This window comes from Gymnoscopelus braueri (genome assembly GCF_963280865.1).
Source record: "Gymnoscopelus braueri genome assembly, chromosome: 11".
Taxonomy (NCBI): Eukaryota; Metazoa; Chordata; class Actinopteri; order Myctophiformes; family Myctophidae; genus Gymnoscopelus; species Gymnoscopelus braueri.
This window is the reverse complement of record NC_137613.1, coordinates 38,522,098-38,666,276: the sequence shown is the minus strand read 5'-3', so window position 1 is coordinate 38,666,276 and position 144,179 is coordinate 38,522,098. Positions and strand designations below refer to the sequence as shown.

At 40.4% G+C, this 144,179-nt stretch overlaps 10 protein-coding genes across 15 annotated transcripts; 7 read left to right on the top strand and 3 right to left on the bottom strand.

Moving 5' to 3' along the window:
- Positions 1–27,109: 27,109 nt before the first annotated feature.
- On the bottom strand, positions 27,110–57,195 carry atf6b (activating transcription factor 6 beta). 5 transcript variants are annotated; one of them, XM_080441364.1, is made up of 17 exons: positions 56,888–57,195; positions 51,853–51,977; positions 50,634–50,724; positions 50,014–50,073; positions 49,843–49,922; positions 47,863–48,052; positions 46,687–46,851; positions 42,952–43,121; positions 41,153–41,332; positions 40,406–40,488; positions 39,833–40,039; positions 38,585–38,692; positions 37,502–37,601; positions 37,048–37,115; positions 36,439–36,538; positions 36,188–36,272; positions 27,110–32,354 (listed from the first exon to the last, which is right to left on the bottom strand). In XM_080441364.1, exons 1-17 carry the CDS (start codon positions 56,958–56,960, stop codon positions 32,047–32,049), a joined length of 2,193 nt encoding a protein of 730 aa, XP_080297490.1. In that variant the 5' UTR covers positions 56,961–57,195; the 3' UTR covers positions 27,110–32,046. The 5 variants fall into 5 exon arrangements, with proteins under 5 accessions (XP_080297490.1, XP_080297492.1, XP_080297491.1 ...); XM_080441366.1 differs by having other exon boundaries at positions 37,517–37,601; XM_080441365.1 differs by having other exon boundaries at positions 50,643–50,724.
- A 6,305-nt stretch (positions 57,196–63,500) lies between these two features.
- On the top strand, positions 63,501–70,221 carry LOC308094660 (uncharacterized protein). Its single transcript, XM_080441430.1, has 9 exons — positions 63,501–63,515; positions 63,618–63,685; positions 65,723–65,773; positions 66,102–66,117; positions 66,231–66,328; positions 66,550–66,600; positions 66,881–66,896; positions 67,009–67,107; positions 70,029–70,221. The coding sequence occupies exons 3-9, from the start codon at positions 65,759–65,761 to the stop codon at positions 70,040–70,042; spliced, it is 309 nt and encodes a 102-aa protein (XP_080297556.1). The 5' UTR covers positions 63,501–63,515; positions 63,618–63,685; positions 65,723–65,758; the 3' UTR covers positions 70,043–70,221.
- Positions 70,222–75,556: 5,335 nt separating this feature from the next.
- LOC308095309 (uncharacterized protein) lies at positions 75,557–79,954 on the top strand. The gene is made up of 8 exons (XM_080442310.1): positions 75,557–75,645; positions 75,965–76,252; positions 76,446–76,709; positions 76,849–76,959; positions 78,331–78,399; positions 79,074–79,155; positions 79,298–79,325; positions 79,456–79,954. The coding sequence occupies exons 1-8, from the start codon at positions 75,573–75,575 to the stop codon at positions 79,549–79,551; spliced, it is 1,011 nt and encodes a 336-aa protein (XP_080298436.1). The 5' UTR covers positions 75,557–75,572; the 3' UTR covers positions 79,552–79,954.
- A 1,414-nt stretch (positions 79,955–81,368) lies between these two features.
- On the top strand, positions 81,369–89,781 carry LOC308095145 (uncharacterized protein). The gene is made up of 10 exons (XM_080442090.1): positions 81,369–81,434; positions 81,713–81,991; positions 82,139–82,357; positions 83,452–83,496; positions 83,586–83,687; positions 84,633–84,713; positions 84,925–84,999; positions 85,091–85,156; positions 85,324–85,392; positions 86,268–89,781. Exons 3-10 carry the CDS (start codon positions 82,165–82,167, stop codon positions 86,360–86,362), a joined length of 726 nt encoding a protein of 241 aa, XP_080298216.1. The 5' UTR covers positions 81,369–81,434; positions 81,713–81,991; positions 82,139–82,164; the 3' UTR covers positions 86,363–89,781.
- Positions 89,782–98,464: 8,683 nt separating this feature from the next.
- LOC308094932 (uncharacterized protein) lies at positions 98,465–104,292 on the top strand. The gene is made up of 8 exons (XM_080441758.1): positions 98,465–98,589; positions 99,725–99,979; positions 100,481–100,762; positions 101,386–101,448; positions 101,785–101,826; positions 101,962–102,075; positions 102,443–102,508; positions 103,013–104,292. Exons 1-8 carry the CDS (start codon positions 98,517–98,519, stop codon positions 103,171–103,173), a joined length of 1,056 nt encoding a protein of 351 aa, XP_080297884.1. The 5' UTR covers positions 98,465–98,516; the 3' UTR covers positions 103,174–104,292.
- A 986-nt stretch (positions 104,293–105,278) lies between these two features.
- LOC308095268 (uncharacterized protein) lies at positions 105,279–107,732 on the top strand. The gene is made up of 2 exons (XM_080442253.1): positions 105,279–105,815; positions 106,463–107,732. The coding sequence occupies exons 1-2, from the start codon at positions 105,477–105,479 to the stop codon at positions 106,970–106,972; spliced, it is 849 nt and encodes a 282-aa protein (XP_080298379.1). The 5' UTR covers positions 105,279–105,476; the 3' UTR covers positions 106,973–107,732.
- A 2,599-nt stretch (positions 107,733–110,331) lies between these two features.
- On the top strand, positions 110,332–115,292 carry igldcp (Ig-like domain-containing protein). The gene is made up of 7 exons (XM_080442190.1): positions 110,332–110,456; positions 111,264–111,307; positions 111,897–112,256; positions 113,298–113,388; positions 113,536–113,714; positions 114,035–114,082; positions 114,262–115,292. Exons 1-7 carry the CDS (start codon positions 110,425–110,427, stop codon positions 114,342–114,344), a joined length of 837 nt encoding a protein of 278 aa, XP_080298316.1. The 5' UTR covers positions 110,332–110,424; the 3' UTR covers positions 114,345–115,292.
- A 90-nt stretch (positions 115,293–115,382) lies between these two features.
- On the bottom strand, positions 115,383–126,834 carry vps52 (VPS52 subunit of GARP complex). The gene is made up of 20 exons (XM_080442185.1): positions 126,724–126,834; positions 125,951–126,029; positions 125,697–125,749; positions 125,424–125,499; positions 124,969–125,036; positions 124,460–124,635; positions 124,213–124,363; positions 123,085–123,185; positions 122,748–122,880; positions 122,191–122,246; positions 121,774–121,909; positions 121,476–121,631; positions 120,903–121,021; positions 120,383–120,506; positions 119,805–119,900; positions 119,445–119,552; positions 119,179–119,244; positions 118,763–118,874; positions 117,233–117,351; positions 115,383–117,138 (listed from the first exon to the last, which is right to left on the bottom strand). Exons 1-20 carry the CDS (start codon positions 126,823–126,825, stop codon positions 116,992–116,994), a joined length of 2,178 nt encoding a protein of 725 aa, XP_080298311.1. The 5' UTR covers positions 126,826–126,834; the 3' UTR covers positions 115,383–116,991.
- A 709-nt stretch (positions 126,835–127,543) lies between these two features.
- On the top strand, positions 127,544–131,594 carry rps18 (ribosomal protein S18). Its single transcript, XM_080441457.1, has 6 exons — positions 127,544–127,597; positions 128,115–128,213; positions 128,526–128,612; positions 129,958–130,059; positions 130,498–130,589; positions 131,469–131,594. The coding sequence occupies exons 1-6, from the start codon at positions 127,595–127,597 to the stop codon at positions 131,542–131,544; spliced, it is 459 nt and encodes a 152-aa protein (XP_080297583.1). The 5' UTR covers positions 127,544–127,594; the 3' UTR covers positions 131,545–131,594.
- Positions 131,595–132,435: 841 nt separating this feature from the next.
- Positions 132,436–139,112, bottom strand: LOC308095827 (E3 ubiquitin-protein ligase RING2-A-like). 2 transcript variants are annotated; one of them, XM_080442932.1, is made up of 7 exons: positions 138,813–139,112; positions 137,667–137,768; positions 137,253–137,413; positions 136,367–136,606; positions 135,670–135,993; positions 134,464–134,719; positions 132,436–134,260 (listed from the first exon to the last, which is right to left on the bottom strand). In XM_080442932.1, exons 2-7 carry the CDS (start codon positions 137,742–137,744, stop codon positions 134,096–134,098), a joined length of 1,224 nt encoding a protein of 407 aa, XP_080299058.1. In that variant the 5' UTR covers positions 137,745–137,768; positions 138,813–139,112; the 3' UTR covers positions 132,436–134,095. The 2 variants fall into 2 exon arrangements, with proteins under 2 accessions (XP_080299058.1, XP_080299059.1); XM_080442933.1 differs by having other exon boundaries at positions 136,391–136,606.
- Positions 139,113–144,179: the final 5,067 nt, after the last annotated feature.

Sequence of the window (144,179 nt, the reverse complement as noted above, 5' to 3'; positions counted from 1 at the left end):
TAAATTTGCCTTCTGTTTATGCTTTTTTAACGTGTGCTTGAGTCCCTCTCCGTTTCAATACATCGTGCAATGCTTCCAGCACAAGTGCCTAGCACTGAAACAGAATCCTCCCTACTGCTATAATCTATTAAAGACACAAATGTTCAGCTGTCTCTCAGATTTCTGTAGGAGTCCAACAGAAGCAGAGTCCGACGTCACAACGGATCATATTTTCATTAGTGTGTGACTGTTCTATCGGGACCGATCTGCCTGGATATAAGACTTGTCTGTTCTCATGAGAGAGAGGAGGGGGTGTGGAGACAGAGAGAGAGAGAGAGAGAGAGAGAGAGAGAGAGAGAGAGAGAGAGAGAGAGAGAGAGAGAGAGAGAGAGAGAGAGAGAGACAGACAGACAGACAGACAGACAGACAGACAGACAGACAGACAGACAGACAGACAGACAGACAGACAGACAGACAGACAGACAGACAAGAGAGCGCAAGGCGTAGGGAGAAAGAAAGATATATTACTAGTTTGGTCCCAGGTATATAATGTTGTATTCTACATGCCAAGCTTTTCTTGACTGCATGGAGCATTACGTTGTTGGCTGACACCCTTTGGAGCAATGCAGTGACTTTATAAGACACCAGACAGATAGAAACTTCACCTCTCTCTCAGTCAGGAACATGAGTAACAAGACTCTCATCTGCGATGTCATCATAAACCCAGAGCCGCTCTACTGACAAGCTTCCTGTGTATGGGTTGTGTAGTGTGTGTGTGTGTGTGTGTGTGTGTGTGTGTGTGTGTGTGTGTGTGTGTGTGTGTGTGTGTGTGTGTGTGTGTGTGTGTGTGTGTGTGTGTGTTTTGAGCTGGAGACCGACTCTGTGGACTCTTAAACTCCCTCTTGTCAGGTTGTCCTTAGAAATAAAAAAATGTTGTTAAGCAATCAGACTGGTAAAACTGGTAGTATCCTACTGGGGCTAGTACCAATAATACAGAGCAGACCTGCTCTAGTTTGCTTTTTGTTTTTCCTGTGCCTTGGTAATGGTCGGCAGGAGCTTGCGGAAGGACTTAAAGGAGCACTTCACCCCTGGAAGAAGTTCCAGGGGTGACCACAGGGGGGACCACAGGGAGACCACAGCGTATCACTGCCTATAACTTCAACTCCCAGAATGCTTTGGTGCCTTGTGGCAGGGGAGGTTCCATGTGGGTGTGATCTCCAACAATAACATACAAACAGCATGCCAGTGTCGCCATGTCTGCTTATTATAAGCGGCTTCTTTCTAAAATGTAGTTGATATTTGGGCTTGTTTCCAAATGTTTTGATTGCTGTTTAAACCAGTGGTTCTCAAACATGTTCATGTATTTTTCCACAGACCCCCATCTGAAATTATAATTTGTGGCAGGGAGCCCCTAACAAATATGTGTCAAAAATATTCCACATTTTGAAAAGCAAATAAAAATATTTTGCAAAAAAAAAAAAAAATCCACATTTTGGACTTTTTCCCCCACAAGATTTTTTTGTAAATAGCAGATCTACAAGCTCACAATGGGTTGCGAAGCGTTGTGAGCTTGTAGATCAGCAATTTTCAAATATATAATATCCCATGTCTAGGTAAAGTGCTCTTGGCATAGTTATTTTTCTTTTGGGCTTGTTTTCATAGACCTGGCTGCTTATTTCTCTCACAATATCTGGCAACACTGGCTGTCCTCGCAAACGTTCATTTGGTTACATATATGTCCAAGGATTCGTTAGTGATGTCATATCACTGGGACATCTTAGTATCTTCATGCAGTTTCACTTCCGTGTCGCATAGTATTGACATCACTGTCACATCCTTGGTATTATGATCCTAGCCTTTCGTGACGGTGTTTGTTTACCAGCGCTGCTACTCCACGCTGTATTTTTTTTTCAAGCTTGCGCTTATGAAACACTACACAGGATTATTATTTCATGTCAACATTCAAGTACAACTATCAGAAGATAACTCAGGTAAAGTAATGCCTCACTCTGCAAGGGCCGCTGGCCGCAGCTAATGGGAGTGGCCGAGTGGCGAAAGAAGGTTGAACAAAGTGTTACGGACACCCCATTGGGGCTGTCTTTTGAGATGGTCTGACTGAGACACGCCGAGACATGTAGTGCGGAAAGGAATGAGACCAATCTCTCATGATGCAAATAACGTCACGAATATTGCGAAGATTACTAGATATCTAAAAACACAGATTACTCACAAAAAAAACCCAGGATCTTGTTTATTGACTCTTAAACTTCATTAAAAGACCGAAAACTTCTTCCAGGGGTGAAGTGCTCCTTTAAGGGCAGGCTCACAAGAGTTTGGCCAAAAGTGAATTAAAGGACCATACCAGCCTTGTTAACAAGTGGATTCTTTGATTCTTACTTTGATAGGATTTAATTCCTCAAAATGTTGTTTTTAAATATATTTTTTCCATTATTGTGATGTATCAGCCTATTCATGATTGTTATTGAAGTCTGATGCCACTAAGTAATAAGGTCAGAGTGGCCTATTATCTATCCCGCTTACAAGGTGCTAGACCAGCTTCCAGTACTTTCCTGCATATCGGCGTGCTATTCATACACTGAGTTGGCAGTGCCCAGTATCAAACCGAGAACATTGCGATTCAAAGGCGAGCACTGTAACGACTGAGCTAGCCAGTACCCGGACACTAATCATATCTCAATCTGATTGTCTCCACCCGGGCGATGGTCATATATGTGTGTGTCCGTCCGATCGACGTGACATTGTGCACACACTCCCTGGAGGCCAGAGCAGAACCTCTGCCTCAAATGTTTCACTTGGGCCTGTTATAGTGCCACCAGGAGGCCGATTTTGCAAAACATTTTTTTTAATTACTCCTACTATTACTCCTACAGATTTTGTCCAAACATCACGCAAATCGGTACACAGTATCTCTTTAGTCATTAAACCAAACAGGTCTTTCAGATTTGTCATATTCCATCCTGATTGGCTAAGGTTGGCTTCCAAAAGTTTGCAGGAGTGGTCCGTTTTGAACAAAATGCCTCAAAACATGAACACAGCGTGAAACTTTGCATGCACATTGCCACTAGGCCAAGGAAGAAATGGCACCCTACATTTGCGTTTTTACCTATAACCGGACAGATCGGCGTAAAACTTTGCAAGCACACTCCCTAGAGGCCAAGGAAAAACCTCTGCCCTGAATTTTTCACATCGGTCACCAGGAGGCCGATTCTTGCTAAACACTTTTCCTGATATTACTCCTACAGATTTTGTCCAAACAAAAAAACTGATTATCTTTATAGTCATGTGATCCACACGGATCTGTCCGATTTTAAGCCACTTTTTAAAAGGAGCACTTTTTCTAGTTGATTCTGATTTGGAATCATTTAAACACCTGAAAATCACACAACGCTTTAAATACTTCTTCAAAGTCCTTTGCTGATTATGGTGTTCTTATTTAGATTTCATCATTTAGATCCATTGTGCCATAATCCATACGTAAGTCCTACAGTATGTATGTGGATAGGACTGTGGGGGAATTAACCTATGATACAATGGACTTTAAATACAAAATGTAAGTGAGAACACCAATATCAGTGTGGTTTTGAGGTGTTTAAGATATGTTTTGAGAGGCAACAGCCTAAAATAGTAATCATGAATAGGCCGATAGATCTCAACAATGGAAAACATTATTTTAGCAATGACTTAATGAATGATTCTATCTAAGGGCCCACATGTCAAAAAGCCTGCTGGTGCTTCAATTCAATCTTTATTTCAGACTCAGGGTCCATACAACAGATGACAATCACACAGTAAAAACAATTAAAATAATAAAAAGAAAAAAAAAACATAAAAAAACAGTCCAACTACAGCTGTTCAAAGTCAGTAGAGGCTGTTACGCCAATGTCTCCATATCATGGAAGAGAACCGAGTAGAACTCTTGACAGGGTTAATTAAAATCTTAATAACATGATTTTCAGACTTTTCAAGACGACATATGAATTTGTACATTACATTTCTTAACAGGGCTTGACAGGTAGGTACCCCCAGGTTTACAAACAACTGGCTGGCACTGTGCCATCTTGGTACCCTCACTAGCAACCGTAGAGCATCATTATATGCAACTTTTAGTTTTCGCATGCTGCTAGCTTTGTAGTTACTCCATAAGTGAGCCGTATACAATGGTGTACAGAAGGCTTTAAAGAGTGATACCTTGACATGTACAGAGCATTTGTGAAATTTCCGCATTAGTATGTTTGCCTGGGCATACAATTTGCTTCTTTGCCTATGGATGTCTTTGTCATCAGAGAGATCATCGGATATACAGTGTCCAAGGTACTTAATCTCACTGCACACAAGTAGTATGTTGCTACTGAGGATAAAATTAGGAAATACTGCCTTTTTATCATCTTTACTTCGTACAATCATGATGCTACTCTTCTTGGCATTATACTTAATGTTAAAATCAATGCCATACTGGGAGCAAACCCTGAGAAGCTGTTGTAAGCCTGCACTGTACGGGGAAAAGATAATTAAATCATCCGCATACATAAGGTGGTTGACTACAGCATCACCTATGACACATCCAGTTTTACACTGGTTCAGTTTCCTAGACAGACCATCCATGTATAAATTAAATAATAGAGGAGATAAAATCCCCCCTTGCTTAACACCATTACCAACGTGCTTGAAGTGATTGTATAATAAATGCATGTTAAATGCATTCTAAGTGCAAGTTAAGAGTAAATGGCATGAGCCCTGTTCAACAAACAACAGGGTGAATGGTCAAGTAAACAAGAGTGCAAAGAAAACAATCAAGTAACTAGCATACCGGGTAAACATCGAACGTAGCATCTGTCTAAACAATCTAAATAACAATAAAAACGTCAGGCAGAGCTACTCTGCTATGCATGTGCTGGATCCCCCGGTCAGTCACAGATCATTGGCGGTCTAGACTCTGGGTTTGATAGTGACAAAGGCATGTCTTGTCGGGTCATCTTTACTGGACACGCATTGTAGCAGCTTTAACATCCACACTTCCTAAATAAACGGAAGCACAACCAAGACATTCAAACAACCAAAGCCCAAATACAAAGACACACATGTACGTCTGGTCGTGTCAAACCTACATGTGTCACACAGACCTGACCGTGACTTACCCTTTCTGCCATACGCAGGCTGTTGGGGAGTCGCTAGGGGTAACAAACACACACACACACACACACACACACACACACACACACACACACACACACACACACACACACACACACACACACACACACACACACACACACACACACACACACACACACACACCTTAACCTTCTGTTAAGCACGTATTTACACACACACAGAGACACACAGTACACATGCTCTGTTCAAACTGTCATAAATAAAGCATAATTATGCAAATGTATCACACACACAAACACACACGCACGCACGCGCGCGCACGCACGCACGCACGCACACACGCACACACGCACACACACACACACACACACACACACACACACACACACACACACACACACACACACACACACACACACACACACACACACGTACATGCACGCACATGCACACACAAACACACACCCCTAGGGGTCAGGGTCTGAGGTGGGCATGTGTGGACCTCACAGATAGACTCTGGTTTCTGACTCATTCTTTCCACCGGCATCCTCTGCCAGGCCCCCTACAGTTTCCCAGGTCAATGGTGTCCAGTCATACGTATGCAGGATCTCATTCCAACCAGCCCGTACAACCACTAATTTGACTAATTATCCCCCCTCTGATTGGTCGTTAAGTGTGATAATTAGCGAAAGCGCCCGGTGTAGAGTTTGGTTTGGTTGATATGAAAGCCTGCCGATAAGCAACCTTTTGTTGCCATAAGTCATTTTATGACAAAACTGTTTTTGTCCACAGTCAGCTAAATGTGATTTAGTTAACGCACACCACAAACACATTGATTTTGCCAAGTTTTGGGGGACATTGCATTGATGCATTGCATCATTCACTCTCACCTTAACCCTAGTCCATACTCTACCCTTATGGAGTAATAATCTTACTAGGGATGCCAATTTAGTCAGGAACACACACGCACATGCACACGTACACGCACACACACACGTGCGCACATGTACATGCACAATACATGCACATGCACACGCACGCGTGTGCGCACACACACACACACACACACACACACACACACACACACACACACACACACACACACACACACACACACACACACACACACACACACACACACACACACACACACACACACACACACACACACACACACACAGCACCTTGTCTTGCCTTGCCTACATTGCCTCCCAGGGCCTTATTAAGACAGTTTATGGTGGTGTTTGTTCTTTGTTTTCCTAGTTACCATGTACACTGTATCAAGTGGCCTTACTGCTGAGGGTTCTTCTGTTTTGTCCATCTACAGTACACTACACCAAGCAGTACTCGCTCTGGAAGTACATCAGGAAACAACAGAGACACACAGCAATCACCCCTCTGAGAGATAGAGAGAGGGAGACAGAGAGACACAGAGACCAAGAGACAGAGACACAGATGGAGGAAGAGAGAGAGCTGGAGGGAGAAAAAGACAAATAAGGGAGTGTGCAAAAGAGAAAGGGAGGGAAAGAGAAAGATGGCGTGAGAAATATATGGAGAGGAGGTTGCGAGAGTGATAGGGAAGTGTTTCACTATAAAGGGAGACAGAAAGAAGGATGTTGGTGTCCATTCTGCAAGATGGACAAACATTTCTGTCTTTAGCAATCTCTTTCTTCTACCCACTTACTCTCCCCTCATCTCTCTCTCTCTCTCTCTCTATGGCTGTTTTCTCTCTCATTTTTCCACCATATGAATTTCTTAATCCCATAAAAGTTTGAAGGACAAGTACCTGGAGCAGAGAGGTGGAAAGAGAGAGAGAGACAGAGAGAGACAGAGAGAGAGACAGAGAGAGAGAGAGAGAGAGAGAGAGAGAGAGAGAGAGAGAGAGAGGGAAATATACTTAATGTTTTTTCTAATTTACAAAAAAAAACTAAACAAATACTGTTATGTTTGGATATACCTGTATACGTTTCCAGGGCCAACAGAAAAACCCTGGACAGAAATATGACGATTACGATAGAAATATGACGATATTAAGAGAAAAATAAATACAGGAAGATAAAAGTCTGAACGTCCTCCAACTGTCCAGGGGGTTTCCCTGTTTCCTCTCCTTTACTGTCAAAAAGAGATTGTGGATAGACTTATGGCTAATTTATGCTTCATCACTAGAGCCCCATTGCTCAAAAAAAAAAAAAAAAAAAAAATCCACTGAAAGATTGCTTGACAATCTGTTATTTTCGGCGAGCGACGCGGCCATATGACGAAGTATAAAATGGGCTTTAGTCCACCATCGTTTTTATTTTCGGTTACAGAGACAGACAGTAGGAAAGACACGATGGGGGGGGGTGAGGGGGGGGGGTGAGGGGAGGAGACACAGTTAAAGTTTCTCAGAGGTTTCGAGGACAGCAATGATACTGAGGTGATTCAGTCACTCGGTCTCTCTGCCCATCAGTCTGTCTGCCTGCCTGTCTCTGTCTGTCTGTCTGTCTGTCTGTCTGTCTGTCTGTCTCTCTGGCTAGGCGTACGCATTCAACTCTGTCCTTCTGGATCTCTGTCCGTTTATCACTGTATCTCTCTCTCTCTCTCCGCCTGCCCACATTCCTACACCGTGTCTGTCCTCTCTGTCTGCCTCCGCCATCTGTCTGTCTGTATCTCAGTCAACCAGATGAGAAAGAGTTTTATTGGTCTGATAAAGGTTGAATGTTTCCCAGAGATCAGCAATGTGGTTGGATGGGCCGGGGGGCAAGGATGGAGGGGGAGGTGGGGGTTGGTCCTTGTTTTGGCTGATTGCTGCTCTGGGAACAGACACACTGACATTCTGAACATCGAAGTCACATGGATGTTTCAGAATATATGAACCGTTGACCAAAAATGGATTTGGTGACATATCTTGGACCGTGGACCATTTAACAAATATTTTTATGGCATGGCTGTATGCCAAGCCATCTAGAACAGGGTTCTGTGTGTGCAAGTTATTCATGTACAGTAATACATGTATGTACTTTTTGCGTTATGTACATTTCTGTCCCCTATAAATTAGATTATTCATGTGTTCATGGTGTGATGAAACAGAACCATCTTTCTCCATGAAAGCCTGAAAGGCCTGGTGAAATAAAAGAGAAATCGAAACACAAGTAATTGGGTTTTAGTAGAAAATCTTGTCAAAATGCATTTAGTTTTTTCAGTGAATGTTTCGTATAGTACTTTATCGTTATTAAGTAATATAGAACAACATTTACATTTGGCCAAGTGAGGTGTAGTCACCACACTAAGACTATATTCAAGCAGACAACCTACATAGTGCATATTTTCCACTGAACATTGCATGGCCTTTTTGCATATTTTAAAACTTGTTAAATGTTTGATTCATTTATTGTTTCACTAAGGCATGCATCAGGCATAGGGTACGGGGGCTCTGAGTCTACGCAATATAAAAGTAAACTAGTTAAATGCACTTTAGTCATAAAGGAAAGTGATTCACGTGGGACAAAGGAAAGATTAATTCATGTTCTTTCTTTCAACATCTCACAAATTTAGGGCTGAGACAGTACAAATCCTATCAACCAATAACCCAAGAAAAATCACCATGAAAAGAATTTAATACTGCAGTACTAATCTTTTTTTCTAAATGTAACCACATGGATTCAAACCTGGGTCTGCTGTATGGGAAACCAAATCTACCGCTCAACCAAAATAAAACCCTCGCAGACCAAGGGAAACCAGGCAGGGCTGCACTGCTAGCAGTTCAACAGGTTAAAATTCCATATAACTTTCCATATAAATTTTAACCTGTTAAACCCTACACACTTTGTTAAGAAGTCTTCCTGTTTTCACTCTACACTAAATTATGTTTGCAGAAAATAGCCGATTTACAAGCTCACAACATGTTGCATTGCGACACGTAGTGAGCTTGTAGATCTGCTATTTTCGCCGAATGTTTCACCGCAGAAGAGGGATGCTTGGGTTCATGTGGTTGAAGTGGAAATCCTGTATTACAGGCAGAAGGTGGGTGGCCTGGTCTGAAGCTCAGAGACAAACTACAGTATTCACCCAGAACAGGAGTTCTCTGTGTCTCCAAGGAAGTGAAAGAACCCTACTGTAAAACGGGAGGGAATGAGCATCTCTCTGAGTGAAAAATCCAGGCAAATCTTTCAGGAAAAAAAAATAAAGGGATTTGGAGAATCTAAATTATGCCGACCACATCAAGAGGGTGTGGGAGTCCGAATATTGGCAAACATTGTCTGTAGGGAGTGGAAATCTGTGACCGAGCAGTGAGCTCACACTAAATTAAATGTCACAAGTTCAATCTCTGCCAGGATGTACTGTATGGCCCACACAGGATGTGCGTGTGAAACGTGGACCCCTACGGGGGCCTCCTGTGGGTCACGGACAAGGTCAGAGAGAGAAGGATGAGGCTGGGCTGGCAGGGCACCGTGTCAGGCACCCAGAAATGATGGCGAGTGAACTGAAACTGTGGGAGCCAACCCAAGGCACAGCTAGAGGGGAAAGGGGTGCACCACCACCTACGTGGACACACTGCGGACCTGCAAACCCTGATGTTGGATAGGAAGGAGTGGAGGGGGGCAATCCAGGACGACCCGAGTTGGTGTCAGCTAACAGGTGGTGACCTCACATCGAATAGTACTGGCATTAAGCAAGGCACAAATACCATACTTGCTCACTCACTGTAATTTATCCTAAACGAAAGCCAGCTAAATGACCAAATCATTTACATAATTATGTTGCAAAAAATAAGCTATTCAATGGAGTTATTATTTAGTCACAAGCTCTTGCTAATACTTTGCATTTATTAAGTATAATAAAACCCACAAATAGACTGAACCACTTTCAACCTGGCATCCACCCCAAGCCGGTGCGGCATCCCTATTTTGGGCATGTCATGGGCAAAAATGCTCTAAATCTTTCAACCCTTTTCAGAAATAGCAGATCTACAAGCTCACAAAGCATTGCAGTGCGACACGCTGTGAGTTTGTCGTGAGTTCGACGACACTTCTTTTGTACAACACTGTCCTACGACAAAGTAGTACACAATAGGGCATTCATTTTTGATAAAACATTAAAAAAATATGAAATAATGGAGGTTCAAGGTTTCTGCCCGACAGTGACAATATTAAAATTAGCTTTCTATACTTATTTCACATAAAGCCTCGCCAGATCTAATCCCCAAACCCATTGCTGGGCTCTCGCTTCCTGGTTTAAGAACCGTGGAAGACCAGAGCACACACCCTTCATGTGGGTTCATTTCATTTCTGCAAAGATCTGGTAATGATATACAATGTGAAAGTAAGTGCTGTTGGAAGGACAATGCAGGCTGGGACGTCATATTATGACTCAGTAGGGACAGAACACTGCTAGCCTTCCAGAAGTTCTGTTGCTGTTATTCCTGCTGTGCTTGTACTGGACTGATTCTGAAATAATTTCTGGACTTGAGCATGCAAGGACTGAATGCTGTCACTCCAGGACACCCTTAGGGCTGTTGGTTTTCATTCTAGCATTACATCGGTTGCTAATGGAGACCTGGGACACCAGATGAACACAGTTCACGGCCTCTTATAATAGAAAACGTGCATAGTCTGGATTTCTTGTACTACAGTTGAGAAACCAATGAACTAGCTGTTCAAATTGAAAATTTGCAGGAAAAACGTATTCTTGTTTTCTCTCCATGGTTTCTAATTGTATCACGATATGACGGGAGAGAACGAATGAGGCTTCAAAGTTAAATCGCCAGTGTTCATCTGCCATCAGCCATTAGCAATCTGGGAACCCATAAAAAAGGGGGGAAATTTTGTTCCTCCTTTTTTTGTGTAAAACAGGAACTCAGTTCGGCTCCTCCCCTTTCTTAGTCCATCTCCTACCGGGTGCTTCTGTGTTTATTCCTACTAACGACAACATTACATTTTCAAGGCAGTAGTGTCTTGAGAGATTAATCCATTAGTAACTCAGAATGAACAAATGTAACCAAATGGACTTACTGTATGGGTCCATTTGATTATATTTTGTACATTTTCAAAGTTTACTGTGTTGTTGTAAATAGGTCTATAGAGTTTCTAGCACAGAGGTTCTCTTTACGACCTTCCTGCTCTAATTCTCCCTGACCCTCCCACTTTTTAGCGTAGCTATGCGCCATGTATTTGACTTGGACTTCGTCTCTAGGCTACATGGTGCACATAGTGTTTGCACTTTGCTTCCTCTCTCATCGCAGTTCCTGTGTCCTCCTCTCCCAACATAAATACAATTATCCATCACCCTCTCCCCTAACAAGTAGATAGCTTGTTTTAACACCTTTCAGGGCTATTTGGACTATACGGACTGTTTGTGACGATGCAGACTGGAAAGCACTTGAGGGCCCAAGGCTCAGAGCGTTTCTTTCTCTGCGGCTGTCAGAGCCAATGACAAGGACAAAAAAATAATGAATGAATAAATAAGAATGATATATTGCCATACCTGCCTGTAGCTTTGTATGTAGCTTATAGTTTTAAGAAGATCATTTAAAACAGAGCCTTATAGCTCTGTGTTAAAACGTATATTTCTTACTCTGCTCTGTACTATATGTTTGAACATGGAAAACAAAGTGCATATTCCTTGCACAGGTTTGTGCCAATGTGCTGTACAGAACACTTCTCTGGTTTTGTAGGTAGGTAAATATGACTGCTTTCACGTGTCCTGTTGACTTAACAGACTGAATGCCAGATAGTACACTCTTGTCTAGGTCACAGCATAACCAGGTTGTTTCTGGACCAACCTAAAACGTAAATGGATGGATACAGGCAGCATAAACAAGGAAAGTAGGAAAAGAAAGTAAATAACTATAACTCACTATTGCAGACTTAAGGTGCTTTGATTTGAGATGAGATGTGCATTTTGTGTGGGTGTGCGTATGTGTGTGTGTGTGTGTGTGTGTGTGTGTGTGTGTGTGTGTGTGTGTGTGTGTGTGTGTGTGTGTGTGTGTGTGTGTGTGTGCATGTGCACGTACGTGTGTGTAAGATGGATAAGTACTATGTTTTCCATCTAACATGCTTAGATTTGGGGTATGCACGTGTTCATATGCATTTGTTTATACTGTATGTGTGTGTGTACGATGTGTTTGGATGTGTGTGTCTTCAAATGTGGCAGCATGATGTATGCACTGTATGCGTGTACTTGTGTGTCTGTGTATTTGTAGTGTGTGTGTGTGTGTGTGTGTGCGCACACACATGTGTTTGAAACTGTGCGTCTTGGAGGAAGGGACCTATGGGAAATGAATTAAGTCAATTCCAACAGCAACACTCTCCCCCTCTCTCTCTCTCACACTCTCCCTCTCTCTCTCTCTCTCACATGCGCGCGCGCACACACACACACACACACACACACACACACACACACACACACACACACACACACACACACACACACACACACACACACACACACACACACACACACACACACACACACACACACACACACACACACACACACACACACACACACCAAATGGAATCAGGTCCCATCAGGGAGCAGGAAAGATTAGTATTTACGATGTGACAAATATTCAACCTCCTTCCATCCAAATGCTTCATTACAGCCAGCAGGAAAAATGGCCACTGAGAGCTAATGGTTTATCCCTCCCACACACAGGTACTGTTGAGCAAGGCATTGTATTATTCTCCATTTGATTGATTTAAATTAGCTGATGACTTTTAACCACTTAAGCACTATATCATTGCTGTCGGACAGAATATTATAACTTTTTGTGTTTTTTCGTAAATTAACCCATTGAGACCTGTTGCTACCTATACGTTGTTATACCTTTCAATCCGGATGCCACCTCTGTGTCTCATTAGTTGTTGCTATAATATAGTAACATCATTTTTATTTTTTTATTTTTAGTAAGAATTTGAACGTTTTCAGAAAGCTATGGTTAGGTTCTAGAAGGCGTTTTTAGAATCGGCCTCAGGTCTAACTGCCCTACTTGTTCGTACTACAGTGTCACACAGCTCGAAACACGGTGCGAAGCGGCGCATTTTGAGCTTGTAGATCTGCTACTTTTGCTATTTTTGAATTTGAATTCTGAAAAGTAACAGTTTTGGACATATGAGGTTTCCACTTCTAGTTAGAATTTAGGTTTTAGGGCCCGGACGGCTGGCGTAGCGGTCCGGGCTGCTAATGCCAAATCCCGTTCCCAACGACCTTTGCGTGTCACTCCCCATCTCTCTTTCCCCATTTCCTGTCAGTCTACTGTATTCTATCAAATAAAGGCAGAAAAATACCCAAAAATCAAATAAATACAATTTTATTAGATTTTAATTCAGCCTGAGATCCTCAGGTAGTCTCTGTTGTACTTAAAATACACCTCATTACCTGGGGTGATCTGGCATTTGCGGCCATCAGGGCTTTAACACCTTGCTAGAGGGTAGCAAGGTCAGTGACATCTTTTAAATCACTTCTGAAAACATTATGTAAAGGCTTTTTCATAGGGATCATTGCATTTATCGCCTTTTTCACTTCTTTTAGGGGTTCAAGCACAAAGGGACTATGCTGCACCCCTTTATTTACCCATGCAGTGTAGGTGCTGAGCACGAGCGCTCTTTTTCAACGCCATGCAGCCATATACTGTTTGCCGCTGAGCAGTTGGCGGTTCAGTCCCTTGCTCAAGGGCACTTCAACTGTGTTGGGAGAGGGATAAGTGGTGGCCATTCACTTCACCACCCAGATTTTTCCTGCCATTTCAAAAAGCGCTATACATATACAGTTTATCATTATAATTTTTGGGTCTTTTAGTCTAACCTTAACTTTAAGCTCTGTTTTCCCTCAACAACATGCACAAGAGGAATGTCTTTGGGTGTGTTTGTGCATGCACGTGAAAAGAGTGGGTGCACAATCCAGTAAGTAGGTGCCTGTGTCAAATTAGTGTTGCATATTTCACCACAGCTGTTAAAGTAATCAGTGCAACCCATCTGGAAACGAGGGGGGACCCTTTTATTGGGGACCCATGACTGCATTGTGCAGTGCACCCCTAAAGTCCATCCCACTTGGAAACACAGCTGTCAGGTTAACGACTCCCAGGTGAGTTTCTCTCACCCTCCTCTCATCTCTCTCGGTTTCTTTCTCTCACTGCCTCTTCTTCTTTCTCTTTAATTCCCTTTGGTTCAGTACACCTCCTCAACTAAGCCCAGCCCTCTCCTCTGTACATGGTGTTGTCGTGTTGAGTTTATTATTATCAACCTGCAGGAAATGAGGTGATGGCATTTGTCTTTATCCCCTTCTCCTGTCTCCTCTCTTTCCTCTGATCCTGCCCCATGATCTTTCCACTGCTTTGCACTTCTCTCTTCTCCCCTCTTCAATTCTAATCCCTCTTCAATTCTTATTTTCCTTCTCTCCGCTCCCCTCCTTTTCTGACATCTCACCCCTCATTTCCTTCTCTCCCATGGCAGCGAGCACCCCCCTCCTGTCATTCATCACCCCTTGTACGGCGTCTCCACACACCACCATGACACAGTAATTTCCACATAAAAGGAACGTGATGTCATTGACCGTGGCAGTTTTACACTGCCTCTGGTAGCTCCCCATTGTTGATACAGCAACCCATCCAGAAAGAGCCCTGCGCCTTCCATCGCCGTGAGTAGAAGGATTATCACTTAGCTGCAGCCTTCCGAATGCTCCCAAGAGGGACATGAGTAGGACCTAACAGGTTCCTAGTCCATGGAAGAGGTGTTTATTCCTGCTGGCGAGTTCTGTAGGTGCTACGAGAGGAAGTGAATGGACGAACGGGACAGGATTCGGAGGTCAAGATGTAGGGCCAATGCTTTTGGAAAACTGAGGAGAGGAGAGGATAGGAGAAGTCTATCCATCCATCCGGAAGAGCATACAGAATAATAAAGAAAGAGTTCTGGACTGGTGTGAGCTGAGGTAATGAGGCAAGAAAATGAGTGAGGGCTACACATGATGAGGCATAGAAACAATTGACATAGAACAGTCTTCCATAGTCTACAGTATGTGGTTTGAGGTCATGGAACGGAATGTTCCTAACACGCCGGGCTGTTGTGGTGCAGTGATTCTGTGATGGACAGTTACTGTCGAACTGGTGTTGTAGTAGAAAAAAGAAATTCAAGATGTGGAGGGGGGGGAATCGGTCTCAAAGGGAAGAGAAATATAAACACGATGGGCGCAATGAACTGTGAAACTGAACTGTGCCTGTACGGCTGCTTTGTCTCTGCAACCGTGAAGTTGCAGTTGGCAAAGCTCTGCAGCTGGGTGAAGATGTGTTGATCAGTCAAACCAGCAGGTGTAGCGTTCAAACGTTTGCACGCACGCACGCACACACACACACACACACACACACACACACACACACACACACACACACACACACACACACACACACACACACACACACACACACACACACACACACACACACACACACACACACACACACACACACACACACACACACAGGGTCAGGTCTGCTGACCTGGTGACCCTTGACCTTTGAGGGCAAGTGTGAGATGAGGGTGACTCCCAACACGCATGCACGCGCACGCACACGCACACACACACACACACACACACACACACACACACACACACACTTAATTGTTAATTTAACAGTCAATTTAAACATTTAGAGCTCTGAGAGTGTGCAAATTGACCCTTTGGGTCCATTTGGTTATATTTGTACACTCTCAAATTAAAGTTAAATTAGTATTTTTCTGTAAACTGAATGTCTCTCTCTCTCTCTCCATTCCTCAGCGCTGAGGTTGCCAGTGATAAAGGTCATGCAGCTCATACTGTAGTCACACTGTTAAGCTGCTCCCTCCTCTCATCCCACATGCAGGTGCAGACAGTTCCTAAGTCCTCCTATTATTCTATTATAGTCTGTTCTGCCCTATTGTATTGCATATTCCTGTCCACTCAATTCATCTTATTTATTCCAGTCTAAAGATCAGACCAGAACGTTTGTAAACTAACATATAGAGCGGTATTTCCGGGAAGAATGTCTATGGATATCTACACAATATAAAATAAACTGTCCAGAACATTGGCTATATCTCATTTGTTAACCTGTGAATATTTAGAACAAAATTATATGTTTCTAATAGTCATAGGTGATGTCATGATGATTTGGTCTATTCTATAATATTATGTGCTAGACAAGTCAAGTCAGTTTTATTCAGCTCTGCATCAATTTGATCAATTCTATTCTGCACAGCATGAACACGCACAAACACACGCACACGCAGATAGACAGTAATCATCTGGTTACTCGGCAGTGCGGAAACATAGCTGTGGAATGTTGCATTATGGGATTGTTGTCAGAGCGTCTCTGTGACCCAGGAAGTGGCATTTGATGAGGTCACAGAGGGCTCGTCTGGTAGCCGGGGGCAACGAGCTGTTATGACAACAAACCGCTTACGATCTCTGTAAAGACATACAATTTGCATGTGAATGTGTGTGTGTGTGTGTGTGTGTGTGTGTGTGTGTGTGTGTGTGTGTGTGTGTTTGTGCACGTGCACATGTGCGAGTGCGTCATCAGCATGGCCAAATTCTTCCCCTTGGCTCTCTCAATTATTTTTTAGTTCAAGATGGTTTGTTTGCATGAATGGTGTTTGCATGAATGGCGTTTGCATGAATGGGAGACGAACATCAACGCCAAAGCATCTAGACACAAACGGAAACCAGAATGAAATAAATAATGAAGTAAATAGCAGATGAAATCTGTTCATTGTCATCTCTCTCCATCATCTCTCCATCGCTCTCGCTGCAGATCTCTCTGACAGCGTGCGTGTCACCCTGATCAAAACCAATTTCCATCATTGTCTAGCGAGTAAACAGTCATCCTGTGTGGTGCCCTCATTTCAAAGAGCTCTGTTTGAGACCAAACGTACGACCACAATGTGACCGTCAACAAAGCCTGGGATGTGACCAAATAGTTGCCTCATGGAAATGGGACAAAAGTCTCCTTAAATGAACCCTAGCGTCCCTATTCTGGGCTTGTCACAATAGTCAAACATTCAGCATATACAGTATAGGCTACCAATTTGTGAAAATGGCCAATCTACAAGCTCACAACGCATCATGCTGCATTGTGAGCTTGTATATTGGTTATTTCCCCTATATGACACGCAATGAAGTATATTAGAGTTTCAGTGGTTAATTAGTTGGTGGAAAATCAGGGGAAGAACTGTTTTTATAAATAATGAGAGAAAAGCTATTCCATTGGGAGGATACGGCACCTAAAAAATGTCAAACTATGTTCCATTTGCACATAGGTTTTAATTGGAAAGGCCCATAAAATACTGTATGAGAACCACTGGTTCAGGTGGTTTCCTTTCTCCAGTAGCACACATCTGCAGTCCTCAATGTGCCCTGGGCTGTCTGACAGTCTCTCTCAAAATGCCAGAGGGGAGATGGACACCTGCCTTTTCTCCTCACTGAGGGCCAAAGTGTACACACACACACGCACGCTCGCACACGCACACACACACACACACACACACACACACACACACACACACACACACACACACACACGCAAATACCCACAATGCCTACAGTTCCATATGAGTCACAACTTGATCTTTCCAGTGCAGCCAAAGCAGTGAAAAATACGATTTTGTGTGTTTATTTCCCAAGTTTATAAATGCCAGATTACAGCATTGTGATCCAAGTCCAAACCCACTCTGGCTCTGTGTGCCTGTCTGTCACAGTAGGGACACTTCTGTACGATCGGGCACCATGCTCCTACTCAGTCCTACTCAAGGTCGGGCCAGAGATGAGGGCATGGCTACACGACGTTGCAATACACGAAAAAAGACAGATAGACAGACAGGTAGAGGGATGGCCGGATGAACAGATGAAGGATTGATAGACAAACATAAAACTGTAGGAGTATGCACGATTGCACGTGTAGATCTGTGTGTGTGTGTGTGTGTGTGTGTGTGTGTGTGTGTGTGTGTGTGTGTGCGCGCGCGCGCGACTACGTGTCTGAAACGTTTCTGCTTATTCCCTCATCGTTTGATCCAATCCCCTGGTTTCACTCTAACGACCCGTGGCACCGTAAGACTGTGGAGTACTTGGAAAACAACATGGGATCATCATCATCATGACGATCGATGGCTGATGACTTTTTCATCTGAACACTCCGAGACGGGAGACAGGACAGGGGGGACGGACGTCAAAATGTCAAACACACGTGTCTCTCTCACACGCACGCACACGCACGCACGCACGCACGCACACACGCACACACACACTAGTGAGTTGAAGATGCAGTCTCAATGTTTTCCTCAGTCAGCCCTATTGGACACATCACGCACGGAAAATAACCGATCTACAACCTTGCGACACGTTGTGTGCTTGTACTGTAGATTGGCTTTTTTTCTGTGCGCATTATGTGACAAAGTATAAATCAGGCAGTAGACAGTGTTGAGCTGCTCTCATTAGTGCTTGATAATTACCAACATCGTATAACTATAAACAAAACACACAGCATTTTAAAAGGGAATTAGGACACTTATTTCCACAGAGAGAGAGAGAGAGAGAAACAGAGAGGAAAAAGAGTGACTTGGCCCCCTGTTTTATCTGTTGTGTTTTTTAACTGTAATTTAGTGTTGTAACAGCAAATCTATGTTTACTACTATTGTTACAGTTAAGCGGACAATAAACTATGATGAGATAGAAACCAGATACAAAAACCACACAAATACACAAATCCATGACACACTGCTCTGCTCTCTCTCTCTCTCTCTCTCGCTTGTTTTCTTCTCTTTCGCCATCATTCAGCACACACACACACACACACACACAATCCGATGGCTTTTTTTTCTATTCCATGTCTGTGAACACTGTGTACATGTTAGGGCCTCTGCTGTCACTACCAAGCCTCCTGGCCCTTGCACACACACTCTAAATCACACGTAGTAACGCAGGTGCACCAGGAGGAAATCTACACTCCCCTTTTTACAGTCCCACTGTTGTCCTACACACACACATGCACATACGCACACACACACACACACACACACACACACACACACACATCCCTCAGGACACACAAGCGCCATAGAGGTTGGAACGCGATAACTTGCTCTTTGTGTTACGAGTCACGGTTTGTCCGATGGAGACACAGCATTAAAATTTGTGGTAAATGAGAAGAACAGCCTTTAAAAGAAAGAAAAACATCAAAATGTTTTTTCTGCCATATTAGAACAGGAAAGTGAATGAAGACAGGAAAAGGGAGGGAAGAGAACCAGCGAGTGAGAGAGATGATGTGATCTGGACACAAACCAGATTTGAACACGTGACATACTACTGAGTCCTGACCTTTTAGTGGTTAAAAGCAGTAAGAATAATGGCTATTTCTCCTGATTATGGGACATGTGTGACAGTGTTAATTTAACTCTGAGAATGCTAAATGAACACTCAAGATCTACATGCTCGCAATGCATTTTGAGCTTGTAGATCTGCTTAATCCTACATTAAAATTGGCTAATGGGTCGGCGGCCTGTCACTATGACTCAGCATAACTATGCCCATACATGGGCATACTGTATACTGATGACATCAGGGATCTCCATACAGTATATAGGCGGCACAGCGGCCTGAACCTCTAGTTTTACCAAAATCTGATGTCAAAGAAATTGTGAGAGATTTTGAACATTTTTGCCTAGAAAATAGGGACAAAATAGGGACGTCAGGTTGAAAGTGATTCTTTATTGACAGTATGCCAGATATTAGGGTTCCAAAATATATCGTTTCAGCATCGACATCGCATTGTACACATGTGTAGTAGTGCCAGTGCAAAGGATAGTTAAGGCAAATTAGGCCAGTCACATTGCACTAAAAGATGGATAGAAAACTAAAACTGTCAAGGCTTGCATTTTTCATGACCAATCTGGAAGTAAAACTGTTTTGCATGAACATTCTAAATTCAGAGGTGTCATGTTCCCACCAGAGTATGGAACATCTGCCTCGTTCTAAAATCACTCTAATCACTGCTAGTGATACATTCTTTCCAAATGGAACAATTGAAGTTTAGATAATATGCAGATCTACATATACAGTATCTGGTGAAATTATTAAATTAAGATTTATTCATATTGAAATGCATAATGCAAATATATATATTGCTATGATTTTTTTTCTTCAAATATAGGTCCTAACAGATAGACACACAATACCAAGGTCATGACCCAGATTCGAGGGAGTAAAACTCAATTTGGCTAATATGATAACAATAATAATAGTGTAATGATACTGGCTGAGGAGAGCAGGCAGTTCACAACCTTTTGCACATTTTCTCTCTCGCACGCATGCACGCGCACGCACACGCACACACACCCACACACACACACACACACACGCACAAACCTTAAATCAAGAGTGCAGTTTTTTTCTCTGGTGAAGAGTTTCCACTTAGCAGCCCCTAGCCAATGTTTCACAATTAAGTTAAAGGAAACTGGCACTTTATACAGAATTGAATTATATGTGCGCGTGTGTGTGGGGGGTGTTACTGTGTATATTTAGTGTGTAAGTACATGAGTGTATGTGCTTGTTTATTTATATGTGTATATGTGTGTGTGTGTGTGTGTGTGTGTGTGTGTGTGTGTGTGTGTGTGTGTGTGTGTGTGTGTGTGTGTGTGTGTGTGCGCGTGCGTGTATACAGTATGTGTATAAATGCATAGGGATTAAGTGGTTATGGTGGAGAAATGCCGAAGTTATGGTACTTGAGCATAATGGTAGAAATCTGCATTTACACCAATACAGATTCCACACACATACGTCCCCAAGTAGTCTGACTATGCAACCTGAACTCCATTTAAAACCCACACAAGCACAGCATTAACTATGTCTTACTTATTTTTTCCTGACTGCCTTAGCTTGTAAACATAGCACAGTTACAGGAAAAATAAAATCTCACTGAACACATAATGACAAAACCACCACACTCTAAAAGAACAAATTAGTATCGTTAGCACCCACATGGAACAGTGGTTTTATACCTTAAACCATGGGGAACCACATTTTTCATAGAGATTTTTCACACCACCCATAGTTCCATTTTATAAGGTATAGTGTGTTTATCTAGCCGAGTACACTCTCCGCCAGGTAACTAATTGACCTTCTGTCGTAGCAATCAGTAAAGGGAACTAAATCAAAGTAGTTGTACCAGTGGCTCTGGAAAAATATTTTTGTTCTTCCAGAATAAGGCTGCCAATCTTCAGTATACTCCTCAACACAAAAATCACACAACATAGTGCATAGTTCATGTGGTTGTTTTGTTTTAGTTTTATTTATTCGCTCAATAAAATACAGTACCTATAAGGTAACAATTATTAAAAGACGAAATGAGTGCAGATAGCGCTTATATAAGGTTCTCACCTAAAATAAAAAACAAGTAGTAAGCTGAACATAGTGATCAAAACTAAGACACAAGTGTAGGAAACATATTTGAAAGGTATAAGTGCATTTATATATGAAAGAACAGGACTGTGTTAATGTTATAGACAGACAATACATTTGTTTTTTTAAACAGGAGCAGATGGAGCCAAATGGTTAGAAGAGGTAGCTATTCTTACACATTTATTTGGGGGGTAATGAGTCATTTGTGTAAATTAGATGGATATGTACTTGCCCAGACAATATTGCAGTTAAATATTGGATTTAAGGCCATGGGGGGAAAAACATAAGGGGTCATCCACCAGTGAGCATGAAGGTGCAGAGCAAATTCCATGACAATCCAGCCAAGATGTTTGGGACCAAAGTGTTGGATGAACGTACAGTATTATGTACGGAATGACATTTCCAACCTTAGAACATGGCTAAATATATGGAGAGAAAAGTACTTTTTGTGTATTGGCTCAAAATCTAAAATAAACTATGACTTTGCACAAAATAGAAATCATATTGTGCAAAATAAATATGGATGACCAAACTAGCCCCAAAACATCTGCCAATTCTTAGTTTGTGTAAAGAAAAAAATACAAATTAATTATGAACGGAGTTCAGCTCATTCTTTGATAGACCCCATCCAAGGTCACATTTGGTGTGACAGCGATGAAACGGGGCAACGTTGGAGACACAGAGAGGTTTTTTTCTGTTGTGAACATGTGTTCTTTATTTGGCTCCCAGATCAAACAGAACAACCGATGAATGGTGATGTTCCCACGCCTCACTGCCTCCTCCATAAACTCCCTTACTGTCCCCTGTCCATCTTTTCAAAGAGAGCGTTTGATCTGGACAAGCATAACCCCGTTAGATAAATGAAAGTGAACAGATTGACATGAATTATTCCTAAGCGTATTGTCTGCGTGATGTTTGAGGATTTATTATTGTTTGCAGTTGATTCGCTTTGCTTTGATCCGTGTCTTATATCAGATTTCTTCACTTTGATTTTAAACGTGCTGGGCAATTAGGCATCTGATGGTAAGTGAACTTTTCGCTAAATGTTATGGGTTCAAATCATGTTGGTGTGTGTGTTTGAGAGAGAGAGTGAGTACATGCAGTGTGTGCGACAGCGAATGAAGGAATATAAACTGCCCAAAGAAACTCATTTCTCCCCTTTAATATTACCAATTGGTATTGTGTTTTATCGTTGATTAGTCACCTTTACAATGACGTACAGCTTGTAAGGATCGGGCATTCGTGGAATGAGAAACACAGCTAAACGTGTGGGTGGTGCCCCCCCCCCCCAAAAAAAAAAAAAAACAATCCCCTGCAAAATTGTTCTGTTGGTATTCACCCTTGTTTTGAGTTGCTTGGTGGATTGGATGATTGCACTCTCCCACAGTAATAAGGAAAAAACAACACATATTGGCCATTTAAACACTATATCAATTTTACACTCAGTGTCAGGGACCTCAGTAGCGTGTGGAAGATCCATACACAGCCAGCTTGGCACCTCCTCTTGATGCTGGTCACCAACCTAGCCACATTTTGCAGTGGGATCTGGGATGGCATCACACTCCTCAACCAGGATTTGTTGCAAGTCAGCCAATGTGGTTCTGTGGGTCACTCTAGCACATACAGCACGCCCAAGCTGATCCCACAAGTGGGTTGAGGTCTGGACTCACGGCAGGCCATTCCATCCTCTCCACTCCCAAATTCTGGAGGTACTCTGTGATGATCCTGGCTCTGTGGACGGCCACTTCGTGGTCTGTCTTTGACTTGACCAGTCTCACGGAACTTGGTCCTAAGTTTGGAAATGGTACAAGGGCTGACACTCTGTATGCTGGAACACCAGCTTCCAGTTTCCCTATTGCACGGGCCTTATCCTGAAGAGACAAATGTGGCATCTTTCCACCAGTGTTGCTGCTTGGAGCATACACACACTCAACAAAGTTGCAGCACCCATGCTCAGGTGCCAGGCACCTGAGCATGGCAAACACCTGCCAGCACTTGAAGCTCAAAACGAGAGTGAATGCCAAGAGGGGATTTTGACACAAACAATCGCTACCCACACATTTTGCTGTGTTGCTCATTCCACGAATGCTCACTCCTCACAACCTGTACCTCGTTGTAAAGGTGATCATTAATCAACGATAGAAATGAAATAAAACACGATACCAATTGGTATGGGAGAAATAATCGACCTAAGTTACGTTTCCGAACCTTTTATTTTATGTAATTAATGGATCAACATTTTTTTTATCTATCTCATGTCAGGTTTTTTTTTCCTAGCGGGTAAGTTTATCTGTCACAGAGCGGCTCCGTTACGGACTGCAGTAAGTGACATATATTTACATATATTTGTATATACATACAATATATTTTGACAGTCTACAGTACAGTACAAGACTGTGCATCTGAGAGTGTCTGTTCATATGTGGGGGATGCAGGGAAAACGTAGTACAACAGGTGAACAGTGAGGCCACCTCTCCTCAACGTCAAAGATACAGTAGGACATCTTAACATGTCACATAATTATTATCTATGAAACTTCACATTATTGTACGTGAGACTGTTTCCAAAACACATCATTTAAACATGTATAACGGTACATCTCTGGAACTGCTCTTCCAACTTCAATGTGAGATTGTATTTTTTACCATATGGCCGGAGGCAGGGGGCTTTTTCCATCTATGCTGCACACGACTCAAACCTATAAAATAAAATTGAGTCTGGACCTCGAACCCAGACGTGTGACACACACAGAGAGAGAGAGAGAGAGAAGAGAGAGAACAACGGAACTGGAGAAGGGCGAAAGACAGACAGACAGATGGAAAGAGAGTGAGAGAATTTTAATAAGATTGACCGTAAGACTGTTGAGTCTTAACCTTGTGGGACCCAGTGGTGTGAGAAAATATGACTTCTCTATCCTCCCCAGCAGAAACACGCTACCAGAGAGAGAGAGACATCCTCAAAAGTGTCAGGGGGAAGATGGGGGGGGGGGGCTAAGTGTGAGTGGAGGACAGACGGAAAGGGTAAGAGAGAGACGGTCTGTGCCAAATACTAATGAGTGAGGTAAGGGTGAAAGGAGGTGAGGATGTGACACAGAAAGTGAGACCGGATCACAGTGTCACTATGTCACCGTGAAGAGTGAGAAAAGACAGAAAAGACAAAAAAGTTAATCAAAAGTGAGAGAGGGGGCACAGAACGAGGGTAGCGAGAAAGGAAAAGAGAAAAGTCTGAGAGAGAGAATGGCAAGAGAGACATGAGCTGTCATCGAATGCAGATTTACTATTTTGCGTGTCACACAGCTTCAGACTAAAGTAGAAATACAAATTCAAGATGAAAGTAGTCAGGGTTATAGCTTCATAAAATATAGGTAATTAGACAGTAATATTACATCATCTGTCTCTGTCTCACAAATACATAAAGAAAGAATGCCACACACACGCACGAACGCATGCACACACACGCACGAACGAACGCACGCACACACACAACTCATAAGGTAATCAACAGAATGATGGGTTTGTCTGGATGTAGTTAAATAGTGTCTACATGTTGTCACCCTGTCTCTCGCTCACTTTCCGTCTCTCTCTCTCTCTCTTTCTCTCTCTCCCCATTTCTCAAATATTTCCAGACGTTATGGAAATAAACACATCAGTTTAATGAGTTCATGATCCTCATGTCTCATTTTGCAAATAATTGAATAAGCCAACTGAAGGAATCTACCCTTTGGATGTTCCTTTAACCACAAGAGGGTGCCAGTGTGACGCTAGAACTGTTTCACCTGCAGTGTGAGTGTGTGAGTGTGAGTGTGAGTGTGAGTGTGTGTGTGTGTGTGTGTACACACATTTATCCAAGTACAGACAGTGCATTTTTGTTGCGAGCACACACATGCATGCATGCTGAACAGCTTCGTACAGAATAAATATAAATGCTTTTCTTCTGTTTGGGTGGACGGCGGTTGAATTTGTCTATCTTGCTTTGTTTTTCAAGTGAAGCACATTCAGTTTACATGGCATGAAATGCACTATACAAATAAAATGGACAAGCCCAGTCTCTCTCCACGGGGCTCTGCTGCCCCCTAGCTGTGGATGATGATTCAACACCTGAGCAATAAGGCAATTCCAAGAGTTTGACGATCAATTTAACACACACACGTTAATACCCACGGTTATTCTCTCCAGAGTTTCTCAGAAAAAGCCCACACACCACACTTCAATAGGTATTCAACTGAATGATGATCTCTGGCAAGACATATTCTGCACTTGCGATTGCCTGAGCATCAAACCAAACATGGGAGTTTGTTTTGCCTTTAGTCTGCCTGGTCCTCTGCCACAACATTTACAAAGGGAATGGGACTGGTCGGGAACCACCAATAGTGGTTTCAGCTCTATGCACTACCCATTCATTCACTCACCACGCCCAGGAGCATGTGAACACTAACTTTTACGACACTTAACCCAAGTCTCTTATCTTTCCTCCATCACCTGAAGGTTTACTGCCCAGTATTTACAACAGCACACTAGTTGGCCAGCTCACAACTCAAAGGAGTCTCCCTACTTTTAGTGTCTCAGACCTCTGGGGGATTCAAACCCTCATTACCAAGCCTGAACTGGACCATTATCTGAAACTGACCTGGTCTAAGGTAGACAGATGTTAAGTTGCCGTGTTGTATGTGTGTGTCATGGCATTTCACCCAAAACACACGCCAATACATATTGGCCAGCAGCCGGGCCCAAGAAGAAGACTCTTAGGTTTCTCTTCATCAAGCACAACAGTGTTTTGCTCTTGGAAAATTGAGGCCATTACATTACGCACCATTTTCCACCTTCATTGCAAATCTTAAACTGCAGCTTATTAGAAGCAGCATTCCAACAGGCTAATTATGCACCTCTGTCTGTTCCCATAGTCAAGAGGGCTGGTTTATAGGGATTGGAAGGTGATAGGTACACATGAAGAGGCACAGTAGGAGACGAGGAGGTATAAGATTGAACAAGACTGAAAGATGGAGATTGTGTGGGGAAATCAGGGAGCCGATTACTATACCATGGTACCACTACATCATCCACAAAAATAAACTGTAATCTGATAAACTAAGTGGTTCAGAATCAGTAAACATTAGTGAGCAAAAAGCAAAGCACATGGACGCATGGATTCTTGTTTCCAGTGCAGGCCTGGATTGGTTTCTTGTTTTTTTATGTTTAGATTTACCTAGTGCCCTTCTCTTAAGCGCTTTACAATGTATTTCACTTTCACACACTGACGGCAGAGGAAACCATGCAAGGTACGAGGCTGCTCGTCAAGAGCAGTTAGGGGTTCAGTGTATTGCTCAAGGACACACCAATCATCATTGTTAATTCAACTCTGAGACTGTATAAATACAATAGAAATAAATAAATAGAACTTTTAATTTAATTCTAAGAGCTAAATTAACACTGAGGATTTTGCTGTGCATTATTGTGCAAGGGCACAAACTTTGACCAAAAACAAATCACATTAGCCCTCTGTTCCGTGGTACTGTGACAGTGTCATATAACCTCAGAAGCAAAGGCCAAATAAAAATAAAACAGAACTGTACGTATATCTTTATTTATTAAATTCAACGTTTCATTTTTCTACAAACATGAAAGGCAGCAGTTCAAAACATCTCATTCATAATTAGGGAAGGAGGAAACTAGAAAGATGTACATATACATGTTATGAAAATGACATTTAAATAAGAAAATGTAAAAAAAGTCAAAAGGCATAAACCATATTTACATCATTACTTTAGTTACCACAGATTGCATGCTTCAAGGCGCTGCTTGTGTGTGTGTGTGTGTGTGTGTGTGTGTGTGTGTGTGTGTGTGTGTGTGTGTGTGTGTGTGTGTGTGTGTGTGTGTGTGTGTGTGTGTGTCTGTCTGTGTGTGAGAGAGAGAGTGTACCTGTACAGGTGTATGAGTGAGACCTATACATTGGAGATAACTGGACTTAAAGTGAATACCCCCTGCAAATGTTTATTTTTACTTCCTGCAGTACATTCAATTTAGTACATCAGGTGTATAAAAACAAACATTTACATTAATATATATTAGCTGCAAACGGCAATTAAAGGGGTCCAAGCACAGAAGAAGAATATGTGAAGATAAAGATAAATATGATGTTCAGAAGAAGATGAAGTTGAATCGGTTCAAGCCAACACAGACCATTTAGCCTGTAGGTCAGGAACGTTTTTACCCATGAATGCCCCATGAATGCCCCGTTTTAATGCATTTCAAACCGCAGATGTATTTGAAAAGTGTAACTGAGAATAGTCCCTGGAGCAATATAGATTTTCTAATTAAATACAAATGTCCATGACCTGTTAGCTGCACAGTTGCTTGGCTAAGATAACTGGTAATAATTCAGGTAAGTTCATTAACATTTTAGTAATTTAGGACAAAATGTAAACATTATGAAAATACAGCTATTAACAGTAAAATAACATTCATGTACAATAAATGAACAATGTTGTGACTGACATGAAGAATTGATGGACTTATTGTCCTTTAATGTAGGGGTGTGTGTGTGTGTGTGTGTGTGTGTGTGTGTGTGTGTGTGTGTGTGTGTGTGTGTGTGTGTGTGTGTGTGTGTGTGTGTGTGTGTGTTATGAACAAACATGTTCAAGCCAAAGGGAATGTATTTGATTTTACCCAGGGTTCTTAACTACTTTTAAGCTGGAATCCCAGTCATCCAAAGTCATATCCCAAATATCAGTCTAGTCCTGGGGACACATTCTACTGCTAGTTTTCAAACTGGCCGTCTCATCATGGACTGACTCAGACTAGACACACCAGGTGAATGTATTTAACCACTTGAACCCCAGCATTCCTATTCCCGATGTCGATCTACAAGCTCGCAACGCATTGTGAGCTTGTAGATCAGCTATTTGTGGTGATGAAATGTGTTGTGGTGGAGGAAAGCGGTCCAAGTACAGTTGTAACTCAGGTCTGTTTCACAAAGAATAGAGGGTTTAAGTGGTTAATTACCCGTCTTTGTCCCAAGGATCCGAGTTGAGAACCAATGGAATTGAAAACACAATAATGGTCTATCTTGGTCGATTTTTTGTTCACAACCCAGTGAGAACGCTTCATGGCCCACTATTTGGATTATTTTTGGATGCCAGCTGGATCAGGCATATTAACCAATTCTAAACTTACGCAGTAGCATTCATTCAACAACATAAAAACTTCTGGCCTAATGAGTATAAAATATGACAGCAGGATTAAATCATTTACAGCCCTCCGACCCACACTTTTAATCCCCAATAACAAAAGCTTAATATAAAAACAGTAGCTTCATATCAACTTTTTTCCTTAATCGTTTCATTTTTTTTAGACAAAAAGAGCAGTTCAAATATTGCAGATATAAAAAAAAAAAAAAAAACGTCTAAAAGATCATAATTATTGCACACCTATAGATTGACAGGTGCATTGGAGAAGACTTAAGTATTATAGAACAAAGGACACCTGCACACTTTCTTCTTCACCTGCAGTTGGAAGAAAATATTGGGACATTTTTGGTAAAATATCTTCATGACCTGATGAAGGTCTTTGAACCAAAACTTTCTCAATAAATAGTTCTTAATTGCAAGTGAAGATGAGTGCGCAAGAGTCCTTTGTTCTAAGATCAAAATAAAACAAATTGGAAAAAGGGCCTATATTCAACTTATATTCTCAAAGGAAGTATTTTTTTATTCCAGCCAAACTGATGCTAAGTGCAGTCTGTGTGCAGTGCTTTCCGCTGGCCAAGCCAGATAAACAGAGGGAAAGAAAGAAACAAGAGCTATAGCAATGGACAGATTTGCTCCGCAACCTAGCTCCATGTTCTATGCCAGCTACTTTTGGAAATGTATTTGGTGTGAAGACACATTGCATCAATTACATAACAAAACTGCCAAAAGCAAGCACAGGAAAGGACTAGAGACACCATACACACATTTCAAATTTTCACTGTATTTAAACAAAATTCTAACCATTTTGGTCAAAAGAAAATCATATTTAGGGACAGAAGGGAGGTTTTACAGCTAAATTAAAATATTGATCTCAAAGTCACAACATTTCAAAATGTCTAGCGGCAGATGATGTTGGCAATAACATTTGTATGTTTGGGGCAATTTAAGACATTTCTTCAAAGCATATTCTTCTATGTGTCAGCCATAGCCTTCTATGAATGGTCTTTGTGCATATAAAATCTGTATTTAAATCTTCATAAATACAACTCTGTTCTCTGCAAGATAATCTTATGACAGAATGGGTGTGGCCATCTGTTGTGAATTGTAATATAGGCATAGAATTCAAGATTTATCCATCTATTCACTGGTACACCTTAACCCTGGACCCAGTTTTTTGTTTTGTTTTTTGTATTTTTTGTTTTCTTTCCAAAAGGTTGGAAAACATATATTAAAAAAATGAAGGGTATGAAAAAACAAACAAATATCTACATAAACACTGATATTTACAAATATTAAATAATTTCAGTTCAAACTATAAAGTGATTTGTATATAAAACAAAACAAAAATACAAATCTAAAAGTTGCCACAAACAAATTAGGATCTAAGTTAGACAGTCAGTGTGTGTGTTTGTGTTTGTAGTTTTTTTGCAACTGTGATGTTGCAATGCAATGTGAAAAGACAGCTCTCCTGTCTCTCAAAATGTATGGTACAGAAGAGGATAATATATTTTTAGTGGTATTTAGTGGTCAAAGTTCAACTATTGCCATGACCTTTTCATTTTAAAAACATACAATAAGCCTATACAGCTGTTTGCCTTTAATAAGGCAGCGGTATAGACCCATTGTTCTCAAACCCAGTTGTCCAGCTAACCTAGGTCTCCTATTATTTGGAACAAAACCTTTTGATTGCAAGTTTTGATTACTCACTCACATACAGATCGCATGTGTCTGGTAATCTGAACATAGACTAATTACAAGCGAGAACAACAACACAAATACAAAAAAGAAAAGTCTACAAGTCTTAAGAATCAGTAGTGAAGTCAAGGGTATTACTATTTTCAGCTGTACCAACGTATGACCACTGCTATTCCTCCGCAGAGGGGAGCCGTCTAGAATTCTGGGCCCCATTACATATAACCAGGGTTCGTTTTGCTGGAAGGGGGGGTATTAAGCGTCCCCAAATTTCGTCAAAAAAGAAATAATTAAGCGAAAATAGCACACACTTTGTGAGCTTGTACAACGGCACTATTTGTCACGCTATTTGTCCTCCAAATCGAACCCTGCATATAACACATTATGTAAAATATATGGGCCATGGCATGGTCCCTTGGTTACTTCCGCAAGTTCCACCCCTATTGGCCCACCAGAGCCTTGGTGTAGAAAGCATACCGGCCAATCAAATTTAACTTACAGTCAAGAGTGCCTAGCGGTTGATTTATGCTTCGGCGTATGACTGTCACTCGTACGACTGTCTGAACAGTGAGCTCAAGTTCCCTTTATGGCGTTTCTGCTGGTGACATTGTTTTTGGTTTTACAGGATTTCAAACTGTTAGATTGTGTTCTGTAAAAGTTACCAACCAAAAGTTGATGTTCACAATATCCATCAACTAACCATCCTGCCTCTGCTTTTGAAATGTTTTTGAGTAATAATACACTACTGTACCTGTAAGCCTGAGTGACAAACTCCTCTTGATTAAACATTAAACATTTATCTAATGCAAAAACAGGTACATTTTGTTTCACTGTTCTAATGCTGGCTGCATAGAAGATGCTGGGGTCCCGATACCACATATACTTAATGATTTAATATTAAAGACAGCAGCACCAGGTTTAAGTGCAGTGTGCTGCTGTTGTCTGCTTTTTAGTTTATTTCAGAAACATACATTTACGTATATATTAGAATCTCCCAAGGAGGCAATGATTTATCTTTTCAGTGCCCCCAATCTAATAGATCTAATCTAATCTAATAAAGATCAAAGTATAATTTACCTGGAGGCTGTAACACAAGGTATATAGTAACTACTGGATTACTATCTTAACTGTGTATAGGTTTGATTCAAGTCAATCAATAGGTTAGAATGCAGAATTAGATTTTCCCTTCATGGGGTATTAAAGGCATTCTAATCTATTTCTCATTCTCTTCTAGTTTCCCCACAAAAGGAAATTTCCAGGGAGCTACAGTACTTGTTGACGACAAGATGGTACAGTATGTCAATCTCACAATCTGAAATCCTCTTAGGCGTTTCTCGGTTTAAGATTAAATGATCAGATTAGCAATTTGTGCCCTTCTTGGTGTGAGATGTGGAGAGACGTATTTCAGTCTCGCGGTCTAAGCGTTTTGACCTCTGAAGTCAAATTTCGTCACACGACAGTGTCGCTCAGCGAAAAAATAATAAAATCTACAAGCTCAAAATGCATCACATCCACGATAAATTGAGTTTATAGATCTGCTTTTGTCGCAAGCACAAAATTATGCTTAACTGTTTTAACTTTCGCCATCTTTGCTACCCTCAGTAAACCTTTACACACCCTAATCCCTTTTTACCTTCGGGCCACACCGGTGACGCCTCTCAGACCCCTTCCGATTGGCTGATGAGGTATTCCGCCCGCCGTCGGCCACCAGCGGGGAACTGGTGTCGCGCTGACGGAGCGGTCGCCAAGGGCTGATGGTGATGCTGTTGGTGGTGCTGGTGCCGCCCGCGGAGGGAGGTGTGGTTCCCGTGGGTGGCAGCGGGGTCGGAGGAGGGGGGGCGGGGCGGGGGGTCCCGGAGGGACGGGGGGACAGCGGAGGACTTGATGGGGACGATGCGCGTGTCCATGACCTCGCAGTCCACCTGCATCATCATCTCATAGCCCTGAGACGAGTTGTACAGGCTCTCTGTGGGAGGGAAACAGTTATGTACAATACTGCAGTGGTTCTCAAACATTTTTATGTCAAGGACCCCCAATTTGAAATGTATTTGGCCGTGGTCCTCAATCTGAAAAGACTGTGTCCCAGGGACCCCCATAAGAGATGATGTGCAAAAATAGCAGATCTACAAGTGCACAAAAGCTGAAGTACAAAGTAGGGTTAATGTTGTTTAACTTTTTTTTATGCTATATTAAATAATTTTGCTGGGGACCCCCTGGAACCCCCTCAAGGACCCCTGGGGGTCCCCAGATCCCACTTTGAGAACCACTGCACGATTCATACAAAGTGAAACTCAAAGAGTGCATTCACATGAAGTGTAAGAACACAATAACACCTCCACTAAGTAATAACCATGTAAACACCACCTGAGAAATGAACTTATGTTACGCGCAAGGGAGAGGGCATGTCTGGGCATGTCGCAAAGCTGATGTTCGTAGTTTCTTGTTTTTGTTTTTATCTCTGCATTTCACATTGTCTTGTCTTGTAAGATCTTTACAGGATTTAAAAATGATACAATTGCAAAAGCACATTTATGCTGTCATGGCATTTTTTTTTGCTGTTGTGTTGACTCAGGAGTTACTGTAGAATGCAGTAAAAAAGATTATAATAATTACAAGTCGTATTATACTAGGTGCTTCTCTCTGTGAGCGTGTGTGTGTGTGTGTGTGTGTGTGTGTGTTAGCATACATTTGTTGTTAGCACTTAGCACTCATTAGCATGCCCAGTAGCAACCAAACAGGGCTCAACTACTGCCGTCTTTGTCAACCAAAACGGTCGCGGAGGTTAGACTGTTGCCCAATGGCCACTTAAATGAGCTCTGAGCTACACACCTGGAGCAAATGAATGAACAAGCGACATTGAGCAGCGCTGACGGCAGCGATACACGCTCGTCAGCCGCAGCAGAGTGAATGAGAGAGGGGCAGAGAGGGGGAGAAGAGAGGGTAGGGCGTATGATCCCATAGCATGGGAGGACGGCCCGTCTCCCCATTGGCTTAAAGGACAGGCAAAACGGGGAAGTGTCCTTAAAGGAGTAAAGGACAGCCAGGACACTGACAGCCAATGATGAAAAAGTGTTGAGAAAGTAATGACCTAGTTGATCAGTCTCTTCCTAGCAGACAATTGGACTCGAGTCATAGTGACTCGACTCGAGTCTGACTCGAGTCGCATATTTGACGACTTGCGACTCGACTCGGACTTTGAAGGTAAAGACTTGCGACTCGACTCGGACTTGGAAGGTAAAAGACCAACGAGACTTGAGACTCGACTCGGACTTGCTAGCCAATGACTCCCGACTCGACTTGAGACAAGATGACTCTAATGACTCGTTTAGTTTTTTCCCCTATGAATGATCTGTGTTAGCCCTGAAACATGACTGTCATACCATGACAGTCATGGTGCCGAGTCCCCCTGGTCTAAAGTTGTGTTCGATTTTTTCACATTGCCATCTCTCACATAAACATAAGCGTTCAGATTTCAAATATAAAGTGCTTACCACCGAGCCACGGATGTTACAAGGCGATGCGGACCGCGATGAGTACCCGTATCTCCCGTTTTGTTCAATAAAAAGCATTTTAATCCCATCGCCGGCCATTTTCTTTTTTCTTTTTTTTTTCTTTTGTAATGTATCAGAGTGCAATACACCTCCCAACCATTAGTGTCGCATGGTTGAAAGTATCGGAGACAATTTGGAGAAAATGGCCGGCGATGGGATTAAAATGCTTTTTATTGAACAATACGGGAGATACGGGTACTAATCGCGGTCCGCATCGCCTTGTAACATCCGTGGCTCGGTGGTAAGCACTTTATATTTGAAATCTGAACGTTTATGTTTATGTGAGAGATGGCAATGTGAAAAAATCGAACACAACTTTAGACCAGGGGGACTCGGCACCATGACGCTTGTATACAAGCGTCATGTGAACCATGGCTAGATCTGTGTGTGAAATGCGCTCACTCTACCGCAAATGCCTCTCTCTCTTCATACAACCCCATGCTCACTCTACCGCAAATGTGCTCTCTCTCTTTATATAAACACATGCTCACTCTACCGCAAATGCGCTATCTCTCTTAATACAACCCCATGCTCACTCTACCGCAAATGTGCTCTCTCTCTTTATATAAACCCATGCTCACTCTACCGCAAATGCGCAATCTCTCTTCATACAAATCCATGCTCACTCTACCACAAACGCCACCACCGCTCCCAGCGGGGTCATTTTGATTCTATGACGGCTGCCGTCTAGTTATCATCAGTGCCAGTGTTGTGAGGAAAAACAAGCAACCAGGTCTAGGAAAACCAGCCCAAAAGAAGCGAGTCAAGCGAAAATAGCAGATCTACAAGCTCACAACGCCTGGCGATGCAACTAGTTCGTGTTTTGTTTATGACCCCAGCCACCCCAACAACAACAGTAGCACCAGCCAGCGAGATATACGTACTTGTAAACATGAAAGTCACTCACCACTGTCGAATTTACTTTATCCATGGTAACAGCAATAAAGTCTTAGTCCGTTTTTTGGTGCGCAACACAACCCTCGTTTAAGTGAATTGCTTTCACCTGCTGCTGCTGTGCAGAGAGTGCGCTACAGGGCATATCTCCGCCAAGCCAGGGTGACCTACCCAGGCTCATGAAATTCATATGCAGGCATAGTAGCCAATTAGAATGAAATCTGCAAAAAAGGACTCATATACTGATACAGAACCATATATTGGCTATTTATTATGGCTGTCGGGTGGAAATCTTGTATGTTCCTTTTTCATTATTATTTAAAAACAATTTGAAATCGTGAAAATAGCCAATCTACAAGCTGTAATTATTTAATAATTAAGAAATACTATATTTTAAAGACTGAAACATCAACTAAAGTCAATATTAGAGCAAGTTCATTCACATTTCATTTGAATGAAAATAACTTGTGGGTAAAATTCATTCTGTGAATCTAATGTGATTAATGTATGCCCTACTTCAGTCAGTGAAGTCCAGGGCTGAATGTGACATATTGAGACCTATATAACTAAATATTGGTCATTTGCCAACACATTATTTTGTGAAATAAATGGGTTATATTTCACAGATAGTTATACTATTCTTATAATATATTAAAATACAATCATCCTTAACCTTCAAGTTAAATGCATTATTGACTTGGACCAAATGACTTGGGACTCGACTTGGACTCGGACCGGAGGGTTGGATTGACTTGGGACTCGACTTGGACTTGGGACCAAATGACTTGGGACTCGACTTGGGACTCGGACCTGAGGGTTGGATTGACTTGGGACTCGACTTGGACTTGGGACCAAATGACTTGGGACTCGACTTGGACTTGGGACCAAACGACTTGGGACTCGACTTGGACTTGGGACCAAATGACTTGGGACTCGACTTGGACTCGGACCGGAGCGACTTGAACAATTGTCTGCTTCCTAGACCAGGCTGCACCTGGTAAAAATCTGCTGTGTTTATCCTCTTCAAATAGTGCAGAATGTTTGTGCGTTCTACCTGACTGAATGACCAGTATTGCGCTTGCGGTAACATTCTATAAAATAAGTTTGAGCACCATTTGCGCAGTGACAATGATATGCTCAGTCAAGTCAGTCAGACTCAAAACATCCTCTTTGTGCCAACTGCATCACAGAAGACGGGTATACAAAGCAGAAACCTGCTTACTCATGATTCCTCCATGTAATCTTCAGTATGTCATAAGAATAGTTACATTAACCTCAAACTGGTCAAATGATCCACATGAACTCATGGTTAACAGATCTAAATTAACAGAGGTTAATTCTTGCCTTTACTCACCATTGACAGAAATGGCAGGCATGACCAGAGACATCTTGGGGCGGCCGGTCTTGTTGTGGCTGATGGCTGGTAGCAACAGGTGATCCTGGACACACAATATACATTATCTTTACTGCCTGTACTGTTATTTTGTTATTATATTGTTTGTCGTGAACAATTGGACAGATGTACAAAACTTCTGAATTGAGAATTGAGAATAATAAAGTAATCTAATCAAATGCATATTTGTGGTGAACTGGTGCTTGGCTCACCCGTCTGAAGGAGACAACATAGAAGGTGTCCTCCCGTCGATCGATGGCGTCTAGGAACTCACTGTAAGTGACCTCTGGCCCAGGAAGAACCTGCAGGTGACTGGCATTCAGAACACAACAGAACTTGGTCAGAACAGCACGAGGAGCTTGGTCGTCCTCATGGAGCAGCCATTAGATACTTAAGACACACAGATCTACAGTACCGTTGAAGTGGTGTGTTAGAATCAGGACGGAAATAGTATCCATGTTGAATATTACATAAAATATCTCTACACGTTTTAAGAAAGTAATGTAAAGTGTCAGATAGCAAAATTTTTGTTCACAACTTATGTAGTACACATCGTAGTAAACTTAGAAACATCGTAAATCTATCTTTCTATGAAGTCCAGGAATCTTAGTATGTCTGTCTTCTATCTCGAGAACCTGTTTGACTGTGTATAGTTAACCGGATGAGCAGTCTTTAACAAAGCTGCAAGCAGCACTGAACAGGCACTGCACTAGTTTAACAGAAATGTAAAATGTTAAGAATAACGAAGAGTTTTACTAAACTCCACATGTAAACAGAATAACATTGACAATTCAGGGCCATTGTCTGCAGTGAGTCTGTACCTCTCTATGGAACGATGTGCCTGGATGGGAAGATATCTTGAGAAATTGGTCTTCCTCAGCTGGGCTTTCTGTGGTGAGAGAACGCAAGAAGAAAAAAAAGCTAAATGAAAATTTAGTTTACTATTCTGCCGCACAACAACATTTTTAATCAACTTTTACACATTGATACATGTTCATTATATTTTATATTATATAATTTAATTGGAACTAACAATTTACATTCATCTGGGGTTCATGAAACCAAGGCTGTGTTAATTATGAATACTTCTATGATCCTTAATCCTATTTTATGGTATTACATCGAATGTCCTTTCTTTAAGAGGAAGTACAAAAAGGGTCAGGCACAGAATGACCAGACAGGGATAGTGGTTTGCTCAAGGACACTTTGGGCTGGAAACAGAAGCCAGCTAGAATCAGAAACCAGATAAGGTGATGTCTTTGTAGCGCTCCCCACCTGGGCAATCTTCACCTTCTTGGCCATCTTTGGTTTTCCTCCCGACTTCTTCCTGTCGATCTGGTGACGGTGTACCCAGCCACGCAACTCATCCGCCAACCTGAAAAACACACACAGCAAAAAAAAAATACGGTAATGTGTCTATCTGGAAGGTGGAATGGACCGAGAAATTACACAAAGAGTGAGATGCACAGGGGAAGAGAGAGATTGGAAGCACATAAAAGCATCCAGTCTCTTAGTTCATCAGCCAACCGGCTTTGCTACAGTCACTCTCAATGAAGAAAAACATTACTCTCAATGAAGAAAAACATTAAGAACTACAGTAGACCAGGTGTGTGTCTCTCGGCCACATGCAAATGAGACAGAGAGAGTTATACAAAGCAAGCAAACAGAGTGCCACCTGTACTCTGTACTTAGACTGTCAATATTGAAACCGAGTGACTGAGCAGGTTTCTGTGTTGTTTATTTTTGTGTAGCTTTTATAAAATATGTTGATCTAAGCAAACATATTTTGTTGGAATGACTGAACTGACATTGGTGAATTTCTTCTGAACTGATGCATGTATGAACGCAAATATCCGACTCAGACCCGACATGTAGATTTACACTGCCAGCTCCGTTGAGCTAAGTCGGTGTAATGTTCGACTCGGCTCAAACGGCTCAATGTGTGAATGGACACGTTGATAGTCCGGTGTATTTACAGCAAGTGGGCGTGTTAAGGACGCTTTTATTGTTGAGTAGAGAGGAGCTGGACATCGATCACTAAAAGCAGTTAATTAATTTGGTTTGAGTTGGAAATATTCAATGAGTCAAACTTCTGTGACAACACACGCCTCTTTCCTGCCATAGGAATGTAACAAGATAGTTACAACCTAATTATTTAGAATCCGTGACACGCTGCATTAAAGCCTATATGTGGTATGCGCCTGGAGCGCTAGGCCAGCAGGCGGCCTAAGATGAACACTTCTTTTTTATTTTTTTATGAATTAAATGTACACCTCCGTCCTATGCACCCTTATTAAATACTCAAATCCAATCCAACTCAATGGGCGTTTGGTAAGCTCATTTCTTGCCGTGACTGACCTGAGAGACTCAGAGCGGTTAAACTGGCGACAGTCTGAGGAGCTGAAGTAACGCTCAATGTCCTGGAGAACCAGGTCCTTCACATCACTGAACACGTCACTGATGTTCCTGGAATACACACACAATAATATTAGTTTAAGTACACTCATTATCAGGAATATCAAAGTTCTTAACAGTGCCACAGATCACTTTAGTCCTTATATCACAGAATGACTGCTACTCATACTCAAGCAATACAAAAAGTCAGGAGTGTGCTTGGAGTTCGCCTAAGGGCTTCCTTTCATCTATAATATGTTATTGACTTCATGACCTCTTAAACCACCTGGACTGGAGTTCTCACCTACTGAACTCTAACAGAAAGAACCCGGTTTGTCTTTGTTCTTTGCCAGATTCTTTACCCTAATGTGACACTTTTAAGTTGTTCTAAACTGTAATTCCCGATTTATACTTGGTTGTGTTGTGTGTGGTGTGTCATGGCACCGGTGCACTACAACGACGAGCAACTAAGTATAAAACAGGCTTAATTTTAACAGACCGAAGCCCTAGTGGAAATACTAATTTGTCTAGCCACTATCATGTGGAGGACTGAGTTCAAAGCCACACACAAAATGCCTTACAAGTCAGTCAGTCATTCCATGTAATGCTTTTACTACACTTGTCTTCAGTCCCATGGTTTTGTGTGAGTTAATAATAAAACAACAACCTGAAATTTGTAGCGTTAATTCCTGACAGTGAGGCAGTGGGGTTAAATAATCAACCCTAGAACATGAACAGCCACATTCTACAGCCGTTGCTATGGCAACTCCAGAGTTCTGCATATTTCTAGAGAAAGAGAAACATTGAATGATGGTGGACAGACGTCATAGTTTATCATTCCAAGTTGTCTGGTATGATATTTTGAGGTGTCTGGTATGATGTTTTGAGGTGTTTAAGTCATCAAATGTGGTTTTTTTCCCCCACACTCACTAGTCTCTCGAGACAGACAGAAATGTAAATGCTTTAAATATATTTAAACAATTGACAGCTTCCGTTCGCGGCTTTAAGGAGGCGCAGTTGCAGACTCTGTAGCATTCGAAGATTGTGAAGTAGTACTTGCTCACTCAGGCTTTTGGCAAATAGTTTGCTTATTTTTGTTGATGTAAAGCTTCCTTGGGTTTTTGAAAGGCGCAATATAAATTCAAGTTATTATTATTACACACTCACTGACCCTTCTGCGGGACTCCCTTAAAATCCAGGAAAGGCACCCACCTAAACTGGTAGGCCTCTGTGGCCTCTGTGACGGAGTCTCTCTCCGTCTCTCCTCTCGTCCACCTGGTCTCTGCTTCCTTCTCCTGTGGCTCCGTCCTGTACTTCACCCTGCTGGGACGCTGACGGGGTTGCGTCTCCAGCAGGTGCCTTCCTGTGTACGGCACCACTCCTTCCTGTAGGCCCGTAGGCAGCTTCCTGTCAGTGATGCTGGTGGTACAAAAACAAAACTGATTTCAGGACAAAACTGATTTCAGCACTATGTATTATAGAAAATAAACATGCTTCCTAAAATTGATGGCTGTTATTGTATTAGTACCATTTTTCACTATTATTATTATTGTTAATTTATTGCCATTTTTCCAGCTGCCATTACCAAATTCACAAAATGTCAGTTGAATAGTTAGTTACACAGCTCTCGCGATATAAGCAACATGATTCTTTTTTTACCGCGTCCAATGGGAATGCAACTTTAATTCAACAAATCAATCTTACGTTGTTTACCACACTAATTTGTTTCTTTGTCAATTATCATGCTGTGTCTTTGTTCCAGAGTTAATTAGCATGCTACAGTACCTGACAGGTCCAAAGCTGAAGGTCATGAAGAGAAGAACAGCCATTACACACACAGCTCTCTTATTGTTGGCCGAGTCACCGCCCTGAAACACACATGTACAAGAGGGATGAATATTACATAAATGAGCTGTTTGACCTGCATTCTAGACCACACCATGCACAACAAACAGCACCATTGTATAAATAAAGATCAAATGTTTAATTTGTTGCTTCAGTAGCTTTGCCTTTGATCAGTTATTCAGAATGATATATAAATGCACTTCAGTGTCTCAACAGTTGAATCAAGTAGGGCACTTGATTCTCAAACTGTTCAACACACGCATGTAGGCACGTTATGTTTACATTTTAGGATATGAGCACGCAGATCAAAGTTTTGTTGGCTCTAAAACATCCCTCTGAAGTCTGCGACATGGCTTTTCTTTTTTTCTTTGACCCCCATCTCCCAGACAGCGTAGTCATGGTTTCCGTCCCATAGCCAGAGGAGACGGTCCATCCAATAACAGAACAAATAGGCAGTCAACACTTCAAGCGAGTGGATGAGAACAGGCTGTAGTGTATACTGGTTGTACAATCGCTGTTTGACGCTGCTAGCGGCTTGGAGAGCTCTGACTCGCTCTCCGGTCTCGACTGCTCCAAAAGAAAATGACCATTTGAGCAGAGATTTAGGTATTGGAATTTGGCTCAATCCCTCCCACCTTACTGTCACATTTCCTTTCCTCTCCTCCCACCTACTCCTCCTCCACTCACCTCCTTCCCGGCCAGTCTCTCCCTGAGGGCCTGGTTCTCCCTGCGGAGCCTCTCGTTCTCCTGCTGGGCCTCCCTGAGCTGCCCCTCCAGGTGCTGGAGGTACTCCTTCTTCTTCTTGCGGGACTGGCATGCCGACTCGCGGTTCTTGATCATACGCTGCTGCCGCTTCAGCACCTTCATCTGAGGAAGAGGAGGACGTTTCATATGCTTTGTTTGCAGAACATGACCTGGTCAAATATTTATACCCTTGTTTGTTTACACGCTAGGGTGCCGAGCTGGCGATCTACCCTGTTTCATTAAAACAGTGTTACCCAACATGCAACACAAAAAAATTACATTAAAATCAACAACACTTAAAACTAGAGCGTGGGCAGTCAGCTCTCTTTTTGTATTTGTTTTTCTGTTATTGACAGACAGTAGATGGCTGAAAGGGAGAAAGTGCAGGGGAGGCACAGGTGGGAAATGTTCAGGTATAATGTGAACTCTGGCCAGGTCGATAAGCACACTTTAAACACCTTGGGAGTTTTGTGGGAAAATGTCTCATCAGTCTAATGATGCCTAAATTAATATCATGTCTTACCTAAAAATGGGGTTGTATTGGGGTGGGATGAGAAGGGGAGAAAGGAAGAGAGCATGGGTGTGCATAGTCTGCATACCCTGATGTATACTTTGTCATATGACAGAGTCTCATGCCATGTACAGCGGCTATTTTCGGCACAGGAAACACAGTATAAATTAGGCATACAGTATGTCTGTGTGTATGTGTGAGCAAATGAGTGTATGAGTGTGTGAAAGACGTGGCAACTTGACAGTTACAGCAAAAGAGAGAAAAAACACTTAGGCTTGAGCAGAGGCGGAACTAGTTTAAGAAGAGTTAAAGCGGTGTTTAAATCATTTCCTCCTCACACCAAACACCAACGCAACACAACACAACAACGTTAAATGAAACAATAGCTCAAACTCACGAGAACCAGCAATAAGGAAAGAAAACACACAAAAGCCATTGCAGTAGCAGTGGCCTTTGTTAAAGGTGGGCCTGTAAAGCCCTTTGAAACTGTAACACTGATTAAGGGCTATACAAATAAAGTAAAAATAACTGAGTTGTGTACCAGTCAGAGAACACACTTTCCACTGGAGTTAACAGACAGTGGGTGTTAACACATGCATGTCTGTCATGATATTACTCGCTTAATCTATACAGCAAGCAATGTTCATATCATGGCTATTACGTATGCACGTAAGAGGCGTCAGGTGCAATGCTTGTTAGATCAGTGCACACAGCCTGCTTTGTCCACGTTGTTACACATTAAAAAATCTATGTTTTGTTGTGTTCATCTTATGAAATGTTCTTTCAGTATTTGTCTGCCTACTGTTCATGTTCTTAGTTTTTATATGAGCAAGCCACAACTAATTTGGGTCCCACTCCCACCTTAAAACTGTTTTAGTTTCCGTGTACATGTTATTAGATGGCATAGTGAAGAGAGAGAAAAAACTGTGGATTGAAAGTGAAGATGCCAGAAGACCACAGAACTCCAGAGGAGTCCAGATTTGAATCCTGGACATCAGGTCAGTATACTTCAAGTTCCTATCTGAATCGCAATGACAAATAATTTCTTTAAGGTTTTAAAGAAAATATACAATTTATTATACATAAATGTTTTAAATATATAAAATCTTAGTTTTGTCGAATTATTTGGGGACCACTAGCAAGGTTGGGAATCGCTGCACTAAATCATTTTATTTATGTCAAATACTACTGATAAGAGTGTCATGGATGACTGTTGGGTCTGTTCACTCACATCGATGTCATTGCAATTATTGCCGGGCAATGAGGCAGTTGCTGGGACAATGGGCTTGCTGGAGGGCGGGGCCGTAGGGCTGGAGCAGTGCTGAGGGATGCTAGGAGATACTGGCTCCACTTTAACGATGGCCGGAGTCGAACCCAAACATACCGACTGAGACAGAACAACTACAGAGAGAGAGAAAAGAGAGATATCCCTTGGTCATTCTTTTCATTTATACACATACTGTACCACACACAAAAAATGTTACATAATAGCCTACACACACACACTCATGGTATTATACGATTTTCACTTCCTCCTCACACTCTCCACTTCCTGTTGACATTTTCAAATGAGACATCGACAGACCAATCAGAGTACACCGTCTGCTCCCTCCCTTTTGGCACAGGAGACACAAACCTTGCCTGCTCCAGGCTCTCTCCTTAGTGAGAAAGCGTGAAATGTTGGAAGGCGTTTCGCTGCAGGCCAGCAGAGGCACATGTGGATCCAGAGACGCGGGGTACTAACCACTGCACTAAATCTAATCACTGGACATACTCTGGTCTTAACTCTCTCAGTGCCACGCCCCGACATATCCCGAGTTTTTCCCGAGTACCCTCAGTGCCAGCACGAGAAATCCCGAGTTTTTACTTTTGACTGTGGTCGCGTTATTCTGTTTATTTTTCATGATCACTTTCGCTTCCTGACTACATCAGACTCACCCGGAAACGGATGTAAAAAAAAATAATTCATTTCCGGGTCACGTTGTTTTTCTCCGGTGATTTTCGGCCAGAATAGGGAAAGTCACGGTTTTTCACACGGTATAAAAAGCGAACGGAGAGGTCCACGTCTACTCTCTTTGGTCTGGGTGACGATCAGTCATCGTAGTCGTGTATCGCATCGTAATTTAGCGCGATCAACGATTGTCGAAAATGTCAACATCCGGTTCTGACCGGATATGACGTGAGCCTGTTTGGGAGGGGGCGAGTGAGCCAGCGAGATCATCAATGTGTCGATTTGTTGCTCTCTACTGGTAGAACTGTATTATGGGTTTAAAACCCCAATCAGATCATTTATTTGAATGAAAAATTACAAAATTACAAAAAAAAAAAAAAACCAAATTCCTGGCAGTTTGGGAGTACTTTATGAAAATACTCTTGGCACTGAAAGAGTTAATTTGGATTTCACTTCACTGAATTCAGCCCAACAGAATTACGTATTATGAGTGCCACCAGAATGGGAGTCTGTTAGGGTCATGTGTGTGTCATGTGATGAGGTTTTGCTAAAAGGAATGAAAAGTTATTAGGTTAGACAAAATGTCATGTTATCCTGTAAAATTAAGAACACAATGCCTGTTGAAAGCATACTGGTTAAAAACTCATCTCTAGGGATTCCGGTGGTTGAATGGTTAGTGTGCTGGCCATATGGTTGCATCTCTGGTTCAATAGCAGCCACAGACTTTCCCCTTCTAGCTTTCCATCTCCATACAGTGTTTTAGCTAAATAAAAACCACCATTTGCCTATAAAATAATGCTAGGACTAAAAACACCTCCAGAAACACATGCACTACTGTTCGGCCTAGGCTTGAATCTCACCAGAGCTATAGGTGTGATTTGTAGTTGGTTGCGCGACACTGGCGCACACCAAAAATAGCCGAAGAACAAGTTGACAACCTGTCGGACAGTGACTAGTTGCAAGCTTGTAGATCGGCCATTTTGCAACCAAGTATAAATAAGGCTTTACTTATGTACCTCTCCTACACTGTCTGAATAAAAAACAAAAGAATTAAAATGGAAATTGATGGCTGCCTGTTCTCTTGTATAAAAATAAAAATAATGTAAAATAATTACAGCCTCGTTTCAATAAGCATAATGCATACTGTAGGTTGAATTTGGGGAACACTTGAGCAGTAATATCAACCCAAGAACTTCCCTCAAATCTCTTCCTCCTTTCTATCCAATAAAATGTCAGAAACTTTTGAAAATGCTCACAGAGACAGAGAGATGAAGAGAAGGGAATATGACATCACTTAGCGGTTATATAACCATCCGTTACATAATGGCCTTCAACTCTCCAGACACAGCGAAACGATGAATACCAGAGAATTCAACATGAGGTTTCCACTTTGAGAGAGTTGGCAGAAATTAAAAACCCCAAATGACACTGTACTGCATGTCCTGTTAAGAGAATTCAAACCGGTTTGTCTTCATTCACATTTTCTGTGTTCTCATTTTAGGGTCATTTAGGGCATTCACGAATAGTGATTTTTAGTATTCGAATTATTCGACCTATATGTATTCAAATATTCGTTTAATCGATTTGATTATAAAAAATAAAATAATAAAACTTTTTTTTTTTCAATGGCATTGATGACTCGACTCAAGGAATGTGAGTTGACGGTCACACCAGAGCTCACAGCTGCGTGTCTGCTGTAGAAAAGCCACTAAAAGAAATAATAATAATAATAATAATAATTAAAAAAAAATAGTGGTTTGATAGTCGAATAGTCGGTTTGATATTCGAATATTCGACTATTCGGTGAATGCCCTATGTCAAGCTAGTATTGTCCTCTCTCTAATGTGAGGTGTACTGACCTGAATGCATTTTATGAAATTCTATTTTCTCAATTTTCTTTTGCACTATGCACAAGTCCTGTATGTGAGTGGTTCTCAGTGCAGGGTATGAGGAGCGGGGATTGGTAGTTAGGAACCAAACGGTGCCTTACAGTTCTGTAACTCAGAGAATGTAATAAAGAATGTGCAACGTCCTTGAAATTAAGAAAATGTTGAGAATCACTATGACCATGTGTCATGTTGGTCGGGCTGGTGTGCCAGAGTAAATTACTTGTATGGACCTCATATTTTTCAAAGCAGTGGAGTAATACACAATACAGATTTCAGTGTGAAGAGAGGGCAGTTATCAGGTCGTACTGTCAAAGTCTGCAGCAAACGCCCATGTGTCAGAATAAAAAACATTGAATTTGATCAGTTTTGACACACTCGTGCATGCACAAGTACATGCACCACCTCACATACACACCATATTTTGGCATTGTCATCCTTGGCAAATCAATGCAAAAAATGTAGACACCAATGACAGCAAGTACCAATGGAATGCAATGAAGGATTTCTGTAAACTGATGACCACATACACATTCCTGTGAAAACCACACAAAAACTCTCACATACACACTCATGCAGCCAGCTGAAACATTAAACCAACAGCATGGGATTTGGGGTTTTCTACATAACATCTCTGTCGTATGCCCAAACCATTACTTTTCAGGAAATGGAAAAAAGAACATGTGTTCCAAATGTATCCAGTGTAGTTATTATTTAGTCACAGGTTCGTGTTAATACTTTATTCTTTAAATATTTATAAAACCCACAGACAGATTAAACCACTTTCAAGCTGGCGTCCCTGTTTTGGGGACGCCAAGATTGGCTATTTTCACTATTTCTGCACACCACCATTTTCCAAATAAATTTAAAACAGGGCTTAAGAGGTTAATCAGGTCGATTCAGTCAATCATAAAAATATATTAGATTTTTTTTGTGTTGATATACAACATATCTTAAATATATGTATATAAATTAAAAAAAGATCTTGCTACTCGATTCAAGCAAGATTAAGTCGGCTATTGGTTTAAAAATATATTTTCTGTTGACTGCCCAGCCTTATACAACATGTACACAGCTACACACATCTACCCACACATCAGCCTTTCTCACACCCTCTAGTCTCCCTTACCAGGTCTTGGCTGCTCCATGGCAGGGAGGCTCTGCAGGATTAGGGTCTTGCCCTGGGCCGGGGCCTGTGAGACGGGGATGGTGGCGACACAGATGGGCCTGGGTTGGATGGGAGTCTTACTGCTCAGTATGGTACTGGCCTTCACACTGGCTGTGGTTGGAAGTACTGGAAGCAAACATTTTATTTTTGGCATTAAACATTAATGTTTTTGATTTACATTTTTAAAAACAACAAGTTTGTGACAACAGCATAACATTGGGTTGGGATGTGCAGGTGAGATTTAGAAAACCCTGTGGGTTTATAAAGTTAATCTCACCTCACTTAACAAAAAACACAAAGTAATAAAAAACAAACAAATTATTCAAATTATTATAAATAATACAACAATGGATACACAGTATGAATTATGAATTTATTTTAGGTATTTATTTAGTTGATTTTTATATAGTGATAGACAAAGAGCGGAACAAAATTCAAGATGTTTTATGTGTTATAGTACATCTCATATAAGAGTATACAAGATTCAAATTATTTGGTTTCATTTCATCAAAATTGTAGCAGGAATCATCAGTAAGGGTGGCTAAGGGCAATAGCCATAATATTCCTATGCTCCTAGAATCACAAGAGCGTAGAGAGGACAAGATATAGAGCACACAATCTAATAATAACCAACTAGGCTGTATTATTCTGAAAAAGGAGGGAAAGATGTGAGGGAGAGGTGAAAGGTGGGACGTGAATTTGTACAACGACATGGTTGACCATCCTGAGAATGTTAAAACCACTAGATTCAACGCTTTCTTTTTAAACGCAAGCTCTTGCCAGCAGAAACGTGAGATACAGTTTGAGTTTGTTGTTGATTATCTGGGTGTTTCAGGCTTGGGAGTCAGAAGTCTACTCCAGAGCTCTGTATTCACAGAGCATCGGGTGTCAAGCACAAAATGGAAAAAGACAGGTAATTGTATCACTGATTAAATACCGTAGGACAGGTTATGCCGGTTGGATTTTCATTTCCGCCAAAACTTGCAACACAGTAAAATTCTGAGTGTACAAATGGAGGGTCCATCTTTGGTTCCATGTGTACACTCTCAGAGTTAAATTAACATTGCGTACGGATCCAGCAGTATCTGCCATAAACCAGTGTCAACAATACACCTCACGGGAATCAAATCAGCATACCTGTAGCCTGTGTGTCCATCGTGCTGATGAGGGCAGGTATCTGTGTCTGTGAGACCGTGGGCCTCTGTGTCTGTGGCTGGGAGACTGACGTGGTGGAGGCCACTGTCACTTCCATGGTGCCCAGAGGAGGGGAAAGCACATCGCCGTACATGTAGGGAGGAGTGGGGGGGTTCTCCCCCTTCACCGTGATCTGGCAGAGACAGAACGTACCATCAGGAAAAGTGACTCGCGATCCACTGAATTAGCTGTCACTTAAAAACAAAAATACCTTGTGAAGCAGGAAATTATAATTGGTCCATGTGTCTGTCTGACTTTTATCAAAATAAATCGAGAACAGGCGGCCATATTGTTATGAAACGTGTTGGAAATTACTGGAGTTTGAAGTTGAACGGTCGGGCGGTTCTCGAGATACTGTATCACTGTATTTTAATTGACAGACTAGAAAAATGGATAGGTCTCTCTGGTAGTGTCCTTAACTGGTTCCGATCGTATCTACAGTAGCTGAACGACAGTTCTCTGTCTCCCTAGGTGATTTTGTATCGGATCCAGTTGAGACAGAGTATGGGATTCCCCAAGGAAGCATTTTAGGACCCATCCTTTTCTCACTATATATGTTGCCACTTGGTCACATCATTAGACGCCATAATATCAACTACCACTGCTACGCAGATGATACCCAGCTGCACATATCTGTCTCACCAGACGACCCCAATGCCTTAAGTGATCTCAATTCCTGCCTCAATGAGATCCATCTTTGGATGGGTAAAAACTTTTTAAAACTCAACGAGGGAAAAACTGAGATTCTCCTCACTGGCCCCAAATCAGAGAGAGACTAATTACAGGCGATGCTTGGCTCTCTGGCCAGACTGGTCAAAACAGAGGTCACAGACCTGGGTGTGATCTTGGACTCCGACCTAAATTTTAATTCCCATTTTAACAAGGTCACAAGAACAGCCTTTCTCCATTTAAGAAGCATGGCTAAGGTAAGACCTTTTTTAAATCAGAGAGATGCAGAAGTCCTTATCCATGCTTTTATAACAAGCCGGGCTAGATTACTGCAACTCTCTTTTTACAGGGCTACCAAAGAAATCCATTCGAAAATTACAAGTAATTTATAAAATACGGCAGCTAGAATTTTAACCAACACTAGAAGAAGAGATCACATTAGTCCAGTCTTATCAACACTACACTGGCTACCTGTATCTTTTAGAATTGATTTTAAAGCACTTTTATTTGTTTACAAAGCACGAAATAACCTTTATACATCAAGGAGTCTATACAATTTTATGTTCCAACCAGAACACTCAGGTCCTCCTCCGCTCTCCTACTAGAGGTTCCCGATGCTTCTCATAAAAACACTGGTGAGGCTGCTTTCTGGGTCTATGGCCCTAAGTTGTGGAATACATTACCACTAGAGCTTAAAAAGGCAAGCTCTCTCAGTATTTTTAAGAGTAAACAAAAAATCTTTTTAATATGGCATTTATTTAAATTCATCATGTGTTCACGTTTTGTTTTTATTATTTGTATTACTTTTATTTTGTATTGCTATTTCTATTTTTGATTGTGTATAAATCTGCCCTACGTTTACTTGATTTTTTGTTTAACTACATTGTCTAGTTATGTTTCTGTTTGCCAATTCTTTTTCTGGCATTCTACTGTTTATTGTCTTGATGTGAAGCACTTTGGGTTGCAATTTTGTATGAAAGGTGCTATACAAATAAAGTTATTATTATTATTATACACTGGTGTCACACTCACTCACTCAGACATTTAATAAGTATATAGATAGATAGCCGATATAGATAGATATCTAAGTTCACAACACCAACATGCCTCGGAATTGGCATCGGACTAAAATCGATTTGACAGAGTGGAACAAATATGCAGATTCACAAATGTCACCTATTTTCTTGTGTCTCAATCAGTTCCTTTCACTCCATATACACACACAAAGAGTTCAATGTGTGCACCTACTCTCACCTGTGGTTCAGGTGATATAGATGAGCAGTCAGACTCCAGGGAGGAGGCAGGTGATGGAGGCTCTGCCTTAATCTGGAACACTGGACAGACACACACATGCACACACATTATGAACTGCTAAACAAAGCTTATACAAGGTGATAAAATGAAGTTATAGAAAGAGTCACTTACACATCTCTACAGGTAAGGGCTGAGTTATAGTCATCTCCTCTTTTATTATTGGACTGTCACCTAAAGAGAAAACAGATAAGAGGCAGACATAAAGTGGTAGAAAAGTTATTCCAGTGCAACTTGGCAGATTCTGAAAAACATGTCCTCTTACTGATAAGTTCACAGCTCAACATAAACACCAGCATAGTCACTTCTGCAATCACAGAACTGACTAAATAATTATGTATACAATATTACAATTATTACATGATTGAAAGACTTCAATCATCCAATCCACCAAACAATAGGCACATTTTTCATGGGTGCAACCCACATTCAGCTGTGCTGCTCATTCCACAAATGCATGTTTCTTACAAATGGGGCACCATTTAAAAAGGTAAATAAACAGGTTTTCCAACCAAAAGTTATGGACAGAGAAATAATCTACCAAAAAAAATCTGAACTTTTTGTTTTACGTTTTACTTCTTGTTGTTACAATAATCTAATCCACAGCTTCAGTTGTGTCCTACAGCATTGGATGTGTCAGTAGATATTATGGATAGTTTACTGTCTGGGAAAATAAGCTGACTTAAGGTTTTCCTGACGTTGCTAATGTTCCATGGCTGTCATGGCTGGCTTACTGATGGTACCTGTCAGCAGGTTGTTGTCGAGGTGTCTCCATGGCGATGTGGGGTTGTCAGGGTCTAGTGTCAGCACAAGGTCATTCTCAAACTGAGAAGGGAGGGAGAGGCAGCGATAATTAGACATGTGGGGGGAAAAGAGAACGGAAAGAGATTAAGGCAGAGAGAGTGAAAAAGGCGAGGTATAGAATCGAAAGAGATAGGATATATTATAACAAAACAGAGTTGAAAGAAGAATGAAAAAAAGAGTGATAGACAGAAAGGGAGAGTAGTAATAAAGAGAAAAGAGAAAGATTGTGAAGAGAATTAGGTCAAGCAACTCAACTGGATTAGTGAGTAGATCAACCTCAGCATGCATTGTGTGTTTGTGTGTCAGAGAGAGAGAGAGAGAGAAAGAGAGAGAGAAAGAGAGAGTGCAAACACACACAACAATTTTCCCACCAAACGACAGCCTATCACAAGGTTTGTGTATTTGATCTCGTATAACCTCCATTTTACTGGTTCACCAATATCAGACTTTTACTCACTTTACAGGATTAAAGGTCAAGATCATGGTTAAGGTCTAGCTTTGATTCTTACGATGAAGCATAAATAGGGCAAAAAAAACTAGATGAAATATGGAGATACAAGGTTTCTGCCTGACAGTGATGATATACTACTAAATTATATACTCCCCATTCCTATAATAACAATCCTTTTGAGCAGGACATGAGGTGGTACTTTTGTTCTGCATTTACGATCCATTATTGACTTAACCACTCGCCAGCCAGTCTCCTTTTTCACCTTCGCTGCGTTCAACAGAGAGCCTGGCCAATGCCTTGACATTCTAGGCATACACAGCAGAAGCAATCTTTACATTTTCCCAACCACTCAAGGGTACAGAGGGGTGGCACTCAAATGTGGACTGTTTTTATATTAAAATATTCAACTTTGTCCACAATTGTGTTTTCAGCAGATTATGTGGGTTAGCTCGATAGTTTTGTCCTGGTGTGGTGTAGTGCGTTTCAGTCGGGACTGGTAGACTTGAATGCGAAGTAGAAGAGTATAGTACTGTACACCTCACTAGTCACAGATAAGCTTTACTGGCCTTTGGCTTGTAGTCGTTTACCCCAGACCACCTTCTAAACCTTGCAAACTGTGTGAACTCTGGCATAAAAAACATATGCTAGATTAGAGTATTTTGGAGACTGGGGTGAGCTCAGGTTACACAGTCACTCACTGGGAGAGGAGAGGAGAAAACAGGAGAGCGTGTATGTCTCTGTACAGATGTATTGTATTTCAGCCCTCGGCTGAAGTCTTCGTCCTCGCCCTCCTCCATACTCTCACACTGGTACAGGCAGGCATCTGAGGACACGGACAAAATATAGAGAAGATGTTTAATACAGTATATGGATTATGGACAATGAAAACAAGGCCCAGAGAAAGCACTAATGGTGATAGAGAGAGAGGAAGAACAGGATGAGACAGCGAAAGACGTGGTTAAATGTGGCATGATCAACAACAGTATCCCATAAACTCATTCAGTATCACTATTTACACTCACGGAGCATAAAGGTAATACAAAAGCTCTGCTTACTAATAAAGATTAGCTACCGTTATGCACTTGGGCAAAACTTTGTTTTCTAGGATACCAGCCCTAAGACCACTACACCACAATGGACCCTAACAACAACAATTAATTCTCCTATCGTGCATTGTTTGGCTTTGTGATGAAGGGCTGAGGACACATGACCGTGGCCTTTGAGCTAAGAGAAGAGGAGCTTCATGAAAACAACCAGGTCAAACATATTCAACTATTGGCTTCCTGTTAATAGCAGGTGTGAATCATGCGGTGTCCTTTGGTTCATATGGTGTTATAAATAGCTACGCTCACTCTGGTTATCTGCTTGTTCCACATCTGACTTATTGCAAGCCACTGAAGAGCAACATCTCAAGGTCTAAAATGTCAAATAAAACTGACTACCAGGAGCTAAAAGAAAGCAATGATTTATGATCTATTTACAAGACTCAACAAGGGTTTATTTGTCAGTCACTTATGGTACAAGGCTACAAGCAGCCAAATGTTGGTGTGGCATGGTCCGTAAGACCAGCTCACAAAGCGTTGAGCTTGTAGATCGGTTATTTTTAAATAGCCTATGTATAAAATAGGGCTAAAGTGGTTAATGTATATTGTTTGCTTTATAATATAATAATTTATATCTGCATAGTAACTAAAGTTTTCAAATAATTGTAGTGGAGTAAAAGTACAATATTTGCCTCCGAGATGTAGTGGAGTAGAAGTAAAAGTATTGAAAATTGGAAATACTCGAGTGAAGTAAGAAAAAATACCTCAAAATTGTACTTAAGGACTTGAGTAAATGTACTTGGTTACTTTACACCACTGTAAGTTCCTATAGATTTTTCCTTTCACTTCTAAAAACAAAAGCCAGGGCAGGGAAAACAGAAACCTGAGTAGTGGCAAAGAAAGAAACTGTTGACGTGACACGGTGGGTTTGTTACCCTGAGGTGTGCAGATTCAATAGAGGAGCTGGGATCGTATATCTATCTACCGTAACCTATACAGATCTAGACTATTGTACAGAATACAGAATGCCTCTGTCGAAAAGTCAGCCTATTAAAAGGGTTAGCCTAGATGAGATGGAACCTGAAAACGTGCCTACTTCTCTCTGCTTGCAAAAGAGATCGAATATAAGTGCATCAGTGGACAGGCTCATGTACGGCATGCCATTTACATTTTTTAGGCATTTGGCAAATTCTCTTTAGACTCTTATGCAAAGAAACCTGGACTGAGTGAGCAAGTGGGCTTCTGTCTTGCTCAAGCACCATTCAACAAGGCTGATGTGGGAATTTAACCTGCATTACAAAATAAATCAAACGGCTCACACTCACACACAGTTGGGCTCCAGTTGAACATATTTTTGAGAGCTGCAGCCTCTGTGGACATTTTTAAGAAGCCTTAAAACGCCACTATTTGAACAAGCATTTGCAGATGTTACATGATTTTATTTCCATGTTTGTGTTGTTATTTGCTTGCGATGAATTGTACAGGCCTTTTCTATTCTAACTGCTTTAATACCTTGTTGTGTTTTTAATCTCTATGTATGCACTTTTGTGAGTTTGTGCAAAGCACTTTGTGAGTTCTCTGTATAAATAAAATGTACTTACTTACTTATTGCACCCACAAGTGCCTGCGTAATGTTTCGAACTACATGCTCTTTATCGGACAGCATATAGCTCGAAATGTCACTTCACTTGTGGGTGCAATATAGACTACGTTAAAACTGAAGCCCAACTGTGTAATTGTGTTTTCTTCTCTTCTCAGCACCTACATAATTTGGGTTTGACTGTGCATGTTCCTCCTCATCAGGAATTGAACCTGCACCCATGGCCTTCTGTTAGACTGTCACTCTTGCACTTATAGCAGGCCATCTAGCCTTGCCATGAACTGTATGAATTACATGGTTTCACCCTTCAAAAGGCCAGAGATGCTGTCACTCTTATTTTAGAGAATTCACTCATTATGTATCCAGAGACTGACTGACCCAATGTTTTCCCTAGTCTGGGGATTGATGCTCCATTTCCAATGTGCTTCTGAGACTAAAACAGCATTATGTAAGCGCCTGTGTGTAAAGCTGTCAAGAATTAGATGTAGCACTATTTTGTTGCAATGCTGATTCACCATTAACATATTTCACTGAAATGAAAACAGTCGCTGGTTCAATCCCCATGACGGCTAATGCGTTCGTTAACCAATGGCTTCAATTGCATTTGCAACCCAGGGGACCCAAACTACTTCTGGTGTAGAATTTTGATCTAATTACACCCACCTTAGTATCTTTTGACAGCATGTCAAAAGATACTAAGTGCAATAAGAAAATAAAATATAAATGAAAGGAGACGACATGGTCGTCATTTCAGTGTTTAGCACTGTGATCACTGTGAAACTGACATTTAAAGAAGCAAATCACCACAGAGCAAGTGCAAACACGCCAAACAGTGTGTGAATGCAGCTCAACATGCATGTCTAGTAGGCGCCATTTAACTTCCTCATTTTGAAGTAAAGGCACACTTTAAAAGCAGTGTGGACTTAAACTAAGAACAGCTAGGCAAGGGTTGTCCGGGCATCGCAGGTGTAAAGTTCCTATACCCACCACCATTTCCATTCCCACAGTGCATCCGACTTGGCCAGCTGCTCCAATGAGCACAATTGGTCATGTTCATGACATGTGTGGGAAGCGGGCAATGGAGGGTCTTCTCTGTCACTGACCTAAAGATTATTACTACATGTTGGTTGGGGGCCGGGGCTCATGTTTAGGGAGCAGAACATGGGGGGGACCTCTCCCAGTAGTCTGCACCTACAGTATGCACGTGTTACGCCCTCCCGGTGAAAAACCTAACTGTCAGGTAAACAGTGGCTGGTGGTGACTCCATGTGTATCAGAGGAGAGACACGTGTGGTTGTCTACACCCTCCCAGACCAAACAGTCAGGGCTGGCAGTGACAAGTACATTACAATACACAAATCTGGGAGAAATGTTTAAGAAAACCTAGGCATTTATTCCATAACTCGCCTCAGAATATTCCACACACATTCCCATTCAGATTCTCAAGCACAATTCAACAGGACATATGGCTGGTGTGGGAATTGAACCTGTGACCTTCTGTAATTAGACTGTCACTCTTGATCATTCTAACCCCTCAAACACCAGTGGTGTTGTCATTCTTATCTCCTCTTTTTCCTACTCTGCGGCTTAATGATGCATTTCCAACGTGCTTCCCAGAATAAATCAGCATACCGTATGTGGTGTTAAGTGTATAATGTTGTAACAGTCAAGAATTAGATGCAGCACTATTGCTTGACCATTAGAAGAGACTTCCCTGAAATTAAAACGGTTAAAAAGGTTAAAATCCCCACACCATCAATGTATTAGTTACACATACTCATAGTGGCTTCAACTGCCAGTCTGCCACCCAGGGGACCCAAACTACTTCTGGTTTCATATTGCCTTCACCTTGTCTAGAATGTAGGCCTAATAATGACCACCTGGTGTGAGCTTTTGCATTTTTAACACAAGCACAAAAACACTTTTTATTTCCAACAGTATGAGATCATAAAAGACACGTCTGTGTACAATAACGTGCAATAAGGACATACAATGTGAGAAAGAAACGAAGAGCACGGCCATTATTTGGCGTGTAACGAGATAAACTGACATATCCGGGTCTACAAACCACACGGAGGAGGGCCAGTGTTGCCAGGTCTGCTTATTATAAGAGACTTTGGGCTTGTTTTTCTGTAAAGTTGCTTGAAAATATAGGTGGTTGCGTTTTTTGGGGGCTTGCTGTGTAATGTTAAACCAGTGGTTCTCAAACATTTTCATGCCCAAATTAATATGTATTTGTCTGCAGACCCCCCATCTGAAAATATTTTATGCCAGACAAAGAGCAGGGACCCCCAAAAGATTTGTGTTGTTAAAATGTTGATGATCTACAAGCTCACAACGTGTCACATCGCGAGCTTGTAGATCGGCTATTTTCAAATAGGTTTAAAGGGCTCATGTAGCATAGTCGCTTCTTTTGGGCTCGTTTTCATAGAGCTGGTTGCTTATTTCTCTCGCAAAACCTGGAAAGGCTGAGGAGGGCACGTATCGGTGCAAAACACACGCAGATCCACGCGTGAATGCGGCTCAACGTGTATCTCTGGACGCCATTTAACTTCCTCGTTTCGAAATAGAGACACGCTTTAAAAGCACTGATGGGGAATTTTCAGGCTACACAGCATATATTCGACACCTCGCCTTTTGAATCTTTCAATGACTGCCCAGTGTGTATGTCTGCGCATCAAAGCCAGGGTTGCCATGTCCGATTTTTATAAGCGACCGTGGGCTTGTTTTTCTGTAAAGCCAGGGAGCATTTTGTGTCGTTAGATTGTTTTAAAATTAGTTTTTCCAAATATTCCACATTTTATTGCAAGATTTTTTTTTAATAGCAGACCTAAGCTCACAACTTTGTAGATCGGTTGTTTTCAAATAGCCTATGCATATAGGTTTAAACTAAAGTGCTCTTGTCATGACTCATGTGGCCTAAGTAGTTGCTTCTTTTGGGCTTGTTTTCATAGACCTGTTTGCTTGTTTCTCTCGCATAACCTGGCAACTCTGATCGCAGCTTTCTATCACAAACGAACCTGCGATCATCACGTTTAGAATAGGCTTATATATTTACAACGTTAAGTTCACATTATTATTATTAACTCACCCCAGTCTTCGCTCGTCAGAAGGTTATCAGCGAAGAAGCGACTATCCAAGTCAGCCAGTAAATCCGTAGTCATACCGTAGCCACAAAGGCGTGTTTTAGAAAGAGCTTGCGATTTAGATAGAAGCGAGGAGATAATAGCTAGCTATCTAAATAGAACATGATCTATGTAAAGCACTTACGGAAAATACGTTGCAAATTGCATTTGCAAATGCACTTTAAATTAAGTAATCTCTCACGGTAATGTGTTTTTTTTATTCAATTTGGTTTCATAACTCACTGTCGGTCCTTTAGCTCAGTCTCGCTTAATGTGACAGACAAGGAAATCTATTTTTCCGGAAAAAGATACGCCCAGTTAGCGCACAGACCAATAGAAACGAAGGAAGGCTTGATTGACAGTTTGGGTGGCCAACCAAGTGCCGCATAGCACAAACGTCAAAGGGATGACAGAATTCTGATCAAGAGAGAAATCATCCAATAAAAAACACGGCACATTATCCCCCTTTTAACAGTTTCTGAAATTAACATTGGATGTTATATGTTACATTACAGATAGACAGAGAAATCTGTGTGGAACATACTTTTTATTATTATTTAATAGGATTAGGGTTTTACATAACATGGTAGGGTAAATGAGGACAGGACATCAAACCAACACCTGACATGACAACTCAATATTACATGTATGTGTTTATCGTTAACTGCAGACCAGACTTTCTAAATAAAGTATTCAATCAATCAATCAACCAACCATCATCAGCCCATCTGAGAAGGCCAGGTGTTTTAGAGCAGACACATGCAACTGGTTGAGATTTTTTTTTGCTGCCTACACTTTAGAATTTAGCTGCCAAGTGCCAACTGTACCAAGACATATACTGTAGGCCTACTTCCCACAGATTACAAACACCCACAAATACTTTGAAAGCATGAATAAAAAAAGTACATCAATGTGCATACACATGAGCTGTTGTGACAGGAAAAGGACATCCAATGAATGGATGGATGGAAATAAAATGTATTATTATTATTATCCAATGGATTACAACTGCATAAAGAAGACGTGTGTTTCTGCACCATTCTGATTTCTGAATTGAATTGAATTGAAAAACACCATGCACTTGGGTTTGGTTCTTCTGTGATCTCTGTGCATACTGTGCCATTAGGACGCCTCCTAGTGACAGTTTATTAAACCATTGTTATTGTGGCAATTGAACAAGGGACTTTTCCATTATACGTTGTTCTGTCAAACAAACTTCTCTCTCTAGTAAGTAATAGTGGCTATTAAATTAGATAAAATCTAAATCAACTGTATTTTCACATCATGTCCAGTCTTTGGGAATTTTAATTTTAACATATCTGTCTGCATCGCTGCATGGCTAGAATTAAAATGATGTCATGGTTATTATTGTCTAGATTTAAAAATCGACATTCTTTTCACATAATGGAATGTCCAAATGTAAAAGCATGCATTGCCCCAAATTGAATAAGACAAGACACATTGTTGTATGAAAATGTACACTGTAACAGACGTGCACACAGTTCCTGGTTCTTTGCGTATCTGAGTTAGTGGAGGTGTTGGTGTGGTCAGTCTCAGTTCTAGTTTGTCACTTCTTCTCAGTCAGTGAAAGGATGAAGATGAACATCTGTGGCTGCCTGTTCTCTGCCATTGTGTTGAGTTATGTAAGCATTGATGCTTGTGCAGGTAAGAACGTTTCATAATTTTTATTACAATTCAGAATACTTTAGCTTCCATTTTAATGTTTGAGCTTACTGCATTTGAGGTCAAAATAACTTGTAAGTATGCATTTACTTATATTGCATCTTTTAACTGTGAAACTACAACACAAGATTAATCTTAAAATGCTTTTTAGAAATTAGGACTGACTATTCTTCATCGTGTGAGGTTAATCCAAAGTCTGGAGGTCACAACAGCAAGACACAAACAACACAATCACAATTCATCCTTGCCACAGATCAGATACATTCAGTTTGTGTTTGTTTTACAGAAATTGCTCATTTGATAGCTGAAGAGAAGAACACAGCCACCCTCAAGTGTGCTCATCATGTAAAGGAAAAGGTCAAATGGAGCAGAAAGAGTCAAGGAACAAACATTGATATCCTTACTGCTACTAATTATTTTGATATCAGACATAATGACCCCAAAAAATGATACACTTCAATAGCAGATGGTTATAAGTCACTGTTTGTACTAAGTATTGAGATCTCAGACTCTGGGTTGTACTACTGTGATGGTGAGCCAGCTGTGGAACTGACTGTGATACCACAAGGTAAAATGATAAAGTTACACATTTGCTTCAAAATCTGTCCAGTCTTATCACTTCTCTCTCTCTCTCTCTCTCTCTCTCTCTCATATGCCCTAAAGATACACCTTCAGGAGGCTGCAATTCGAAAATGGCCCCTGTCTAAGTCTTAACCTACCCCCCACCAACCCCCCCCCCTTTTTTCTTTTCTTCTCTTGTACATATTTTTCACTCTTCACACCAGTAATCTGTAAGCTGATTGTATGACGTTCTGTATAGTAGTGTGTATATCTGTCCGTCTCTTATATGTCATCATGATTTGTGTGCATGGGGATCTCATCTTAAACAAGCTCAGTGCTAATGATTCTTCCAGTTTAGTAGACCTTGTATTGTGAATTTGTACTTCCATGTACTGTTGTTCTCATGTCTTACTAAATAAAGTAGGCTACATCAATCAATCAATATAGGCATATACACATATAGTAAACAACTGTAATGCAATGTGAGTGTATACGTTTCCTCATTCAATATGTGATATACTGTACAGGTACAAAGCAACAGACGGCTGTTGAAATGACCATGGTCACTCTGAGCTGCCCTCAGTCTGTCACAGGTTCAGAAGCTGCAACATGGAGCAGAGGGATCAATGGAACAAAAAACATCTACGTCAAAGAGAACCATGTTACAAATCAAAACAGCCATTATCAGTTGTCAGAAGACAACTCATTGACTATCAGTGAAGTGAAGGCTACAGATTCTGGTTTGTACTACTGCAACAGTAAACCAGCTGTGTATCTGACACTAATCAAAGGTGAGTAATATCTGAGACTAATTAAGGTCCTTACACACCGGGGCGATTTTTTTCATGCGAATAATACTTTAAAAAAAAAAAACCTTATAAAGTCAATGCAAGCTTCCACACCAGTTTCGCGGAGCGAAAAAAGCGTCTTTTAATTATTCGGAACGAGTCCGAATTTTGCGTATATTCGCATATTCGCCGGTGTCTAACCGCCTTAAGGCGGTTACACTTACACTATTATGTGTACACTGTGTTGATGAAATATATACTCAATTGTACAACAAAAAGTTGACCTCATTAAGTCAAACGCTTGAACTTATGTTCAAAAACAGACCCTTGTCGTACTCGTATCGAGCTGTCCTTTAGTAAGACACTTGAACTGATGACAAACTTCAGGCCCCTGCAGCCATTATGAGCAAACAGTTTGCACCGTTGAGGTTGAACTGCCGCGGCTGAAAAAATAACAAGCCACATAAAACTAATGACTTGCTTGCTATATATAAATTATTTATTGGATACTCTTTTCCTTTGTATTAAACAACTGCTCAGTATGTATTCACACTAGTTTCATAAGTACATACTACATAATGTTAACTGGATTAGAATTAATTCTAGATTCAAATATCTTGCTGTGAATTAGGAATTCACCAAAATGTGATATTTAAGAACTACTGTAATGTGTGAGAATGTGTTCTATACAGTGCTTTCTCTATCCTCATCACAGATACTGATGAAACACAGTTACTAACAACTGACAAGCCAATGACAACACCTACTGCCAAGACGACGACGACAACAACAGCAACAACAACAACAGCAGCAACAACAACAACCCATGAAAACACAAGGAAACACAAAGACAAGAATCAAATGTGTAAGGAAATACTAATCTGAATGTTGACAGATGTTGTTGACTCTAAATTGTTATTAGAAAGTTCTAATTCTAAGTTCTAGTTCTAAAAAAAACGTTTTTTTCCAAAGAAGAAACCTATTACTCCAATTTGATTAAATAAAGATTGTATTAGTTTTATTGTTCTTTATCACCGTTATTGTTATTAGCTCTTTTCTTCATTCAGATAATAGTCATGCACCTCAGTAGGCAGTCACATCTATACAGTATTATATCGTTGCTGCCGGGTGGAAACATATGTCCAAAACAGTTATTTTTCAGGATTCAAATAAAAAAATAGCTGAAAACTTCCACAAGCTGAAAACTTCACAGCGTGTATAAGCTATTCTTGTGTAACACTGTAGTATGACAAAGTAGAGCATTCATTTACAAAAAATAAAATACAAATATGGAGATATTTTAAGAGGTTTCTGCCCCACAGCAACAATATAGAAACCAATCATGCCACTAATAATGCTACATTATAGCAATATATTTGTAATATCATTGTATCATTGTAATATCATTGTAGCAGGGACCACCACAAAAACAACAGAAATTGATCAAGGAGACCATTGTGAGTATCACAATGAAAGTACTTCCCACTCCCGAAGTTACACCCCTTGATTAAAACTTAAAACTGAATCATCTTTCCCATAGAGTTAAAAATTGATCTTTCCTCATACTCTAGCTCTTCATTGGAAACTTCCTGTGGGTGTGGCATCTGGAACAGTAGTCTTCATCATCATCATCATCATCATTGTAACATGGAACTGCCGCTCCAAAAGACAACGTGAGTAAAAGATTTGCCTGAATGTGGCATTAATCATCTGATAATTTGAGGGAGAGAATTCACGGATATATTCACTAAGGAAAAAAGCTGCTTTGATGAGACAGGGCAGTATAGAACACTGTTTCCCAAACAGTGGGTCGGGACCCATTTGTGGGTCGCGGACACATTATTATGGGTCTCAGGTAAATATCCCTTAACATTTAGTTTTTATTATTATTATTGTCTCCGCCAGGCCAAAAGGCATGGCCAAGACTGTTTTGCACCCTGTCTGTCTGTCCGTCCGTCCTTGTTTCCGTCTCCCTGGGCACTCCCTGGATGCCAGAGCAGAACCTCTGCCCAAATTCTTTCACATGGGCCTGTTAAAGCGTTTTTTTGACAGTACTCCTACAGATTTTGTCACGCAAATCGGTACACAGTATCTCTATCATCCTATAATTTGCGTAACCTCTGTCTGTCTTCGTCTGTGGTGTCTTCGTCTGTGCCCGATCAAACTGCGCATGCGTCGCATCCACTGTTGGCTCTGTGTGTGCGTGTGCTCTGTGCCCGATCAAACTGCGCATGCGTCGCATCCAATCCAGCTGCGACACACACGCTGGCTCTGTGTGTGCATACACTCTGTTGCACACACAGAACACTCGCCTCCGCGGCCGTGTAACGACTCGCGCTAAACGTTGCGTGTGTGTGTGTGTTTGCGACGGGACCCGGGGGTGTGTGGGGGGTTGCCCGTGGGGGAGGGGGGGTTGCCCGTGGGGAGGGGTGACCGCGGGGGGACCCGCGGGGGGACCGCGCTACAGGACGTGCAATAACCTTCACCGGGTATGGTCTAGTAGTCATTAAACGAAACAGGTTTTTCCGATTTTTTCGATTCCATCCTGATTGGCTAAGATCGGCTTCCAGAGTTTGCAAGAGTGCTCCGTTTTGAACAAAACAAAAAAAATTGCACACACATTCCTACTAGGCCGAGGAAGAAATGCCACTTGAACATTTTCAAATCAGCCTCATGGTGGCGCTATAACAGGCCAATTTGTGTTTTTACCTATAACTGCACCATCTGTGTAAACCTTTGTATGGCACTCCCTTGTATGCTGGGCAAAGGAAAAACCTTTGCCCAGCATTTTTCACATCTGCCTTTTATAGTGCCACTAGAAGGCCGACTTATGTAAAACACATTTCTTTATATTACTCCTTCAGATTGTATCCAAATTTCACGCAGATTGGTACGCATGATCTCTATTGTGATCAAGAGTTCATTGATTTAGTTTTAGTTAGAGTTCAGTGTTCTTGTATTGTTAGTCTAGGGTTGTGACTATAGTGTATGTTTGTGAGTGTTCTACATTTTGTACTGTTAAGTTTGTTTTTTTGTAAAGACTTTGTTAATTACCCTTCTTGCCTCCTGCGTTTGGTTTTGGGAATTGAGTTCCTGCTTTTGGGTCCTGCCTTTTTGTTCAAGTCTGTTCCTGACACATTAACTTATACAAGTACAAGCACCAAAATGTTGTTGCGTCTTCTTCAGCAAATTGTGCTAACATTCTAACGTAATATAATATATTATAGCAAAAAATATATAATTAAAGAAATAGTTACATAATAAAAATATAATGAAAAATTACAATAATGGCAAATACTGGATGTAATGTAAGGACGGTTTAGCTTAGGGCCTTGTCTTAGACAGGTACAATAGCTTATAATTTAGCAGCATTTTTTTAAATGTGCAAAGGAGTCTATTATACATAGAATAAGAGTCAATGTCAGTTCCAGTTTTTTTCTTATTATATTAAATACTACTCAGTTGTACTATTTAATGTAATGATTACATTAGATGGTTTACACCCGATTATAATCACATACTTACAACATATTTCTTAATTTACAGATCCATGTTGTGTCAAGTAAGTACAGTATTGATCTCTGTCTATTCATCAACATGACAACAGTAGATTCCATCTTGTTTTCTGCTTCATTTATGACAAATATTTAACTTTTAATTACAGACCAGATCAGTCTCAGGGGACCAATCAAAGTGGAGGTCCTGATGATGTGTACTACCCACTGCAACACGGTCAGTCTTTGAACCAATCATGTTGACTAAGGACACTTCTGACAAGGATAACTGGTTCTAATTTAAGTCGAAACCAGAAAAAGTGCTCCTCGGAGCACAAGTCTCCGCCAGGTCAGGTAGGTTATTATGGCCTCCTGGTGGCGCTATAATAGGCCAACGTGAAAAGGGCATAGACTGTATAAAAGAGATGGACAAAGCCAGACCGCTGGTTTCTACAGACCGAAAATGAAGCCGATTGTTCAGGAATTTGAAATCCGCCATCGCTAGTATAAGCCCAAAAGCACGTCGGGAACAGGAACCGGAAAACAATCCCCTAAGAATGCTATTGGTTGGGTAGCTTGTCAATCAAGAGCGGGGGAGGGGAATGAATGCTATTGGTTGTGTAGCTTGTCAATCAAATCATCCCGCCCCTCTTAGAGAATAGCCTACTTTATAGTCAATTTTAGAATAAATGGGACCATAATTTAGCAAAACACATATCATGATGATTAAAAGGACACTTTAAACTAGCGACTGGAAGCATATAGAATTTATGACAATTTTTATTAAGGTAAGAAAATCTAGTCTAAAGTTTGTCAAAAACCCATCCGCTTACGTTAAAATAAATTCTTTCTGACACCTGCAGGGGTAAAACAGTGAAACTACAGTCCATTCATATGAACTGTCTCTTCCGTATTGGAGTCAATGTAAAAATCTCAAGCTGGCCCCTTGGAAAAGGGTGCCATTTCTTCTTAGGCCTTGCACAGCAATCGGACACTGCATTCAGGATTTGAGGCATTTTGTTCCAAAGATTTGGTTTTTTAAATTAGACCTGCTGGTGGCGCTATAACAGGCCAATGTGAAAAGGGGGGCATTTCTTCCTCGGCCTAGTGGGAATGTGCGTACAAAAGTTCACGGAAATTGCACACTGCGTTCATGATTTGAGGAATTTTGTTCAAAACTGACCTATCCTGCAAACTTTGGAAGGCAATGTTAGGCAAGTAGGATGGAATATGAAATATCGGACACATCCATCTTGATCACATGACTATAGAGATACTGTGTACCGATTTGCGTGTTTTTTGGACAGAATCTGAAGGAGTAAGAGCAAAACACTTGTTTTACAAAAGTCAGCCTCCTGGTGGTGCTCTAAATGGCAGATCTGAAAAATGCAGGGCAAAGGTTTTTCCCTGGGCTTTAGGGAGTGTGCTTGCAAAGTTTAACAAAGATCGGTGCAGTTATAGGTAAAAACGTGAATCGGCCTGTTATAGCGCCACCATGAGGCTGATGTGAATGTTTTCAAGTGACATTTCTTTCTGGGCCAAGTGGGAATCTACGTGGAAAATTTCACGGAAATCACATGCTGCGTTCATGATTTGAGGCATTTTGTTCAAAACAAACCAATCCTGCAAACTTTGGAAGCCAATCTTAGCCAATCAGGATGCAATATGGGAAATTGGACAGATCCGTGTTAATCACATGACTGTAGAGATACTGTGTACCGATTTGTGTGTTGTTCGGACAAAATCTGTAGGAGTAATATCCAAAAATGTGTTGTGCAAAAGTCGGCCTCATGGTGGCGCTATGACAGGCTGATCTGAAAAATGTGGGGCAGAGGTTCTGCTTTGGCATCCAAGGAGTGTGTGTGCGCAGTTTCATAGCGACTGGGCCAACGGTGGCGGAGATTAGCTGTTCGCAGACAGAAGGACGGACGGACGGACACACGGACACACGGACACACGGACGGACGGACGGACGGACAGGGGGAAAAACATACTCTCTCGCCATTCCTTTCGGCCTGGCGGAGACAATGAATGCATAACTTAAAAATTAAAATGTCATTGTTTGTTTGAGAAATAGCAGGCACGCACGCACACGCACACACACACACACACACACACACACACACACACACACACACACACACACACACACACACACACACACACACACACACACACACAGGGTTAAAACTATCTTGTGTCCCGACGAGTCAGCCTGACTGACATCATAACATAAATAAGCAAAAATACACACCACGTTAATGTTTATCCTTAGGCAACACAAGTGTATATGGAGTAATCCAGCACTCTGATGTCTATGCAAATGGTACAGTATATACCTTTTAACGATCCAATCCAATTATTATTATTTTTTAATAAAATATTCATATTAGGAGTGTTATTTTTTCTGATTCACATGTGTCACTTGATTTATTAGAAATGTTTTAGTGCCTCCCTGCTGAGCATGGTAACTTGTTGTGGCCAGTTTTGATTACTTGTGTGATAGTGTCACACAAGTCTTGTTCACAGTAAAATAAAAATAAAATAGATCTGTATGTTTTCATTTGGTTTAAAGATGTATAGCTCTATATCCAGAACACATCAAAGTATTTAATATTTATGGTACAACCTCTTTTATTTATTTTCATCTACAGATCCACGTTTTATCAGGTAAGTATAGTAAGTAGGCCTACCCTGTCTATTCATTAAGATGACAGTTGCAATTTCTATCTTGTTTTCTACTTTATTTCTGCTAAATATTCATTATTATATTTTAATTACAGACCCATTCAGTCTCAGGGAACCAATCAGGGCTCAGAAGCAGACAAGAGGACCAGTCAAAGTGGGGCTCCTTATGATGCATACTACCCACTGCAGCATGGTCAGTCTTTGAACCAATCATGTTGGTTAAGGACACTTCTGACAAGGCCAACTGGTTCTAATTTATGTCTAAAACATTTATGTACCTTAAAATGTAAATGAAATCTTAATTCATTCTGTTTGGAAATACATTAAAGTCTAGTTCATTTTGTGTTTTTCCTAATTAGCAGAATAATTAAATGAAGCATTAGCCCCACACTAATGCTTCTTGTTTACTTTTAGGCAACACAAGTGTCTATGGCGTGCTCGAGCACTCTGATGATTATGAAAATGGTATGCTACAATACACTTTTTAAAGGTCTAATCCAACTATTTTAATCTCAGTTCATTGTTTTATTGTGGAATATTAATGTTGGGTCATTTTGTCAGGTTCAGATTTATCACTTGATTTGTTAAAAAAATGTTTAGCTCCCCTTATTGAGCGAGTAATTTGAGGGGCCGTGGCACTCTGTTTAGTTTACTGTATGTCAGTGTCACCACCTCGTTGACAGGCTTTCTCATGATGGAGAAACTTCATAAAAAAACGTATTTATTAATGTATTCATTTTTACAGATCCAATATATGTTAGGTAAGTACAGTGATGCTCTATGCCCATTCATCAACATGATAGCAGCAGATTTCATCTTGTTTTCTTCATTTCTGCTAAATAAATAAACATAGTATATATATATTACACACAGACCCATTCAGTCTCAGGGAACCAATGAGGCGCCGGGTGCAAACCAGAGCACCAATCAAAGTGGAAATGATGTGTAGTGTGTACTACCCACTGCAACACGGTCAGTCTTTGAACCAATCATGTTGGTTAAGCACACTTCTAACTAATTCTTCAGACAAGGACAACTGGTTCTAATTTCTAATCTAATTTTAATCTAAATTAATGCTTATAATCTTCATGTGGCCAGTCTATGACGGCAGTCGTCCATGATGTATATTACTCCATATATGGGCAAGGATTCAGCCCATTCACTTTCTCCTATACAAAATGGCTCGGCTTTGAGTGGATAGCTAGTTTTGGTAGACAGTCAAAAACAGTTATAAGTTAAATACAGATGACATGTATCATACAGGATATGTCATCCGTACTCAAATTTGGGGAACCCGAGCCCCTTTAATTTCCATCTACAGTATAACATTAAAGTTAAGTATTTCAAAAAGCAAATAACATGTGAAAACAATGGGCCTCATTCACAAATGAAGCATAGCGTTAGTTCATGCAGGACACGGAAGTCGTGCACGCCAAAGCTGTAACCAGCGGTCAGTCAGCTGATGTGAACATCATCTTTCTATTCCCCATTCACATGGTCATTACGTCACACACTCATTATCCAATCACAGCTCACGCATGAGCAAAGAGGATCCTTTAAATACGGCTTCATATTCTCTAGGTCTTTCTTGGTTGCTGAACCAATGCATTTTGCTAGCTCCTCCTCCACCCCAGCCTCCACCTTTTGATTAGAGTCTGGCATAGGCTCAAATACTTGTGATTATCATGTATATCTGCTAATTCTAACTAATATGTCAATGTACTGCTTATTGTTGACATTGTATCCCTATGGGGGATTTGCTTAAGCATTCTCTGAATATACAGTATGCTTAGCAGGCTGCTTCGACAAAATTCAGTGAATATTTTCCCAAGAGCGGAGCTTTAACGCCAAGCTTAACTATATTCCATTTGTGGCAATAAATGGTTCTTTATCTACTAAGACGAGAGTGTTTCTGATTGAAAGCTGTTCGTAAAGTATTTCCTACTCTATTTGAGTGTAAAGTTTGGCGTATATTTTGTAAGTTAAGTTTGACATGAGAACCAAAGCGTTTTTGTTTGTTTTTTCAGCTGAAAACGCAATGCGCTTGCCTAAAAACGCTTCCAAATGCACCATTTGAAAATTATTCAACTCTTGGCAAGCAGAGAAAAAACACCACACGTGACTGCACAGCACAGACATTCAGGGCCTTGTCACGCTGCTGGTGTTTTCAAACATGCAGCGCTCCAATCGTAAACAATTAACAAAATATTAACAGATAAGTGATATAATCTTTCAGTTGGTGATACAAGCATGACATGAGCAGCAGTCTCTGTGGGTCAGTTTACAAGAAAACGAAAACAGCCACTTGAAATTTAAAGAAGGCAGGCATTTTTCAAGATGGCAGCCATCTTAGCCATCCTAAAGGCATAGTTCACCCCCAAATGACTTTTTTTCTATCGATTAGTCACCCCAATGAGACTTGAATTCATGGATATGAGAGTCTCCTTTGTGTCTCCTACCGAGACCGCTGCCTATCAAATTATTGTCTTAGGAATGCGACAAAAACATAAAAATATCCATGAATTCAAGTCTCCATGGGGTGACTAATTGATAGAAAATAAGTAATTTCATTGTGCGAGCCTACATTGTGCGAGAGTGTGTGTGCGTTTGTGCATGTGTGGGGGGGCTCAGCTTGTGTCACATGAAAGGGGGGGGTTATGCATTAGAGCATACCCCCAAAATGAATATCAACACACCATCAGACAGAATTCCTTAATTCAATCAAATCAACTTGAACTGAGTCACAATCTGGCCTACAGATTGTTTTGTACTTAACTGTACAAAACATATAACACTCACAAACACACACTACAATCACAACCCTAGACTAACGATACAAGAACACTGAATTCGAACTAAAACTAAATCGGAACGACACAATCTTTGACAAACAAAACCAAGACAATGAAACAACAGAAACATTTGCCATAGGCAGTGTTTTATTGTCTCTGAAGCTCATTAGCCAACAGGTCACAGCTGAATCTCGCAGGTGTTCTATACAACTACGTATAATGACAGTATGATAAGGTTGGCAAGGAATATCACTTCAAACACTAGCCATGCTTTGTATGGAGAATATAGGTTGCTGCCTTCAGGAAGGAGATGCAGTGCTGTGTTCCTACATACAATAAGGTCAAACTGAAGAGGTCCTTTGTCCATCAGACGACACTGAGGCTTAATCAGGAGTTATAGGCCAGGGGTAGGCTGAGAGGTGGACACTGCTCTTGTCTTTGTATGTCTTTATGTATGTATTTTGTTTTGTTTTTCTTGTGTCATGTCAAATGTGTGTACTGTTTATTGTTGCATACATGGCTGCTGGGTCGCAAGACAAATTTCAGTGTGAACTGACAATAAAGTATTATCTTATCGTACCGTATGGTGAGTACACTCAGGGCAATCAGGGCAGGGAGTACAGGGCACAGGGGTGGTGGGGAGAGTGGCAGAGGGGAATCAAGGCAAAACTGGAGAGGGAAAGGGCCAATCATTTATTCCTATAGAGGCAAATTCTGAAACGGTTGAATTAATGAGAGGCTAGTTTCTCATGGGAATTTTTCATATAAAGTTTTCAACTTTCCTTGTCAAAACTTACGATATAATAGTAATAGTAATAGTAATAGTAATAGTAATAGTAATAGTAATAGTAATAGTAATAGTAATAGTAATAGTAATAGTAATAGTAATAATAATAATTGAATTGAAATAGCATCAGACTCCAGAATTAATGATATTATGAATGACAAAATTCTGACAACTGAATGACAGGTGAATACACTTCATATTCCACAGTTAAGGAAAAGCAGTGGATAAAATGTCAGACTACATATCATAATGCATGTTTAATGACAGAATATCTTGTTTTAAATGTACACTGTAACTTTGTTTCACCTCCTTAGATAGAGACGTGTAGGACAACCCAACAACACACATGTGGATAAAGTCAAAGGATCCTCACCAATATATACAGGGGGACATTTATACTGTATGTAACCATACAAATGGATCTTCACCTATATACAGGGTAACATTTATATACAGTATGTAACCACACAAATGTAAGAGCCACGTTGCAATGTTATCTGGAACATGTGTGAATAGGTTTTAAAAAAATTATATTACATATTATTAGATTCATTTGCAATTTTTTGTACTTGTTTTTAAATAGATTTTAAACTTTAAATGTTTACTGATTGTATACAGAATTGTTTTATTAACCTATTTTAATAATGAATGATGTTTTGTTAAAGTATGTTCTGTTAGATATTAAAGGTGCTGTAAGTGAGTGTTTGTTGAGTGTTTGTTCAGTAACAGGGTTAACGGTTAGGCCAGAACTGCAAAAAAAAAAACGGTGGAAGAATAAAAAAATATATATATATGTGCATGGCCCCTAACAAGCAGACAAGATGGAACTGGAACTGGAACACACAAGTTTGAAGCTGATAAATGGGGTCTCTATCCTGAATGGATGAAATTGGTGCCCCACCTGAAAATGTATTTTCTGTTTACTAGCTGGAGAGACGTGGAGACCACTGTTACTGAACAAACACTCTAGCAATGATTAGTATCAGGTAGAGCTTTAACTTTTAAATACAACACTTTTTGTTTTAATCATGATATCACTTACAGTAACCACTTAAACCCTATTTTGTAGACAAGGGTCCGTCAGGGATCTATACTTGGTGCCCTCCTTATTCCCTCTATAACCAAATCTATTCGCAGAAAATAGCACAAGCCTAAAATGCATTGTGTTGCAATCTGTTGTGAGCTTGTAGGCCTGCTGTTTCCACCGAATGTTCACATCTTTTCGCAAACTGTTTGCCTATTATCCCTTATATTATTGCCCAGAATAGGGATGCTAGGGTTCATGTTATTAAACTAACTTACTTACTTTCATTCATCCCCTAATTCTAGTGTTTATTTGATATACATTTTCAATTAAGTGTTTATGTTTGCTTGTTTTTCAAAGTAAGTGAAGTAAATAAATAAATGAATACATCTTTGGTTGTTTCTTTGCAATATATTGTATATTGAAAAAATATACAGAAGTATCTGAACATTTTGAAATGGAAAATACAGTAGATCATATGTAGACAAAGAGCAATAATGTAATCTATCCCAAGGACTTGTTATTCTCTCATATTCTCTTTTTTCATGTGCACAATTCTAAAGATGTTGTTACTCCTAAAAGACAACATACAGTAAGCATTGACTCATTTTAACCTAAAATGTAATATATTGATATTGAAGAGATTTGATACAACATGAAACCTTAAATAGCTTAATGCAGACACGTCCAAATTGTGACAAGATTTTATATGGCCCGCGGCTTCCTTCCTAAAATGTATAATGTATGGCTTGCCGTGAAATTCATACATTGCAAGTTTCTGTTTTTAAATTAACATGGGAAAAGAAAGGCTTTTTGTCACCGCCAGGCCAAAGGCGTGGCTGAGACTATGGTTTGCACCCCGTCCGTCCGTCCGTCCGTCCATCCGTGTGTCTGTTTATCCGTGTGTGTGTGTGTCTGTCAATCCGTCCGTGAACAGCTAATCTCCGGCACAGTTGGACCAATCGACGTGAAACTGAGTCTGTTCACACACACTCCCTGGAGGCCAGATTAGAACCTCTGCCCCACATTTTTCATATCGGCCTGTTATAGCGCCATCAGGAGGCAGTTTTTTGCATTTCTTTTTTATATTACTCCTACAGATTGTGTCCAAACATCACGCAAATCGGTACGCTCTATAGTCATGTGATCAAGACGGATCTGCTCGATATTTCATATTCCATCCTGATTGGCTAAGATTGGCTCAGAGGAGCACGTTTTCCAGTTACAAAAAGTTACTCTTAATGAATTAAAAACAAATTCAAGGATTTTTCGAAAGAATTTCATAAATAAACAAAAAATACCATAAACTAGAAAAAGTGCTCCTCGGAGCACAAGTCTCCCCCAGGTCAGGTAGGTTATTATGGCCTCCTGGTGGCGCTATAATAGGTAGGGTGACCATACGTCCTCTTTTACCCGGACATGTCCTCTTTTGGGGTGCTGTCCGGCCTGTCCGGGGGGGGTTTATAAAATCCCTCAAATGTCCGGTGTTTTGGGATTATTATTTTTTTACAATGAAAGCGCTAACTATGGTACTTCCGTAACCCCCATAGGAGACATTATTTTGAAGAATGAGCTATAACATTGAAGAACAGGCTACTTCTCTATTTTCTTTTGTTTATAATTAACAGGTTTTGAGGTATTTTTTACATTGTTACATTATAGACATGAGAGGTTATTTTGAATAATGGGGTACCTCACTTGTTCCTAAGATAAGACTTGTTGAGAGAGAGATGTTATTTTATTTTGTTAAAAAGCTGAATTATTAAGCTGTGATTCTTTTGTTATCTGAAACAAACAGAGGAGACATGCTTTAAATAAATATTATTTATAGGCTAAAGCAATATTTTTCAGTACCTCAAAGAGGCCCAGAATTAACCGAATTAACCGAATTAAGGTACCAAAAAAAATAACCAAAAGTTACAAATCCAGGGGGAAAACCTAAAAAAAAAATGTGCGCGCGCACGGAACGCATGCACGCGTGCGCAGGTGTCCTCTTTTTGGGAATTCAGAATATGGTCACCCTATAATAGGCCAATGTGAAAAGGGTGCCATTTGTTCCTCAACGTAGTGCAAATGTGCATTCAAAGTTTCACCGCAATCGGACGCTGCGTTCATGATTTGCGGCATTTTGTTCAAAACGGGCCACTCCTGCAAACATTACATGTCAATGTTAGCCAATCAGGATGGAATATGAAAAATCAAACAGATCCGTCTTGATCACATGACTATAGAGATCATGTGTACCGATTTGCTTGAAATTTGGATCAAATCTGAAGGCTTAATATCAAAAAATGTGTTTTACATAAGTCTGCCTCCTGGTGGCGCTATAAAAGGAAAATGTGAAAAATGCAGGGCAAAGGTTTTTCCTTGGCCTCTAGAGAGTGTGCATACAAAGTTTTACACTGATCGGTGCAGTTATAGGTAAAAACACTAATCGGCTTGTTACAGCGCCACCATGAGGCTGATTTGAACATTTTCAAATGGCATTTCTTCCTCGGCCTAAAGGGAATGTGTGTGCAAAATTTCACGGAAATTGCATGCTGTGTTCATGATTTGAGGCATTTTGTTAGAAACTGAGTACTCCTGCAAACTTTGAAAGGCAATTTTTGCCAATCAGGATGGAATATGAAAAATCTGAAATGAGCCGTTTCTTTTAATGACTATAGAGATGCTGTGTACCGATTTGGGGGATCTTTTCTGTAGGAGTACTGTCCAAAAATGTGTTTTGCACAAATCTACCTCCTGGTGGCGCTATAAAAGGCCCATGTGAAAAATTTGGAGCAGAGGTTCTGCTCTGGCAGCCAGGGAGTGTGTTTGCACAGTTTCGCTGCAATCAAGCCAACGGTGCCAGAGATTAGCTGTACACAAAATGACAGAATGACAGAATGACGGACGGACACACACACGGACTGACGGACAGGGGGTAAAACATACTCTCTCGCCATGCCTTTCGGCCTGGCGGAGACAATTAGAAAACAAATGTTTAAGAAGTAGTGAAAATAGCGACGCGTTGTGACTACAAAACTACAATATATATTATTATATTATAATTTTTATTATCATTATATTACTACAAAACTGCTATAGTATCCAGAAGGATGCACTCGTTCTCCCTCATAGTATTTCGCTACTGCTATTACTTCTACTACTCCCATGACAATTTCTGGTGAATACTGAGCATACAACAATGAAACTTTTGTTCTACTGAATTTAAATATATTGGTTTGAAGATGACCTCTTCTCTTGTTCTACTTCAGAAAACACCCACACAACCAAAGTTAGAGTGTAGCAAAGCTCTTCCACCTCACATCAGAAACATTCATTTGACAGGTTCACTTCCTGTGGTTTACTGCTAAAAGGAAACAACGCTACAAGTATCTCAATGATCACTTTGCACTTCTAGTTGTCTATACTGCAGGAGTTCTCAAACATTTTCAGCTTGGGACACAAAAGAGAATGTTTGCACGTTCACTTTCAGTGGTTTCTACTGCATAAAGCCTGTCATATTCATACACTTGTCTATTCTGGTTCTGCACTTGCGGTGTGTGTGTGTGTGTGTGTGTGTGTGTGTGTGTGTGTGTGTGTGTGTGTGTGTGTGTGTGTGTGTGTGTGTGTGTGTGTGTGGTCATTATTCTCACCAGTTTGTCACTTCTTCTCATACTGCGTTGACACCAGCAGCGACAAAGCAACAGGCCACAAATCATTTAAAAAGGAATCCAGCAAAATCTAGCTACAAACTGATGCCCAGCACTCATCAGTCGGACAACTCTTGGATTTAATAAATATGTTTATTGAACATAAATATTTATAAGCATATTTGGTGTCACGGCTCTGTCTCATTTAATTCATTCCCTGTAAGCATGAGTTATAATAAATGATTTGCCAACTGTATTTTCCAGGGAATGGAATGAAATAGACCCCCATAAGGGAAGGGAATTAGAAACAGAGCCAACAGAAGTAGATACATTTGTTGTCACTATGGCCAACTCAAAGAAATAGACGTTTGTTGTTAATCAAACTGTTTTTTTGTGATTTCAATAACATTACAATTTAGAAATGTTAACACTTTACATTATGTTTAGTGATCATTAATAACACTGTACTTCATACAGTACAAAATGCTAGAATGAACAGTAAATGACATTGTCTTAAGCATCCTCTGCAACAAAATGTAAGGTATAACTTTTGACTTTTAAATTGTGCTACGAATGTGAAATTGCTTTCACAGTAAATTTATTAGTCAATTAGCTGACTATGTAATGAGTGAGTAGCGGTGGAGGATTCAGTGTCTTGTCTGAACACACTTAGCTTATTGTGTCAATTGAACCAGTGACCTTTCCATTGTAAGTTGGTTTATCAAAACAACAACTCCCCCCATATGTAATTGTGGCATTCAAAAATGCTAAAATCCAAAAAAACAGTATTTTCTCAACATATCCTGTATCTTTGGGAATTCGTACATTATTGCTGAAAAGATTCTTAATTTCAACAAGGTGAACATTTGCTTTACTTTCCAACACCTGTACAATGTGTTTTTCACATACGGTATTACACTGTAAGGGCTGTTCACACTGAGCACTATAACTATAACTATAAAAATATAGTTTTAAAAATGGTTCTAAGTCAAGTGGATGGCGGAGTTCACACCAACTATAAAACAAAATACAGAGGTGAAACTAAAGATATGGTTATAGTTATCGTTATAGTGCTCAGCTTGAACAACCCTTTACAGACGTGCACACAGTTCCTGGTTCATTGCGTATCTGAGTGGGGGTGTTGATGTGGTCAGTCTCACTTCTCACTAGTTTGTCACTTCTTCTCAGTCAGTGACAGGATGAAGATGAACATCTGTGGCTGCCTGTTCTCTGCCATTGTGTTGAGTTATGTAAGCATTGATGATTGTGCAGGTAAGAATATTTCAAAATGTTTTATTATAATCCAGTATACTTTAGCTTCCATTTTGATGTTTGACTTTGAGCTTACTGCAGGTGAGGTCAAAATAACTAGTAAGTATGTATTTACTTATATTGCTGGGAAATTACAACTCTGAAAAAGTTACATAGACAATAAATGCATCTTAAAATGCTTTTTAGAAATGAGTACTGACTATTCTTCATTGTGGGAGGTTAATCCAAAATCTGGGGGTCACAACAGCAATAAGACACACTAACCACAATCATCCTATAGCCACAGATCAGATACATTCAGTTTGTGTTTGTTTTACAGAAATTGCTCATTTAATAGCTGAAGAGAAGAACACAGCCACCCTCAAGTGTGCTCATCATGTAAAGGAAAATGTCAATGTCAAATGGAGCAGAAAGAGTCAAGGAACAAACATTGATATCCTTACTGTTAATGGTGATGGCGACATCAGACATAATGACCCAAAAAAACGATACATTTCAATAGCAGATGGTTATAAGTCACTGTCTATACGAAGTATTGAGATCTCAGACTCTGGGTGGTACTATTGTGACGGTGAACCAGCTGTGGAACTGACAGTGATACCACAAGGTACATTTTTAAAGTTATAGTCCTGTTGAAAATGTGCTTTAAAATCTGTCTAGTCTCTCTTTCTCTCTCTCTCTCTCTCTCTCTCTCTCTCTCTCTCTCTCTCTCTCTCTCTCTCTCTCTCTCTCATATATACTGTAGGCATATACACATATAGATAACAACTGCAATTCAATATGTGTTATATACTGTACAGGTACAAAGCAACAAACGGCTGTAGAAATGACCATGGTCACTCTGAGCTGCCCTCAGTCTGTCACAGGTTCAGAAGCTGCAACATGGAGCAGAGCGATCTATGGAACAAACAACATCTACGTCAAAGAGAACCATGTTACAAATCAACACAGCCATTACCAGTTGTCAGAAGACAACTCATTGACTATCAGTGAAGTAAAGGCTACAGATTCTGGTTTGTACTACTGCAACAGTAAACCAGCTGTGTATCTGAACGTGATCAAAAGTGAGTAATATCTGAGACTTCCTGTTGAAGCAGAACAATTATAGACACTACACTGGTTTTGAGTATCTTTAAGTCCTATTTAAGGACTACTGTAATCTTTCAGAATGTGTTCTGTACACTTTCTCTTACCTCATTACAGATCGCAGAGCAACAACAACAATGATGACCATAACAAAAAAGAAAAGAAGACACAAATACAGAGGAACAAAGTCACCAAAAATAGTTAAAACAACAACACATGAAAACACAAGTAAACAAACTACTATACGTTTTATTGTTCTTTAACATTTATCATTCTTGTTATTATTTATTTTCTTCATTCAGATAATAGTCATGCACCTCAGTTATATAGAAATCAATCATGCAACTAGAAACAAAATGTCTTTGATATTTTAAGTGTGCCTGCAGCTCGCTAAGTCTGGGCCCAAAATAGTGTCACTACAACAAGTACCACCAATCGACTCCAAATGGCCTGAAACATGCTCCTAACTGTTTTTTGGGTGGTCAATTTTGGCGGGGTAAAAAAAAAAATCTAGAAAAAGAAATATTTAAGAAATTAATAAAAAATAAACCGAACCCTTAAAAAGAAGGAGCATCTAAAAGACACCTGAACTGCTCTTTCATTGACAGTAAATAAAATGACTCAGATGTAATATCATTTTTACGCCCTTGTTGTTAACAAACTTCAGGCCCCTGCAGCCATTCTGTGCAGTTTGCACCGTTGAGGTTGGACTGCGGCTGAAAAAAGAACAAAGCCACATCCTACCGATGTCTTGCTTGCTATATATATATTTATTAGATACTCTTTTCATTTGTATCAAACACCTGCACCTGCACCTACAGTATGTATTCACACTAGATGTATATTAACTGGAAGCAAACATCTTACTGTGAATTAGGAATTTACCAAAATGTCCTATTTATGGACTACTGTAATGTGTGAGAATGTGTTCTATACAGTGCTTTATCTATCCTCATCACAGATACTGATGAAACACAGTTACTGACAACAACTGACAAGACGACAACAACAACAGCAGCAACAACTACACATGAAAACACAAGGAAACACAAAGACAAGAATCAAATGTATAAGGAAATACAAATCTGAATGTTGACTCCAGTTCAGTAAATCTTTGTTGTTAATAAAAGCGACTCTAACTTAATAGAAAGTTCTAAATTCGAACTATAATTTTAGAAGAAACCGATTACTCCAATTGTATTTAAAAAATACTGTATTAGCTTTATATCGTTATTGCTATTAGCTCTTTTCTTCATTCAGATAATAGTTATGCACCTCAGTAGGCACTAGGCAGTCACATCTACAGTATTATATCGTTACTGCCGTTTGGAAACCTCCAATGTCCAAAACAGTTACTTTTCAGGATTCAAATAAAAAAATAGTCGATCTACAAGCTGAATACTTGACGCGTCACAGCGCATATTGGCTATTTTTGTGTAACACTGTATGACAAAGAAGGGCATTCATTTACGTAAAAACATAAAAAGTTTAAATATGGAGATAAGAGGTTTCTGCCCGACAGCAACGCTATATCGAAACCAATCATGCAACTAATAATTCTACAGTATTAGAATATATTGTAATATCTTGTCATTGTAGCAGGAACCACCTCAGATTCCCTACTCACACTGACAAAATCAACAGATATTGATCATCATGGAGACCAAGGTGACCTGTCTGTCTGTCTGTCTGTCTGTCTGTCTGTCTGTCTGTCTGTCTGTCTGTCTGTCTGTCTGTCTGTCTGTCTGTCTGTCTGTCTGTCTGTCTGTCTGTCTCTCTGTCTGTCTGTCTGTCTGTCTGTCTGTCTGTCTGTCTGTCTGTCTGTGTCGCAGACTACGACACCGATCAACATCATATTTATTTTGAAAACTGTCTGCAGGCCAAAGGAAGGGAAGGTTGTAATAAGATGTACAGCTATTTTACAGTCTGTAGCCTGGCAACAATATCTATTCTAATACAGTGTATAATGACATTTTAGAAGTGGTTATCTTAAAATAAATGTAATGCCCCAGAAAACCTAAATACTGATTTTTTTTTTTTATTAAAGCTACAATACGACTTATTTGAATGAATAAAATGTTATTTTATCCAATCTAGAGTATGTTAATACTATATAACTGGAATAGGTCTCCCTACTCTTCTATTGGGGGATTTCAACCCTAGTGTCATCGGCAGGACACTTAAATGACAATGTCAATAAAGTTATTTGTTTCACATGAGCCATCTTTACTATATTGGATATTGTTGCAATTAAACCTATATCTCTGTTCGGAGAGTGAGATAAAAGACATAACATTTAATTTTGATAATATTAATCTAAAAACCCTGTCCTTTTCTTACAGTTCATCGTCTCATCATTCGTGTTGGTATTGGAGTCAAGGTGATGGCAGTGCTGGTGCTTCCTTTGGTTATACTGTGGGCCTGGTGAGTTTCCTGTCATCCTAACATATCAAAAGGACAGTTTAAGTCCTGATACTCCTTTTAACTATATGCTGTTCTTGTCGGTATTGCAGGAGACATTGCAAAAAAACGTTAAAAGTGTATTTATTCCTCTTTTTTCTTTAAGGAAACAAAACTCTGGCATGGACAAAGCAGTGAGGAGAACACATTTTTTCTTCTTTGATTTATTTATAATGCTGAATTGTATATATAAAAATTATATCATAATGTATTTATTGTATGAATATACATCTTTTTATTCTCTTTTTAACTGCCATGTTTCAGGAAGACAGTCCAATTTATGTAAACGTCATTAGACGAGGCTTCAACTCCTCTGCTGATCAGGACACCAGGGTTATAGAAGAGGAAACCAACGTGTAAATAAGAGAAGAATGAAGACATTCATTTACATTTAGAATGGACCAGGTGTGAATCGGTTTCTGCTGCCTGGTCTGGACAATGAAATACAGCTTGTGAATTGAAAACGTACACTGCCAGCCATATTATAAGCGTGTAAAATATAAATAATACGCTAATATGTGAGGCAAGTATCAAGTTAAGTAGGTTGTTTATGTGTAGCTATCTTGAACAAACTACTTAACTTGATTCTGACCTAAAAGATTTTATATGATTGCCTAAGTGCTGAAAACAACATGCCTAAAATGATTTACAGGGTGTAAACAACAAACATTGTTTGGCTGTTATTGCCATACCACAGCTTTATCATCTCAGTCATCAATCAATGATGTCAGCAGTTTGTGAAACGGAAATGTTGAAATATTGGACAGCTTCACTATCAGAAAGCTAAATATGACCATATCTTTGGCCGTTTGTGCAAGATCTACCAATGAATAATCATACATTTTGTTAAAACAATAAAACATCTTGCAAATGTAAAAAACCTTTGTGTGTCTGTTTCATTTTGACCAACAGAAGTAGATACATTTGTCACTATGACCAAGGCCAACTCAAAGAAATAGAAAATGTGATTTCAATATCATTACAACTTTTTTTTCCACTTAAATTTGATTAACTTTTCATGAACAAAACACATAAGACAAAAGACAAACAATAGACATCACATATGTTGCCAAACATCATCTTATATAATAATAATAGAATAAAATAAAATAAAGGGAAGGCACAAGTGTTGTTCTATGTTAATAGGAGATAGTACATGAAAACTGTATATTTTTTGATCAAAATAATAAAATGGTGGGAGCAACATTGAAAAATAAAGTATTCAAACTAAAATGATTTTAGCTCGATCCATTCTTACAAACAACCGGAACAACACATTTTTTAAAAATATATATTCACCCTAATATATTCACCCAATCCGCACAAAACCGCCCCAAAAACTCCCAAATCCGCACAAAACCGCCCAAAAAATCGCGCGCGTGCCCACCCACAAATGCCCAGGCCCAGCTGCTGCCAGCTTTCTGGCTACGCCCCTGTACTACATACAGTACAAAATCCTAGAATGAACAGTAAATTACATTGTCTAATGTCTAAAGCATCCTCTGCAACAAAATGTAAGGTATAACTTTTGTCTTTGAAATTGTGCTATGAATGTGAGATTACTTTTACAGTCAATTTATTAGTCAGTTAGCTGACTGTATAATGAGTGAGTAGCGGTGGATTCAATGTCTTGTCTGAACACACTTAACTTATTGTCAATTGAACCAGTGACTTTCCATTGCAAGTTGGTTTATCAAAACAACAACTCCACCCATATGTAATTGTGGCATTCAAAAATGCTAAAATCCTAACAAACAGTATTTTCTCAACATATCCTGTATCTTTGGGAATTCGTACATAATTGCTGAAAAGATTCTTAATTTCAACAAGGTGGCCAGAATAGAACATTTGCTTTACTTTCCAACACCTGTACAAAGTGTTTTTCACATACGGTATTAAGGGCTGTTCACACTGAGCACTATAACTATAACTATAAAAATATAGTTTTAAAAATGGTTCTAAGTCAAGTGGATGGCGGAGTTCACACCAACTATAAAACAAAATACAGAGGTGAAACTAAAGATATGGTTATAGTTATCGTTATAGTGCTCAGCTTGAACAACCCTTTACAGACGTGCACACAGTTCCTGGTTCATTGCGTATCTGGGGGTGTTGATGTGGTCAGTCTCACTTCTCACTAGTTTGTCACTTCTTCTCAGTCAGTGACAGGATGAAGATGAACATCTGTGGCTGCCTGTTCTCTGCCATTGTGTTGAGTTATGTAAGCATTGATGCTTGTGCAGGTAAGAATATTTCAAAATGTTTTATTATAATCCAGTATACTTTAGCTTCCATTTTGATGTTTGACTTTGAGCTTACTGCAGTTGAGGTCAAAATAACTATAAAGTATGTATTTATTTATATTGCTGGGAAATTACAACTCTGAAAAAATTACATAGATAATAAATGCATCTGTGGGAGGTTAATCCAAAGTCTGGGGTCACAACAGCAATAAGACACACTCACCACAATCATCCTATAGCCACAGATCAGATACATTCAGTTTGTGTTTGTTTTACAGATATTGCTCATTTAATAGCTGAAGAGAAGAACGGAGCCACCCTCGAGTGTGCTCATCATGAAAACGAAAATGTCAAATGGAGTAGAAAGAGTCAAGGAACAAACATTGATATCCTTACTGCTAATGGTGATGGTGACACCAAACATAATGATGACCCATATAAACGATACAGTTCGATAGCAGATAAGTCATTGTATATTAGGAAAGTCAACATCTCAGACTCTGGGTTGTACTACTGCAATGGTGAGCCAGCTGTGGAACTGACAGTGATACCACAAGGTAAAATGATAAAGTCATGTTGTGTAAGATTTGCTTAAAAATATGTCTCTTGATTATTTTATTACTCTCTCTATACATATAGAGAGTAAACAAGTGCAATGCGATGTCAGTGTATTTTGTCTCATTTACTATGCATGTTATATACAGGTACAAAGCAACAAACAGCTGTAGAAATGACCATGGTCACTCTGAGCTGTCCTCAGTCTGTCACAGGTTCAAAAGCTGCAACATGGAGCAGAGGGATCAATGGAACAAACATCACATACTTCAAAGACAACTCATTGACTATCAGTGAAGTGAAGGCTACAGATTCTGGTTTGTACTACTGCAACAGTAAACCAGCTGTGTATCTGAACGTGATCAAAAGTGAGTAATATCTGAGACTTCCTGTTGAAGCAGAAATGTATAGACACTACACTGGTTTTGAGTATCTTTAAGTCCTATTTAAGGAGTCGGACTACTGTAATCTTTCAGAATGTGTTCTGTACAGTGCTTTCTCTATCCTCATTACAAATCGCAGAGCAACAACAACAATGATGACCATAGCAAAAGAGAAAAAAAAACACAAAAACAGAGGAACAAAGTCACCAAAAATTGTGAAAACTACAACAACACATGAAAACACAAGTAAACTACTTCTAAAATAATCGATGTTTTATTGTTCTTTAACATTTATCATTCTTGTTATTATTCATTCAGATAATAGTCATGCACCTCAGTTATATAGAAATCAATAATGCAACTAGAAACAACATTTATTTGAAATTTTAAGTGTGCCTGCAGCTCACAGTCTGGACCCAAAATTGTGTCACTACAAAGTACCACAAATTGACTCCAAATAGCCTGAAACGTGTTCCTAACTGTTTTTTGGATGGTCAATTCAAAAGTCTTCAGTCCTTAGCTCAGTGAAATGTTATGGACCCAAAATAGTGTCTCTACAAAGTACCACCAATCGACTCCAAATGACCTGAAACATGCTCCTAGTTGTTTTTTTGGTGGTCAATTTTGAATAAAAAAATCACACCCAGTGTGAAGTGGGCGGTGTGGTCATCACAGTGGTCATCATAGTGATGGAAGCTCACTTCACCGTTATTGTTATTAGCTCTTTTCTTCATTCAGATAATAGTCATGCACCTCAGTAGGCAGTCACATCTATACAGTATTATATCGTTGCTGCCGGGTGGAAACATCATATGTCCAAAACAGTTATTTTTCAGGATTCAAATAAAAAAATTGCTGAAAACTTCCACAAGATGAAAACTTGTCGCATCACAGCGCGTATAAGCTATTCTTGTGTAACACTGTAGTATGACAAAGTAGAGCATTCATTTACAAAAAATAAAATACAAATATGGAGATATTTTAAGAGGTTTCTGCCCCACAGCAACAATATAGAAACCAATCATGCCACTAATAATGCTACATTATAGCAATATATTTGTAATATCTTGTCATTGTAGCAGGAACCACCACAAAAACAACAGAAATTGATCAAGGAGACCATTGTGAGTATCACAATGAAAGTACTTCCCACTCCCGAAGTTACGCCTCTTGATTAAAACTTAAAACTGAATCATCTTTCCTCATACTCTAGCTCTTCATTGGCAACTTCCTGTGGGTGTGGCATCTGGAACAGTAGTCTTCATCATCATCATCATTATCATTGTAACATGGAACTGCCACTCCAAAAGACAACGTGAGTAAAAGATTTGCCTGAATGGGGCATTAATCATCTGATAATTTGTGGGGAAAGAATTCATGGATATATTCATTAAGGAAAAAAAGAGGAAAACTTCCATTTCTGCTTTGATGAGATAGGACAGTTTGTTTCCCAAACAGTGGGTTGGGACGCGTGGGTCGCGGACACATTTTTATGGTCACGAGTAAATATCCCTTAGCATTTTTTTTGTTTTGAAATATTATTATTTCAAAACGGGAAAAAAAACGAAACAAACGAAAATCTAAAATGAATTAAAAACAAATTCAAAGATTTTTCTAAATAATTTCATGAATAAAAAGTTAAACTAAAAAGTTTGGGAACCAGTGGTATAGAATATTCGAGAGACCAGAGAGAGAAGTGGATTGATATTGTGCTTATGTGACCAATGATGATGGCATTAACAGACTGATCCAGGGTGCATTCCTTAATTATACTCTTATATTGGATTGGATACAACATTTATATTATTATGATCTGCTCTAAACCTTTATCTCTGCTTCCAAATGTTCTTTGACAGCAGTATTGGAATTTGATGGAGTGTTTGAGACATAGCTATAGAAGCCTTTAGCAGTTACCATTCCTGACAACAACAGTAAACACATTACAACGGTTGGATGAAACAAGTTTGAAGGGGAAATCATATCTAAGACTACATTTTAAACAATGGAAATAATGGTCATTGGTAAAATAAGGAGTCAAACAGTGACAGTGTAATCACATCCAATAGCATTCCATAGCAAAATAATAAAATTATATTTCCAAATGTGGTTTACACATCTAATTTGCTTTGGAACATGGTTTAGTAACAAGTCAACAACATTAAACAATTACCGCAGTGCAGTGTTGCAGGACTCACATGTTGTATAATGCAACAAAGCCAAGAAAAACACAAAATGGTAACTTTTTCATCTTTGTCTATAGGAGAAGATGGTGAGCAGGTAGCAGAGCCTGTCTATCATGAGATACTGGATGTGTCTGTGGTTCAACCCCCACCAGCATCATGTGAGTAGAGGAAATGAGAAATGAGAAGTTTTTGATATGACACACACCCATCTACCACAAAAGGCATTGTCACTTCCACAGAGAAAGCATTATAATCGATGACATCCTTGCTACTTCTATACTGTTAGGTGGCAAAGCATTAACATGTACAGTAATATCTATGTTCATTATTCTGTCCTTAATACATTTTTGGTGTTATTTGGTTCCATAGGTCCAGCTACCAAAATCGACCACACATACTGCATCATTCCTGACCCACTAAAACTAGGAAACAACATTGATCGCGGTAAAGTGCACAGTCATAAACATTCATGCTTTTATCTTATCTAATGTTGCCTTGTTGGTCTTGTCTGATTGTATCTTGTCTTATCTTACAGCAGTGCGTGAGATGACTGAGCCAACATACGCTGAAATTCAGAATGATCAGGCACCAGGACAAAACAGTAATGACTGTCACAATTTAAAATGCTAATCCTCAGTTGTGTGGAGAGTGGAGACTGTTTGTACAGTATTTATTATTGAAGAGCGGAGAGTGGTAGACTGTGTAGGAAAGTTATTGGCAGAAGGAATTGTAATGCGAGTACTAACATCTCTTTCTTTGTCACATCAGATGCAGACTCACTAATTGACCCCACATATTCCTTGATTGAAATGTCAAATATTAAGATTAACAACAGAGGTAAGTGTGTCTTTTTAAAGATATTTTTAAAGTCATTTCTGTTTTACTAGACAATACAGTGGAGAGACACAAGAAAGAGAGAGGACAGTCAGAGGGACTGACATGCAACGCAAGTGAACCTCGATTCATTCATTCAACCTTTATTTAAAATGATCGGAGATCATTGAGGGAGACCCTCATTTACAATGATGCCAGGATTACACATAGAAATAACATAAGAACAACAAAGCAAGACAATATGTTGACAACAATCAGTTGAAACAGTGGCATGTTGACAGCAATGAGTTAAAACAGTTTCATACAGGTAATGAACGGTTATTAAGTAAATTCCTAAAATGGCCAATAGATGCTAGGGTATTTAGTTTAAAATCTTGTTGCAAAAGGTTCCAAGAAACAGGTGCACCAATGCAAACCCATTCAAATGTGATCATGAGTTGTGCAATCAATGTAGTTTCAAAAGGGCTTCAAAAGGGCTTCAAAAGAGCTTCCAAAAGAGCTTCCGTGCTCTTTTGATGATTAAGGGGGAAAACAGAAGCCCCGCCTCCCCTCCATTAACGTTTCGTCTTTGAAGTCATGCAAATGTATCCTAAAAATGCTATTTTTTTGCTCTTACTATTTACCATTTATTCAACACGGACCTTGTATCTGTTAGTACGTGACTGGTTGCATTGATAGAAGGCTACGAATGCCAATAATTAAAAATACATGTACAGTATAAATGTAGACTGTATTGACCCCTGTTCATTATGATGTAGTGAATGCTTCACTAGGAACAAAGCAACTGCAAAAAAAGTTTTACTTGTAGCTATTTTGCCTGTTGACCTTTTGACTTTTTGACTGATCTAGGTGTCTCGTTAAATCTTTTTGTTCTACAGACAAATCACTGAAAGACAGGGACAACGTGTATTCCTTGGCACAGAACCCACAGAATTCAGAAGGAACACATTGTGATGTTCGTCCAAACAACTGAGGCAAATCTGTCTTCTCTCTAATTGTATCAAATGTCTAACCACATGCGTCCCTATTCTGGGGCAAACATTCTGGGGCAAACAATATAGCAGATCTCACAACACGTCGCAACGGGATGCGTCGTGAGCTTGTAGATAAGCTGTTTTCAGCAAAGAGATTTGCTGGTGTAAAGGGAAAAAGGTGGATATACCCCAGCTATATACAGAGGTGGACAAAGAACTCGACCCTAGCATTTGAGTAAGAGTAGAGATACCCATGCTCAAATTTACTCCACTACAAATAGAAGTAGCTCAGTCAAAATGTTACTCAAGTAAGAGTAAAAAAGTAATTGCTTTTAAATATACTTAAGTATTCAAAAGTACATGCTTTTAAAAATACTTAAAGTACAAGTAAAAGTAAAAGTAGCAGTACATTTCTTAATTTGTATATGATGAATTGCTGTAATGTTTTCACAATGAATTCATAGGACCTCGTAACTCTTGTTTCAGAGAAGTAACTGCATGCACTGATGTGCTTGCTTGTAGAATCACTATGTTATACAAAAGCCTGCAGAAACACCTATAAAAACATAGAAATGACTGAGGAACCAGAACAAAATAATTGTACTCCTATACAAGATGTAATAATACAGAAACATTGAATTAGTATGATTACTAGATTAACATCAAATACATTGCTTTTGCATACTAAGAAGTGTAAAAGAAAGGCTTAACAAGGGGGTCGAGTGCCATGTAGTAGCCATGTTCGATTCTGCTTCGATAACTGGATGTCGTACGGCGAAGTATACGTCCAGCTTAACCACCCCAGAGCTGCCTTACCCCTGGATCTGGTCCTATTTAAACAGCATTTCTCAGTAATATGGCAATGGATTAATTAAGGAGCTGTGTCAGTGTCCTAACAAAGCAAGGGGGTTGACTAGTGGTCACGTTGACGCATCACTCCAATGAACAGCAGCAGCCAGTGTGGTACAGGGTATCTACGTGTATAATTATATCTATGGGTTAGGGTTAAGTTCAGAACGAAACACATTCGTGACATGAGTGCTAATTAAAGAATGTTAGAACAGAAGGCCCCCCCCCCCCCCAACAGTTTCATTGTGGCCATGAGATCTATTTAGCCACTGGCTTTTCATCTTATTATAGACCCCTAATTCAAATAATGTAAAGATAATAAGTCAATAGTTTAATTTGTATAATTATGAAAAAAGTGTAAGTGCACACCAAACAATAATACAAACATTATTTATGCTTAACATACTGATGATTGCACTTGACTTGATATTTTTTTATGGCAATGGTTGAAATTTCAGTTCCTTAGTTTATTTATTTTTCTCAGTTCTCTGTCTGTTGGAAATGTTTAGTCAAACGACTTGTGGTTTGTCCGCAAGTTCTCTGTTTTCACCATCACTGTGCAGTTCTCGCTGATGAGACAAATACTTACAGTAGAATAATGATGAGAGAGCTCTATCCAGTTCCATGTATGGTATACAAATACATATGGCTGAGATAAATGGTAAATGATGCATTTATCTAGCGCTTTTATCCAAAGCGCTTTACATAGATTGTGCATTACATTCACCCATTCACACACATTCATACACCGATGGCAGAGGAAACCATACAAGGCACCAACCTGCTCATCGGGAGCAATTAGGGGTTCAGCGTCTTGCTCAAGGACACTTCAACACTAACTATTAGGGGAGCCCCCCAACCCGGGATCAAACTGGGAACCTTTCAGTTTCCAGTTCACTCTACCCGGCCACTCTACCCCTGAGCCACTGCCGCCCCCGAGATTTCAGTTCCTTTTTGTCTGTCTTCTTCTTTTCTCTGTCTGGTGGAAAGGTCTAGTCAAATGATTTATGGTTTGTCAGCATAGGCGGCGGGTGAGCTTGACAATTGGGAAGGCTGGGGTTCGGCCGCGCGCGAAGCGCACGAGTGCCGAAATCCCTGCACGCGCGCGAAGCAGGGAAAAATTGTGTTTTCTGGGCGGATTGTGTTAGTTTCTTTTTGGTTTTTGGTTACTTTATTTTGGCGTTAGGGTTAGGGTTAGGGTTAGGTTATGGTTAGGTTATTTAATTCTTATTTTTGCCTGATTTTATACTGATTTATTATCAAAAAAATTACTAAATAATGCTGCGCACTTATATATATATAATTTGCCCAATTCCTAGAATTTCCCAGCATAACATTTGGGAAGGCTTAGCCTACCCTAGCCTTCATTACCCGCCGCCTATGTTTGTCAGAATTAAAGTGTCTTTCCAAGTTCCCTTTCTTCACTTACTGCATAGTTTCCCCATCAAATATAATGTGTTGTATACTATGTCTTTTGTCTCATGACGTCTGTTCCCAAACTCATTCAACTGATGTCTTGTCTCATTAGATGTGGTTGAAAAATAGTAGTAGCTTAATAAACAGGTAACACACGTGTACCAATGATATGCTGCCAGGGTCAATCCTGTGTTAATTCACACTGCCCCACTCATTTGTTAGTTTCAAGAGTTGTGGTTTCTGTTAAGGTGAACAATTATTCGATGTTGATGAGAAAGTCTCAGACCATGTGTAGGTGGTATGATGTAAGGTATGCCAGTGTAACAATGAAATAATTAAGGCAGCTATTAGCAAAGTACTTAAATTACATTACATTACTTCTAGCTGTCTGTCTTGTCTTGCATCCTCACCTGAGGCAATCATGTACGGGTACCAACACAACAAATCTCCTGCAACATATTAATGAGCAAGTCATCCCAACACTTTACAAGTCACCAAAATCATTCAAACAAATTGTTAAAAAAATTATATTGTGAATATTTAGGATTATGTACACATTATAAACAAAATACAAAATGTGCTACGGACATGGACAAGTATTGCCACAGACACGTTTGTCCGTGTACAGACATGTTGATGACCCCTGCCACAGACATAGACAGTGCTATAGAGCAGAAGTGTGGCCAATTGCATTTCTGGAAAAAAAACAACCAACCTAAAAGTACTCAGTACTTTACAGCCTTCCTAGAAATGTACTCGAGTAAAAGTAATAAGTATCAAACAAATCTAATACTCAAGTAAAGTATAGATCCTCAAAATCTGTACTTAAGTACAGTACTCAAGTACATTTACTCCATTAATGTCTACCACTGGCTATATACTAAGTGGGTTTAAGTGGGTACATTTCATTTGTTAGAAAAACCTTTGAACAAACCACTTTTTGCCCTTGTGTTGTAAATTGTAAATAGTTAATAAATATACCTGCTGTTACAGTAATACTATGATGTTGTCAACAGTTTTGCCATTACTGCTATACTATACTTTTACAAAACTGCTGTACTATTTAGCTACTATTACTTCTACTATTCCCATGACAGTTTCTGTGCTATCTTGGAAGCTAAGTAAATATGATTTATTGTTCAGACTGGTGAACACTGAGTATACAACAATAAAACTTTTGTTCTGCTGAATTAAAATATATTGGTTTGAAGATGACCTCTTCTCTTGTCCTACTTCAGAAACACACAACCAAAGATGGAGTGTAGCAAAGCTCTTCCACCTCACATCAGAAACATTCATTTGACAGGTTCACTTCCTGTGGTTTCTACTGCTTGTATACTGTAGGATATCAAGTAACGCTACAAGTATCTCAATTATCACTTTGCACTTTCAGTTGTCTACTGCTTGGGACCCAAAAGAGAAAGCTGACATGTTGCACGTCCACTTTCAGTGGTTTGCGCGCGTGTGTGTGTGTGTGTGTGTGTGTGTGTGTGTGTGTGTGTGTGTGTGTGTGTGTGCGTGTGCGTGTGCGTGTGTGTGTGTGTGTGTGTGTGTGTGTGTGTGTGTGTGTGTGTGTGTGTGTGTGTGTGAAACACTGATAATCGGCTGATTGTTTAGAACCGGGCTCAAGAGCCACTGAGAGGCCTAGCTGGTTTGTACGGCCAGCCAGTCGTTCGAGCGTCGCTGAGTGCACTGGGTTGTCTGACGATCTAATCCTGCTTGGGTCAATGTTGGTCACTCTGGAAGGGTTAAGACTGAGTCTAGTGCCGATGATGAGAGTATTATTACTGGTTTCTCCTCGATGCTTCTCTCTCTGTAGGTAGCAAAGTATCTCGGAATCTCTTTGGCTCTTGCCTCCGGCGGAGACAATAACTAGGGCGATGCCCGTTGGGAACGATGACCAATAGGAACACACGTCCTTCCAGGTATGCAATACCTGTTGTACCCATTGTCAGAGTACCCGTTGTAACGTTGTCAGTATTCTTACATAGCGCCAGACTATCAGAGAACTCCACCTACTGATATGTCTGGTGACGTTCTAATTCTGTGTGGGCTAGAGGTGGGTGGTACAGTAACAATTTACATTCACACACTTTTCTGTTCTGGTTCTGGTGTGTGTGTGTGTGTGTGTGTGTGTGTGTGTGTGTGTGTGTGTGTGTGTGTGTGTGTGTGTGTGTGTGTGCGTGCGTGCGCGTGTGCGTTTGTGGTCATTGTTCTCACTAGTTTGTCACTTCTTCTCATGCTGCGTTGACACCAGCAGCGACAAAGCAACAGGCAACAAATCATTTAAAAGAGAATCCAGCTACAAACTGATGCCCAGCACTTATCGCTGTGTAACTATGGAAGGCCAAAGCACATAAAAATGTCTTTACACATAACCTGTAAGACGTATATGTGACGGACGTGACGCGCTACAGAAAAATGTTGAGCTGGCTTCAACTTTCCTCATCGCTCCAATGACGCAGTGAAGCGTCAATCACTATGTTTTTGTTTCAACATTTCCACTCCATTCTCTCTTCCAGTCTTCCTACAGCTATGTAAACCTACCCTTTTCATTTACGTACTGTGGCTGCCTTGTGCAACACTTCAACAGAGCCTCGGCAGCAATGTAGCCGGCCACGCTTGGTCGTTTTTGTAGTTTTGTCGCGGCTAGTGCGAACACAGCATCAGTCTGTCGCAGGATGAAGGTGAACACCTGTTGCTGCCTGTTCTCTGCCGTTGTGTTGTTGAGCTATGTCATCAGCAATGTTCGTGCAGGTAAGAAGGTTACATGATGGTTGATTATATTTTATCTACCTTTTTGTTCACTGATATTGGGCTTTAACTTACTGCAGATGGGATCAAAACAAAATTGAAAATAATAATAATATACTTTATTTGTATAGCACCAGCTCTGGAGATGCAGTTCAAATTTGCTTTATAATCAATACAAATCTTTTTTTGGATGATGTGTGTGTGTGTGTTAAAAAACCCTGTAAATCTGTGATATATCATTTTAAACAATAAAAATGTAATATAAGTAATATAATCTATAAGTAATAACTTCTATTCTAAAAGATAAAGAGCATTCATATTCTAGCAGCAGGTTCTGAATAAATTGCAGTCGTTCAAGTAATATCTTTAGAGGCCGGTAAAAAGGGCAATACCATAGTCCAATCTGCTTGAAATGAAAGCATGAATGAACTCTTCTGCATCCTATGAGTTTAGAACAGCTGTACTTTCCCAAAATGTCTTTTTGCCAACAATTTCCAAGTGCATTAAAAAGTAAACTTGACTGCACCTTTCAGAACAATAGGTTATAGAAACTGTTTCACAACATTGTAACAAAGACAAATTGTTAAGAGAACACTTGATATTACAGTATGCAAACCTCACAAAATATACACATTACATGGAAAAGCTGTAACCACGAGATAAGAAAGGAGAGAGAAAATAAGTATTAAGATGCTTTTTCTGGTCTTTCCTGTTCTGTGGGAACTTAATCCACAGTTTGGGGGTCACATCAGCAAGACACAATCACCACAATCACAATTAAAGTATATTAAGTCTAAACATATTGAGTTTGTGTTTGTTTTTGTTTTACAGACATCACACATTTAATAGCTGAAGAGAAGAGCTCAGCCATCCTAAAGTGTGCTGGAAATGTAAAGGAAAACGTCAAATGGAGTAGAAAGAGTCAAGGAACAAACATTGATATTCTTACTGCTACTGGTGATGGTGACATCAGACATAATGACCCATTTAAACGATACACTTCAATAGCAGATGGTTATAAGTCACTGTTTATACGAAGTATTGAGATCTCAGATGCTGGGTTGTTCTACTGTGATTTTGAGCCAGCTGTGGAATTGACAGTGATAGCACAAGGTAATATGATAATGTTTTACAGTTATGTTGTTGAAGATTTGCTTAAATATGTCTCTCAATATTTTATTACTCTCTCTCTCTCTGTACAGTATTTACACATACAGGGAATAAACAACTGCAATACAATGTCAGTATATATTTTGTCTCATTCACTATGCATGTTATATACAGATACAAAGAGACAAACGGCTGTTGAAATGACCATGGTCACTCTGAGCTGCCCTCAGTCTGTCACAGGTTCAGAAGCTGCAACATGGAGCAGAGTGGTTAATGGAACAAACATCTACATCACAGAGAGCCATGTTACAAATCAAAACAGCCATTACCAGTTGTCAGAAGACAACTCATTGACTATCAGTGAAGTGAAGGCTGAAGATTATGGTTGGTACTACTGCAACAGTAAACCAGCTGTGTATCTGACCCTGATCAAAAGTGAGTCATATCTGAGACTTTCTGTTGAAGCAAAAATGTATAGACACAGGGGCAGCAGTGGCTCAGGGGTAGAGTGGCCGGGTAGAGTGAACTGGAATCCGCAAGGTTCCCAGTTCGATCCCCCTGAGCTAGTGTCGCAGCAAGACGCTGAACCCCTAATTGCTCCCGATGAGCAGGTTGGTGCCTTGCATGGTTTCCTCCGCCATCGGTGTATGTATGTGTGGGTGAATGTAATGCACAATCTATGTAAAGCGCTTTGGATAAAAGCGCTATATAAATGCACCATTCACCATTTTATTTCTTTTACCACACTGATTTTGAGTATATTTAAGAAAAACTCGAGTACCTTGAAAAAAATCGGAACAAATTAAATATATTATTATCATTACACGTACACTGGGTTGATTAAATCTTTACTCCATTTTACGACAACAAAGACTTGAGCTCATTAAGTTAAAAGCTTGAAATCATGTCATTCGATATGTAGCATGTAACAGAAAGGTCCCATGCAGGATCAATCCCCACAACAGACACTAGTCATCATATTAACTGGATTAGCATTAATTCTGAAGTCAAACATCTTGTTGTGAATTAGGAATTTACCAACATGACGTTTTCTATATCCTCATCACAGGTACTGATGAAACACAGTTACTGACAACTGACGAGCCAACTATCACAATGACAACACCTACTACAAAGACAAGAACATCAACAACAACAACAACAAAAACAACGACGACAACAACAACAACAACAACAGCAGCAGCTGTGTTTCTGAATCTGATCAAAGGTGAGTAATATCTGAGACTTCCTGTTGAAGAATATTTATCACTGCTTGAGTAGTGTACCTTGAGAATGTGTTGAAGAGTTGCAAAATGTGTAATGGTATTTCTTCCTTTATCTTTCTCTCTTAATTTCTCTCTTAAAAACTACATTCTCTGTTCTACACATAGGGAGAAAACAACTGTAATGCAATGTCACAGTGTGTGTTTTGTCTAATTCAGTATGTCAGTATGTTCAGTAGTTTTGTTTTTTTGATAGAGAACGCTGCAATGAAACCTAAAACACGTGAATATACAAGGAAACACAATGGAATGAAGAAAAAGGGTAAGGAAAAACTAATCTGAATGCTGAGTCCAATTGTGCTTGTTTTAGTTGTTAATCAGGTGACTATAAAATTACATTAAAGATCCTATACATTCTAAGAACAATTCTACATTTTGAGAGCAAACTGATTACAAATTTATAAAACAATTCTATTCGCTTTTTTCCCCCCCCAACCATTGTTATTTGCTTCTTTTTTTTCCATTCAGACATATGCACCCCAGTGGTCTAGTCACATCTACACAGTATTATATACTGTAGAAATCAATTCTGCAACTAATAATGTTGCATGTAATATTATATGATGGATAATGCTACTGTATATTGAATTCACAATGACATGTCATTGTCATTGTAACAGGAACCACCAAAGTAGCCCTACTTGCAGTAACAAAAATGGATCAAAGTGGACACCAAGGTGAGTAACACTTATGTACTGTACTCCCCACCCACTAATTTACAATCCTTGATTCCAACAGAATCATCTTTCCTCATCCTCTAGCTCTTCCTCAAAACTGGCAACTTCCTTTGGGTGTGGCAACTTTAACAGTAGTCTTCATCCTCATCATTGCTGTATCATCGAACTGCCGCTCCAAAGAACGTGAGTGATTTGCCTGAATGTGGCCTTGTTCATCTGACAATATGAGGTACAAATGTGTCAAATGCATACATTCTTTTTTTTAAAGGAACACATACATGTATTTCTGCTATCCCAGAACAATGTGCTTATGGAACCAGGGAAGAAACACACTGGTCCACAATGGTGCTGCCATGTAATTTTACTGAGACATTACATTCTTAAGTTATCAAAAACATTGATTGAGATAATAGTTTTTCAAAAAGATTGCATTCAAAATCTCTTTCACTTTTACAGACTACATCAGCTGCATTTAACGTTACTGAATGTATGTTGGGTTTGACAAAATTATATATATTGTTTTACAGTAGAACATCTGATTTATAAAATTTTATTGGATTTCAGCTTTATTGTTCTAATCATTTGTCTTAACTTAGTAGTACTGGAGTGTATGGATTTAGACTAGACTAATCTGATTAACTGATCGGTTTCACCTCAGGAAAACAATAAATGCTCAAATAATCCAACAGTAACAGCATAATCATACGATTATTGTCCATTCATAATCCATTTACAATGCTGAATAAAATAATAATTAAATATGAGGTTTATACTCTACAAGGAAATTGCTTTGGTAATCAGGACTGCAGACAAAAACATAAACATGGACTCAAAGAGACAAGAGAAAGAAAGACACAAACTAGTAACCTTTTCAACCTTGCCTAGGAGGAGATCGTGACCTGAGAATGAGATCAAAGGCCGACTGTGATGAGATACTACTGTAGATGTGTCTGTGGTCCATCAACACCATGTGAGAGAGATCTACCTTTTTTGATATGAGCCACACTCATCTAATATGATAAAGTGTGTGTTGGTTTGGTATGTTGTCACAGAAAAACCTGTTATAATTGCAGGCCATCTTTGTTATTTATACTGTTGTGTGGCAAAGTACTGAAGGTCCTACATCCTCTGTTGTAGTCGCTGGGATTATAAACACCCTATTGCAGGGGTTTGGCAGTGGACCCCCATTTTAGTCAACATGTTTCAGAAATAACAGATCTACAAGCTCCCAATGCATTGCAATCTGATCGAGCTGTAGATGGGCTGTTTTCGAATTACCGAAAAATGTGCTTCCATAGAAACTGTCAAAGAAGAAACTTGTCGAATCCCCATGTAGATTACATGTAAAGGCATTTTTATACAACTGTATTATTTCCACTTTTTACGTGGCCAGACACTGAAGCTAATATGCCACATTTGGTTTTGCTGGGGTATTATTTTTCTGCTGTTTATTGATTTGATTTGTAAAAAAGTATTTTGAAATCAAATCCAGAGGATAGCACTTATTTAAAGCATTACTAAAAACATTTATTTGCAAGGTGGTCCTTGATGGAAACGACGACTGTCACTTTATTGTTATGCTAGAAAAAAATCTTAAACTGAGCACGGTAGGAAGAGGTGATATTAGGCTACAATTTAATTTAGGTCGGGGGCGGCAGTGCCTCAGAAGGTAGAGCAGCTGTTTAGGAATCGGAAGATTCGGATTCCCAGCTCCCTCTGGGTTAGTGTGAAAGTGTCCTTGAGCAAGACACTGAAGCCCTAACTGCTCCCAATGAGTAGGTTGGTGCCTTGCATGGTTTCCTCCGCCGTCGGTGTGTGAATGTGAGTGAATGGGTGAATGTAATGCACATTGTAAAGTGCTTTGGATACAGGTGCTATATAAATGCGGCATTTACCTTTTTCTTGACAATTTTAGGTTTATCTTTTAATGGCTTAATGTTATAGTCTTGCTGGAAATGACAGAGTCTACATACTGTGAGACACCAGGACAAAACAATAATATGACTTAAATTCATGGCTTTATGAGAACATATTTCAGTGTTGCGCAGTCCAGTCTTGTAGGGAAGTTACAGATGGGAACTGTAGGGCTACGTGTGGTTCAACAAACAGGGACCTTAAATACTACATTGTGCTATAACACACATCTTAAAATGTTATCCCAAACTTTAAATCTTGTAAATTCATCATGTCAGAAAAGGTTCTGAGGGGTAACAATTTACATCACATATTTCTTTATTGACATGTCAAATATTATGGGAAACTCCATGTACATTATGTATCAAATGTTTTTACAAAGTTGATATTTACGAAGCTGATATGCCAAATATTAAGGGAAACAGCAGCGTTAAGCTACAGTTACAGTGCAAGGAGGGTAGACTGAGGGACTGACACGCAACAGAGGTGAACCTTGATTGGATCTGCACCAATACTGTCAAGAGTGAATGTGGAAGTACATAAACACAGACAGGCAGATAAAAAACAAAGGGTTTTATTAAACAAACCCCAAACACGCCAAACAGGGCAGGCAAAACAAGCAATCTAAGACAGATCAAGAAAACAAAAGTAAAAAAAAGTAAAGAGGATTCTCAGGAATGCTCAAAAATACAGATGGGAGGTATAAGCCCAACAGGTACCTACACTTACAGGGAACTATGAACCAATAGAGACAGAAGGGCATATGAGTCCAGCTTTCTAGAGGAAGGCTGATGAGGGAAGTGACAAAAGGAGAATAACTGGCAGGGAAGTGCAGAGCTGAAGAAGGAGTGGAGACAGGTTCATTAAAGTGGCATGGAATGGAATGTAGGAGGGGCCAAGAGAAGAGACAGAAGCAGAGAGAACAGAGGCAGAGAGAGAGAACAGAGCGAAAGAGAGCAGAAGAATAAATGTCCACGGGCTTGAGAACATGACCATAGGGGGCAGAAGAGCAGCAGACCATGACAAATACGTTTTTTTCGGTTGCAAAACCCTCATGATGGATTGTTCACAAACAATCTGCTAATGCTTCTGATGCAGTGAAGTAGTTTGTGCAGTTAATTTGTTGATTACTGTTGGTGTCTCATTAAATAGACAAACCACTGGAACACGGGTAGAACATGTAGTGTAGTCCTTGGCACAGAACCCACATTGAGATGTTCATCTAAACAACTGAGTCTTCTCTCTAAATGTAGTATGCAGTATGTTTAGATTTTCTGGTATTTCTTTTATGTCTAGAAAATAAATGTACCCGCTGATATAAAAGGCTTTTTTGCATGTGTCTTCAGTTGTGTCATTACTTGAATTACTACCAACCCAATGTCCAGAGGTGTTCCATCATTCATCCCTGAAGTGGATATGGTATTATATATTTATTTCAGATAGTGAATATTACATTTTCAAATTAAACATTTCAAATCAAGTGATTTCATTTGATCAAATAACTTGGTTTGAAATGTTTAATTTAAAAATCAGCAATCATAACTGTATTACTGATTGAGCCTGGACTGGGCATACTGGACAAGATGCCCCAGACCAACAGGAACATACCTCATTCTTGCCCAGGGCCTCCCCCTAGTGGTATGAAATGTGCAATGTGCATGATACACACAAAAAGGTTTATGTTATTAAAATAACCTCAAAACAGTAGCACTATATTGTAGTAGTGGTAATATTATTAAGTATCATCATTAGTAGTAGTACTAGCAGTTATTTATACATTTGTATATAGCTACAGTAACAGTGATATTTGCTGATATTTGATATAATTAGTCTGACATTCACTACAGCATTGCAAAAATATTATGGAAATGCATAGATGGCTCTTCAAGCTCTCTTTGAAATGGCTAATAAAAGGAATAAGAATTTATTTTAATTACAGAGAGTTTGTGTATTATGTGTTTTCTTTTATGTAGCTCAGTGGAGAGTGAGATGGAAAGAGGAAGAGAAGCAGAGAGGAGGGGTATAAGTCTGTTTTAAACACACACAGTATAGTACAGTACAGTACAGTATAGGACAGGACAGTACAGTATAGTACATACGTCTGTACAAAACACAAAGATTTCTACAGGCTTCTGGGTTTGTGTTAAAAGATGATTTTTGTGATGTTCTGTAATGTTTGTTACTTTCTGATGCTTGTCTTCACCTTCACTGAAACCTCATCAGGTAATGTGATAAAAAATATTATTATTATTATTATTATTATTATTATTATTATTATTGTTATTATTATTATTATTATTATTATTATTATTATTATTATTATTTGTATTACTAGTAGTAGTAGTGGTAGTGTATATTTACAGGTTAATTTGACATTTAAGTAAACAGTCAAACGTTTACTTGCCAAAAGTCAATTTTACTGGTTGATTTCAATGCAAATGGTAATAACGATACATATTACATATAATAATAAATAATTATGAACTATAAAAAAAATGAACTATAATTACAGCGTAAGTTGAATAATATCTTTATGAGATATCATTCCGTGGGTCTGGTTGGCATTGGTTTGAATCTACAATGTCAAGTAAATATGTTTCTACCTGGTACTACATTAGGCTGAATATGCTTTAGGTCAGTTTTTATATACCTGTACTGCATATTATACCTTTATTGCATATGTTTTTTGTATATACTTTTTATTATTCCTTACATTTCATTTAATCATATACAGTATCTAGCTGACACTATTAAGTCTTATTTAAAAGAAAAGTGAAACAGTGCATGAACTTGAAATGTAAATAACAATATAATTAAATGAACTGCATAAAGGAAAATGCAAAGAGAGCCCAACCAAAAGAAAGTAAAGTTTTGAGAAAGAAAAATGTATGTTTGTTACTGCATTTGGTTGAATACTACACAGAATTAAATTGACACTCAGGATTCTACTGTGGACATTAGCTTCATTGTATCGTTTCTAGGTTTGTCTCTGTATGGTGCTGCATGTTTCTCTGTGATAAAAGCGGAAAGGCAGATAAAACAGGAAACATGTCTATAACGGAGCATCAGCAGGATATGAGTGGTACAGTAAAGCCAAGTCTAATACAGGACTAATATAGATATGGATGACAACAACAGACAAATATAGAATACCTCGTGATAAAGAATTAAAAGTTGTGCTTGAGTCTTACCATTATTTGTAATCTTAATGTACATAGTTGTTATTCTTAGTTATTAAGTGCATATTAATGTATAAGAATAATATATTTAAAAGAAGACCCACACAGATTTGTAGATAATATTGTCTGTCTGCAAGTGGCTACAAGATGTATTCAATTTTATTTCGTGATGTTCACAGCAGTGAACAGGATCTCGGTACCTGAGGAGCACGACTGTCTTTATCTGCGCTGTGGGGACTCTGATAATGTCATCTGGACTCAACAGGACAGGAAAGTGATTGTCACCAAACAGGGAAACTATGAAACCAATCATAACCGAAACAAGTACAGCCTCCTGTCCAATGGCTCACTGTGCATCAAGGAACTGGAGAAAAGTGATTCCGGGGAGTATAGTTGTAATGACCAGCTAGTGGCTGAGGTGGAGGTACTGACAGGTAAGTTCTATTCAAGGGTGTATAGTACACTTCATACCCTGAGAAACTCAATGAGCATCACAGGACTACATACTGTATGAATATTCAATCAAAAATATACAATTATTATGTTGAGGTACAGAATATGGATGCTGGGAGATATGTGTACAATACTGAACAGAATGTCCCCCCTTTTCAAAATGTCAACATTTTTAATGCACCCCCCCCCCCTTTAATAATGCCCAGAGACTCACCCTTTCACAAAAAACGCAAATGGTTCTGATCTTTTTTATCCTAAATGTCATCGTACTTTCATAGACATAATTCAGTCCTTTATGGTTAGCTGCTAACAACCGTATCTGTACATTATTGTTTCGAAATGTCATACCTTTAATGGCCCAAGTTCTTAAAGGACATAATCTTAACCCCCTCACCCTCTTTTTTTCTAGAAAAAAACATTGTAAACATGGTGGTTTAACTAGGTTAGGGTTCTAAAATGTTTCAATACCTCTCTCTTCACAGGTCATGACTTTACCGTGTCTGCTGGTAGAACCCTGGTTCTGCCATGTCGAGGCTCCAGTAAGCTCAAACAGAGGTGGTACCACCGGAAGGAGGGAGAGAGGCGGCGAGGCGAACTCATCTTTACTCGCTTCAAAAATGGCACAGTGAAAAGGGAGAGGGAAGACTCTTGGGGCAGATATGGTTATGACCATGACGCCCTGCATATCCTCAACCTACAACCAGGTGACACCGGACAGTATCTGTGTAATGGAGATTTAGAAGCTCAAGTCACTGTAGTGGAAAGTAAGTTAGTTAACCACTTAAGCCTTATTTTAACAAAATTGTGAGGAAAAAAAAGAGAAAAGACAATAGCCGTAAATTGTTTCAAATATATTTGCTTACATGCCCACAATAGGGATTCCATGGTTAAAGTGGTTAACCACACTAGAGTTTTATTTATTTATCTATTTATTTATTTACTTTATTTATTAAGTGATATTTTTTGGTATTTTTTGTTTTTTTGTTAAAAGGGTTAAAGTACTATATTCTGATAGTAATCATTGTTACAGAGCGTTTGTTCGGTCACAGGGGTCTCTCAGCTCTTTAGTAAACAGAATATAGTACATTTTCAGTTAGGTGACAACATTTAAGCCAATCAGGAGAGAGCACTGAAAATGCATTTTCTGTTTAATAAAGAGCTGGAGAGACATGGGAGATTCCTTTAACTGAACAAACACTCTATAGAAATGAGTACTATCAGAATATAGAGCTATTTAACACTTATTTTAAACAAAGTAAATCACTTACCCTACCTTTACTGTCCTAAAGTAACTGGCCATCACAAGACTCTAACAGACTATAACAGATTCAGATTATTTGGGAATTTTGAAATGTTTACAAGTAGTGTTTATATTTTCATATTGTAGTGCACACGGATCAAAGCATCACTCAAACCAGCCCAACTACAACCACTCTTGTGATGAGAACAGGTAAAAAACATTATTATGTATTATTAAAAACATTGTTATCATCACAGTTATCATCACAGCAACAGTCTTGTTTCATTGTAATTCTATGCTATTCTCACAAGTATAACACATAAACTGACCCGATAACAACATTTTTGCTTATCATTTTAGTGTTTGTTTTAGTATTTAATAGGTTTTGAGTTTAATTAAGTGTACATCATTAATAATTTGAATAATTTGAAAAAACCCACCTGCTTGCTTTTCTTAGGGCATCAACACAAATCCTAAGATATTGTTTGTACATAAAGTTTGACACAAATTTCTATACATCATGTGCTTTCGCCATTTTTTCCCCAGATGTTGTTGAAAGGAAGAATAAAGAGAAGAGCCCTGAGAACAGTGAGTTTTAAAATATAGGTTAAGAATGATCAATTAACAATGAGACTTTTACTGTGCATGTACAGTATGTATCTGTTTATCTATCACTTAGCTGTTAAAATGATGAAATGAATGATCCAAAGTTGTCTCCTGTAGTCATGGTGATAGTGGCGGTGGCAGGGCTGGGGTTGATGACTCTACTGATGGGTGGGATCTGCATGCTGTTGAGCAGCACCAAGTGCACCAGGGAGAGGAGGAACAAAAGTAAAGGTAAAAAAAAAAGGTCAAGTGAACTTTGCGATTTCAGAGGTAAGGTTTCAGAGATAACTGGCAAAGATATACAGGATCAAATTCACTTCATTTTGAACTTCTTGCATCCTCTGATTAATGAGGACAATGTTAAGTTACAATGTAATGGATATCATGGGACCACAATGGAAATAACTAAGCCCTCAAGGCTTTTTGTGTTATCCTTTTAGCACCATTGTATAATCGTACCACTGACTGTACTATTTGCAAATCTGTTCAAATAAATAAAGTGTTCAATCAATCAATCAATCAATCAATCAATCAAACAAACAAACAAACAAATCACATTGGCAAACGTATTTAAAAACAGCTTAACTTCTGTATTTAGAACCATCAGGACCGAGACAGGAAGACACTGAACTCCAGCCATGGAAGTCTTCCCACAGGACAAAAGGTAAGAGCATCATCACACCCGCCATGACTTGAATGACACTTTTTTCCACCTGAAAATCTGTTATTTTGGTCGATTGACATGTAACACGACACTGTCACAAAAGCACAATGGTGTCGCTATTCAGAAATAACAGATTTCCAAGTGAACAACGCAATGCATCTCATCTCATGTGATGTTCATTTGGAAATCAGTTATTTCTTACAAGTGACATCTTGTCACTAAAGAATAAAACAGTAAAATAAGAAGGCGAGAGAAGTTACATGAGGGAAGAGGTGACATGTTTGAGGTGTCAGACTCACATGTCCACTTTACTCTGAGGTTCTTCTGTCCCCTGCAGGCCTTTTAACATACTACACAATAGTATGTCAAAACAAACATGCCCCTAGAAAGTATACTGTAGTAACTACAGTATACTTTCTAGGGGCAGGTTTGCTGAGAACATACATTATGCTCTTTTTCAGCCACATGCTGACAAAATGTGAGCTTTAATTCTCTAATTCACAGAGTCTGAGATGTATGAGAGCCAGAGTCCAGCGGAGGACTACATCCACTATGCCTCTCTGGCAAGACAGAACTGGAGAGGGAGACCGATCCAGACCCTGACAGATCAGAACAACCTGGATGTGATCTACTCCTCAGTCATCACCAAGCCTACTGGGAAATAGTTCCAAGGCACAAACAACCAGATATTTTGTCCCAAGCTGTGCAGATGTTATTTTTTGTTTTGGTAACTACAGCTGTGGTTCTCAAGAGCCATATTCATGTTGGTTTCTATTCACTAGATAACTGCATTCACCTGGTGCCCCATGTGAAAAATATGACCCTAATTGGACAGCCTGATTTAAAACCAACAAATCAAACCAAACAACACTTAAGTTGAAGTGAATGACTTTATTATGCCAAATGGGAAATTTGGCTTGTAGCAAGACAGACATTTGCTTCTCACAATAAGAAAACTATACAGAATAATATGGAATATGGAAATAATTAAATGAACAATGGGTAGACAATGGCTTAAGAGCCTAGTTCTCAACTCTGGTCATGGAGACCAGAGTTGCGAACTAGTTTGTTAGCTCTCAACAGTAGAGACTCAATTAGAAGTTTGCAATCACCTGGTGATTATTCCCCAATTACAGTACAGTATGTGGCTAGGAAAAAAAGAAAAGAAATACAAAGATCACAGGATCACAGGTGAAAAATTGGTCATTTAAATACACTGGCACAGAAGAAATGCAGTACAAAATGTGTACAGTAATAATATCTGATTGAATCTGATTACTCTGAAACTTGCAATATCTCAGTGTCTTTTTCTTCATTCACAAAGAGCATTTTGTTTTTGTTTCATTAGACCATATATAAAATTGGTGACTAAAGGTATGGTGGTATTCATTTAGTCCGTTTTAAAGACTATAACAGTCTCTCAAAAGACTTGAGAAATATTTCCGCAACACATGTTGATAACACTCTGGATAAATCTTACCTGACATAGTGAGAGCAGGGAATTTTCTTTGCAATGTGCCTTTAAGGCTACAATTGATTACTACTGACAAAAAGCCCTTCACAAGTCGAAATCAAAGGTTATTCACATTAATAATCAGAAATGTATTTGTTAGAGAAAACAGACACTTGTGGTAAAAACAAAGGATATGTATGTATTGATTGGATATTTATAAAAGAAAATTATGACCGAAGGGCCACCACTGAGTAAGTGACATCTTCCTTAGCCAATCCTGTCCCTCCCTCGATGGAGCGGTGGGTGTTACCTGCATACCTCAGGCTGGCATAGTGTAAATCCACTTCCTACAGAAAGAGCAAAAAAAACATGATTAACTCAGAAGATACCACTGGTGAAGTGTAGAGCAGTGTTTTCTAAACAATGGTGCAGGACAAATCTTTGGGTCACAGACCCATTTTTAATGGGTCATGAGTAAATATCCCAACAATTTTTTTTTGTAATAGGGCTTAAGTTTTCATAATATATTTTTGTTTGTTGGGTTTTGGTCTTGAGCTGAAACGTTTGGGAACCACTGCTGTAGAGAGGTACAGTATGTATATTTATGCACATAATGGACTTGACATGACACTAACATATCAATACACACATGTTCATTTTTTAATCAAACTAAATACAAATGACATAGGCTACAACAGCACATTCTTCTTCAAAGTAGAAGGATCACACTTTTATTTAGTTTTTTTTACATTTGTGTACACATACTAAATTAGCTGTAAATTGTTCAATCACTGTCATTTGTGACAGTTTGCTAAGTTACCTTCAGTCTGGAGGGTCCATTACAGCAACAGCAGGACCTAGCTGCTCTACCTAGAGAGAAGAGAACAATATTCAACAATTTATGTACGTTTAACATTTTTGGCCTTTTGTTTTTGGTGTTTATTGCAAACATAAATTTTATATTTTTCATTATGTGCAGTAGAAATGGCAAAACGAACCACAGCCGTCTGGTGGCATAGCCCAGTGGTTCTGAACCATATCAGGCCGTGACCCCCCAAAATAATCATATTTGAACTGGGGACCCCCCACCCTGACAAGCACTTGGAATGTAGGCATTGAATTTTGTTTGACTCGGTTCCACAGATAAATATTGTGAAAATATCAGATCTACTCACCAGACTTTCCATAGTAATAGTATTTTTGTCACTTTATAAACTTGTCACTTTACTGTCCCCCCCCCAACCCACAGGTTGAGAACCACCGGCATAGCCTGCCCTATACAGTAGATGGACAACAATGACTAAGCTGAGAGCAACTGCAAATGAAAGTGAAAGTGAAATAAACTTGCTAGTGCTGAGAGCAGAGAGAGACGACAGGTGATTCTGCTTCTCTCTTCTAGAAAGGAGCTTTGACAATTCAAATTACACAATAGACTAGTTTCTTTTGAACAGTAATAATCTCTTTAATAGGTAGAAGAAAATATTTTTTTCCTCCTATATCTCCGACTCTGCCAGCATGCCAGATCTGAGGCTGTGTCTGGAGGCCCTGTCGGCTGTCACTGGGTTTAATGTGGAACAGACCACGGCATTGTCCCAGCTGACTCCTCAAGATATCGTCAACATTGTGGCTCTGAAGGAATTTTACAAGCAAGAAGGCTTCCAGACACTCGAGTACCCGAGTTTGGGGACATTATCGCTGCAGGAGACAGATGATGTGGACTTGTACAGTGCCCCTCTTTCCATAAAGGAGGGACCATCTACAGCAGGTCCGGAGGCCAGCATGAGAGCCACGGTGAAAATTAATCCTCAAGACTTTTTTGATCCACAGTATGACTACGACTTCACCAATGTTAAGGTAAGGGAGGGGGAGTACATTATAGAGCAGCAGTGCTTCATCAAATATGTAAGCCTACTTGACAAACATACAGGCCTATTTAATATCATATGATATCGTATAATGTAATGGTTCTGTTTCATGGAAATAGGATCCGTTTGAGGTTACCTCGCGTCTTTCCACCTCGGAGGAAAGTTTGAGGTGTGTTTGTTCCATGAGCTCAAATAAACATAGTAGCTAGCCTATCTTTGTCACTTCATGAACTTCCGGTAGGAGACTTCAAAATAAGAGCAACGTTAACTTGTAGGTTTTTGATGAATGACAAAATGAAGAAGCACCGCAGAACTCATCAGGATTATGTTAACTGTGAACTGCTATGACCACGTTCTAATCCAGGACCATGTTGCATGTTGTGGTCCCCCTTGTGGTTGTGGAACTTTTCTTTACTCTCACTCTGTCCTGTTACAAAACAATAAATACAAATATAATCTTAACTAGAAAAGTGTGCACCTGCAGCTGCTCGGAGCGCAGATCTCCGCCAGGGCTGGGTTGGCTACCCATTTAAATAAAATCTAGGCTAAAGGAGTGGTAACAAAAGGTGTTTTGTTGATGAAATTGTAAACTAATAATTAATGAATACATTTTATTAACCCTTCCTTCAATCTTAGGATGGTGACAAGAGCTTCACACGGGGGAGTGAGCAGTACGTGCGTCCTTGCGGATGGAGTCGCATCGCCCTGCGCGTGGTGGGAAAGTACGACGGTGGAGAAGCGTGGCTCGGCACTGGGAGCGGCGCTTGGCCAGTCTCCTACCATGGCAACAACATGGACGGCGCCTCCGGAATCATCTTCGCCCGCCGGAAGAGCACCGCGGAGGAGCCAGGGTTTTTAGACGCGGCTGCAGCCGCTCTCACCACCGGAGAGACGAGAGGCAGGGGCGTGTACTCGACACCGGATGTCAAGATCGCAGAGAAGCACTGCAAGAAGTTTAAGTCCCAGGTAGACGGGAACACTTACAAGGTGGTCCTTCAGAACCGGATCAACCCGGTGAAGAGGCAGCAGTGTCAGAGAGAAGGCTACTGGGTGGTCTACGTGCCCCAAGGCTCTAAAGACGTACAGACAAGAGCAATAGTGCAGGAGTCTCTCCGCCCCTATGGTATGCTGCTGAAACAGTTGTGAACCAACGGTTGCAGAGTCTGCTCACGTCCCATATGAGCGACCAGAGTAGGCCTATGTAGGTTATTTTTCTAGCCAAACACTACACTACACCAGTTTGCATTTATTATTTTACCTTCAATCAGAGTGTAATGATAATCCTGCATACCTTCAGCCCTCCATGATACTTGCACAACTGATAGATGCTTTTGAGATAATAAAAAAAAACATTCCACTCCCTCAGGTGACAGCACAAAGTGGTGAATCTAATGCAGTATTTCTGAAGTCCTGGGGATCTAGAGTGCTGCTGGTTTTCATTGCAGCCATCTCAAGCTAGCGTATGCATGAGACACCAGGTAAATTCAACTAGTTAGCTGTTAGAATAGAAAACTAACTGTAGTTCGTCTCTGTCTGCCCACGACTGGAGTTGGCAACCATTGGTTCACACACTGCCTCTTTGAACAGGTCATGTCTCTGTTTAGACATGGGAACAGGTTAATGCATTTCTTTAATCAGCCTGAATCTGGTATATTTTCTTTCTTTCACTGAGTTTTAAGAATTCACGCGGCCGGGACGGTTAACCAGGCTATAGCGATGTGTTGCGTTGTTTGTTCTTTTTGATCATCTCAGAAGGTTTTAATTACTCCCTCTTTGTCTGCGCAAAACTCTTGGGGGTGAATCTGTCCTATGATTTACAAATCAGTTTCACTTTAATGTTTTTTGTTTGAAACATAAACATACATCTTGTGTATCAAATATGAAAATAAAAGTACTGTGACAAAAACATGCAGGACAAAATGTCAGGCTACTAGAAAATGAAACTCTTTCTTATATTATTTGATTATTTGGCCAATGTTTTTAGTTTGTTGTTGATTATAAAGCAGTTATCTTTTTAATTTAAAAGGTCTTAAATCCTCAAATTGTCACTTTACTGTCATCTGGGGACACCCCCAAAAATCATGTGGGGACCCCCTGTGGGTCCTGACCCACAGGTTGAGAACCACTGGTGTAGATGAGAGGAAGGTGCAAAAGCTGGAAAGCTCAATCTGCTTTGTGCTGCCATCTTGTGGTGTAAATAGATTTTTTTCCTGGTCCTGGACAGTATGTAACCTGTTGATAAACTGTATGTTGTATTGGCCTTTTTCAATGTGTTAGACCCCTGGGAGATGGAGCACAACACCTACCAGCAGCTCCCAGTATTACCCAATTTTACCACGCCCCCACACACTTACAAACACCCCACCACACCACCACTTCCCAACCGCTTAAAGACACAGACATGTACCCAAACTCACCTGAGTAGCAGCAGAATGTGATAGCCCAGAGTGTGATGACTAGAAGACAAACAGGAAGGGCACATAGCAGGGGATTCCAGCATGGCAGGTTCTGTCTGCCTGCGTCTGATGCCTCCTTCGCTTTTGTATCTGCAAACACAAAACCACAATCATAATGCAAACTACAATATCCATTGTGGGTGGTATGGGGGTCGGTGGTTGGAAAATAACGGAATGGCGTTATTCAATAAGGTGCTTTTTATTTAGACATCAAGCTATGCATGACACTGAACATGCATAGGCCAAACCTAGCCTACACTTTCATGTCCGACTCTTTAATGACTAATCACTGGACACTGGTATAAATATATTTGCCGGAATAAATTTGAGTAATTATTTTGGTTTCTTATAATTCTTCGGAAGGTAACTGATGCTTTTTTTAATCCAGTTTTCTTGCTTTGTACTCATATTATCTGTGAGTGAGTGAGTTGAATGCTGAGTACAACTCAGCTAGAGTCCTTAATATGTCTGGAACAATTAGTAGGCCAATATACTGTCTTTTTCATGGGCAGTTGTGTTTGTTGAGGCAGGGTGGAGCATTTAGCTGATTAAGTCAAACATGTGTGAGCAGAGAAACAGGAAAGAATGTACAACTCAGCCATAAGACCTTGGGGAGTTTGGATGGAATTTAATAATATGGAGTAACACTTTCCGCATGACATAAATTTGGTCTTCCATTTATGTGACATAGCCAAGATAGCCTAAAAAAAAACAAGGACAATATTGTATAAGATATGAATAGAGTAAATCAAATCAAAACGACTTACCACCGACAATGAGGCGAATGCCTTTCCCAAAACGTGTCACCATGTCGTCCCGGCCTGCACAGAAATACACCCCGGTGTCTGACTCGTTCACCGCCTGTATCTCCAGACTCACCGAGCCGTTCCTCACGTTGCCGTTCGCCTGCAAACGACCCTCGTCTATGTTGTGAACGATGATGTCCTTCTCTTGGTTAAATTTATTTGGTTGTACTGACAGGAGTAGATCGAGGAGGACACTATCGGGGGTCAGTGGGGTCACGCCCAGGCGGTACCAGGCGATCTCTGTGCTGGATGTCAGATTGCAGGGTAGAGAGAGGTTCTGTCCAGGCCTGGTCACCTGGAGGGAGTGGGCAGACACAGCAACTGAAGCCGGGGAAGGGAGATGGCCAACGATGAGACCTGGATGAGATTAAAGGGGGAGGGATGAGAAGAGGAGAAAGGGGTTGGAGAAGGGATCGAGTGATGATGAGTAGGAACTAGGAAGGAAGGGAAGATGCCATGAAAACGGGAAAGGAGAAGGGCGGCGACACACACACTTGCCAGACGAATCTCTCTCTCTCTCTCTCGCTCTCTTTCTATTTAATTTTGAATTCAAATAGCTTTGTTGGCATAATAAAATATGCTTTAAATTGCCAAAGCATTGGCCTACAAGTCATATAGGTTATTAAGAATAGCCTATGCTACAGAGAGAGTAGCCTATAGGCTACATTACATAAGCAAAATATACAACAAGTGAATAACAATAAGCATCCTAACAATGATGATAATGAAAACAAGTGAACCTCTGTCTCTCTCTCTCGCTCTCTCTGACTGCATGCATGCGCAGACATAGGCTACAGCAGATCTATCATCCATCCATCTATCCATCACTATACTGACCAATCAAATAAATGAAATAAATGGACTTACTAAGGAAAATGATCCCCAATCTGTGATATGGCATTGTTGTGGACTTCTATGAGGATGAGTAGGACCCTGATAATGACACTGTCTGACTGACACAGATAACCCCTGTAGCCTACTTCATTATAAGGTGGAGGAAAGGGGGGTGTCATGCACAGTATAGCCTACGTAAGCCTATAGAAAACAACAGACCACCATTACTGTAGGCTGTGGTTTTCACACTTTTCTCCATAAAACGGAAGGCTCGCTAGACTATAATTTCCCCTTTCTTAATTGGTACGCGACCAGGCGCAAGTAGCCTATATTTAGTCTGGTGTCTTCACTGTTTCCCTAAGTTTCGTTTCTGACTGTTATGAGAGGGGAGGGGGGGCTGGGTGGAGCGGAGCTATAGCCATCACCTGCTCTGAACACTGAAAGTAAACCAGACTATGTGTTAAGAGGAGAGGAGTCAACTTAAAAGACATCAACTTCAACAATGGCATCGTATGATGTACAAAATCGACTTTGGTAAGAATAAGAACTTTATTATCATTATCATTATCATTATCATTATCATTATTATTATTATTATTATTATTATTATTATTATTATTATTATTATACATTTATTAAACAGTGGTCAGCCCAGTTTTCTTAGACTATAGGATATAGGCTATATAGGTTTATATCAACGTAATAACGCTATAATGTAGTTAGGCTGCTACAGCATTCATGATGGGGTACCGCTGGTTTAACTATGGCAGCGATAGCTGTTGATTTACTATATCATGATTCCGGATTAAATAGGTCAGGGGTTGAGTCAGCGTCTGTTCTGCGGTCACTGTTATGCGTGGCTGCAGGGCACCAACACTGCATGAAGTCTTAAGTTTCGTCTTCTATGAAGGAGTGAGACCACCGGTAAACAAAATAAGCGGAGAACTGAAAGCAGGAGAAACGAAACTTAACGGACGCTCATGCACCGCGCACGCACGCGCACGCGCATGCGCGCGCGCGCGCACACACACACACACACACACACACACACACACACACACACACACACACACACACACACACATATTTAAAGGGAGCTAATTAAAGACTGAACATAACTCATCCATTTATTGTTTACTACGAGTTAAGCACTTTTGGATGTAGGCTATTTGTACTGTACATAGGCAAAGTCAATCAACATAAATTACATATTTAAAGACGCCTTGATATTTTAGCATTTTTATGATGGGGGAGTATATGGGAGACATACTTCTCTCTATAAAAATGTCTTTCACCTTGACAGCCTCCCTGTGCTAATCTTCATGTGATTATCTCTTTCAGGTATTTCATACATCTCCATTGTTCCCTTGTTGTCAGTTTAGTTGGTGAGCATTGCTTTTAGGCTACTTGCTTGTGTTGCATGTGTGAATGTGTTGCATGTGTGAATGTTTGTGTGCATGCAAGTGCGGTGTGTGTGTGTGTGTGTGTGTGTGTGCGCTGTGTGTGTGTATATGGTAGGCTTTATATTTTATATACTGCAGTTGGGGAGACTATATGGAGTTGGATCCAGCCAGAGCCAGTAGGCTGCTAAGGAGCTGTCTATAGACTAGATAGCATGTTTTGTGTATTGGTTATTATTAGATTATTGGTTTATTTATGTATTACTTGATTATGAGATTACTATTTGTATGCATTTGATGTATTATTGATGTATTATGATGTATTATCTTGTATCCTTGCTTACTGTAAATCGCTCTGGATTAAGAGCGTCTGCTAAATGCCTAAACAGTAAACTGTCTATATACAGGAGTAGTATGTTGCTTTACCCCTGAAATGATGAAATTCCAGGCCTGTTTGTGTACTTTAAATCAAGATGTAACCTGTATTTGACAAGGTGATACAATTCATAACTGTGATAACAGCAGTTTTCCATTAAATTCATACTTTCTCTTTCAATGCTTCTCACCTTTTCAGCCTCCTCTTCCCTGTCCTTCGGCACTCCTGCGAACGTCTATTCCACCGTGGGGAGCCAGGCCGTGCTTCCCTGCAGTTGGAAGTCACAGCTGGGCGACGCCTCACTGCCAGCATGCCACATTCAGTGGCAGACCCCTGATGAGACTGTGCTTGAACAGAAGGGGGAGCAGAAATGGCAGGCTGAGGAGTTTCAGGGACGCGTGGAGGTGCCGAAGGACAGGCTGGATGCCGGGGATTGTTCCCTTATTATGAGCGACGTGCAGTTCAGAGACACAGGGCTGTACAAGAGCTTCATGGTGGTGGAGGGAGCGAGAATGAATAATAGGGTTTTCATTCAAGCTGTTCAGCTGTCTGTTCATGGTTAGTCCCTCTTCTCTTTCTCTTCTCTTCTCCTCTCTCACCCTCTCTTCTCATCTCTTCTCTTCTCCTGCTCTTTTCTCAGAGAAAGAAAGATAGGGAGTAAGAAAAGAGACAAGAAGGGGAGAGGGCGGGAAGGAGAGAGAAAGAGACAAGAAGACCAAGATAACTGAGATAGACTGAAAGAATTGAACACAGACACACACAGAGCAACGTTACTCACATAACATCACAGTAGGTGTGATGCTAGATGAAGACAATGCTGTTCTTGTACCTCTTGGGAGAGGTTAAACCTTCATGCACCCGCTGGCGCTGACATTGAAATCTCTCTTTAAACTTCAGCAAGTTGATCAAGCAACAGAAAGGATCCAAGCAATATACATTACATAGCAAGATATAAACAAAAAAGATATAATCAATTCTAGTATTAAGTACAAGGAAGTTGCAGGAAAGTATTTGGCAGTTGTTCAGTAGCACATCAGCAGGGTCAGGGGACAAGGTCACATTGAACAAAACAGAGACAGCATCTCCAATGAGTCTGCCTCAAGATCCTTCACAAACTGACCCTGACTTGTTATCAAGGCCACAAATACAGAAATCTGTGTTTTCAATGGTCTCATTCCATTTTTTTCACACTGCTAGGAACCACACTGGCATTAGTGGACGTGGTCAAGGTTACAGGGGCAACAAAGGCGGTACTGTAGATAGGCGACGATTTTGGTATATTTCTCTACATTATTCATTGTATGATACATTGAAAAGAAGAATGTCTTTGATATCTCAGGGGATGTTTTCATGTAACATTGGATATTGGCAGCCTAGTGTAACCACAGTCTTCTAATGTTTGCTACTGGCAAGCAACCAGGAGAGCTGACCATTGTGCAGCCAGTCAGTTGCTTGCTGGGAGCTGCCCAGGCTAGTACAACCACAGTCTGATACTGTTGGCCACTGGGAGCTGCCTAGTTGAACCACAGTCTGGATCAAGCTGGGACCTTACACCTGATTACCTCTTCCTTCTACCTCTCTGTCCCTCATTCTTTCCAGACCACAAGTCTAGACAGTCCCATCGTCCAGGACAGGATATGTTACTGGACCTACACACCCCACGCTCGCACAGGGTGGTCTTCCAAGGCAGGTGAGATGGTTAGCTGCACTCACTCTCTCTCTCACTCACTCACTCGTGTAAAATTATTATTATCGTCATTATAGTAGTAGTAGTTTTACTGCAGCCCAAATTAGGTCATACATTATAATTAAAACACGAAAACTGCAACCCCCACAGTAACAGCAGTACCTGGTCAGACCTGTGGAAGAGGGGGGACAGGAACACTCTGCGTCTGCAGAAGGACACAGACAGAGAATGGCTGACCGTGAGGAGACTGAAGTGGGAGGATGAGGGAACGTACAAGGTGCTGAATGAAGACGGCCTGAGTCTCAGCACCGTACAGCTCTCTTTGGACGGTAGGAATACATAAGGATATTTACAGCTTATCTTACTTTTTACATTTTTTATATAAATGGTATTTTTTCTTAATCTTTTTATGAAATATTGCAATATTTTAATGTAATACCGTGATGTCTATTTTCTTCAGGTAGAGGCCATGAATGAGTCTAAAGTTTTCTTGCCTTTCCCCAAGCTATACATTGCTTTTTTCTATCGACATCATGTACTTGTTTCTTTTAAATTGTTAAAAATAAAACAATAAAGTGTCATTTCAGTTATTTTGGCTTACGTTTTACACAATAGTCAAATGTAAATCATGTACCATCTTGTTCCACAGATAGAGCCACTGCTGTTCATGAGGAACAACATTCACTGTATCCAATAGGTAAGAAATCTGTCAGCTGGTATGTACAATGTCAGAACAGACATTAATACTCACACCATATCTAGCCTAAATAAAGGAACAATGATAACAGGACTTCTCTATCTCCACTTCTATTCTCCATCTTCCAATAGATAGACAGCATTTTACATAGCCGCTCTCTCTTGTACTACCGTGTTCAGGTGATGCAACGAAAAGCAGTTGCTCCTGGCTGCTTCTTGCGTTAGGCCTCAGCGTCAGCCCCCTCATGCTACATATCTGGTAAAGTTTCCTGGGAACACTCTCCAATCAGCTGAAACTCATCAAGTGAGGTTTGAACTCTTCACATCTTACAGCTGTGCTGTGGGCCTTCAGTCCTGTCCTTCTCATCTGCTAAATACACTGTAGTTCACATAACTGGAGTAATTTGTTAGAGAGGTCATTTGTTTCAGCTTGAAAGACTTCTGTGGTTGTCAACATGTGTTTGAGTTGTGTGCTGCCAATTTGTGTGTTTAACCCATTAAGAAAAACCTGTTGCTATATCAGTGTTGTTCAAACTTTTTCATGTCAAGGACCCTCAAAATGTATTTGGCCGCCGACCCCCCCCATGTCAAAATATTTTGTTCCAGGGACCCCCAGCTCAGTGGCCTTGTGGTTAGAGTGTCCGCCCTGAGACTGGGAGGTCAGGATCCCCCGCCGGGCGGGGAGGGTGATAATGGTCACTGCACGTACTCCTACGAGCTGGGGCGGCACCTGTCAGCGGGGAGTGATGGGCGGGAGGATCTTAGCACGAAGGCTCTACGTCCTCCTGGTGGGGGCTCCTCACTGGCAGTTGAGTCAGCAGTGACAACACAGAAATGTGTGTGGGGAGGAATTAATTGGCATGACGACTAAATTGGGGAGAAAAAGGGGTAAAAAATGATTGGCCACTCTAAAATCTTTAAAACAATGTTCGCTATATGTATTCAAAGATTTTCACACATTTTCTAGATTTTTCTAAAATAGCAGATCTACAAGCTCATAGCGTGGCATGAAGTGACGCGCTATGAGCTTGTAGATCTGCCATTGTTTAATAGCCAAGGTATAAAATCAAAAATACTTTCCCGGTTTAATTAGGTAATTTCAAGTGTTCTAATCTGTTCAGAGGAAATGTTTAACTTGATCAATGTGTGTTGTACATACAGCATGCGTGTATATGTATTGTATGTATGTATATATATATACATAATATACATTTGTGTGTTTCAAAAGCTATTAACATTGTGAATCCTTATACTTATGATGTGAAATTTACAGTATAATTAAAAATGAAGGTTACCGATATTTATTGTGTTTATTTTCATCACTTTCGTCTAAAATGTACATATAATTAAAAACAGCAAATTATACAAATGGGCGGATGGTGGTCACTTGTCATATGCACATTTCATCATTTTCTGTTCTGTCTGTTGGTTCATTCTGGAATGTCTTCATATACAGAGCAATTATACACAAAGCAATAAAATAACACCCACGCAGTCAGGAGCCACAGCAAAGTTCCCAGTGTTACCAAGAGTAGATTTTTTCATTACAGTAATTTGTACTTCACCAGTGTTTCATTCAAGTTTGTTCTTTATACTGTAGTACGTATTGTATAGAGATGATATTGCTCTGGGGCAAGCAATCCTCAAGCCAGTTAGGCTATCAGTAGTGTTGAATTAACACTGACTGTGCTGCAACACTTCATATATACGTACACTGCTGAAAACATGACACTCTTCTAATAATGTGGTCTCACAGTTTAGACCTCAAAATATGTAGTAGAGGACATTTGCATCCAGCCTTCCTATCAGAATCAGGTGAAAAATGTCTACCTGTACCTAAAAGCAAATATGTCTCGCGTAGCCAGACAACTATTCCACAATCTCTGAATGCTATATAGAATCTGGAACTACAACTCCCGAAATACGAGAGAGGAAACTGGCACTTCCGTTCACGAAAATATATTTAAAAATATCTTTACATTTTACTTTTTAATTTCCATTTCTGTATTTATATTAGGATAAATTTGTGCGACTGTAAAGACGAAACGGAAGTGGGGAGGAGGCTTCACATCCGGTTTATATTGTAATCATGATCAGAGCTTCCGAGTCCCTGACTGTATGACCGGAAACATTTGAAAATTGTGGGAGGCAACGCGAGTCTGGCCACGCGAGACTAGGTCCATAGCATCTCCATTATGACACTGCTCTTCAGGTGGGAGGGGGAACGATGAGTTGGGACTAGGTTTTGGATCTAAGTTTTTAGAAAGCTTTATTGTACTGTGTATACAAAGAACCTGACATTACATTGCTGGGAATCTGATTATTGGTGGCTAATGCCAATACATAAGTTGTGGATGAGAAGCTTGGCTCTTGTGTTATTTCCCTGTGAGTGGTCTCTCTGTTCAATTAGCCCTGTCAGCAATTAGAAGTATTGGGGTACTGGTGAGGCCGGCAGAGTTATTAAACAATTACATGAACCTAAAATTCCAGTGTCGAAAAAGCTCTGTTACAAGTTAGGGTTTGTGCTATGCTGTTGGAGCACAATGTTACAGTTGTGGTATTTAGATGCACTTACCTAAAGCGTCTTGCAACAAATGAACAAGGCAATGGGTTCGGTCAGTGTGTTGATCAAGAACTGAACCTATGATTGTTTGGTATTAACCAAATACATTCTCCTACGACTGGGATATCCTGACAGTTTTTTTTAAATTTATTATTATTCCTTGATCTGTCTGTTACTGAAATGTCAAATCCTAATCCAGTAACAGACAGAGTGTCTTTCTCAAAAATGCAGGACAGGAACAGGGCACTGATGGTGTCCATGACACAGACACAGAACCCGTAAACTTTCTGTTGCACGACGATCTTGCATTGGTACTGTCGGTCTCACTGTGCTGGAACAGTTTATGTTTAGAAGTTGGGCTTGTGTTTCTTGACCTCCACCATGAGGTGGTGTAGATTGATGAGCTCAGTGCGGACAGCCAGGCTGCGGAACGTGGGCTGGTTGAGGACCTTATGGAAGCTATGGTAGTACTGGATCAGCTGGGTCAAGGCACCCTGGGGGAGTAAGCGTTGGGAGACTCAGTTCATATTAAAATGAAACACAAAAACCCCCACACACATATATACAGTAGATGACCCAGCTTGTTACCTGTATGATGCTGGTGCCATTTTTGAAGTTGGTGAATGACCTCATGACATCCTGACTCATGGCCTCAACAGACTGTTTCCACGTGCTGGAGAAACCACGAATCAACTGGGTGATGCGAGCTGGAGAGAGGGAGAAGTAGGCAAAGAGAGACAGAGACAGAAAGAGATAGAGGACAAGAAAGGGAGACAGCGAGAAGTACAGTAGAATGATTAGAAAGACAATAATTAAGATGCCTGCCACAGAATCTGAAAGTGTGGAGTGAAGCATTACCACAATAAGGGAAGAATAAGGTTTCATTCTGATGCACTGATGGTAAGTTTTGTTTCATAGTAAGTCAGCTTGCTCTGTCCATTAAAGCTTTGTTCTCTCTCGCTTTCATTTCACATCTCTGTCCATATGACCACATGTCTGCTTCCTGTCACTGTCTCAAACACCAGCTCTCACACCTACATTTCAATAGGCATAGAGTCAAAAGAACATGTATAATGTAATACAAGTTTCTATGTACTGTACAAGTGGTTTATATGTACATAAGATAACAATAATGACAACTAGAAATGCTGCATTGTTCTTTTATGCCTCCGCGAACCAGCTACTATTTACATCCATGTCTGTCATGACTCAAATTATACCTAGTGAAGACTTTGATGGAATTTAAGGTATTCATTATATTTTTAGGCCAAAGGTAAGTACTTTGTGAGGGTACAATGACCTTGACCACCACAATCAAATCAGTTTATCCTCGAGTCCAAGTGGATGGTTGTGCCAGATGTAATGAAATCCCCTCAAGGCGGTCCTGAGATATCACATTTACAAGAATGGGACGTACAGTATGTACAAACATGAGAACATAATATTTCTGGCCACAGCTGTTGCCGACGGAGATATAATGAATGGAATACATTGAAAAGACTATGTTACAGTACCGGATGCTGAAACATTTAAGCAGAATGCCTCTGAATTAGTTAGATTAAGCTGATACACTGACAACTACACCTACTTTAGATTTGCTTACACTGTCATGTCAGGGCAAGTGTTTAGATTTAAACCAAAACCATGCCCATCACTGCTTCAAAACTATCTACAGTACTGTACTTATGGACTAACAATATGAAGGTGGGATATGGGATATGGCTGTTTTCCTAGGTTCAGTCCCCACCACAGCCAATGTGTCCTGTCAAAATGCCCTCGAGCAAGGAAATGAATCACTCCCTGTGAGCTAATTCCCCAAATCTCCAAGTCAATGATTTTAGCCACAACAGTGTCTGGCAGCAGCAACAACACACCTCATGGGAATCTATCCAGCGTAACTGTAGCCTGTGTCTCTAACCCATTTCAATTGTTTTGCTACTTAGCCGGTTGCAGCTCTTCTGGATTCTTCTATAAGGCTTCATATGCAGCACTTTGTTGCCCACGGTGTCCTGCTCTGAAAATAGCAGATCTACAAGCTCACAAGTCACAGCGTGCGAGCTTGTAGATCCAGCTTTTTCTATTTCCAGCTTAAGACTAGGCCTATCTGTGCACCCTCACCCTCATCGTTCTTCAGCCTGTCCAGCTGCCCTTTCTCCATTAGTGCCTCCGCCTCCTTTACAAAGGCAATCATCCCTCCAAAAGGAGGAGACAGGATCTCTTCAATGAACTCCTGGAGAGGAGAGGAGAAGATTAACATAATGCTGGGACACTGGGGAAGATGATTTGCTTTTGTTCAAACCATGCAACAAATTCAAACTTCAATTAATTTAGGATTTTTTTCTTTCTTTTTTTTTCTTTTAAGAAAGAGGCTCTTAAAGTAATGGCAATAAGAAAAAAGGAAAAGGACTTTTGGTCACAGGTTTGGTCACAATGAAACATTTTGTTGCTAGTGAATTATTAGTGAACTTGTAGTATACATATGAGTTACAAGACAACTACGGTATATGCCCCATGATTCCTCTCTGGTAGTTCACCTGTGTCCGGGCCAGGAGCAGCTGCTGGAAACCTTCTACCTCTTTGCTGTCATCTGCTGCCCTCTCCTGGACAAATGAACGAACACACGCACCCGCGTGCACACACAGTAGGGGAAAAGAGTTTATATAGATGGAAAATGCTAAACTCGATAGACGGATAAAGATAATGATACGTTTAAGTTAATTCATTGGAATAAAATAACAAATAAATATTACAAGACATTCGGGCAACTGATTAAGGCAACTGTTTGTCCCCTGTCCCTCACCATGAGCACGCTGAGCAACATGTCATAATTGTTCATAAGGAAGATGAGCTGGTCTCTCCTGGAGGGAAACTCCGCTGCCATCTTCAGGACAAAGTTCTCCACCTCAATCTAGAAAATTTACATTGTACAGTACATGACAGTAGCAGCAACAGAATAAGTATTCATTCTTGGATCACTGACATTAAAAGAAACCAAAAGTAAAGTCTAATTTATACTCTGCAGTGCTTTGATGCAGAGAGGATGCAACTTGAGCCAGATTTGCATGACTTTTCCCCAAACCTTGCCAATTACACCAGGTTTTCATGACTGTTAGAACCCAGTAGCATACTGTGTGTTAATTGTGATTTCCACACTCTGTACCTGCAGCTGTCCCAGCAGCGTGTGTGTCCTCTCGTTGGGGAAGGTCTGGTTGATGCTGACTATAGCTGAAGAGAACTCTGCATACCGACGTGTGATCTGGAATAGGGGTGCAACAGTTAATCAATAATCGATCATTTAATAAAATAATCAATTTATCCCTATTTTGGGCAAGTCGTAATAGGTGAACTTTTTTTTTAAAATAGCGGATCGACAATCTCAGACAGTTGCAGCTCTAATCTGGACACCGTCATCAAGTGGCATATGATGTAGCTGTAGACTTTTTACTGAAGGTAGTGTTCTATTCTTCTCAGGAAGATTAGCTGTCACCGATGTGTCAGCTAATGGGGATCCATTTAATAAACAATAAACAATAAACTGTACAATTTAAGAAGGGAATAAGTGTTTGACGTATGTGTGATTGTGTGCTTGGGTATGCAAATGACAAATTCACAAAATATCTGAGTCTAAAGTAGTGCTTCCAGACAGGTTAGTCTGTGTATGAATGTGTGTCCATACATAGTCTGCTACTCCTAGTTTCTTCATGTGCATGTTTGTCATGGTAGTGTGTGTGTGCATACATAGTGTGGTCGTGTGTCCAGTACTCCTAGTTTCTGTGGGTCTGTGTTTCTGATGCTCTGGATGTTCAACTCCAGAATGAGCTCGAATCTCGGCCACAGCAGCTCCAGCACTGCCTCCCAGTACCTGGCACGCACGCAGGCACACACACACGCACACACACACACAGACACACACAAATAATAAAAAATAAAAAGAGATAAAGCAAAGCAAAACACAACAGAATTTCTAAATGCTAACAGCTCCCTCCCACTACCTGGTACAGATGTATGTATGATAAGAGCTTGAGGCCCCGTGTCCACCAAGATGTGCAGCGCGTTTTTGGAAACTGCAGCAGCTTGGCGTTGGGCTGGGAATTGACCACGCGAGGCGCTTTCCTCTGCCTGCTCTTAGCTAATATTTTCAACTAGGGCGTCTGGAAGCGCTGCCAGACGAGCGCCCAGGCGTTTTCAGTCGAGAAAAAAGCCTCAGAGGACACAGGGCCTAAAATATTGGATTCAAGTTAAATGTATTGTCACTGACTTGTCCAGAGCAGGGATGGTCCTCTTGGCGGTGATGGCTTTGAACCTCAGGATGATGTGGATACACAGGAACACAGCAATGCTGTCATAGCAGTCAGACACGTAGGTGGACATACTTTTCTACAGGGAGCAGGTGGAGGAGAGGAAGTACAAAAAAAGCATTTTTATCTCAAGTGAAGAAGGTGGTGTGCAAAAGATTTACTGTTACCAACAACGGTTCTTACTTACTTCTAAATAGTTTCTTTGTTCTTCATTATGTTTAGAGTATATACTGTATATCAACCTTTCAGTTCCATGTGGAACCTTTTTTTCTGTCACTATATCACCCTATATTATGACCCTCTGATGTCAATTGATTTGAGTATGTTTGCAGTGCATCACATGAGATGCAGGTGTCACATAGGTTTTTCATTTATTCTGCTTATTGATAAGGCATGTCAAAGAGCAATCTCAACTGAATGTTGTGTCATATTTTTTTGTGCACATTCAAAGACGCAAAGGGGGGAAAAAGCAGATAAAAACAAACAAACAATAGAACAAACTGCTTCCCCCGGTGGAGTAAAGGGGTTCATACCAGGAACATGCTGAGCGTCTTTCCCATGATGCTGTTGAAGAGGTCGAGGGCGGAGTTTCCAGCCACCATGAAGAAGTCGGACAGGAAGAGATACTCCCTGCAGCCGTTGTCCAGCAGAGCGTAGTGCTGGCTACGAAACAGTGTCTCATAGGGGTACTGCAGGAGCACACGGACACACATATATTACATTATGCAGAATTCTTTTTTACACGACGATGTTGCTTGACAAAAATAATTGATTTTCAAGCAGACAACGCGATGCATTGTGCAGTGTGTGTGTGTGTGTGCATGCTCTCACCCTGCTGTCTCCTCTCTGGGCAGTGTGTGGTATAAGGATGGGTCCCTCCAGTTCAGCGGGGCTCAGCACTGTCCCCCTCTGGCCAAGGGTGAAGATGGTGTTCCTGCTCTTCAGAGACGGCTTGGAGAAAAAACCTGCACAGCCATTAAGGAACCTAACAAGTCTGATCTCTTACAGTAGATACACAGCTTGGTGAATGTGTGTAGAATGTAAAATGTTGCACACACACACACACACACACACACACACACACACACACACACACACACACACACACACACACACACACACACACACACACACACACACACACACACACACACACACACACACACACACACACACACACACACACACACACACACACACACACACACACACACACACACACACACTTTCTCTCTCCGAAGGATATCTTTCTTGGCTGTGTCCTCCACTCCCATCAGGTCATCTTTGTCTGCCACCTCCTCATACTGTCAACAGGCACGCACACAATCAGTCATTCATCACCGGAATCAATGGTTCTATCAATTCTTTTTAGATGTTCTACTTGCTTTTTACTCTTACATTCTAGCTGGGCGCAGAAGTGGAATGCTAACGCCATAGAATGATGCATCACACATTATTATTTTTAGGGCTGCACGATATCGAGGAACTAATGCAATGTGTGATAAACTTGTTGATTATTGCGATGGTGTGCACAGCCCAAAGTGCAAGTATGTCTGGAATCTTTTGTGTAAGAGGTCTATTCCTCTAACGTTTCAACTTTCCAGCTTCATAAGTAACGGCCGTTCTGATTTAAAATTGCAATGATGGAAAAATGTGATACACTGTGCTGCCCAAGTGAAAACGAAATTCTCATACAATTCAGCAATGGCTGCCTTGTACTGGGTAGACCATGACAACAGACATTTTTGCCTACCTTTATTATGTAGTTAAAAACAACTTTCCGTTTCCAGTGTGTATCCACTGACCTGTACTTTGAGCAGCCGGCCACTATATGACTTGAAGTAGCTATAGTAGATCTTACTCATGGTGTCAACATATTCATCTCTGATCTCCTTGGCAACTGTCCTTTCATTGGCCAAGAGGAACTGGTAGAAGAATCTAGGGTATAAAGAGATAATGGACAGTATGTGTGGATAGATGTGAAGCATGTTGTTGTGTGGCATCATGTTACTACACAGATGCAGATGTCTCTTTAGTAACATTTCCATTGTCTACAAACATCCAACATCCATCGACATCCAATCAATGTCGATGACAAATGCACTTCATGAGGCTTAAACAGTAAACCTTACTTCCACATACCTGAATTTGAGCAGTGTGTTTTGTGGAATCTGGTAGTTGGTCATGGGTTTTCTGAATGAGTAGATCTTCTGAAGGATGAACTCTCGGATCTTAGAGACTGCCTAGAATGATGAACGAAATATTTGTGTATATTAATAAGTGCATAAATATAAACTTAATTTCATTGGTGATGTTTGTACAATTGTCAGGACCAGTTTTATTGGCAAACTAAGTATTCACATACCAGGATACTGACTGGGTGGGTTGGGTTGTTGCTACTGCAAGTCACATTTAGACATAATTTAATTCATTCGTTTTTCCCCATTTCTTCCCAATGTAGTCATTGCCAATTCCACTCCCATGTGTCTGCCAACACAGTTGCAGAAGGAGCGAGTGCATTCTCCGGCAGCGGCAACAGCCGCGGAACGTCCGCGGAACTTCCGGTGGAGGAGCGGCAGCTCCCGGCAGTGACTGCCGGCGGTGGAGCGTCAGCTGCCGGCGGAGCAGCGGAACTGCCGCGGAAACTGCCGGTGGAGGAGCGGCAGTCGCGGAACTGCCGGTGGAGGAGCGGCAGTCAACTTCTTTTTCCGCCGATAAAGTATAGTTTTGGACCATGACGGAGCCGCGCCGAATCAGCAGACCTTGAGGCCAAGGAGTCGCGCCCGAGCGCCTCCAGGCGCGAGTGCCCGCGACGACCGGCCGATGGTCTGCTATTCGACTAAGCGGCGTCCGTGTTGTACCGATAGGCACAGAATCGTAAATAATATTAGTGGGGACTGCGTTACACAAACGCAGCACACTCCCAAAGCTGACGCCACCGGCAGCTCCAGCCGCCGCCGCCGCCGCCGCCGCCACCGGCAGCAGCCGCTGCCGGAAAATGCACTCGCTGTCCCTCCACAGTTGGTCTCGGGAGGGTGTAGATTACTGAGTTTTTTCCAGCTGCTTCTTTTCACCTAGTGCAGCGACAAGGACACAATCCCTTGCCAGTTTCCACTTTCCCACCCGCTAACACTGCTAACAGTGTTCATTGGAGCACCTGGCCAAGCCAGAGGCACCACTGCCAGGAATCAAACAAGAGCCTCTGTGGTGGTGGATGGAAGTTTTCCTACCCTTATCTAATCGACTCTCCATGTTGATTAACTTGCTTACCTTGATTTTGAGCCGGTCCACTATGTCCTGTATGTCGGAACAGGCCAGTGTCTCCCTGAAGCTGAGCTCTTTGGCAAAGTTGATCTTGTTGTTGAGCTCATGGAGCTGCTCCAAAAACTCCTGCTCCGTCACAGGACTGTCCAGGATGACCCTGGAGAAAAGAGGAGAGGAGAGGAAACAGCTAAAACACATTCGTAAACACGGCCACCAATACCATCTTACTCAACCATCGACATGCTTCACTTACGAGATCATGTTTCCGGGGACCACCAGCTCATCGACCAGCTGGCTGAGGTGACTGCGTACAGCCTGTCTGTTCTTAAGCCTGACGTTCATACTGACAGATTGTTGCTGCAGTGTCTGGATCTCACTGCTGATGGACGACAGGTCACTCTGGAATCCACTCAGCATCCCTTCCATACGCTGGAGATTGGAGGAGAGAAAAGTGGCGGACAAAATAAAACCACCTCAGTGAGTTTAGTTCAAAAACACCATCTGCAAGTACCCCATTCAACTTTGTGAACACTCTAAAGAGGAACCTTGTTTTGTTTGTACCCAGCAATGGTTAACTGGTTAAGATCTTGACAGGAGCAAAAGGAGACGATGGAGAGACAGAAAGAATGTCAAAGACGGATATAGTTACAATAAAAGAAGACTCAATTGAAGTAATTGCCTATTAGGTCAAAGTGGCCAGTTTTACACACACAATCAGCATGAGTTGCTTTCTTTCTAGTGAATAAAAGTAACCTCTCTTACCTCCAGTATGGAGTCACAAGCAGTGATCTGATTGTGCAGTAAGGCAATATTTTGGCTCTCCTTGATATCTGACACAGAGAGGTTAGGGATCAGAACATGGTAAAATTCAGAGTCAGAAGAATACGGCAGCAGTGACAACACAGAAATGTGTGTGGGGAGGAATTAATTGGCATGACGACTGAATTCGGGAGAAAAAGGGGGGAAAAAAACTTGAATGTTCAATGAAGTGTATAAAAGCTTTAACAAGGACAGGTAAAATATCTGCACACAGAGTTATAGCTCCCAAACAAATGTATTTCAAGGGCAACGTTTTAACAAACCACAACACCATCCACTGCCATGGACTTGTTGCTTTTTTTGTAACACCCAAACAGATGTTTATGTAGGAATTCACTGTTTGTATAGTAAATCTATTAAGCATCAGTGTAAGTATTCTATTGAAGGTTTATGGATACAATCTTTGATGGAGGCTTGTTCAATCCTCTGGAGTTCTGCCTCCACTTGTTTGGAGTACTGTCTCAAGTCGACACCCTGAAAGATCACCGGAGAAACAATGCAGTCAATGGCTCTGGCTGTAAGACCATTTTAATAATAACTTTAATAAACAGTAATAGCAGATAACTACCTGTAATAGCATTTATTTATGTCATCTTGGTCTTGGATCAAAGTTAAACATATAGCTCGCAAAAAACTCATCATCATAAACATTCACATCATGACATTCTTACTGTTTTGAGTGCCTCCTTAACCAGGTCATCTTCAAGGTTGGCCTGAATGTGAACTGGAGGAGAGGAGACAAAGCAAAATGCATTATATATATATATATATATATATATATATATATATATATATATATATATATATATGCTCAACTGTGTGTTACTGTCCAGATGTGACCCTTTGTTTAGATAGCGAATCTTCATATCCTTCCTGTTCTATTTTATTAAATTCCTCTGGATATTCAGAATAAATGTTGCCTTACTGTCTACTTCATCCAAGATGAACTCATCGGTAGTGATGTCCAGGTCACCCAGGTTTAGATTAGGCATGTCTCCCTCCTTCTGCAAACACAATGGCACAAATAATTGTATAAAGAGGTAGCAATATTCATCTGTAATATTATCCATACGGTGCTCATTTACATAATCTTAATGGACATGGGGATAATATTCATTATTTCATTACAGTGACTGTCAGACAAAGACAACATAAATAGATATTCCTTCAAATCCAAGTGTCACACAAGCAAAATCAACAACAATCTGGCTGTAAAATGTCCAGGTTCCAGGACAGGTCTTCAGGAGTTGCAGTTAGCCCTAGTGTCTGTGAAACTACATACATTTCATGTATTCCAAATACATGAAATGCATGTAATATCAGTGTCACAGACATTCTATGGCTAGAGTTGCAGCCTGCAGATGACATTGCACATAAAATGACTTAGTTTCAAACGACCAGGAAATAGTTTCCCAATTCTTTAATACTGTAGCCACTAGCCAGCCAAAGCCAAGTTAGAGGCTACACCCCATAATGCTAGAATTGTAAATACACGATTTGGAACCCTAAACTGAAGGCAGTTACAGAATTATAATTATTTACCATAGTTCACTTTCTAGCGTCATTTACAGCCTAGCTATCACTGACTGCATCATCGATGATGCTGGTGTACACTTGCTATGAATGCTTTATAGAACCAGCACAAACGGTTGAATACCGTGAATATATATATTTTTGTCGTTTCCTACAAAACGTTACCTCGTCTTGCAAATATGCCATGGCGTTTTCAGTGGGGTTGACAGCTGTGTTTACATCCGAGGACACAACTCCGATGACAGCGACCTCCGCCATCGCTGCCATTATACACCAACGTCAAATAAACTACAAATCAGTGTTGCCAGGTTTTGCGAGAGAAACAAGCAACCAGGTCTATGAAAACAAGCCCAAAATAATCGGCTATTTAAAAATAGCCGATCTACAAGCTCACAATGCGTCACGATGCAACGCGTTGTGAGCTTGTAGATCGGCTATTTTCTAAGAAAATTATTGGAAAAAAAAGTGAAAATTTAGGAATATTTTCAAATCCACAAAACCTTGTATGGGGGTCTCTGGCACAAAATATTTTCTGAAGGTTGGGGTCTACAAAATATGTATTAATCTGGGGGTCCTTGACATGAAAATGTTTTAGAGCCACTGGTGTAAACAACATTTTAGAAACAAGCCCCACAAAAACACAGCCCACGTAACCACCAATATTTACAAGCAACTTTACAGAAAAATAAGCCCAAAGTCGCTTATAATAAGCGTTCATGGCAACACTGAATCCTGTCCATCGTTCCCCTGGGCCAGGCAATGGGATAATAAATGTTCCGTGTCGAATTAACAGGTCAGGAAATGCACACACGTTTTTAAAAAATACATTAAATAATTGCATGACATATCTAAAATAGAAAAAATATATATTTTGTTTAAATCCAAGTAAATATGAATATTTGTTTTAACTTTTGACAATGTTTTAGTGGGACGAGTTAAGTGTGACGGACACACTTCCGTTCTGAAGTCTCAAACAGGACCCAAAGTCATCGCGAGATCTCCACGACTTCCTCTTCGCAAGGAACCTGCTTCCAAGATGGTGAGAACAAAATTTAGACTTTCTGGAATCCTTCACAAATCTACCTTCATCCTGTCTCTAATGTACTCGTTTGTCATACTTATTGGCGTAATGCTGTCTAACTGAGGTGTACGCATGACACGAAGACTACATTTGTGTGATATCCATTTCACAATCGCTCTTATAAAGCGATTTTATCACGCTTACAGTGGGCATTAGCCCGCGGTGACACACCGACATGCATTGGGATGATAACAGTAGCCAACTTTACTGAACTATTGATCATTGAATGAACGCAAGTTCTTTTTTTGTTGCAAACGTGTCTATTTGTGCGTATGTTTATCATATTCTTGTAGGAAAGTCTATTTGTGTCGCCGTTAATGCTGTCCAGTCAGTGTCCACCTATGTTAACAACTGAAAAGCTAGCTTACTAGCCGCCGGTGCTAACTCTACTGTGTTTGCTTATGGTTGTGAAGCTTTACAGTGCTGACTGAATGCATAGATGTAAGCCTAATTAGACATGTCATTTTTTCCCCAGTCTCTTGTCATCCCTGAGAAGTTCCAGCACATTCTTCGTGTTTTGAACACGAACATCGATGGTAGGAGGAAGATTGCCTTCGCCATCACTGCCATTAAGGTGAGCTCATTCCTCTTAGAAGAAACTATTCAAAATGGATTTGTCTTGAAAGGCAGTTGTTGCTCATTGCTCTGTTGGTGCAACTTTGCAGATTTGTGGTTGTCTTTGGTTTGACAGACACCCTGCAGATGGTGTATTGCTGGAACTTTTGTGTATTATAAAACTCTTTGATCATGTCTGTATTTGCTTGTATGTGTATGAAATGTACCCTTGTATGTAAGTGTATCTGCATGTCTGTCTGACTGAAGCAGTAGTGCTTGTTGACTATTGGCATTATACTGTACTGTAACTCTGCGTCTTGTGTCTCCTCAGGGTGTTGGCAGACGTTACGCCCATGTCGTCCTGAGAAAGGCCGACATCGACCTCACCAAGAGGGCTGGAGAGTTGACAGAGGAGGAGGTGAGCATGGACCTGTGCTCGGGCTGTGTAGTGTTGACAAAGACATATTTCTTCAGCACCCTGTTCCCCTAGCCTGGTAAACCCTCCCTCCGGAAATCTCAATTCCATTTCATTTCAGGAGTGAGTCTGGCATGATCCGCCTTTCTGCAATATTGGCTCTGTATGCCAAACGGCCGGGCCTATCAGCGTCGTCGCTCATTGTTCTGTGATTGACAGCTTACGTTGGCCAATCAGGTGGCGAGTTCGAGTGAGCCCAAAACACGAACGGCAGCCATCTTTTTCTTGTGCGGCCAATTCTCCGCTATTTTTTTTACTTCAAAAAGCTCTCTAACTTCTATTTTGAGGCACGGAATTTACTTATAAGATATCGTTTGGATAGAATTTAGTTGTTTAACTTCATATATGTGGTCAATTAATCATGACAAAGCCTATTTAAAAAATAATAATTAGAGAACCGGTAGGGGCGGGCAGTGACACCATTGTACCCGAAAAAGGCAACCCATTTTTGGTATGGCTGTCTCAAAAGTCCCGTCGCGTCACATTAAGACTGGTGAACTGCTGATTGGCTGAAGGGGAAAAATTATCATTGGCTGAAGGGGTTGTCAGTCAACGGTATTACTCCCGCCCAACTCCAGCACAGCCAATATTGCAGACAGGCGGATCATGCCAGACTCACTCCTGAAATGAAATGGAATTGAGATTTCCGGAGGGAGGGTTTACCAGGCTTGTTCCCCCTCATCTGCATTCACACATTTGGCGCTCTCTGTACTCGAGGTCTTTCATAATAGTTCATTTGGTTTTGTCCTTGTATTGCTTGTGGCTATTAACCATATGAACCCTAGAATCCTATTCTGACGCAAACAGACGTATCTGCAAGCTCACAACATGTTGTGATACGACGTGTAGTGAGCTTGTTGATAGGCTATTTTTGTGTTTAAGGGGGTAAAAGAGTTGACCAAGTATAGAGCCCTGGGGGAGCCCAACTTAAGTATAGGGCTTAAGTGGTTATTTATCTTTTCACTTAAAAAACGTTTCAGGGTGACTGACAATTCAGTTCAAGTTCTAGAGACACAATCTCAATATAACTATATTATCTCAACATGGCCATGAAAAGGCTTTCCAATGATGTAAACAACCATCAAAAACAAAACTAGCTCTGCATAGATAGAGGAACAGCAGCAATATTTAAGGCCAACAAAAATGAAAGAAATTGTTAACCTACTTTGTGCAAAAGCATTACTTAATGGTCATAAGTAATAATGTACATATGGCAGTCTTTTGTGTTGTTGTTGACATGACGCTAATGTTCAGATTTTTCTTTGTCTGTGCGTTTGCTCAACCTTAGGTTGAGAGGGTGGTGACTATCATGCAGAATCCTCGCCAGTACAAAATCCCAGACTGGTTCCTCAACAGGCAGAAGGACGTTAAGGATGGCAAATACAGCCAGGTACAGTATTCTTTGTAGTAATCTATAACCTAAGAATGATCACCTGACCTTACTAGCAACAACGCATCAGTTATAATTGCACATTTGTGGCATTGCCTGTGATTCTGTTAATCCGTGTTTGAGAGACCAGAACCTTTCAGTAAATGTTTGCGTTTACTATTTCCACCCGACAGCGACGATAGTTCTGCATTCATTATACAGGATTTTAATATAGGTGCCACTGTTGGGAATGTCTTTGCAGTCAAGAATGCCTTGCAGTATTATAAAGGCTTGTCTTTTTGTATGGCTGCAATGGTAAATAATTGGGATCCTCATCTCTAGACGTATTGTCATGCCGTTTGAGCTATATGGGGGATCCAAAGGGTTTCGTTTCTCATGACCGTTACTGTTGAAGAGATGAAGCATTGTATGTCAACTGGTGTTGTCTTCTGTTTTTAGGTCCTTGCCAACGGTCTGGACAACAAGCTGAGAGAAGATCTGGAGAGGCTGAAGAAGATCAGGGCTCACCGTGGTCTCAGGCACTTCTGGGGGTAAGAACTCCTATGGCTTTTATTCTAGGGCTGTCCACTAGTACCATATTACAAGCATGTGATCCTGAAAGCAGCGGACTTTCCCCCCCTGCATGCCTATAGCTTTTTAGCTTAAAAGCATCCTGGGGATAAATGGCAGGGGAGACTTCTGCTACGTTTTTGTTTTACATAAACTTTTCCTATTCTTTGGAAATGTGTGGCTTGTTTTGTGTTTCTGTGTCCATGTGCTTCCCATGGAGTGCAGTTGAGGATGAATACAGTTGCACACTTAAGGTTTAACTGGATTATGGCATACAGAAAAACAAAACAAATTAAAAGGGCGACATTGGTCTGTATTTAAAAGTGAGGGGGACGCTAATGACTGATATTTGGGGTTGTATTCATAAAGTCTTAAAGAAAAGCACTGTTCATGTCAAATATTGACATGAAATGATTGTCAAAGCTGATCTCTGATCAACTCTAGATCCAAATTGATTTCATGAATACAAGGAAGGAACATATGTATTTTAGTTGTTACAACTTTTTGCACTGCTGCTAAGCTGGTTAGGGCTCCCTCATTAGAGATCTTGTATCAACAGGATTTTACCTGAATAAATAGGTCAAAAGGAAAAAACGTAAAGCTCTGAGACCATAGACGTGTAATTCTGTAATATAAGCACTTAATTGTAATGGTTAACCAGCAGCAATGTAAGCTGTCAGTTAACATGGTGCCTAATCGCGAAACTGATTTATCCATGATTGAGTTTGATTGAAATGTCATAACTCAACTACTCTACTTAATTGCTATATGTAAAGGTCAACTCATGTTTATTTTCATTAACACGACTGATGTTTTTCAACTGCCTATTCTCTTTTCCACTCTCTCTCCATCTCTTCTAGTCTGCGTGTGCGTGGTCAGCATACCAAGACAACCGGCCGTCGTGGTCGCACAGTCGGTGTGTCCAAGAAGAAGTAAAACCTCTCCTTGCTCCCTTTTTGTGTCAATAAATCACCACAGTCCACAAACACATGCATGTCTGCTTTTTTTCATTCCATATCTGAATAATATGGTGTTTAAAAGGGAAATTCCATTGCCATGCAACATTTAAAACCATTTCCCAGATGCAGAACTGATTCGTCCATGTGACTGACCGAAATGGTGGCAGCGGGAGTAGCAATTTCCTTAAAGGTCTTAACACATTGACTGCCAATCACGTAGATCTACGCGAACCGCTTTAAAGCCGCCACGTGCCAATCGCGTAGATCTACGTTAAGTGCTCTTTTTTTTTCCAATTTCACCCAAAGACCAAGGAGATATGATTAGTTGAAGATCTAGACTCCTATCCACTTCCTTGTTAACTTAAAACTTAAAAATGCTGTATTTCGGCTCCCGAGTACTTTTTTTTTTCCAATGAAAAACTCTGGCACTGGCTAAAAAAAATATGAAATAATTCTGGCAGTCAATGTGTTAATGACCTACAGTATACTTCAAACCTTGTTCAATTTGGAATTTGAATAACCATTTTAACATGCATGTTCACTTGTATTGACTGGACAGTGGACAACTGACCTTTTGTTTTACTTTTAGTAATGCAGTAAGCTGGAACATGAGCAGTAGGTTAGTAGCTCTACTGATAGACATTTTAGTCTGCAGTTCAGCAATAACCGGAGTGGAATTTCCCCAAATTGGTTCCTGACCATCTTTGCTGATGTCTTAAACCATAAGTTAATCAGGGAACACTAAAATGAAATCTAAAAGTAAGCCTATACGTTTTGGTATATCCCATCAGATCTAGCCACTGCAGCTTGAATGGTGTAGGAGAGGCTCAGTCTGCTAAATATTTCAAAGAGATGACACAATGCTTGAGCGTTTTAGTCCAATTTAATGTGCTGATTGGTTTCTACCACCAACGGATAAATATTCACATATCAGTGCAAATTTGAAGCAAAATATTGCATCTTTTTAAAGATAAATGTAGGAAATCCCAATATAAGCCTGCAGAACGTATCAGATGAGGGCAGAAGTCAGGTTACCTGTGGAATAGGTGTGAAAATGAGACCTGTCACAATGTTGAGATTGGTTTGTTGGAAGAGGCAACCAAAACTATTGTAGCCTTCCCCCCCCTCTTGATCTACTAAAGAAACTCACGATCCTTTACACCTGTGTGCCATTAGTAAAGTGTTATTGAATTTAAGTGAAATAGAAACATCAGCAGAAGTACAGAAAATATAACTGGTCGAGCTGACAGTAAATGCCTAAAACTTGTTGGCAATTTCTTTTTTTTTTAACAATTCTCCATTTCTTACAAAGCCATGTTGTATTATAAGTTATATAAAATTGCCTCAACAAACTAAGTATACATCTTCATAAACAGCTAAGTGCTTCAGGTACACACATCCCTACGTAGAAATTATATATATATAAAATAAAATAATTTTAGTCATTGATTTGTTTCATATCAAATTGCTGAAAATCACATATGGTGACGGAAGAGTATCTCAACCAGTGGGTCTTGATAGTTTGAGACAGAATATCTTCAGTGCAAAATCAGTGAGGAACCACCTCATATAGGGCAATATATTCTTGCATCCACGTTTTCACAACTTTTATTTTTAGAAAATCCTCTTGAGTCTGCAACATGACTGGTTGACAAACAAGGGCGATATTTTCATTCTTATAACCTGCAGAATATGTGAAGTCTGTCCTGAGGTATTCACACAAACCATTATATATCCAATGTAATAAAAAAATAAGCGATTAACAAGTTTAGAGCCTTGTGCAAAGTTACATTTCAGTAAAGCAATCTGTGATTGGTGAAAACTGCAGCAGGTGGCTATGCAGTTACAGAGTGGTGTTTGTATATTTTTTATAAATCAGTATATATAGTAATGTATTAAAATGTAACACAAAAAAACACTCAAATTGTTCATGTCATGAGAAAACACGATGGACAATTATTACTGCATTCTTCAGTGACGAAGGCAGGAAAAGAACTTTTCTTTCTCCACCATCCACAGTTTTACCAGAATGAATTTTCAAATGATGTTTGGTTACCTGCCAAATGGTTGCCATAGTAAACTAACTTACCAGTCAAATACAAATGGTTACCTGGTCAAGTGGTTGATTGTAGTAGTAAAATGACTAAACCAATACATTTAAAATAGAGTGAAGATCTCCAAATGATAGCTGGTTAATTATTGTACCTGTCAAAGTGGCTGGTGGAGTACAATAATCCTTGGCTGGCAGTCATTTCCAGCTCTGGCTGTCACTGAACAGTTCCCTGCCTTTATTAAACTTATGCTAGTCCAATTTGTGTTTGTTCCCAATGCCACCAGTCAAGGCCATAAAACAAAAAACCCTTTTCAGCTTAATGCTAATGCGGAAACAGAATACACAGTTGCTTATTGTTCAGAGGAAAGCAGAGTGTGTTTGGAGGAGAAGAAGATAATACTTCTGAACCCACCCAACACCGGTCCACCCACCATCGCAGTGTGTGTCCCACTCTCTCTCTCTCTTCCTGTCTGTCTTATCCCTCTTTTGGTTCGGGGGACTTCTGTTGCGGCTGCTGTGATGGTGGTGGTTGGGGTGGTGTTTGCTGATCCTTGGTGGGGGCGTAGTACAGCTCCAGTGGTTTCCTGACCTTCCAGTATTTCTCATTGACCAGCTCCAGTGTCAGAGAACCATTCAACGTCTGGAAACGAGAGGCAAAGGGAGAACTCAATATTCAGCACACTGCATTGTACTGTTTTGTACTATTCACAGCCATTACTCTGTGGAATACAATTTATTTCATATCACTCATAAAAAGCACTTTGACTCACAGTATACAGCATTTCATGTTGGAAAGGTACATAAATCAATTGTATCATTCCATTCGTATTGTGTCGTACTCACAGAGAACTGTCCTGTCGTCATGATGTAAATTGTGTACTGTTTCTCACTGACAGTCTTCAGACTGGACCCCTCTGCTCCTCCATCTCGTCCCCCACCTTCTGCTCCTCTCCCCTCCCCTCCATCTTTTCTTCCCTCTGTACCTCTCCCCACCCCTGCATCTGTCTCCCCATCTGTCTGTCTCTCCTCTAGAGCAATGCGGAGGGCCAGGTATTTGGACAGGTGGTCCACGGTGGCGTTGGCTGTGGTCTTTACATATCTGAGAACACATGTTCGTGCACGCACGCGCGCACACACACACACACACACACACACACACACACACACACACACACACACACACTTATTTGGAGCTCGTTCAAGACACCGCTTAGCCACTTAAGACATTATATACCTAGCTAGTTGACAAGAGTCCCTCAAGTCTCTATACTAACAGAGCTCTATAATAGCAGCGCTAGAATGTTCCCTCTATATTGAATGTGTTTGCTGAAAATAGCCAATGTGCAAGCTCAAAACGCATTGCGTTGCGAGAATGTAGATCGGCTATTTTGGCCGAATGTACGCCACAGAATCAGGGCACTAGGGCTCAAGTGGTTAGGATTGCTCTGAATTCAATCAAACGTATCAATACAAGCTTTGTGAGGGGGATACATTCACTATAGCCACAGAAATGCTCTTGTTCCCCATCCAGCGTTACCCGCTCTGACTGTACAATGAAGTATGAACACAATGTAACCTGTAATCTGCTGTGCCAAGATGGTCAGTAAGGGAGTTTCACATGCATTCAGTCAGAGACATGCAGAGGGATAATGTAATATTTACTATGCGTTTATGTGCTCAGTCAGATCATGCCATGTCAGGGAAAATTCCTGCCTATGGGAGAGAGAGAGCGAGAGGATGAAGGATGGAGGGAGGGAGAGAAATGGGGGGAGGGGTAAAGAGAGCGGCCGGGAACAAAGGAGAAAGAAAGAGGAAGACGCAGAGAAGGAAGGACTGAACCAGATTTAGAAACAGAGATGGAAGTAGCATCTCTCTAGCTGGAAGGAACAAAGAGAAGGAAAGAGGGAGACGCAGAGAAGGAAGGACTGAACCAGATTTAGAAAGAGAGATGGAAGTACGGTTGGAGGTGGGGGTGGGGTGAGGGATAAAGACTAATTCGCGAAAGAGAGAGAGTTAAGGACAGACAAAACCTGTTCCTCTCAGCGTCACCTGGTCTGACTGTATTCCCGCCCGCTGTCAACCAGCTGAGGGTGTGGCCTGAACACCATCTCTATCTCCGATGACGGCCCCTCTTTGAGACGTCGCGGTGGCGGGGCGGGGCTGCCGGCCTCAGAGCCCTCCTCTGAGACGCGTCGGCGCTTGCGGCTCGGACCTGGACCAGGACCGGGACCCACATCCGAGGGGGTGTGGCTCCGCGAGTGACGCGGGGGTGCCGAGTCATGGGACAGATGGGAGCGGGCGTCGCCGTTGTCCTCCCCCCCACTGAAGGTGGCGTTGTCGCTTTCATGAGCGGCCCTCCGAGCACGCTGGACCCTGGGGTGAAAGATAATAGAGGGTAGAATACACACGGATCTGTTGGGGGGAATAATATTTTTATGAGCTGCCACCACCAGTGAAAGCCAATCATTTTGACAATAATGTCCAAGAGGATTAAATCGCTAAAAAGCGTTTTCTCCTGTGTCTCTTTCCCCCAGAATAGGGACGCTAGTGCCTAGTGGATAGATCCCATAGTGTTTTTTATAAAAAATAAAGGTGGTGGCAGTTGGGAAAAGAACACTACATGATTGTGAACATGCCTTTACTTTAGCTCCAGAGCCTTCTCTGTGATTCCTCTCCTACACAGTCTGTCAAGAAATACTAATGGGGAGGTGGGCTGCCCCTAAAAATAAAATAAAAAAATCCCCACCCCTTCTTCCTCTGTCTCTCAGACCTGTGGCGAGCCTGTCGGCGCAGGCCCTCCTCGATGCTGGTGCTGAGCGCCTCCTTGTTGTGCAGCTGGTTGAGGCGCTCCAGTACGCGGTCCTGGTGGGCCTCGTACTCGTCGCGGCTCGGGTAGATCTTGGAGATGAGCGCGTCGAAGTTGGAGTCTCGCCGCAGCGAGCGTCTCGATACCAGCTTCTTCCTGCACGTTGGACACTCCTTGTTCCTGGAGGGGAGGGGGAGGGACAGAGGGAGAGGGAGAAGATGAGGAAGGGGGGAAGGGAGTGTGAACGCAGGCTGTCGCACGTGGGTGTGTGTGAATGCAGCGCAGGGACTGTGTGTGTGCATCTGAAAAACTGACCCATTTATTTTTGTGCTTTTATGCCTTTATTGGCAGGACAGTAGGCTGACAGGAAATGGGGAGAGAGAGATGGGGAGTGACGTGCAGCAAAGGCCGTCGGGATCGGGACTCGAACCCGCGACACGCTGTCAGGCTACACTGAGCCTAGGTGCTTGGACCGCTACGCCAGCGGGCCAGGCCAAGCGGACCCATTTTTACTCTGTCAGAGTCTCTGGGCAGCAGCGGCTCAAGAGGTAGAGCAGCCGCTTAGGAAACGGACGTTTCCCGGTTCGGTCCCTGGCTCCCCGTGTTTGTATTGAAGTGTCCTTGAGCAAGACACTTCACCCCCAATTGCTCTTGCTCCCGATGAGCAGGTTGGTGTCTTGTATGGTTTCCTCCGCCGTCGGTGTGTGAATGACATGCATGTTATTGTAAAGCGCTTTTGGATAAAAGACACTATATAAATCTACCATTTACCCTTTAAAATTAACACTGACGATTTTACTCTGTGCGTGTCTGTGTGTCTACACACCCTGATCTCAGCGCGGTGACGATACAGTCAGAGCAGAAACGGTGTAGACACTCCTTGGTCGTCATGGTGTTTTTCAGCATGTCCAGACAAATGGGACACATCAACTCACTGTGCAGGGCCCTGGGAGACACCGCTACTTCTGTCCCGTCCATGATGGCCTCCTGAACACGCACGCACGCGCACACACACACACACACACACACACACACACACACACACACACACACACACACACACACACACACACACACACACACACACACACACACACACACACACACACACACACACACACACACACACACACACACACACACACACACACACACACACGTGAGCTTGTAGATCAGCTATTTTTGGCTAATGTTCCCCCAAGTTCAAGTGCACCTGCAGGTCCACATCACACATGCTTACCTGTGGACTCCTATGTAGCTCATACAGGCTGAGCTCCCAGCTCTTATTTGGGCTCTGGATGTTGACAGGCATTGCCATGGTTACTGCCCCACAATACCCTTACTGGAAGGAGAGAGAGAGAGAGAGAGAACACAAAGTGGCTATTCATCATCATGTAATAATATCCACGCCAGAACAAAAACATGGCTAAATTGAGTGGAGAGCGAGCAAAAGTGTGTGTGAGAGTGAAAGTGAGAGTTAGAGCGAGAGAGAGAGAGAGAGAGAGAGAGAGAGAGAGAGGGGGGGGGGGGAGAATGGGCGTTCTAATTATGGCTATTTGGGAAGTAATTAATTAACAGCCATGGTAGCGGGAGAGCGAATGAAAATAGAACTAGACAGTATCTCTGTGTCACAGAGAGAGGCAGAAAGAGATCAACAGAACGGAGAGACTTTGTTTTGAAACTACGAAGTTGCTTCACTTGACAGATCATATCCCACTCGTCCTTCTTACCGAGGCCGCTGCGCTGACACATAAACAACAGATGCACCGAGACCATGCTGAACATCAGTGGTGGAAAAAGTACTCACATTTTTTACTTAAGTAAAAGTATCAATACTGCAATGTAGAAATAGGCTACTCTATTATAAGTGAAAGTCCGGAATAAAAAATGCACTTGAGTAAAAGTACAGAAGTATTGGCATCAAAAGTAAAAGTACTCATTATGCAGAAACATATCGAAAAATAGATCTACAAGCTCACAATGCATAGACATGCGATGCGACGCATTGTGAGCTTGATCGGCTATTTTCAAATGGCCGAAATGTAGCCTATATATATATAGGGCTGAAGTGGTTAATGTATATATTTTTTAATAATAATACAAATATACAAAATAACTATTAGTAACTTAAGTTTTTAAATAATTGTAGTGGAGTAAAAAGTGCAATATTTGTCTCTGAAATGTAGTGGAGTAGAAGTGAAAGTACTGAAAATTGGAAATACTCCAGTAAAGGGAAAAAAAGCCTCAAAACTGTACTTAAGTACAGTACTTGAGTAAATGTACCTCGTTACTTTACACAACTGCTGAACAGCTCCGGCGGGTCTGTCCGGAGTAAGTAGCCTATATACGCTTACGACGAGAAAAGGGACAAAATCCAGTCACTCACCTCGAAATGTGACGGGGCAGGACAGTGGCCCGTGGACCGGACAGCTGCTCTGCGGAGAATCCAACGACGATCCAACTGTTTTGAGACCGAATGACCCCAAAATCCCGAGGAAACGGATCCCTGCAACAGCTACATGCACGGCCTGACACGATTCGACCCGACGCGGCGGTGTAACAGCGCTGCGCGCATCGTTGCCCCCAGCAGCAGTCAGGAAATTATTCGACATGACAAATCAAGAACGCAACATTTTTTGCAAACTGTAGCCATCTTCTCGCCCGGAACAACTCCCTCGACCGTCGGCTCACAAAATACTACGCGACAGCGGCTACTAGCGCTTTGTTTGAGTAGTTAACTTTATTTATTTATTTACAGGATCGCGTGGAAACAAGCCATAGTGCTTTCTTGGTTCAACATCCTTTTGTATGAAACTGTACCTTTGTGCTTTTTTTGTTAATACAGTTTTCAATCAAATTGGCAGTTAAAACAAAATCACAACAATGTCATTATTTAGGAAAACGCTAATGTGGATTATGATTTATACACAAAAATGTTTCCATTGTGGTTCCACTTTCAGACATAGAACATGCAACAAACTGCGCAAACAACGATGAAACATAGAAACATGTATCCTTATATAAGTTTGGAGCAATGCATAGGACACTAAGATCTAACTATGACCAGTTAGTGTTCAGATCTAATAGTAGACCCTTAACAGACGACGTCACACTGATGAGAACCAGTATGCGTGCAGGTGCAACCAGTATGCACGCAATGAAACCCATTCTATCAGGTCTCGCTAGGACGCGCCTCACTAGCCAACACACAAGAGGGGGTTGTGGGGTGTGCTGAAACCAGCGTACCCCGAAACAACAGGTTGGAAATTGATTGCGTGAAACAATCACCTGTGCGTCCAGTCTCAATGTTTCTTGTAAACAAATAATAGGTCTATATGACCTGTTCAGGTGGAGCCATAATTTGAAGTCATTCTTAAATCTTGCAAGAGAATGTAGGGATTTCAGCGCATTGCATTGAATAAGCATTGTTATTGTAGGTTTGCAAAAAAAGTCTTGATCTAAATGAAATGTTATCGTTTGAAATGATGTCTGAAAATATCAGTAAAAAGTCATTTGTATTTGTTTTTGTTATAGTAAAATATATAATAAAAATCAGGGTGTTTGTACCTACTTTGGCCACTTGGTGTCACTTTGGGTCAACTCTATCTAATAGAGGTCACTGTTAAATAGAGTGTGAACACATTATAATGAACACACACATTTATAATGAAACAAAGATGAATTAACCCAATGATGTATCATATTTATAATCAAGCAAAGATAATTCATCCACTACTCATCAACACATATCATATTTATAATGAAGTAGAAAAACAAAGCAGTCCTGCACATTGTCTTCACTTACAAAACCTTTTATTTTTATTCATGTATAAAAAGCAGTTGTCCTGTGTACAGTGTAGCAGTAATGTCTCAGAGCCTCTGCCTGATGAGAAAAATACTAATATCTCCCCGGAACAAGGGGGAATTCCCCTTTAGGCTAGTGGTTTAGATGTTTGTGTCTTCATAGAACTATATGCAGTACAATGTTTTGGTTAAACTGTTTATTTTAACCCATTAAGACCTGAGGCCAATTCTACAAATGCCTTCTGAATCAGCAGTTCACACACTTTCAAGATTTTTAAAAAATGTTCAAAAATATCAGATGTACAAGCTTGCAGCTCGCAGCATATAGCTAAAATGACACAGACGCTTTCCCGGTTTTAAAGGGAACAGTAGAATGTTTTGGTCAAATTATGTTCAAGTAAAAACATGAAGTGTCTCTGGGACACAGCATCCTGTTGAAGCGACCATGAGCAAGGCATCGTACCGGTCATTGCTCATTAACGTTGAAGTTGCTCTAGAGATGACTGTGTCATAAAAAAGATGAATGTGTCCAACTTGTCTTTTAAGTCTTCAGAAAGAAAGAAAGAAGCACATATTTACCTAGACACTGGGAGGTATTTTAAGTACATCGGTTCAATCCTTCAACCCAAGATGTTCAGAGAGGTATGGGTCGATCTCACAGAGAATCTTTATCATGATTGAACGTGCCTTATCACTTTTCACCTGCATTGCGTTGGCCTCTTCCAGCTCAGAGTAGTTTAACACCTTCTCATCCAAAAGTGTCGAGGATAATTTTGAGACTGCCTTGAGAAATACCTTTGATGAAGCTGCTCCGCACAGCAAACAGTCTTTACTTTACTTTATTTGTTTATTTAGACAGGACAGAGCATATTAATGAACGTCACATGAACGTAAATACACCGGATTTAGCAAAGATGCTAATTTTCATCCGCAGTCCTCACACAAAACAGAAAAACAGAAAAACAATAACATCAGAAAACAGACAAACGGTGAAATACAATTACATTACATCACATAGCCTAAAAAAACCTAAAATATGATCACAAATGGTTGCAGCTTTGGTTTTCAAGCAACCATCTTTTCACATTGAATTTAAAAGATGGAAATGTAGCACAATCCCTTATATGTAGAGGAAGGCCATTCCATGCTACACAACCCTGTACTGAGAGGACATTTTGACCGAAGGTTGTTTGCCGGTGCGGCACTTCACAATCTCCTCGAGTGGTTGCTCTGGTACTGATTCCTCTTTCAGGCTTCCTTTTAATGAATTCCCTTAGGGGGGGCGGGCACAGACCATGTAAGGTCTTGTATATGACCCCAACCTGTTTGAACTTTTTGGTTCTCTTCTCGACGACTCGTGTGTGATGAAAATAGAAAACAGAACTCTGTAAGAAACATCATCAGGTTTTGATTAATCTACTTCATGTCTTTATTGTTGTTATTGCAAAAGAATAATCCTGTTGGCTCCATTTTATGGTTGAATAGAGCTTCTGTGTTTTAAATCTCTCAAAAGGATCATTGTCAAAAGAAGAGGTCCATTAAAATACTTTTATTTTCTAGTCATAGTCAGCAACAAACATCTTTGACAGGTTCACCAATAACATACTGTGTTTTACTAGCAGAATACAGTGGGTAGTATACTATAAATATCATGGTGTATTGGATGTTTCTATACTATAAATATCATGGTGTATTCATTGGATGTTTCTATACTATAAATATCATGGTGTATTGGATGTTTCTATACTATAAATATCATGGTGTATTCATTGGATGTTTCTATACTATAAATATCATGGTGTATTGGATGTTTCTATACTATAAACATCATAGTCATAGTGTATTGGATGTTTCTATACTATAAACATCATGGTGTATTGGATGTTTCTATACTATAAACATCATAGTGTATTGGATGTTTCTATACTATAAACATCATAGTGTATTGGATGTTTCTATACTATAAACATCATGGTGTATTGGATGTTTCTATACTATAAATATCATGGTGTATTGGATGTTTCTATACTATAAATATCATGGTGTATCAAAATTGTCCTCCACTGACCTGGACGTCAGGGACCATTTGAGGCTCGTCTATCTTCGTTGTCGGGTGGTGATGATGATGGTGGGGAGGTGGGAAGGGAACCAGTGTAGATCTGGTTGCGTAGCCGCTTAGGTTGGGGTAGAACGTTGGCAGGTGCTGCTTGTCGAGGTTGTCCAGAGCTTTGACATTAACGTCTGCAAACTTGCTAGCGCTGCATAAAGATGGAAATGTGCATCGCATGTAAACATGTTTAATTGATTGATGAATGGCCCAAACTATACCGTTTACTGAGAGGACCCCCTCCCTCGTCTGACGACGTTGTCAACTGTCTGATTTAAACTCTGTAGGGAACTGAGGTGCTCCAAATGAGAGCTTAGATGAGAATTGATTGATTAATATCAATGAAATTCGCTATATATCTGAAAAACAGTGTTGAAAGGAGTTTGACGTCGTCAGCGGTCTGACACAATTGTTAGATTATTAAATTAGATTATTATTCATTAAACTCTGAAGACACACTGAGGCGCTCCTGTTTTCATTAGAAGCCTATCAGTAGTAAGTTTCCCTTATTACACAAATGTGTTACGAATGTAGCATAGATAAAATAAATAAAAAAACATGTAAATCCCAAGCTTGGAACAAATTTAAGGCTAAGCCTTAGTTTGTTTATTTGAAGAGGTTTTCTTTATAATGTATTTATTTCATCTGGGATATATGTTTTAAAATCCATTTATTTATAAAATATATTTAAAGTTATTATTTTACAAAGAAAAAAAGTATATGCCTTAGGGTGTACCTTACAGTTAATGTATGTACCTCATGAATAAAAAGGCATTATTTAATTTCATATATATTGAAAAGAAGATAAGAGAAAATACAGTTGTTAAAAAAATACCAGATTTTTGTAAGATAAATGGTTTTTCAGTAATTTGATAAAACCTAAGGATAAAACTAAGAAATGCTTTGTTAAAAAGGTAGGTTTTTAGTCCAACTATAACTGCTATAACGAGAATGATAGCCATGAATAATATCACTTTCTGAGTAATTGTATGAAGGATAGAAACTCTGCCAGCCAGACTGCAGACTGAGCAGTCCATTTGTTTATAGAACGTTATACAGAACAAAGTTTGTTATTTTCTGATCATTGACTAGTGACTTTATTCTCACCTGTTGCCTCCCACGTTGCCCTGTGGACAGCCACAACAGACATGTAATGTTATATGATGTGTGATGATGTTAGTCAATGGGGACTGTCAGGCATCTGGCTTCTGCTTCTCCTTCTGGTCCGCCGGGGCCTCCACCTGCCTTCAGCTTCAGGTCCGCCAGGGACTCCACACATGCCTTCACGGCCTCGACACCTGCCTTCAGGGCCTCGACACCTGAAACACCTGAATTCATGTCCGCCAGGCCTCTGAGGATCTCTGATTGAGACTCTGATAACCTAGGCGGCAGAACAGAAGGTTTCTCAATGGTTTATTGTAGTATCAGGTGTTGTTGAAATCACATTTCTCCCTTTTCTACATGCCATAAGCTTGTCTTGTCTTGGATAAGGTTCATATTTGCTTGTCAGTCATCTCCTTATTCCTGAGACTAGTTGTGTGAGGTTTTAGTGAAAATTAAATAAAATGACAGAACACATACTGAACCTTCGAAGCAGCATATTGGCCTGGGCATAAAGTATACGGCACCTAGAGATATCTCTATCATCTTGGAGATTGTCTGTAAAAATGTGGCCCAGATACTTAATTTCCTGGCACAAAGATAAACGACTGTCACTTACGTAAAAGTCTGGGAAAGCCAATTTCTTGTCCTCATGGCTTCTCACAAACATGACAACTTTTATTTGCATTATAAATAATGTCATGGTCATTGCCATACTTTGAGCAGACTCTCAATAGCTGC

Excerpts from the sequence above, each read along its gene's own strand:
- igldcp (XM_080442190.1), top strand. The coding sequence starts at position 110,425 with ATGGCATCGTATGATGTACAAAATCGACTTTG. Across the intron at positions 112,257-113,297 it reads TGTTCAGCTGTCTGTTCATG|ACCACAAGTCTAGACAGTCC; the intron begins GTTAGTCCCTCT and ends CATTCTTTCCAG. Across the intron at positions 113,389-113,535 it reads AGGGTGGTCTTCCAAGGCAG|TAACAGCAGTACCTGGTCAG; the intron begins GTGAGATGGTTA and ends CAACCCCCACAG.
- LOC308094660 (XM_080441430.1), top strand. Across the intron at positions 66,329-66,549 it reads ATACTACCCACTGCAGCATG|GCAACACAAGTGTCTATGGC; the intron begins GTCAGTCTTTGA and ends GTTTACTTTTAG.
- rps18 (XM_080441457.1), top strand. Across the intron at positions 128,214-128,525 it reads TCGCCATCACTGCCATTAAG|GGTGTTGGCAGACGTTACGC; the intron begins GTGAGCTCATTC and ends GTGTCTCCTCAG. Across the intron at positions 128,613-129,957 it reads GAGAGTTGACAGAGGAGGAG|GTTGAGAGGGTGGTGACTAT; the intron begins GTGAGCATGGAC and ends GCTCAACCTTAG.
- LOC308095145 (XM_080442090.1), top strand. The coding sequence starts at position 82,165 with ATGACCATGGTCACTCTGAGCTGTCCTCAGTCTGTCACAGGTTCAAAA. Across the intron at positions 83,497-83,585 it reads AATTGATCAAGGAGACCATT|CTCTTCATTGGCAACTTCCT; the intron begins GTGAGTATCACA and ends CTCATACTCTAG. Across the intron at positions 85,393-86,267 it reads TATTAAGATTAACAACAGAG|ACAAATCACTGAAAGACAGG; the intron begins GTAAGTGTGTCT and ends TTTGTTCTACAG.
- LOC308095827 (XM_080442932.1), bottom strand. The coding sequence starts at position 137,744 with ATGGCAATGCCTGTCAACATCCAGAGCCCAAATAAGAGCTGGGAGCTC. Across the intron at positions 135,994-136,366 it reads GAGAGACAGAGGAAGAAGGG|GGTCCAGCGTGCTCGGAGGG; the intron begins GTGGGGATTTTT and ends CTTTCACCCCAG. Across the intron at positions 134,720-135,669 it reads CGGGAATACAGTCAGACCAG|ATATGTAAAGACCACAGCCA; the intron begins GTGACGCTGAGA and ends ATGTGTTCTCAG.
- atf6b (XM_080441364.1), bottom strand. The coding sequence starts at position 56,960 with ATGACTACGGATTTACTGGCTGACTTGGATAGTCGCTTCTTCGCTGAT. Across the intron at positions 43,122-46,686 it reads CATGGAGCAGCCAAGACCTG|TTGTTCTGTCTCAGTCGGTA; the intron begins GTAAGGGAGACT and ends CTCTCTCTGTAG. Across the intron at positions 32,355-36,187 it reads GCCTGCCATTTCTGTCAATG|AGAGCCTGTACAACTCGTCT; the intron begins GTGAGTAAAGGC and ends TCCCTCCCACAG.
- LOC308095309 (XM_080442310.1), top strand. The coding sequence starts at position 75,573 with ATGAAGATGAACATCTGTGGCTGCCTGTTCTCTGCCATTGTGTTGAGT. Across the intron at positions 75,646-75,964 it reads AAGCATTGATGATTGTGCAG|AAATTGCTCATTTAATAGCT; the intron begins GTAAGAATATTT and ends TTTGTTTTACAG. Across the intron at positions 79,326-79,455 it reads ACTCTGGCATGGACAAAGCA|GAAGACAGTCCAATTTATGT; the intron begins GTGAGGAGAACA and ends GCCATGTTTCAG.
- vps52 (XM_080442185.1), bottom strand. The coding sequence starts at position 126,825 with ATGGCAGCGATGGCGGAGGTCGCTGTCATCGGAGTTGTGTCCTCGGAT. Across the intron at positions 125,500-125,696 it reads TTAAGGAGGCACTCAAAACA|GGTGTCGACTTGAGACAGTA; the intron begins GTAAGAATGTCA and ends GTGATCTTTCAG. Across the intron at positions 121,632-121,773 it reads CCCAGAGAGGAGACAGCAGG|TACCCCTATGAGACACTGTT; the intron begins GTGAGAGCATGC and ends GTGCTCCTGCAG.
- LOC308095268 (XM_080442253.1), top strand. The coding sequence starts at position 105,477 with ATGCCAGATCTGAGGCTGTGTCTGGAGGCCCTGTCGGCTGTCACTGGG. Across the intron at positions 105,816-106,462 it reads ACGACTTCACCAATGTTAAG|GATGGTGACAAGAGCTTCAC; the intron begins GTAAGGGAGGGG and ends CTTCAATCTTAG.
- LOC308094932 (XM_080441758.1), top strand. The coding sequence starts at position 98,517 with ATGATTTTTGTGATGTTCTGTAATGTTTGTTACTTTCTGATGCTTGTC. Across the intron at positions 99,980-100,480 it reads TGAGGTGGAGGTACTGACAG|GTCATGACTTTACCGTGTCT; the intron begins GTAAGTTCTATT and ends CTCTCTTCACAG. Across the intron at positions 101,827-101,961 it reads AGAGAAGAGCCCTGAGAACA|TCATGGTGATAGTGGCGGTG; the intron begins GTGAGTTTTAAA and ends TGTCTCCTGTAG.